The sequence below is a fragment of the Mastigoproctus giganteus genome, chromosome 8, assembly GCF_048544385.1.
Source record: "Mastigoproctus giganteus isolate SK-2022 chromosome 8, ASM4854438v1, whole genome shotgun sequence".
Taxonomy (NCBI): domain Eukaryota; kingdom Metazoa; phylum Arthropoda; class Arachnida; order Uropygi; family Thelyphonidae; genus Mastigoproctus; species Mastigoproctus giganteus.
Window position 1 is genome coordinate 198240712 of NC_143582.1, and position 144179 is coordinate 198384890.

At 38.1% G+C, this 144179-nt stretch overlaps 1 protein-coding gene across 1 annotated transcript; it reads left to right on the plus strand.

Moving 5' to 3' along the window:
* The first annotated feature begins 44417 nt into the window (after window positions 1–44417).
* Window positions 44418–98963, plus strand: LOC150082156 (uncharacterized). The gene is made up of 8 exons (XM_090380019.1): window positions 44418–44788; window positions 80590–80802; window positions 83943–84221; window positions 86823–87144; window positions 89346–89417; window positions 92287–92445; window positions 93634–93782; window positions 97858–98963. Exons 1-8 carry the CDS (start codon window positions 44453–44455, stop codon window positions 98164–98166), a joined length of 1839 nt encoding a protein of 612 aa, XP_090236145.1. The 5' UTR covers window positions 44418–44452; the 3' UTR covers window positions 98167–98963.
* The last annotated feature ends 45216 nt before the right edge of the window (window positions 98964–144179 follow it).

A 144179-nucleotide genomic window follows, 5' to 3' on the forward strand; every position in this document is an offset into this window, starting at 1 on the left:
TTTCTAGGTGAGGGTAAAGACTTATTGATCGCCCCCTGCATATGCACATACATGAATCCAGTCTCAAAACAAACTGTTTTAGCAAATAAAATTGCGACGAATAACCTGATAAAATAGGTAAAGCGATCCGTTGTACTAAGTTAGGTTCTACAGAACATATCATTGAAATGGTAAGTTTAATGGAGGTCGTGATTATCCCTTTCCAATAGCAGATGATTCTAAAGCCAGACAATTTAACCAAATCGCTTGGTGTTCTCGCAGAGAACGATTCTCTTCCTTTCTGTTGTTTCATTTTATTGTGCGACCGGATTAAATTCACTCAGGTTCACAGCAGAGCATCTCAGTGGATCCCTTATGTCTTTGCGCTGCTTATCGTAGCACATCAGCCGAAATACCAAACTTGTTCGGTACTCCTCTTTACACCATCGGATAATGTATGCTTCGTTAGTTGCTGAGATTCACTAGGTGGCAGCTGTCCACCGAGGCATATTATGTGCGAAAATAACAGTGTGGTCGATCTGCCGAGCTGTTTATTGTGTGCGCTGTTATTGTAAGGTACTCGTGTTAAGTGACACCAAACGCTTCGAGTGATAAAATGCCCTGTTGGGAAGGGTACGAGGAATTTGTACGGTGAAAATAAACTATACAGAGAGCTTATTCTTCTTTAAATTACTGGGAAAGGCTATTAGAGAAAAAAAAAAAGTTTTTGTTCCAGTCCGTGCTGTTGGCGGTACCACTCCACTCGAATCTTTCGATTTTGTATAGAAAGAATTGGCTTCGTATGGGTACGCGACTACCAAATTCTGGATTTATCACCGCATACTTTGTTTAAACCTTGGCGTTTCTTTGCCTAAATTGAAATTTGGGCAAATTCCAGCGGTCTCATTCTAGGAGTACCACTCATTGCAAAAGTTCCTAATTCTTTGTCCATTCACTATATATACACACACGCTGATGCAAAATCAGTCACAAAATTAACACAGAAAACATAAATTAAAGTTGGCATGACAATTTTATTTCAAATGAAAGAAAATGGGCCTGTGGCACTAGTTTCCATGGTTTAGAAGAAGAGCCCAGTCGCCTCACCAAAATCGTCTAGGAAAGGCAGCGTCCCGTTCGATTCCAGTTCACCTTGGAACTGGAATCGAATCTTCTTCTTCTAAATTTTATTTCAACTATTATTATCTCATTAATTATTGGGTTATTCATAATACTATAATTTTCTGATTAATCTTTTAGAGAAAATCCATATTAAAAATATTAGTTTATTTTTTTATATATATTTATAAATTTTATATTTAAAATAGTTAAATAAAATGTAATATGCACACAAAAATGTTTCTAACTCCTTTTAAAAATATTTATTAATGAAAATAGTTAAAAAAAATAAAATTCTTACTTGTGTTTTCTATACTAGCACCAAATTTCTAAATAAAGAAGCAGGTATATAAACTTACAAATAAGCCTTAATTCTTTTTTCTTTCTATCAAAGTTGATTCCGAGGGGGGGGAGAATAAATGGACACGCAGGAAGCAATTTAGAATGAGTAATCACTTCCGCTATGAAGGGCTAGAATAATGCTTCAAACAAGAAGTAATTTTCGATCTCAGAAAGTAAAATTTATCTTACCAAAGAATCACGTTTTTGATATTTAAAACTAAACAAAAAAAGATTAGTTAAGTTAGGGAAGTTTTCAGAATGATTGCATGCAGTAGTTTCTAAAATCTGCTTTCCAGACAACGAAGAAACTTTAATTAGTCCAGTTTCAGAAACGCAAGAAGTTCACGAGATTGCATATGTGAAGGATCTGCTTTTACAGTAATGTATTCAATTCGATGGCGTGAACGTATTTAAAAATCAATAATAAAGTGAAGAAAAAAAGTTGAATATTCTACTGATATCGTTGAAATAATAATAATAATAATAATGAAAATATATATTTCAAGTTAATATCTGCCATTATTTTTGGAGTTTGAAAGACAAATTCTTTCTTAATAAGATTCTTGCAGGATTATCTTGTCTTTTTATCTGTTTTTTTTTTTTTTTTATTCAGTCAGGATGATTTGCCAACTTGCCTTTGCAAAGGGTTGCCCTAGTACTGTACTACTCTTAGATATTGAGAGGAGATCTGAGGACTTAACAAGTACAGGGGAATGTTGAGAAAAAGTCGCGAGTTGGGATTGAATTTGAAAGTGACTGCAATTCTGAGCAGACACGATAGTAGGGAGTATATGATGAGAGCCTTGTCAATCAATTGGCCCTAGAAAGAAAATGAGCAAGGCTCATGGGGTAGAATTTTTCTCAACGTGGCCTGTGCTTGTTAACAGGAGAGACAGTTTTTACAGGGATCGGATACACACGAATGCAAGAATATTTGCTGACGCTATCGAGGCAGTGTTAGGTGAGTTGGAAAACTGCTAGCTTGGGGAGGATGGGGCACAGGGATAATAGATTAACTAGAGCCACAGGAATGTGGCTCTAGTTAATCTATGATGCAGAGATGAAAGTGATTCTTGCACTGCTTCTATTGGAATGAGCAGCAGCCTGGAAAGCAAGGTGTTATGATTTCAAGCCCTACTGTAGATCATCATGCAATAAGTAAATGCATGAGCTTTCGTAAAGGTGACTACAGCGGTCTCAGACAGCTTTTAAATTCTATGGAGTGGAACCAGTTGATGATGTTACCAACAGCAAATTATAAAAGGAGAGCATTCAGGGAGATAATCATGGAAGTTACTAGGCTTTTCGTACCAACGAAGATGGATGGCAAATGAACTATTGAGACAAGTGACAGAGAAGTGCATGGGATGCGTATAAATTAGCAAGTGATACAGAAGCCTATGGTAGATATGAATTAGTCTGCAATCAAGTCACAAAGGAGGTTAGTCAAGCTAAGGCAGTTTGTGGAAAGTCTCTGGAAAAGAATGTAAAGAAAAGCAGCAAAGACTTCTGTGCTTATATTAACAGTAGAAGGATGGGGTTGAATCACATTGAGTCACTTGATGTCAGTGGGTAAACTGTTGATGACCTTGCTCAGATTGCTGACAAATTGAATAGGTATTTTGCATCTACATTCACACATGAGCAATTCTTTAGGGGAAGGGAAGAGAAGGGAGGCCAGAAGTTTGTCAAACTCCAGTGGAGAGCTAAATAACTTTGTGTTCACTGAAAGGAAAGTCGAAGAGGAATTGCTGAAGCTGAACATAAAAAAGGCGACTGGGGTGGATGAAATCTATCCAATTATATTAAAGGAGGCAGCAAAGCAGGTAAGCAAAGCCTTAGCTATAATCATGAAAGCATCCTTAGAATTGGGGAAGATCCCTACGGACTGGAGATGTGAAAATGCATTCCCGATTCATTAAGGGGGATTAATGGTTACGTGAGTAATTACAGACCTGTTAGCTTAACGTCTGTTCTCCAGGGAAAATAATGAAGTTACTGGTTAAAGAAGTAATGCAGGAAAGGAATGCAATTATTATACTGCAATCAGAGCATGGATTTGTTAAGAGGCAGCCTTGTATAATCAATCTGATAGGTTACTATGAAGCGGTGAAGGAACTGGATGCAAAAAATAATTTTGACGTCGAATACTTGACTTTCAGGAATACTTTCGATACTGTTGCACATAAAAGACTGATGTACAAACTGGAGGCAATGTTGTATTAAGGGTAAGTTACTGCTATGGATAAAAGAATGATTAAGTGGAAGAAGACAGAGAGTGGTTATCAATAGGCACTCTTCATGGACTAATGTTATTAGTGGAGTCCCCCCAAGGGTCAGTGCTGGTTCCATTGTTTTCATTTACTAAGGATATTGATGAAGATATATCAGGCTTAACGTCGAAGTCTGCAGATGATACAAAGATTGGCAGGGTGGTTAACGACATTAATGACGGTATGCTATTGCAACAAGATCTAGGAAAATTAGGTCGATAGGCCGAGAAATGGAAACTGAAGTTTAACGTGTAAAAATCCAAGGTACTGCATATGAGTTACAGCAATCTCAAATTAATTTATTAACTGTGTTGTACTACTCTAAGGTGGTTTTGGACAATGAAAAATACTTGGTGGTAATTGTACAGTTAGATATGAAATTCTCTGGGCAGTACAGACATGCTGCCAGGACAGCTCATGGGGTTTTGTCAATGATATACAGAAACTTTGCTAGCAGGGATAAGGAGGTGGTTATCCCGTTGTACAATTCCATGATTATGTTGCATCTTGAGTACTGTATACAGGTCTCCAGGCCTCACTTTAGGAAGGATGTAGATTTGCTGGAACGGGTAGAGAGAAGCGCAACCAGATTTGTGAAGAGAACAAAAGGGTGCTCTTAGCTAGAAAGGCTTAAGTTCTGCAAATTGGAGCGTCTGGAGACTAGACCCCTGTGGGGAGATCTGATTGAGGTGTTTGGTCTTGATTGGTTTAGCTTACTTAATCCAATTGATGGGATTGAGTAAGCTAAATGTTAATGACATGCTTCCTGTTGCTGAGACTACACACATGAGGGGGCATAAATTGGAGCTAAGGAAGAATGGTTGCAAACTGAGCATTCAACCACCCACTGGCTGAATGCTGAGTTTGCATTCAGCCAGTGGGTGGTTGTTTGCTGGAAAAAGCTTCCATCTGTTGTTGTTGTTGTGGAAGTGGATTGTTTGAATAAATTCAAGCAAAAACTAGACAGATTTTTGTAGTGTATGAATGAGTGAAGTGTATAGCGTTTTTTTTTTTTTTGGCTGATGTTACATAAGCTTTCTTTCTTGCATCATTTGCCACTACTACTACTTTCAAAGAGACCTTTCCAATAGATTAATTGTCCATTTGTTTAAAAGATCAGAGTACTATGAGATCCTGTTTCAGGACTGACTGGTCCCTCATTAGAAAGTAGGTGGTTTCTAGTGAGAACATTTATTAAAAAAAACATTTTTCCATGTGAGCTGCTATGCGGTATACAAAATCAGTTTTCAGAGTTATAATAGAGCTAAAGCCATCTGTTGAAAGCAGTGCAATACCAGCACAACTCGTTAAAAAGAGAATTTTGTTCTGTTGTGAAAATTAAGACCGTTGTATTATCCATGCCCTTTAAATCCTGAAAAAAAATTAACAAAACTAATCATTCTAAATATTTACAGTTCTAAAGTTCAGTTGTTTGCGCTTAATATATAGTCCTCTAAAACTGTTCAACCATTAAATATACTTGTTCGAAGTCCGAAAAACTTTTAATAGAACACTATTACAAACTGTGAATAATTTGTCACACAGTACAGGAAAAATCATAATGATTTGTATTTTATTCCTTCATATGAGCGACTCCAGTCACTCACTCAGCTGCCATCACTATAATAAATGATTCGAACTGGAAAAAATGCTCTAACACTTTCATTATTCAGTCAATAAAAATGTAATTTAACTGACAACACGTATCCGAGAACTTTCCTGGCATTTACAAAAATGTAAAAACTCTTTCATTATGACAGTTTCTTTCGGTTCAGTTAATTTTTCTTCTTTTACAACTTTCTATACATGAAAAAAAAATGTAAAAACTGTTTCGAGCAGTGGTAGTTAATCACATTCTCAAACTCTTATTTAAATTGCGATGATAATTTTAGAACATTCTTTGACTGTGATAGTCAAAGCAGCGTCTATTCGCATTTAATTATTGAAGTGGTGTGCAACAAGAAGTGACACTTTAATTTTTCTGTGTGCCATATTAAGTAATGTTCTTGTCTCTTTTCCGTTTTAAAGAAATATAAGGGGGAGCTTATTTTGAATACCAACAGATTCTTAATTTTATTTTCGTTACTTTTCTAAAATGTCTTCAAGATATCTTATTTATTTATTACGAGATTAGTGTAGCTTCCTATGCATATTTTTTTCTTTGACTTTTTGTATACGGGTGTGATCTTCAAGAGAAAATTTAACTAATCTTGCTAAGAGGTTTTGTAAGAAGACAGTTTCATTTTTTGTTATGTTTTATAATTATCTTTATTAGAAAAATGTCATTAAATCTCCTCACTTCCAGCTTAAATTTTAGTTTCGGAAAAAAGAAGTCAGAAGGAGCTAAATCTGATGAATAGGAAGAATGGAATGAACAGGGTTAAGAACAGGACCCAGTTCTAGTCGACTGTTGTGATAATGAGCCACTGAAGACGCAGCATAAAATGTCGCTCCAATGATTGTAAAATTGTCTAAATGATAAATTGTAAACTCTTCTTACTTAGACGGTCGCAGTGGAATATGGACAAACTATTTTTATTTTAAAATTTAGCTCCTTAGTTCGTACAACACAAAAAAATTATTTTGGGTTTATATATATAAAACAAAAGATTTGATATACTTGCAAACTGTGTAGAAGAATGGGTATAATGAGCAGCTTCTAACTAATCGCTTAGAATTAATTTCATTTTTGCGCCCCTAACAGAAATGAGCCCGAGGTGAAAAACCCATTCTCTGGTGCTTTAGTGTGTTCATGATTGATTGTTTTGGTTTAGTATTTGCACCAAGATAACTAGGCCATGAAACGTTACTGCCATGAGGCTTTATGAGATGCTTTTTTTTTATTTTTTTCACATCGTAGCCAAGTTACTTGTTCTAGGCGAGCAGTGCATAAGTTTCTCTCCCGAAAACTTGCGTTTTTCATCCAGTAAAATGCAAACAGAATGTACAGATACATTTACCCCTCATTTCCTTAGTCTCTTAGTGCAAAAATCAAGAGCCAATTCTCTCTTAGTTCTCTTCACCCACACTCTTTATTAATTAAGTTTATTTCAGTATTATTTATTTGACCTTTCGGGGTATCTTCAGAGAAGCGTTGAATGGTATTGCCAGTGAATTTAAATAAGCCTTTCAAAGGATTCACGCGCTGATTTCACCACCCTAATTTCTGCCCTACGACGCGAACATTAAAAACGGGTTAATGGTTTCCAATAACCGTTTAAAAACACTTTTCAACTTTAACACGAACATCATTAAAGTCCAGAAAAATATGCGGACATACAGAAAGGGGAAGGGTGGGTAGTTAGGAAGGCGGCTGACGAATCGTGTCTGTAATAACAAAGGCAGTATCTGATCTTCTTGTATTACATGCGACTGAACGGGTCCTTGCTTTTAGCTGCACACGGGGATGTTTAAGGAAGAGTAATGAGCTCATTATTTTCGTGTGGCTCTGACTCACCTCGCGGTTGTTGGAGTTCTTTTGTCTAAAGTCGATTGACCTGTTCGTCCCGGGCTACAAAACAGTTATGTTTTTTTAACTCGCTGAATACCCAATGCTAGATTGGCAAATGATTATCAGGTTCGTTCGAAGAGATGACCTGTTACCGAACATTTTTCAACATCTTCGAGTTAGTCGTAATTATAAAATCATAAACAGTCACCGGAGTGGGCGCCCAGCAACCCATTAGAACACGTTGTCTTAGGAGTGAGCGCAATGAAGATGGATTAGCGATGTTTTCCCAAGTTCCTGTGGAAACACACACGTCATTTATCTTAAGTTTCACTCGCAGCGATAGTTTGACACCCTGACCTGAAACCTCCAGTCCTGGAAAATTAACGAACAATTAATTATTGCCTATTTTGTAACGGAAGCGACAAAGCTGTGAAATGGAGTCGAACAGAAGCCGTTTTGCTTTTCTGCGTCAGTCGTGCCACCTAACGGCAAACGTTTGAAATACTGTATCGAATTTTATCTAAAATAAACGATGAGAACTGAATATTTGGAAGAGATAAATATATAATTTTATCGCATAATTGTAAAACGCTTTTAGCGAAGAGTGTCACCGATTCGACGTGATATGGAATAAATACTGATTTAGGGGTAGTTTATTCAAATAAGGAAGATTCTCAACTAAACACATCCTGCAGTTATGGATATAAGGAGTGTATTTATTGGAAATTACGTTGTATCTTTTAAATGTCGAGATTTAAGTTCTGCTGACCGCAAAAAGAGGAAAAAACACTTATTAGAGAATAGAAAGGCCATTGCAATATTCCCTGAAAATCTGCCAGCCGAAAAAAACCATTCATGGCCAAAACAGTCCAAACGTATACACTGAGTTGGCTTTACATTAGCAACACCTACCTAATTCCTCTTGGAGTAATCTTTTTGCCCTAATACAGTCCGTACATTACTTAGACATGAACTCCACAAGGTGTTATAAGGTATCAGCACCCTGCCGGGCATTGTGGCATGGCGCATTGTCTTGTTGCTAAACACTGGAATTGTCAGGATACGCTACTATCATGAAGGGGTATACTTGGTCTGCGACATGCAGGTCTAGTGGTAAGACTCCAGCAAGGACCTGCAGAGCAGCAGAGGACACTGTCCTGCAGGCCCGGAGCATGTCAAGCAGCATAATCCGTTGAATGGAGATGAGCTTGGAACGGAGTTTAATATTAACGGCTCTATGAAACCAGACTCCCGAAGCATATGTTGTTATTGGTACGAATACTTCTGTATAATACTGTATAGTAATAGAGTTTTCCTATTAAGTCCCCAATCTGATTTAGAAATGCGGATAATTGCTGGAGTGAACTTCTTAATCTTCGATGCGAGGTGATTAATATGAGAGGAGAAGGTTAACCCATCATCTAAAATTACGCCAAGATGTTTTAATTCAGGTACAAAAGGGATTTGCTTACCGTTTATCTTTATATTAGGAGGTCTTCTGTAATATAACTTGCCCTTAAAAACCATCAGTTTTGTTTTTGTGGCAGATATTCGTAATTTATTTATACTAGACCACTTTATTAGCCCAGAAAGAGTTATATTGGCTGATTGTTCTAGTTGAAGGGGCGACGATAGAAAGGTAGGCATTCCCATCGAGCCTTCAACGGTTATTAGAGGTCTAAGGACTAGCCAGGAAAACAGTCCCCAAACCACAACTACACCGCCTGCAGCCTGCTGAACACCAACAGTGCATCCAGGTGCCATGGCCTCATGTTGTTTTCTCCAAATGCGGATACGCCCATTTGAACGATAGAGATGGAAACGAGATTCATCATACCAGGAGACATTTCCACAAGTATGCCCATGAAAGGCATAGTTTCTCGGATCTCACACTGAGCATGGGTACCCATGGCGGCCATCGACTAACATAGCTATACGAACTAATGTCGGACGCATGGTCCATGTGGAAAATATCTCTAGTTTGAATCAGGCAAGAAATCAGAATCGCTAAATAATTGTGGTTTGAACCACAATCATTTCACGCCCAAAGTCGGAGAGATCTCGATGCTTACCCATTCTTTCTCGCAGACACTCAAAACCTGATCGCCACGTGTGCGAACTACGATCTTATATCAACTGTTCTCGACTTTGACCCTTCACCAGCGTCACAGATCGATCCATTGCTACAGAAGGGTTGGGTTGGCTTTGCCAATGCCAGTTCAACCCTTCTAAATATTAGAAGGTAAGTGCCCTACTGCGATTTCAAAAACGAAAGTGCCCATTGCTTTTGCTAGGAATAAATATTCATAACATCCTTTAAATTTCTGATTACTTTTTGAATTTTTGCCAATTACGCATGCGTCATTTCCCTCCAACTCCCTTGTCGGTTACTATAACAGAGTAATAGATGGGGAGCCCATAATAAAATTGAAACTTTTTCTAGGATGTTCTTAGGTCAGGCAATTGTGGGAAAGTTCTGCAGTTTAGAGACCCAGTGATTTATCCGGATCCATCGCACAAAAAATATTGCTCTTCAATAAAGAAGTGCCTTCATCAAAGGTTTATCTTAATTTCATTTCATGTATCTACGAAACTAGTATTAGATATATCCCAAGTAAGCCTGTATGAAACTAATTTCTTTTCTTTTTTGCTGGTGGATGTGTAAAGAAATCTCCCCAAAATTTAATAAACACTCTACCAAAGCATTAATGGGGTATCTCCTGTAATTTAATATTCACTATAAATATGGGGTTTTGTAATTTATTTTGGTAGTAAAGCGACCATGTTCATGGAATATATTAAAATAACCACACAATACAAATAATTCTTCTTTAGAAAGGCTCCGCAGGACACCGTCAGGGTTCGTATGCTTCTGTTCTTGTTTTCCAGTTGATTAAGTACACGGTTCAATGTACAAATTAATTTTCATAACAAAACTGTCCTAATAAAAATGTAAAGTAAGCTATCATTGTCAAGAATGAATTTACAAACTTCGTTAGCGCCTGCAGTGCCACCTAAAGTTTCGTCTTAGTAAAAAAAAAAAAAAAAGACGTTTATATACTGAATATTATATGCAAACTGAAATGATGGCATAATTTTAATATTCATGCCATCAATAAACTATTTGCAGACACAACTTACACAAAATAACCTTGGCAAAGCAGCTAAGGTTATTTTGTGTAAGTTGTGTCTGCAAATAGCATGTTTTTGTCAGTTGGCCTGTTTTGCTGGATGAAAAGCGCGAACTACTGGGAATAGGGACTTTGCTACTCGCGAGGGTCTAGTGGAAGCGTGGTTGAGACTTTAATTAAAGGTTGCCTTGGTTATTTCATCCTAAAATCCGTATTAAATCTCATAAGCAGAGTAAGAAACCTTTTAATTTTCTAACAGTGACGATCGGTAGACTTATAGTCGATTGTCGGGAGTTGTTGGTCGGTAATTAAGTCCCACTCCCATCCTGTGATCATTCAAATACCTGTTGTCTTGGTAACGCCCTGCATGAAACACACAGTTGATTAGTAGGTGGAAGTTGGAGGTATGCAAATTAGTAGAAGTCCTCTGTAATTTCCAGAATTGCTGCTGGTCTGTAAGAGGATATTATGCGCAAGCTCCGAGTTTTCTCTTTTTTTAAAACAGGCTAGTAATGTGGAAGGAGAGCCTCGTTCACCACTCTGAAAAGAATATTTATTTCAGTCTCAGTATAAAATTTAGTACTGCGAAAATAAAAATCATTATCCTGAGGAAATCAAGTATATATACAGTTTTACAAAATGCGCATAAAGCTTTTGCTTGTCTAAATCCAACAGTTTTATAATGTCCTAAAGTAGTTGTGAGATGGATGCATTTTGAAATTCCTAGGCACAAATGCGCTTCACGTTAGTGCGGGCACCTGATTCCCAGATTTAAGCTCTGTACAGAATTCCAGCCTAGAGGAAGGCGGTTATATATTTGCGAGCTAGCACAGGCTCAAGGACGTGGAGGAGTTTCACTTCGCTAGCCAGCGCATTCCAATTTAGGAAGTTGTTTTTTTTTTTTTCGCTGTGATTATGAAATTGTAACTTGGAGTAGCAGACTACGCCTAAGTCGGTGTTTATAGGCACATTTAATATCTGGGGGTCCTCCAATAGTATCTAGGCTTGTGTATAGCTTCGGATTATTCGCCCAGAACACGGATGACAAATCATTAAGATGTAATAAAAACGGATGGTAGCCTAAAGGAGAACCTTGTGGGACTTAAAACGGAATTGAACTCCACTTCAATTCCTTCACCCTTTTATCGCAAACAAATAATCACAGAAAAACTGTATTGATGATTATCGATAAAAAGATTTAAGTTGATACTGAATTACTTGAAAAGTAACCTTAAAAAGACTTTGTTGACATAGTTTGAATGTATTTTTTATTTAACAAATGCGTGTCTAGTAATTTTATACGCAAATGCTCTAATTATTAAGGAAAAAGTTATTTAAAAAATTATTTAAGCTCCTTTTGAGTTTAAGGACTACCTTGCCCTCTTCTTTGATTAGCCCAGACTAATGGGAGCAGCAAAGACCACAATGAAAACAATAAAAAGAGTCTACTAGCAATATCTCGGGGATATATTAGTTCTCCTATCCATGATACACATAGAGGAAGTGTACTGTGGGAGAAAGAGAAATCTATAGAAAGCATTATCCTTGTTGTCATGATAGCTAAACGCTCCTCCTGATGAAAGTATTCTTTATTTTAACTAATAACTAATCTAGCTTCCGATGTACAAGCAACTGTGGAGAATATCTCCCCGATGTCACCCCTTAAAAAACTGTCATTTCGTACAGTTTTCTCTTTTCGAACAAAATTTCATTTCTCGACATCCTTTTAATGTATTTCTCTTCTGTTTTCTTCGTGTATTATCGAAGATATTTTCACATAAAAAAAATAATAAATAACACAGAGATACGTTGTACAAGTCCAATAAAGTTGAGATGTTTTTTATCTTATAACTGAGGCAGTAGAAAAAAAGACATTCTCTTAGGATGTTTGTTCAATGTTATTCCTCGTTCGTTGCCACAACAACGATAGATAAATCCAGTTACCAACCTCGATGAAGCTGAGGAGTTAGAAGTTCATCAAGATAGCAATAACGAAAAAAATGATGCTGACAAAAAAAAATTAAGAGTCATTAAACGAGGCGGTCTTCTCATCGCTTTGTGCCTTTCTTTGCAATTTACCTCAGGTGGAGTAAGGGTAGGGGGGAGGGGTCCTTTTGCTGAAACGTGTCATTAGAGTATTAAAAAAAAACAAACAAAAGGCTCCTGGTGAACACGATCTTGGAAAAAAAGTATTGAAATAACGCAAAAAATTAAATTAAAATGGCGGATGGTTACATACAAAGCATTTTCAGTTGTTAATGGCTTAAATAATATAATTTAATCATAAAAAAGATATATTTTTAATTATCATTTTTATAATAACGTACCAAAGTTAATAAAGGCATTTTCAGTGGCTGTTGAGAGTTTTGTAATGCACTACTGATCAAAGATAATGCAAAAATTTATATTTTATTTTAATAACAATTATATTTTAATTGTTATTAAAATTCGGGAACAACTAAGTGAAGTGCATTACGAAGGTGTTGACAGTAGTGTACTACGATTGTTTAATGAAATACGTCTTATATTTCATGCGCTGTGATTTTTGCACTAAAATTGTGAGGCATGCGCAGAGATGTGAAAACAATTTCTTTTCTATGTAATATTTAGATCAACAATCATTAATTAATTGGTAACAAGATAAAGTTACCAATTATATATACATGTTGCGGTCAGATTTTTACAAAATTGTTGTTAGAGGCTGGGGGAAGTTAAGACAATCGTTGGAGGACGGTTGAATGTGATAAGAATGCATTAAAATTCTGAAGGGGACAAAAAAAGGGTTTGCTTTTTGTTAAACGCCTTTTTGATTATACCATAATAGGTGCTATTGTGGTAGAAAATCGATAGACCACTTAGAATCCCAATAATCGATTCGGGTTTTGTGAACGCCCTTGCTGAGCGCGAAGCTGAGCTCACTGTTGATATTAGGAATATTCTTTTCTTTATTTACGTGTTAAGCAAGTGTAATTAACTTGCAAATTAATCAGGCATCCATATTTCTTTAAAAAACAGAACAAGAGAGATTCAAAAGCATCATTAACTCGTATAGAATTCAAGGGAATGTCTATTTTTCTGTCATCTATTCTCTCTTTCGCTTCCTTTCACTGCTACTGTCCGCTAACTCTATCATCACTCTAACTTTATTAGGGTATTCGGGTATTATGCATTACCCTGAACTCTTTCTACCTTGATGGAATTGCTCACTCTATTGTTCGCTGACAGAACCAAGATTTTCCCCAAAGCATTCATGTAGAATTATAACAAATGAATCTTAAACTTACCTTACGTCCTAATTTCCTTAAATACTCTTAATTGACATCTTTCTTATTCTCCAAGAAGTTGTGTATATTTTTTTAACAAATGTCATTTGTTAATTAAAGAATTGGTTAGTTAATTAAAGAATGTCATTCGTTAATTTTAATGGCCTTGGGCTTCAGATAAGAAAATGATATAGACGAAGGAATAGAAGGCGTGATGCCGGTATCTGCAGATGGTGTAAAGATTGGTAGGGTAGTTAATGATTAGTACCAAGCAGCGCTCCTTCAGAATGACTTGAACGGGCTGCAAGAATGGTCAGGAAAGTGGTAATGCAGCAAAATGCAAAGTCTTACACTTGGGGAATAGCAACCCCAAAATAAATTACACACTTGGTGGGGTTGAATTAAAAACAGTGGAGGAAGAAAGGAATCTGGGAGCTATAATACGAGTAGATATGAAGTTTTCTGAGCAGTGCAATCAGAAAGCCCATGGTGTCCTATCGATGATTTATCGACAGGTTGTCCTGTAGAAATAGGGATCGTCTTTGGACCCTCATCTGAAAAAAGACATTGGGCTTCTTGAGAAGGTCCAAAGGCGAGCAAGTCGCATGGTGAGATCGGCAAAAGGGCAACCATATGAGGAAAGACTCCGTATATGTGGGCTGCAGAGTTTGGCAACCAGGTACCTCAGAGATGACCAGTTTGAGGCACTATATGGCTATTACCATTACTACGTCCCGGGATTGTATTCAGTAGATCTATCAATGGTGGAGGATGCAAAAGTGGATCTGTCAATCCACGTAATCCTAAAGATATTATTTGGGATTCATATCCAGTGGCCAAGATAGCACCAGGAAGTCACATCGAACAATAAGCACAATGTGGGAAGTCGCATTATCCTGATGGAACACAGCTGTGCCATCCAGGAAGGCAGTCGCCATGAAGGAGTGTACCTGGAAAGGTAGTGTTAGCACTCACAACAGGAGTATGAGGGCTCCAAGAGATTCTCAGGAAAACATCTCCCGTACCAAAACACTGCCTGGTTCAACTGTTTGTTGGACCAGGGATCTTTGCATTGTCGCCGTACTCTCCACATCACATAGCAGAATATGTAACTCATTGGAAAAGGCAACAATTTTCCAGTCATCGATGGTCTAATGAGACCATCCAGATGCAAACTCTAGGATCGTTGGAGATGGATGGGCCTTAAACATCGTTTTGTTGACTGGGTGTTTACTTCGAAGGCTTCTAACAGAGGATGGTTTGTTTTATCGTGATCTTGCAAACGCCGCTGGTCGTCCCTTAAAGTGCATGGTGTAAATAGTCATGTATGTATGTACACCGATGTTCAAAGAAAACGCAGCACCTAGGAATTTCATATTTCTAACTCTTTTTCGCGATAGTGTGTTACATTATAATGACTAGCATCACAAATAGAAACATAAACAAAAGATGTTTATTAATAGTTAAGGCAAAGCTAAGTAATATTTGACAGGTGTTCTCAAAATATTCTAAAATGAGCATTTGCAACCTTTATACAACAGTTTTGGTAAACACAACAATTATGGCTGAAATTTTATCAGAAGCCCTCAGTTTGCTTCAGTTTATCATTTTTAAATGGAAAACGAAATGAAAAGTTCACCAGATGCAAACTAATATTTAGCTGAACCGCCTGTGGCACTGATGACAGCAGCACACCGTCGAGACATTGACAAGATCAATTTCTGAAGATAATCAACTGATAGTTCGTGGTTCCAAACACGAATTATGGCTTCCTGAAGTTCACGAAGGCTCTTTGGTTTCTTTCTGGCAACTGCAGATTCCACACGATGCCAACAGTTCTCTATAGGATTCAGGTCCGGCTGGGCTGTTTCCTGGCCATCTAAGAGTTGTAATGGACAGTTCTTCCAACCATTTTTTCACCTGTAACAAATGTAAACACATTACTGTCGAACCTCTAATGCAGAAATGAAGCTAAAGTAACTACAGAAGTGCCTACTTACACTTTTCGCTCGATGACAAGGAGCAGAGTCGTCCTGAAAGATGCAGTTACTTGGCAGGTTGAAATGGTCTCTAATGGTTGGCAGCAATTTGCCTTCCAACATAGCCAGGTATCCATTGGCAGCCAGACGGAACCTTTTATAAACTGCAGGTGACCTACTCCGTGATAAGAAATGCACCTCAATATCATTTGGCTGGTAGGGAATTTCACTGTAGACACCATACAGTCTGGATGGTATTCTTCACCACTCTACGGCGAATCGTTTGTCTCCCATCAGAGCCATGCAGGTTGAATTTCTTCTCATCCGAGAAAATAACTGACTTCCAATAACTGAATGCTCGGAGGTCCATTTGACACGCTCCTTACACCAAATTAATCGGGCCTTTTTCATTTTTTGTGTGAGGAGGGGTTTCTTCTTAGGACCACGGGCTACAAGTCCATTTTTCAAGAAGCGTCTTCTGGCTATTACTGCACTTGTTACCACTCCTGTATGTTCTTCCCATTCTCTTTTCAGCTCAGACGCTTAAGAAGCTTTACGGTTTTTAAGGCACAAGCGCTTCAAAACGCGGTCCTGTTTTGGCGGAGAGACTCATTTGCGTCCGGTTCCTTTTTTCCTATCAGCAGAACCAGTATTCTTGGGTTTGGAAAGAAATCTACTCACTGTTGACTGATTACAAGACACTCTATAAGCAATATGACGGGAAGAATATCCTTCCTCACGTAAAGCAACAAAAGCACTCTTTCTTCGTGGCGTCAACTCGTGGCACGTAACTCGCCATCCTGACACAGTCAAGGAATGACTGCAACTCTTGCAGAGCGTGCTTATATAGCTGAAAGTAGCAGCTGATGCAATATTACGTCATCACCTACGCGTGTTAATCTTATCTGATGCAATGTGTAAGAAATATTGCCATATACTTATGTTATTCGGACGACAGTTACAATTTTAATGGGTGATGGGCTTTCTTTGAACACCAGTGTATGCATGTATTCTGTGTTAGGGCAGCTCCTGGAGCATTAGTTGATCTCCGCCAAGTCGTTCTGTGTCCACCCTATCCGCAGGTGATAGATCAATATTTGTTAGGCCTAAAGAGAAGAGTTTTGAATTCAACGACCCATGTCCTGATACAAAGTACGAAGCATAAAGTCCAAGTCTAAATAATTTTAATGTTTTCTTGGAGATAAGAGTAGTTCAGCCGTTCCACGGTTTCCCGCCTATAAGCTGCACCATCGATGAGCGTGTGCGCCCGCCATTGGGCAGGCGGCTGCCGCTTTGTCTACTACCCGTCTACCCTTAACTACACCACTCATATTTGTGAAATATTGCCATCAACTGCTACCCGACAATCCCCCCACCTGGCACAGCCTGACTCCGGACAGAAGCAGAACTCGGAACGGGCAAATACTAGACGAATACCTTTCCAACTCCCCGATCGTGGTGCTAAATAGGACGCACCAACTGCCCACTTTCTGTAACACACTGTGGAGGGCCACGATTGACGTCACTCTGTCCACTAGAACCTCGCAGGCTATATAAAGGACTGGCTTGTTCGGGATTCGTGGACAACGTCCGATCACAGAGTGGTTACCTATCAGACACAAGGTCACTTGACAGAGCCCCACTATCCAAGCAAATACAAAGCCGCTATGCCATTCGCAAAGCAAATTGGGAACTTTTTAAGGAAATCCTAATACCAGCAACCCCCCAACACCTAACTGAGACAAATCAGCTCGAGGAACCCAATAAAACCCAAACTAAAGAAACCAAGATAATAACAGAAGCCAGCAATGCAGCAACAAAAAGAAGGAACCCGATCCGGGGGGGGGGGGCTGTTCCCTGGCGGACCCTGGAAATTGAACAGCTCAGACGGGAAACAATTAAAAGAAAAAAAAAATTCCAACGGGCAAGACGCATATTGCCGACCCATGAGGTTGAAGCTTTAAGGGAAAGATATAGCGAAGCCAGAAACAGCTACACAAATGCGATCGTTAAGAGCAAACGCAAGGCCGGGAGACTTTTGTCAGCACAACAGGGAGCACCGAACCCTGGGGAGTGGTATACAAGATAGTCACCAGTAAGCTTCCCGGGGGTGGCAGTCATTTCAACCACCCAGACACCGCAAGGTGATTATACCACCACGTGGCAACAATCTATAAGCAATATATTGGATGCCATCTTCCCGGAACCAATAGAGCCAACACTGCCAAAGCAACTTGTCATTTGTCAAGATAATGAAGCTTACTCAACAGACACTCAGGAGCCACCCTTCATACAGGATGAACTACAACAAATGGCAACCCAGATAAGAAACAATAAATGTCCAGACCTGGACTACTTAGAACCCGAAATTATTAAGAAGACTGTGGAGATCGTTCCAGACCTCCTCTTACACCTCTATAACAGCTACTTGGTTAAGTGCATCTTCTCAAAAAAAAAATGGAAGACAGCAAAGGTAAAATTAATCCCCAAAAATTCGAATAAACCACCCCACCTGCCAAACTCCTATCGACCAATAGCCCTACTGCCGGTTGCAAGAAAACTGCTAGAAAGACTACTCTGCACAAGGATAAACCAGTATTACCAGGCAGCGAAATGCACAGAGACATCGCAAAATGGATTCAAGCAGGGTTCCTCTATTGTGGAGGCCTTGCGTAGCCTATCGGAATCAGCAACAAACTGTAATAATAAATATCTTCTAGTCATCTCCGTTGAATTCGCCGGGACGTTCGACACCATTTGGTGGCCGAGCGTCCTGGCAAGACTAAGGCAGGCACACATGCCGATCAACTTATACTCCATAATTAGGTCATATCTCTCTGAGAGACGCATCATCGTGGAAGCACCCTATGGTAGAGTGAATCGTGGTGTCCGCATGGACTGCCCCCAGTGTTCTGTTCTGGGGCCACTCCTGTGGAACACGGTTCTGGACGGGTTCTTGGCTTTGCACCTCGGTGATGTGCGCTCCCAAGTCTTTGCCGATGATTTGGTCCTCACCATTGCTGCAGATAGTAGGGCCCAGCTAGAGGAAAAGGCCAATCAGGCAATGCTGATATTGCAAAACTGGACCAGAACCCACTGCCTGACGATATCAACAACAAAGACGTCCTCCATCCTGCTAAAAGGCAAGCTTGATATACGTAGGCCGCCACAAATAAAGGTGGGACTTACCACAATAAAACTAGTGACCCAGTTAAAATATTTAGGGGTTATTATTATTATTATTATTAATTATTAAAATCAGTTTATTTCCCAAGAAACCTTGGGTCACCCCGGGACGGCTCTGTGCCAGAAGGGTGTGAATACAGACTAAGGTGCGAGGAACACAATGTACAATAAATAAGGGTACATTCATGCTCGACCCGAGACTTTTACAGGATTAAATAAACAATAATGTACAAAATATACAATAATATACATGATTACATGAAGACAGAAAGTCTTTGTCATATACAAAGAGGCAAGTCAAAAAAAAAAAAAAAAAAAAAAAGTCTGTCCAGGAGCAGGTGAGTATTATAGGTTCATAATCTGGTAACAGTTCTTGAGGATTTCCTTCCTGTAGGGCTTGTCTTCACAGAACCTATCAGGGTGGATCCTAAATTTATTGAAGATCCGAAGACAATTGGCTGGAAACATGTTCCTCAGGGAATCAATGCTTGACAGCGTAAGACGTAGAGGGAGACAGGAGTCGGGGTGCTTCCCTCTTGCCCTCTTCGGGCCAGAGATTAATGCGGATACTGATGGAGCATCAATTCGCCTCGTTATAAGCCGTGCAAGCGTGAGAACATTTTTTGTCATGATGATATGTCTCCAGGGAGTGGTGCCTAGATTTGCTTGTAGGATAGATCTGGAGATAGTTAGGGGGTGGCCTACCACCCTGTTCATCCATCTAAGCAACCAGTACTCTAAACTAAGATATTTCTGAAGGTATGAGGCAGGGGCAGATGACCAAATTTCTGAAGCATAGAGAGGAATCGGCGTAATACACCTCAGGATGTGCCGAATAAGCAGCGCTGGCTGATGCACACCAACGAGCTCTTGACGCACTGCCCAAAGAGCAGCGTACGTCTTCTGCCTCATCCTGGCAAAGTGAGGCTGAAATGTGAGCCCAACGTCTCAGGTGAGGCCAAGATCAGTATGAGAGGTCACCTTTTGCACCGGTTCCCCACTCACAAAGATTTGGATATCATTTTTGGCTTTCTTCTTGGTTATCGTCAGTTGTGCTGATTTGGAAGGGCTCAGATGCAGTCCTATTGTGGCAAGATAACTTTCCAAGCTCAATATCTGCCTAGAAGCTTGTTGGTTGATATCATGAATCTGATGATTATGATCTGATCTCACGTAGAACTTCAGATCGTCGGCGTAAGAAACAAAGTTCGGATTCTGAGCAAGGAAAGGCTCCAAAACTGCTGCAAACAGGATAGCTGACAGTACGCTTCCTTGTGGAATGCCTCTTGAGACGTCAATAGTTACTTGAAAGTCATTGTGGGTCACAGACAGATGTCTAGGAAGTAAAATAGACTTCAAAATTTGGAGTAAGGTTTCCGCCAGGCCGAAGTAGTGTTTCAGAATGGTAAAAAGAGCTGGGAGGTGTATTCTGTCATAAGCCGATTTTATGTCGAGGAATATGATATCAATCTGTGATTTGTTGTTAAGGGTGTGCTGAATTCTGAAGAGGGTATCAAGAAGATTGGTAGTTGTCGATCTCCTTTGTAGAACGGTATGGAGGTACTCGGGCCTGTGTGCAAAGCAATGCTGGGCAATTGTTGGCTGAATTACTTTTTCGAAAATTTTGAGTAAAGAACAGCTGATGGATATTGGTCTCAGGTCTTTAGGAGATTTGGGTTTCTTGATCTTTGGAATGGGCTTAACATGGTAAGTTTTCCAAATTGAAGGAACTATTCCAGATTGCAGGATTTGTCTGAAAAGGTGAAGGAGAAGGTCGACTATATATGGGCTGCAAATTTTGATAATAAAGAGTGGGAAACCATCCGGACCTACAGTGGCTTTGTTGGGTAGTTTATTGATGACATCAATTAGGGTCTCTCTAGTTATTTCTATTTCAGACAAGTGTGCCCTAGGTAACCAGTCCTCCTGCGAGAGAAAGGAATCAGAGTCATGAAAATCTGCCTGCTGTAAGCTGAACTGTGCCCATTCCTGGACAAGCTTTTTGTCAATGGCTAGATGATGATGATTCGAAAGGATCCTTCTACCACTCTTCAACCTATTGAGAACAGCTTGGTTAAGGACCAGCCTTTTCTTTTTCAAGAAGCAAGCTCTTTCTTTCTTAAAGATGGAATGGTCTGAGGGAAGTTGAGTTTTCTGCCATTTCCGGTAGGCCTTCTGCTTCTTGATGAAAGCCATCAAGAAGCAGAAGGTTATACTGGATGGTAATCTTTCCTTTAAACACCATCTAACTTATATCAGAGCCAAAATTAAAAGATACTCTGGATTGGTGGCTAGGATCTCCAGGCGAGACTGGGGGTTAAACCAACGCACCCTGTCATTGTTTTATAAAACAACCTTTCTACCGATCATCACTTACGCCTCAGCGATATGGTTTCCCAAAACAGCAACTGTAGTAAACCGACGCATTCTTGATGCAACCCAAAGAACCATCCTATTGACAGTTACACGTGCTTGCAGAACTACCAGTACCCACGCACTGCAGGTCTTGGCCGGGGCTCGCCCCATTGACTTAGAGATCACGCGCAGGGGAATGAACTACCACATAGAGAAAGGAATACCTTGTACATACCATGGCTATACTGTGGACGTTAATGCACCACGCAAAAATGAAAAGACAAGACTGCAAAAACACATGATGCAAGTTTGGCAGGAGCGCTGGTCCAATTGACTCACTGGTAACACCCGGCTAGGTAACACCCGGCTACGTTGCCCATACCACGTGGCGAGGTATGGGCAACGTCTTGTCCCATTAGTGGGCCTGGCGGCCAATAAGCCGGATAAACAATGAGCACAACATATAACGCTAATCATGACCCACACACTTCTAAATCTCTGGCTTTAACAGGGAACTGTCACCGATACACAGAACGTTCGCGAAGATGGGAAAAATCCCAGGAGCCGCTAGACCCTCAATATACCTCATATCTCATACCCGACAATCGTCCCATTTTTGAAGTCCATCAGATCACGTCCCTTGCCCATATCGATCTATGTACTTTTCCAATTAAAAAAAAAAAAAAAAAAAAACGTAATGGAGAGTGATATATCTCCTGTCCCAGTAAGGTTGTCTGGGTAACAGTCACTATATTTGGAATATGGTGAAGCCTAACACAGACAACCTTGTATTTATTTAATAAACGGAAAAGCATAATTATCCTAAAAGCATAACCGATATTTTAACAACATGGTGTAGGTGAAAAGCAGATTAGAATAGCTGTAGTACACAAAGATATTTTACTTTGGGTCACGAAACGTAGGACTCTTTGGAGAGGTGACCTCTGCTAATGACCTGACAGAAGAGATAAATGTCTTCTAGCAGGAAGGAAAAGCTGGAGTATAATGATCAAGTATATGAGTCGAATAAATTTTAATTTCCCCATATTTCCTTGGGTGATAAGTAACGGTTAATGGATGATAATAAGAATTTATCTTCGCGTGAAGAAGGGTTGTTCGAGTGCTCGTGGTACAGAAGGCGAACAGGAGGAAGACAAATGTGTGAAAGTAGGATAGTTGGTTTAGTCTTCAATAATAAGTTGAAAAAAAGTAGACTTAAAAGGTGCTAAATCATTATTTTTTAAGTATTTTTAAGTAAAATACAGTATGTTGAAAACACGATGCAATCCAAACAAACCTTCACAACGAGTTTCCTTGGTATTGTACAACATTAAAAAATAATATCACCGAAAGGTTAATTTGCCATTTATTAAAAAAAAAAAAAAAAAATGAGACACTCAAAAAAACATAAACTGAAATAATGTAAATAAGAATTTCACTGTATTTATTCACTCATGTTGGAATTGCAAACCAACAGAAATTTCATCAAATAAACCGTAAGCCAAGTAAACCAATATTGGAACGCGCTAGTAACAATATGAACCAACATTGTCGGTACTTCAAAGGGCAGACGACTGTTCTCATTGTTACACGTCAAAGCACCTATGCAAGAATGAAACAACAATGCATCACGCTACAGGAGGAGTTGGCAATTTGCCAGGAAAGTGGATGGCTCAGGGTATTTCCACTTTGATGGTGTGAAAGACTGATTTTGTTCTCTAATTAAGGGAGGTGGGTCTTGCTTTAATTAGTAGAGCGCAGATAACGTAATTACACGGCGTTTTTTTTTTTGTTTCTTTCTGTCAAAATTATCCCATTTCTGTATCGAAAGAACAGTGATAATTTCACGGTTCGAATATCGGTAGAAAGTTTTTGAATTGATGGTACCGAACCGGCTTTTAGACTATAGAAAAATGATCTCATTTTTGAACATTAAGTGACCGGTAATTTGTCTTAAACGACAGAATTATCTGAAGTATCATCGACAAAGAGTAAATTATTCGACAAATTTCCAGTGTTTCATCATTTTCTGTAAGAATACTGGAAGGAGGGCATTTATTGAAAGGGAAAGAGGAAATAGCCACCTTTGGGACCAACAAAAATTAAAAAATAGAAGAGAAAACACACCAATCACTCGGAAACAAGATAAAATGTCAGGAAACAATTACCCTACCAACCGTCACTGCTAATGACGCTTTCAAGTGACCTAATTAACTTAATTCGATTCTATTAACTTAATCTCCTCGCTAGCTCATTTAAAATTCTATCGAGTCGTCCTTACAGGGGTCGTCATGTCATTAGCCGACCATTCCCCGAGGATAGGTGTGTTTTGGTTTCAAATTTCAACGCAGAGACTTTACAAACATAGACTGTAGGCTATATTTAAGTACAATTGGATAATGCTGTTGAAATTTCTGGACATATCATTCCCATCGGGACAACAGAATTTAATCAATGTTCTGTGTTAAATATGCTGGAGTTGTTGATGATGGACTCTTCTTTTTAACAAATCCCAGGGGTGATAATACTTTTGGACCGATAGTGTATTTACTTTCTATAATGATGTTCCACTGAATTACTAGCCGAGCTTAAGCTAAGTAAACAAATAAAAGGTGTTTTAATAAATTTCAAAATATTAAGGAAATATTTAAAAGAAATGAATAAAAAATTTAATATAGAAATTACATTTTATTCTCAACTGTTTTATTATTACTATTTGTAAAATTATTACAGTTTTACTGCCATAGTATTGTTTTAAGGATAGCATAAAAATCACGTGTGTTATCATGGCAACCATCTTGAACAGAGGTCAATCACAAATATCTTTTTAGGAATAGCTTCTATTTTTATATGCAAAACCTTACGTTCAGCTTATGAAATTCAGTTTTCCTCTTATAGAATTGACTCGATGAGCTTGGGTTTTAAAATAGCAATTTGAAAGTGGTGAACATGAGTGCTAAAAACCGGAAATGTATTTGTGTGAGTTCCCAGGAAGTGACGGTTGATAGCTAATTTGGTTGTAACTGGTGGCGCCCTCTTAAAAAATAAATTTGAACTAGAATTATCAACTCTGGCATTTGTATAACGTAAACAACTATATTATTCCTGTCTGTTATGCAAATTGGGGTGATGTCAGCTTTTATTTAAGTTTCATTAAGATTATAACTATCGAAAACAATTCCATTCTGTGATTAATAGAAGAGCAGGAAAATCCTCCTTATTTCAGAAAGTGATGAATTCAAATAAATAAAAATATATATATATGGAGAAAGATAAACAACAATTTTGTTTTATAAAGAAACCGATTTAATATTACCTTAATAGCATTTTCTTAATTTTCTCCTGAGATGTGACGTGTTTTGAAAGCAGGTCTTGTGTACGTAAGCCTCAATGTTTATCCAATTATTCAAAGCAGATGTCGGCTGTTTATGCAATACGTTCACAAGTTAATAACAAACTGATTAAAATATACTGTCTTTTGTTTGTTCTTCAAGAAATTTCCACACTTTACAGTTCAGCTGAGAATATTCTTTCAAAATTTATATCTGAAAGCGGAGCTGACAGGCAGAAAATAAGCAGAAAAACGAGATGAGATTTTTTTTTTTTTTTTTTTTTTTTTTGATGTAGACTATAAAATGTTCCCATAGCAACTAGCCTTATGAGATTGTTTGATTAGATTTACTCATAGGTAACCATAAGTCCATGATACACTTTGTATTTTGTCAGTAAATTAACTATACAAGGCTGGTTTGTTTACAAATGAAAAAATGGGCCTTTGCCTGAAACCAACTTAAGAAATTAAAATATAAGAAATGAAAAACAAAAAATTAGAGATAATTCTAGTAAAAGAGCTTTGAACTTTACTAAGTCTCCCGCCTCAGCCACCGTGGCAGGCAATTTATTCCAAACGAGCTACAAGCTGCCCAAAAGAAACTTCATGAGATCCAGTCTTCTGTTACTTCCCTAAGATTTTATATTTGTATCCTTTTATTCTTGTCTAGCATATCAATAAGAATATACCTTCCTTATTCATTTCATTAACACCTTTATACAAGACTTTATATACCTAAATTAGATCGCCTCTTTCTAAAATGCCTAGTTGCTAAGTTTCTCATTCATATTGTCATACTGCTGCGCACCATCCTGGTCTCCTTTCTCTAAATCTTCTGCAGAAGCGCTGTATATTCCATATTCCAAACGCGGTCTCGTCGTGATCCTTTACAGAGGCACAATGATGTCCTTCTCCCTACTTGGAAAGGTCTCATAAATCGAGTCAGGGCACTGAACCTTTCTGTCTGCATGGATAATTTCATGTCTGAAAGAAAGCAACTTAACCCCTAAGTTGCTTTCTTTCTGAATCACTTTTAACTTCCTCCCCACTCTTCCCACTAGAATTCTGTTTCCAGACGATACATTTAGACGAATTAGGCAAGTTACCATTTTCTAGACCAAATCTGCAACTGATCGAAATAATTTTGAACAGAAGGGGTCCAGAAGTGATCCTTGAGGGACCCCCCTTGTTAAAATTGCGAGATTGAAAGAGGCAAGATAAGATAATGAGGAATATTGCATAGGTAAAGTTCCTAGCTGTACTAATGTAATGCGATGAAATATTGTACAGTAATAGTAATAGTAATAGTAATAGAGGCATGTGATGCAAGAAAGCAAGCGTATGAGCTTATGTAGCATCAGCCGAAAAAAAAAAAAAAAATTCACACAACCGTTCCCTCTAAAAGTTTGTCCAGTTCCTCCTTTAATTTATTTAAGCTCTCAACTTCCACAACGACAGATGTAAGTTTGTTCCAGCAATTAACCACCAGCTGGCTAATGGAAAATTTCCGTACATCTATTCTACAACTATCTTTCTTCAATTTGAATTTATGCCCCCTTAGTTTCGTAATCTCAGCAAGCGAAAGAATCCGATCAGAATTCAGCGTGATCAACCCATTCAAGGGCTTATACATCTCAGTCAGATCACGTCGCAGGTGCGTAGTCTCCAGACACTGTAATTTGAAGAACTTAAGCCTTTCTTCGTAAGACTATCCTTTCGTTCCCCTCACTAATCTTGTAGCCCTTCTCTGTACTCGCTCAAGCAACTCTACATCTTACCTAAAATGAGGCCTCCAGACCTGTACGCAGTACTCAAGGCGTGGCCTGACCAATGCCTTATACAAAGGGATAATCATCTCCTTTTCGCTGCTAGCAAATGTCCTTTATATCATTGACAAGACTCCATGATCTGCTCTGGCAGCCTGTCTGCATTGCTCAGAAAACTTAATATCTGACTGCCCAATTACCCCCGAGTTCTTTTCTTTTTCATTTTCTACCATCCTAAGTGTAGTACCACACAGTTGGTATGTTCCTGTTGTTGTTTGTTTGTTTGGTTGGTTTTTAGGAGCATTAGCAACTAAGGCCATATTGCTCCGGGATATGCGGTGGTCATTCCTTGACCTTTCCGCATTCTCCGTATTTGGTGGTGACGGGCTCGAACCCCGGTCTAATCAAGAAGCGTGTGCTGCGCACTGCTGCTCCTTCCCACCTGGCTACGGAAGCGCCTTGGTATGTTCCTCTGGGGTTACTTCTACCCATATGCAGTACTTGCAGTTCTCAATATTATATTTCAATTGCCAATTCTCAGCCAATCCGCCCAACTTTTCTAGGTCCTCTTGCAGTAGCATACTATCTTTACTGTCATTAAAAAATCCTGTCAACCTTTGTATCATCTGCAAACTTGGACATTAATGCTGATATACCTTCATCAATATCATTGATAAATATACAAAACAACAATGGGCCCAACAGCGAACCCTGAGGGACACCACTAATAACATTAGTGGTGTCCCTCAGGGTTCGGTGTCGAAGAGCAGTGTCCATTGATTACCACACTATATCTTCTCCCATTCAACCATCCTTTTATCCATTGCAGTAACTTGTCCTTAATGCCATACCGCTCCAATTTGAACAGCAGTCTTCCATGTGCAACAGTATCAAAAGCTTTCCTGAAATCCAAGTATATGATATCGAAATTATTTTTGGCATTCAGCTCCTTTGTGGCCACATCATAGTATCCAATCAAATTTGTCAGACAAGACTTTCCTTTAACAAACCCGTGCTGTGTCTGAATGTACAGTTACTTGTATGTAACGATACGATAATGACTCCGGAACAAATAAATCCATGGACTTGGCACACACACACACACACACACACACACACACACTAAAGATTAAGGTTAGTAAATTGAATGGGTTATTTTTGGATTAATATATTGAAAAACAAGGATTCAAAGCTTTATTGTATCTTTGTTCCCAGTCGGACGTGAAGTAATGTTATAACGTATATTCTTAAGTGTATAGCAATCCACTAATTCCTTGAACATTAACAAGGTTATTATAAGATGAATTCTACTCCGAATTATAATTCTTTCTTTCTGTTCACTCCACTGATGAAGACAAGGCTTTGGCTAATGCTCATTTTAGAAAACGATATCATTATCCAGAGTTGATTTAACTGAATAAGTCATCCCCAAAAGATGTCTCTCGTCAGATGTCAAGTAGTCTTCTCAAGCATAATCAATACTGTTAAAGGTAGATTATGCGAGTATTTCGAGTACTCGTATTTTCCAAGACTGTAATAAAGTGATTATAGCCATATTTGAGGACGCAGTCATAAAAGTTCCTTCTGTAGAGGCGAGTGTCGACCTCGTGACTTTTCCACACAGTCTGGAAAGTGAATGCAAGATAAGATCGGAAAGAAAACTCAAGCGAATGAAAGAATAGCAAACGAAACAGCTGAAAAGAAAAAAGTTTGAATTTCAAGATAATGCTGAATAAGCTCATTGGAAAAGAATTGAGCTCAATATAAAAAAAATGCAAAAACTGTAATAAAAAACATGACCAATTGAGTGAAAAAGATAAATGCCAATACTTCTCCAATCACACAACCGAAAGTGAAGGAAAGAAACTTCCAGTTGTAAAAAATACTAAAATAAATAAGAAAACCTTCAGGTAGGAAATGAACAAGAAAACAATTTGGACAAAAAGGATGAACTCCATCTGAAAAGAAAGAGATATTACAGAAAGAAAGGGAATAGCTAAGATAGAAAGTGAGCTAAGAATTACAATACCTCGACTTTCTTCGACGATCCAACACAACTGGCTACACGCGAATTCATATTATCCGGCCACTGCACGAATTCACGGCTTGGAATTGTGATTCACCTGCCGCATTCCTCCTAGCATATCGTTTCGATCACGGGCTAACTCCAGTCATATGACGCCTTTGCTTCCTAAGGCTGCTTCATGTATTTCGAGAGGAGGAAAGACAAAAAACTGGGAGAGTAATATCGTTGTGCATCTCTTAATATTTCTTCCTTCAGAAAGAAAGAAGCACAGCTCCGTTTAAGTGGCTTTGTGATAGTGTGCATTCAAGTACAAAGTGGCAATACGTTTAGCCTTGCAGCCTTGGATAAGGAACATCGATATATGGACAACCATTCGCATAGAATCGCTCTTTCTTTCTCTCTCTCTTCGAAAAGTAGTTCGGTTTATTTACAACTATACTACCACTCTGGAGATCCCGATGATTGGCACATTACAACTTCTCCAGAAATTACACTTTCAAATAGGTTTATTAGGTTTATCTTTAACGCTTACAGAAATACAAACATCCAGAAAGAAACATCGTTGAATGCATGAAAATATGTCAAGTTCCTATTCTAGACTTGCCTTTCTTATTCACAAGACCATCGTCTTAGTTTCTTTTCTCCTGTCAGCCCTAGTGGTGAGTGATGGCCTCTTCCACTAAGAACCAAAAAAACCATTTGTTTTTTTTTGTTATTCCGGACCCACAAATATACAAACACCAAAAGAAAAATTGCCTACTTACATGCAACTACTCCCAGCGTCTTATGCTAAACGTATAAGTTTGTTGCATATTTGGGGAACCCAAACAGATCGTTAAAGCCAATATTTTTCCATAGCGCTACTTTAAAACAACTTGTGCTTTACTTTGAAAACTTCACAACAGCCCTCCTAACCTTTATAACGAACCAAGCTCATCGGGCTAAGATGAATAAAACATAAATGCGTACCACAGATGGATGCATAATCGCACGCCCTCCTTTTTTTTGTATCGTAAACTTAACATAAATACATCACTTCCATGTTTTTTAGGCACTTTTGAAAAGTAGTTGTTTATCGTTCTTTCAGAGCACACACACAATTCTTTTTTTATTTAAAATTCTACAGATCAATATTAACGGTGAAAAATAGGCTTAACTACCAGTGTATTCTATCAAAGAGTTCATGGCTTTCCACTTTCCTCGTTCATATATCTCGAAATCATCACATATTTTCAAATATTTGTTGGAAATGTAACATCCAATTCATAAATCCAAAAAAGGCAGCTATGATTACCACATAACAGACACTTATCGGAAGCAGAAGGGGTCCATTAGGAGTCTAGAAGTTATATTTCAGCTCTCTGTTTGCTCTGAAAAAACATTGACAGAACTCTGAAAATGCATTGAAAAACCTTCCTTTAACCTCTCCTTTAATATGTTTTTATTGCCCAATTTTTATGACTTTGCCAAAATATTAATTAACCACTGCTATGACAGCCTCTCTCAGGACTAACTGGTTCCTCATCAGATAACTCGTCATAAAGCGCTCATAATTATTCTAATGTAAATAGGATATATTTTTTTTTTCTAAAAGGTGTAGTTATTAAATTGCAATTCATATAAAAACAAATTTTAATTAATTTTTTCTTAAGAAATATATTTTTATATTTACATATTTAGCAAGTATATTCAACTTTATGCATTACATAAAAACATATGTATATAAGTCAAAATTGGTGTTCTTATTTTAAAACCACAAGCAGTCACAATCTAAAAACACAATAGTCAAAACATAAATTATAAATAATGAATTATTTATATTATTCTAACGTTATTTGTAGCGGAATATTCCTTTTGAACATTTTCAAAATATTAAAAGGTCATTGACCACTACCTGATCGAGTACATTCGTAATTAATCGTGGCAACCGAATGTTAGAACCAATAAAAATTGGTGTAACAGTGATCGTGGCTTCTAAATGTTAGAACCAATAAAAATTGGCGTAACAGTGCTGTGTATATTTGTTGCAGAATATAAATTGCTGTATTTATATTTTACATTTCCAGTATTTGGTATATTAATATTCATATTGTTAATATGATAATTTATAATTTATGTAAATTATGATTTATGATGTAATTTATATAAAATATCTACTTAAAAATTGCTTCATGGATAAAATTGCACTAGAAATTATGAAGTGTGTGATGTATTCTGATGAGCAGAATTGCTTGTCACTTCTCTCCTGTAAATCTTATTCCAGAGCATCCTCTCGGATGCTCTGGAATAAGATATACGTCTTTAGCCGTGTCGAAAGAGAAAATCACTCAGACGTGTACACGAATTTACATTTTAGTATAACCGATTTTACGTTTTTGTGGGTGTTCAAAGTACCTTTTTTCGAATAAAGCATAACCAAAACCATAAATGTTTTCACGAAATGTTTCTTCGATGATTTAACATACTGTAAACAAAGGTCAAAAATTCAATTAAATTTTGGGACAGTAGCAAGAATAAATTAGAACATTTTAAAGCCAATCAGAGTACACAGAAATCCCACAAAAGGCAGAGCACAAAGAATGATACAAAGATAAGGCAGACTTTTGTGAATTTCATCAGCGGAAAGAGCAGGCACTCGCATGCACAGACAGGGAACAGAGAGAGTGGAAGCAGCTGTCTGAGGAAAACATCGATATATCTCCTTCGCCCTTGTAGCCAGCCAAATGCATGAGCCTAGCCATCTTCCTGGCGTGATATATTGACAGGAGCACTGTAGCAGAGTTTAGAAGAGAGCCTCACACTTTGATGCCTCTTTAAGGAACTCTTGCAGTGTGCGAAGTAAAAATACAGAATCCCCTTCAGTTTCGAGTGCCTTTGTTGATACTTGATTCTAATCAGACATCCCTTTGATCAATCAAATTCACCCATTCATTGCTTATCAAAATTTCACTTTTCTTTTGTGGAAAAGTCGCTTAGAAAGAATGGATAAAGTTAAAATCTCTCTCTCTGTAGTTGAACAAAATTAATATTACATGTCCCAAAGTACTCAGTTACATTTCTCTTAATAGGAATTGATTCAATGTATATTGATAAATACAGCATTTTTATTTAAATGTATACTTACGTTCACACAGATTAATTGCACATAAGATGTCCTTTTAGTGGAAAGGTGCATAAGTAAATCGATAAGGAGAATATCAAATATTTAAGCACTTCAACCTGTGTGCAAAGTGTGTCTCTTATTTCTTAATGAATATATCCTCATTAGCCAAAAATTAAAAATCTTTATTCAATATCTACTCGGGACACCTTTTGGCCCGAATTACACTGTACAAGTCGTGGCATTGTGGGTTTGAGGGAGTCTAGCTCCAGATTTCATCATTCTTCCATCAGGATATTTGTCAGCTGTTGTATTTTGGTCAGTAGGAAACCGCGAAGTTAACTGCCCTATCCAACATATCTCAGACATTCAGTTATATTCACATCTTGAGAATACGAATGCTAGGGTCGATGTTAAAACTTTGAGAATGTTCCTCGAACCATTCAGATCTTTGTACAGTGGATAGTTGCGTTATCGTCTTGAAAGAATCCATCGCAAGCTGGGTAAAGAAGCATTGCAGGATGGAGTTTGTCCTATACGACAGATTCATTGGAGGTAACACGACCTTCTAATGATATGAGCGGATACAGTCCGTACCAATAGAACATATCCCATTACATGACACCACCTATAGTAGCTTGATGGTAGGCACGAGATAGTATGGGTGCACGGCTTCATGAGGTTCACGCCACATTCATCCTACCATTGGTGCAAAAAAAGTGTAAATCGAGACTCGTCAGACTACATGATCTTTTTCCACTGTTTGCAGTCCAGTCTTGGCTTTGTTGCACCACTTCACTCGAACCTTTCGACTTTTTACAGAAAGAAGGGTCTTTCATATATGGGCACACCACTACTAAATCCCAGATCCTTCAACTCTTGCCCATGATTCGGCAGGGAATGGGCCTTAGCGGTTTCCCTGCCGCTAAGGCCCATTCTCTGCCGAATCATGGGCAGGAAATGGGCCTTAGCGGTTTCTGAAATTCTCTACAGTGGAGGTTGGAAAACTGCAAGATAATAACTAATTCGATAGTTAATTTTTTGACGACTTCAAGCAAAAGCTGTCCTCAAGTTTTCCATGGGTTCTTTACAACATGATCACCCGTCTTCAAAGTGAAAAATATATACTGCGCTTGTTCTACTCCATTTAAAGTTCCACTTGTTGTTTACCGTATAATCTGGGACTTATTAAGTCGACCTTTGAATCACTAAAAAATCATCTATGATTTAAGGTCGACTTATACGCCGTGTGTAGATTCCTAAGTTTGGATTAAAGGCACGTGTTTGGTGCTAGAAAGACACGAAAAAATATTAATACATTTACAGTTTATTAGATGCGCATCTTTACACAAATATATAGCGTTGCTCACCTTTTAAAACTCAAGAATTTGTTCAACTTCTTCCTCAGACGAAAACAGTTCATAATTTTCAGCCTCGTAATTTTCGAATATTCAAAAAGTAAAATCTTTCAATGGATGTGATTCAGAAAAAAAAAAAAAAAAAAAAAACTAACGCAATGGAGAACATGAAAAAAATGTAATTAACAGTTCTTCTTGAGGAATAATTATTGTAACAAAGTAATCTTTATCAGTTTATGATATTTTGTTTTAATAATTCACCGTGGAGAAATTCACGCTTCTATCAGTTAATAACAGAGATCGCTAAGCTTCATTTTAGTAACCTTGAGTGAGTAACCGAGTGAGTAACCTTGAGCCGCCTGTTGTTTTTATCCTTACTTGTCATGCACCTGACGAGCTGTATAACTGATTTATAATGATTACAAAATCCTTTGGTTGTGTGGAATTAAATCGATTGTTTGTGTCCCTCGCTATTTATGGATTAACCACAGATTTAATGAAGCATACATTTTGCCGATGTACCCGCACTGAGCATTTTCAATCTCTCTTTCCTTTTAGTTGTCACAAAATGGCATCAAACTGGTCTAGTCCCCAGCGCTGTATGACCAGTAAGCGCTGTATGACCAGCCACATAACTGTAATTTAAAAGCAGTTCGCGTTAAGTTACGAAGTTTACTGAATAAGAGATGACACTAAAATTGAAAGCTATTATATAACCTTAAAGATGCTTCCAAGAATATCTTGTCCTTTCATCTGTTTTCGAGACCAGCAGAATTTAAACTGCATTGATCTTAATTCACGCATCAGAACAAATTTGCCTTTGTAGCGAGTTGCCTGGTATTGCACTTCATTCAAATAGACGGCTTCTCCTATTGGCCCTTTGTTTAAAAGATCAGACTGCTAGGGCAGTCCTCATCAGATAGTTTTGGTGAGTCCATCTAGTTGAGAGCAGTGCAATACCGGGTCAACTTGTTGCAACTTAAGACCATTGCATTACCAATGCAGTTTTCCTATCGAGGACATTCCTTGCGATCCTCATATGAGTAAAATAATCACAAATTCTTTGAATCACGAGCGCTTTTTTCTTCAAACTCTACACTGGAAGCGATGGCTTAAATTGAAATCTGGACTTTGAGACAATGCTAAATTGAGATCAGTTACACCTTTCTCGTGTTGTGAGCTGAGGTCATTCGACTGGTTTTGGGATACAAACTTTGTGTTTTCTGTAAAGTTCTCTTATGGCTGAGAAAAAGAAATGGTAATGTTTGCAGTCTTGTTTACATCGAGTGCAGTTCTTTTGGTGCGCTTCTGTAGAATATCTACAAATATGTCAGCATTTCTCTTACGATCGAAATTTTAGCATTTTATTCACTTTCAGTTAAGCAGGGCAAGAGATATAAATAAATCGAAAAAAAAATAATAATAATAAACATGCACGAAAGGCAAAAAAATGTCTTAACCATTACAATCAGATCTTAGAATTTTTCTTAAACCGTTCTCAGTCTTTTTTTTTTGTTTGTTTGTTTCTTTTGATTCTTAAAAGAATAGAATTACGATAAGAAATATGCTCGCTTATGAGTGATGCCTGTATTCATACGTACGATTACATATATACTACCCCCAAAAAGTATACGGATACACGTCGGTTTCATGTTGACGTTTCTGCCACTATCTTAAGTACCATCGGTTTCCTTTGGCCAGTATATCAAACACTACCCTCTTCGGTGGGTTTTCCAACAATGAATAATGTATTTCGGTGGACACAGTCCCCATTCTTCCTGCAGAAGAGTCACTAGTTCATCTAGAAACGTGGGACGTGTTAGTTTGGCCTTCTTTTGACGTTCCAGTTCATCCAATAGGGTTCTATATGGTTCTACTTGAGATTCTGCGCTGTCCACTTCAACTTTTTTGCTTTATGTACGCGAACCAATCTCGAACAGAACTGGCGGTATGGCATGGGGTATTATCCTGCAGCAACAAACACTGGTCTGCACCAAAAAACCCTACATTGGAGGCAGCATGGAATTTTTCAAAATGTTAAGATAGGCGTTGGACAACGCCTATCTGAAGACCATACTATATGAAACAACCCCACACCATAACCAGAACCCCTCTGAACTTCTTTATTAGCACAATGCACTCCAGGAACAAATGGCTTTCAGACATTCTCAGATTCGTCACTCCTTAGAACTGATTCCACTGCTCTTTGGACCAATTACAGCGTTTGTTGTACTATGCAAAGCAAGACTGGTTGGTGCTGTTTAGTTTATGCGTCTCCTCTTTCTCTCGATCCAGTTTGAGCTCTGTACATAATACATTCATAGACCTGAAATCCCCAGTTGGCTCTTTAAACTTCTGTTTGATGGATTGCAGGGATGTCTATCGAAGTTATCGCGCTACTCTTCCAAGGTACCTTATGGTCACGTGGAGTGAGTTTCCGTGGTCTTTCTGTGCGTTCTGGTACCGTCATGTGCCTGGTACTATCACATACCTATCCCCTCCTATTAATAGTTATGATAGACATAGCAGAGAAACATTGTGAAACAGCCAATCCGCTTAGCAATATAGAGCTCAACATAGAAGCTAATACTACTTTAAAGGGGAGGAGTACAACCATGTTGGTGGATCATTTTAGGTCTACTTAGACAGAAAAATGTTTGACAAGCTCTGAAGACTCTTTTGTACTCAAGGGAGTATGTTTTGATGAGATGACAGGATTATATTCCCTCTAGAACGTTCTTTTCGATTTTACAGAAGAAACATTTTTGAGTGGAACACTGCAAAGCTGAAGTAGAATGACTCTCTAGTGCTTACTCTAGCAATATCCACAAGCGATGCCACAAATATTCTGGTGTTCCTTGTGGGAAGTATAGCAGCAGGTATTTTTTACGATAAAGTTGTTAACGGTAGAACTGAACATCTGTAGGTGGCTTTCCGGGGAATACTTGTAAGGAAAGTTGTTGAAAAGAAGACAAACAGTGCTTTAGAAAAGTAAAGAAGGCAACAGGTTTAGAAAAAAGGAATTGAAATTATAGATGCCTTTTCCGAAGGGATAATAACCTCTGTTATGTCTGTAAAATGACTTGCAGCGTGAACTGAATGATAAAAAGGTTGTTAATTAACATTAAAATAGCGCAAATGTGGAAACAGAATTCAAGAAGTCTTGATCAGAATTGCCTAATCAGAATAAATCAAGAAGTCTTAATTAGAATTAAGAATTATGAATTATAGATTAATTATGAATTATAGATTTAATGTTTTAAGTGAAACATTATTGAAAAAGACTATTGTATTTCTTTTTCAACAAGATAGTGCAATATTGAGGCAACTCGTTATATAGGTGACGCGGGCACCTTAAAAAATTGTTTTCACACTTAAATTTTTGCATTTTACCTTTAGTTGTTTGTTTAAAAAATGCTTTTGTTTTTCTTTGCAGACATGCTTTGTCTCCATAGTCGTCCTACTTGGTGAGGAGTCTTTTTGTCCTAACATTAAAGCTAACCATTCATTCTGAAACCTACGTAAGTATAAACAGAGATATTTTTGCGTCTAATATTATATATAATAGCTCTACTGCAGATCTGAGCTGTCCAGTAAAAGCATTACGACCATCAACCTAATAGTCGATACGTCCTCCTCTTTCCTCAAGTACCACCGAATGACGAGGCATGGCTTCTATAAGGCTGCTGAACATTGCAAGAGGTATGCTGTACCACGTAACCAGGATTGCATCCCATCGATCTGAGATAGACCATGATGGAGGATCCAAACACCAGATCTATCGATCGACGTAATCCCAAAGATGTTCCATGGGATTCATATTCGGCAATCAATGTAGTGGCGAACCACTTCTAAACAATACTGGCAAAGTGACAGGCACATTAACTTGCTGGAAGAGAGTCACCATGAAGGAGTGTAACTGATAATCAGCCACAATGGATAGGTTGTTTTCAGCATTTAGAGTGCGGTCTAGGGATGGGAAGGCTGTAAGAGATTCCCAGGAATAGATCTTCCACTGCTACCGCCTGCCTGTTTCTGTTGGACCAGTTGTCCGCATCATATCCTTCATCTACCGTCCACACGGCATATCTAGAAATATCAATCATCCGAAAAGGATGAATGATGTTTTCAGAGACACCATTCAGATGCAACTTCAGGCGTTGTTGGCAATGGGTGGCCATAAGCATGAGTACCCCAACCAAGAGCCTACTACCCAAACCTATACGGAAGACGGCTCGTTGGATGATCGTGGTCTTGGACACACCGCTGGTCATCCCATGGTTAGAATCCATGGTCAGCCATTCCACCATTGTCCGTCTATCGGCTCACACAAGATAGGACATCGCACGAGGAAGCATAGACACCTTCCAGTAGTCCGGCAACTGCTGCTCTGTCCACTCTTGGAACTCAGCACTCCGTGACAGCCCACAAGATTGGCAGTAACACCTCCATGTGGTAACACAAGGAATAATGAAGTTTACAAAAATATCCCTTTCGTTGGAGCCATATGACTTCTTAGGGAAAGTTTCCTATGGAAAGGGACTTTTGTAACACCCTATGTACTTCCCTTTAAATATTTGTCTGTCATCATCGACTTGTATCTTATTTATTACCTTTCAAATAGAAAAATACCAGGTTTACTTAAATACGTTGAACTAAAACACGAATTCAATCTAAGAGAGGCATTTTTCAGGTATTCCTCAATTGGACAGCGCTGATTTCAATGGAAAATCTGCAGTAAGTTCCATGATTGCTATTTCTTAGTTTAACAAAAGCCAGATAATCATATATATATATATATATATTTTTTTTTTTTTTACCAAAGTTGTAAGGTAATTTATCAAGACGTCAATATACAAAGTCCATCACCTCCCTTCTCTAAGGAGCACCAACATGGCGAAATATAGTTCTACAGAGCCAGACTTTAACAACAAAAGAACATTAATGTATAAAAAAGTGTATTTTCATTCTTCCTCGATCAACAAGCCTGTCTTATTCAGCACGAGATCTCATACTTAATGATTACTGATGTGAATTGAGAATTACTTCTGTCTGCTTCCCGCGAAGTGCTTGGCTCTGTAGAACTATGACGATTGACGTTCTTCCAACAATTAAGGTGACAGAAAGGATAAAAATACATTACCTCAGCTCCTCCCCAATCCTTTCTTCCAAGATACGTTAGGGAAACCCATGGAGAAACGCAGCTGACGATCTTCTCAAGGTATATTGTTATCGGGAATGTTTCAAATAGATTTTTGCTGTTTGAGTCTTGAGACTTTTGCATTTGATGTGCTCTGTCTAATCAATACGTTGTTCTTGTGTGTAATGTTGCGTTTCTGGAAATTCCAGATCTGCAATTACTCAAAGATGCTGTTAATTAACTTTTATAAAAATTAAATAGATTGGGCAGAGAAGCAGCCCCTAAATGGAACACAGAGAAATTACGAACTAAAATGATTCTATGCACTAACTTTTCGATTACCAAAATGTTTATATTGTTTAATATATTTTTAAATATAAAAATAAAGAATTTCTATATTTAAAAAAACGTATTAAGTGGGAAAACTTCTTATGCCGGAATTTTTTATATTGGTTTTACTGTATTTTTAAACGACTCTATGTAGCGTATTCAGTTTTACACCTTGTCAATAGATGGCGACACCATGCAAGAATTAACAATATTACTTGTAAATTTAATGTCTCTAGCACTCTTTTACTGGAAATTATTCGTAAGTGCTCATTTAAAATTATCACTCTACATAAGGGGAATTTTATCCTTAATTTTTCCTCTAATGGACTCTATCCAATGATAAGTAATTAGTATTTAGTCTTTTTCGGTTTTAAAATTTCATTCCGAAAAAGAAAACTTTTCCTTAACTTCCAAGAAACAGATTTAGTTATTTCTTCTTTATCCATTGGTCAGACTGTTTCTTTTCTTGCTGGAAATTATGTCTGCCGAGTTGGTCTCATGCATCTAGTGATTGCTTCTCACTTCACAAGTACGGTAAATGTCAACAGCAGCCTTTTTCTCACGTCGAGCCTTTTACTAAGAGCAGCTGCAAAAATTTCTTCGGGAAAACAACAAACAAACGGAAGACATTTTTTGTGCGTAAGTGTTCTCCCCAAAACGTAAAAGGAAAAAAAAAATAATAATAAAAAATGCTTTGTAACTACCTCGATTTTGAAAGAAATAACTTTTTAAGAAAAAGAAACTGAAGGCGGTGTTTTTATGTCGGTTTTTAGCATACTACTGCTGTTGAAAAGCGAAAGGAAATATTTTATTCATGCATATTGTCAAAAATATACATGATGGCCTCTGCGATATAGCGATTTTATTCATAAATTTTGCATAGAAATCTACCAAACCTCACCTGGGATTTGAAAAATTCAAGTTGTCACGTGTTTATGGTAAGCGAGTTCTGTGGCAGTGTTTTATATCTCCAAATATTCGCCCTTTCTTCACGAATAAGACCTTGAACTTTTAAAATTCAATCGTGTTCAAAAGGATTAAACAAAACTAAATTTAAAATAAACTAGCCACAATCCTAGAGTCATTACTGAAATCCTGTGATAGTGGCACGCTATTCAAGGGATGGTGGAAAAACAATTATCCTACGAATGTCTGAAGGGTAGCTCTCAGATTCAATTCACCTCGAATTCCCGAACTTTATTAGGATCAATTCGAAATAGAGGAAATCTTCGTTTAACGTTGTTTCGAATTACGTGTTTTCTATATAACGTCATATTTCATTTCTGCTCCTTAATTTCATTATTAAGAAACAAAAAAATCAAAAATAGTGCTTGGTTTTGAACAATCTTTTAACATTGATATGACAACAAATGCGATCTCATGTAGCAAACAATAAACGACATTCAAGCCCTATTTTGTCTCGGGGATTATGCCGCAACTGATCAACTAGATGGTAGACGATCGGGAGGAATACAATATTAAGAAACCCATAGAAGGACGTTGCTACGATGGACAGTGCTGTGGCAGAATGTGAATGCAGTAGCACATACGTTGGAATTGACGCTAGTTCGAACTCACGTGACTGCTATGTATGGTAATGAACATATTCTTGTGAAAATAGCAAGTTGTGAACTCTGGCTTATAACGGAACATCTTTAACATTTATTAATGAGCGAAATAAATAAATAAATATCGGTGTTAACGGCCAAGGCGTTTGGGTGTTTTACGGGTTGGAAAACCCTGAATAACTCACGGAAAAAACCTTACACCCTCCGCCTGAGATCAGCTAACTACAATATTACAAATAATGATGATTTTTGAGATTCCTTCAGTCATCAACGGGAATCGAACCTACACTTCTTATGATATGGAAAATTTTACAGTTTTAATTTATTATATATCTTTTTATATTATTTTTTATTTCGATTTTCTCTTGATATCTCTCTTAAGGTATTGAGAGAGATATTACAGTACTTCATTAACGATAAATTAACTAACCTAACATAAAAAATAATACAATTAATACTTTATAATACATACAAGAACAGGTTAATAAGGATCAATGCATAAAATACTTTAGGACACCAGCTTGGGTTTCATAAATTGCTTCAAGGTCGAATATGGCCCCTGAGTGAACAACTGTCCATTGCTGATAGACAGCGATTAACGGACAGAGATGTAATAGATATTTAGGTAATATGTAGACAATTAGAGAGAGAGAGAGGATCACCTCACAGTTTTCACTGCATGAGATAAAGCATGACCCGAAAGAATGCTGTATTTATTCTTCTTTTGTTACTAGAGAGCGTTACTCTTGAGAATCACCTTTTCTAAGATTGTAGAGCCTCGCGGTCTTTACCGTGGGCGGCTTTACTTAAAATGTTGTTGAGAAGCCACTGCCCCTTGAGGATGCCCAAGCTTTTATGTAATTAAAAGCTTAACTCGGCACACGTCGCAGATGAAGACAAGTGAAGTGGAAAAGCACAGCGATAGACACGGAAAGGCTATCAGTTCTAATACAAAAGTGCTCTGCTTTTCTTGTTTAGCTTAATATAAGCGTGAAATAGGCTGTAACTATGCAGAAGAATTGTTAGAAACCTATCTATTAGTTGCAGATCTGAACTAGCAATAGATATTAGCACTTCGTTTAATGATCTAGTCACAAAAAACGTTCTTGGCATTTTTTAAAATTAAACTGTTTGCATTTTAACTACAGAGAAAACAGTTTATAATTGAGAAACACTTGGCGGATGGATATAACTCCATGCTGACGTGGTAATGCGGTTGCCTAATAGCAACTTCCGGAAAGTCTGAAGTTAATGAATACGAGCTTTTAAAAGGATCTTAATAGCGTGAAGAACGAGTTTTATCCATTAAGTATAGCTTAAATATTATGAAAAGTTGGAGATTTTTGTCTTCTGTTCTGTTTCTATGGGCTGCCACAAGTTGCTTTGATATTGCATTAATTTTAAACAAATTGCATTATAGAAAACCTTGCCATTTATTTAAAAGCCCTTTGCTCCATAGACCTTAAATTTATTGAGTTTCTCGGGATAACTTATAACATTGATTTTTTTTTTTTTTAAATTCAATTTGTCCTCAGATTTTTTTTTTTTTTTCTTTTTTGGAAACAAGTGTTCATGCGTAGAGAATTTGCTTGGTCTTAATTATTTAATGCCTTAAGTAATTAAAGCCAAGCGAATTTGATAAACTAATAAGGCTTAACGCGTCCCTTTCAGTATTAATAAACTACGCTATGGCTTCAAGAGTGATTTCAACAATCAGAAAATACCCAATAATAGGAACGCTGAAAAGCATTCGATTGTTGCTGTGCGTTGCACTAATTGTTGCTTACGTTTGCGTTATCGTCTGCCAGATACAGTTTGCTGACAGTTAATGATGCGAAATATATTTCCAATACGTTTTCGTCATCACTTTGCTATTTAAACGTCGATTTGGCCCAGAAAGCCAAACGAACTTCCAGCTGCAGAAATTTCAATCTTTCTCTAACACTTTTCATTTTTTTTTTATTTATTTTTTTGCTGACGCAGACGTTTACACGTTGCAGCGTGTGAAATCACAAACAGCCACTGTTGATAAACGAGAAAAAATGAACAGCCTTTAAAGAATTTTGATGCTTGTCTCGAGAGATGCTCACCTGCCGATCTTCCACGATGTATCGGCTGACTGACGACTCTTAGGTCGTTTGCTCTCAGCCCCGACAGAAGATTTCTTCTCGGGCTCTCCTCTGAACAGTGATATATTACCTACAGAGATCCGGTGATTAATGACGAATTTCTACTGATGGAGACTCGTTATGAGGAAGACCCAATGGAGTCACTAATTACCTCGCCATCTTTAAAACAAAAGAACACGGTGTTGGCAACTTTCCAGGAAGATGATACCAACATGCGAAGTTTGCATTACCTTTTGCTGGCTACAGATCAAACATTTAAAATCTCTTTTGACTATTGAAGATGTTATTATGTTTTCTGAGGGGCGGTGTTATAGTTAGAGCATCCCTTTTTCACTTAAATATGGAGCTCCAGTTTTTCTGTTTAATTTATAATTATATTTTAAACACACTAAACTCTTTAATATGCAGCACCCCGAGGATTGTCAAAAGATAACTGAGATGAAGACCTGAAAGCTGAAATCACTTATACAGATGTGCATTAATTAATACAGCCAATTGGATTAGCCTTATTTGACAGTAATAACCAAATGTTATTTTTCTTTATTGTATTTCTCTTTTCCAAAATCCGATTACTCTTTTTAATAATATTGTTTCATACCAGATGCTTTCTTTTAGATCAAAACAAAGCTGGAATTTGGGATTTAGTGTACTATTGGAAATATATGACACTTACAAATGCATCCTAATGTTTGGTGACACTTAGAGGATAATTAATCTGTCTTTAAGAATAAATAATCAGTGTGTTAATGCCGACAGACTGATTAACACAAATCAAAGCTCTATAATTATACCAGAGATGATGTCCATAATTAGTTGCATCTTTAAAAGCTCCAAAAGTCAATAATTACAAATACAGCGATCATCTTCTTCTGTAATTCCTAAGGCAGTGACTAATTCCTAATTTGTCTTATTCTTAGGGACTGAGGTGGAGGGGGGGAGAATGTTCACATGCTGAGCAGGGGAAGAAAGAACGAAGGGGAAGCTTGTAATTTACTTCGATAGCACTTTTGAGTATCGTTTCTGGGGGGGGAGGGTTGCTAGATAGCACGCGCTGATATTAAAAGCGAAAAATTATTGGAAAAGCGTTAAGAAGGTGGGGGGGGGGTGAAAGTGTCGCTGCTCTTCTAAATGCCACTGCTCGATCGATGGTGCGGATTTTACGAAAAGGTTAAAGACGATTGAAAAGAAGAAGATAAGAGATGCGAGATTTATCGTGCTCTTGCTAACACACGCACGAACAATGTCGATAGCGGGATTTTTCTTTTTCTTAGTTGAAAGATCGGAGTAATTATTGATGCCGTTAGACAAAACTGTTGAGTCTTACAAAGAGATGTTGGCGATTTTTAGAGGAAGAGCAACAGACCCTTTGTTTCGTGAATAAACTTGCGCATCACGCGATGAAAATCGAGTTTAATAAGTGAGCTGATAATTTAAAAATGTGATGTTGCAGTTGGTGGGATGAAATATTTAGCAGTGGATCACTTAATTATAATTACTTCGCGGCAAGAGAGGATCGCAGCTGCTACAGATACTAATACTTATTTAGACACATTCTGCGCAGTTCCGTTTTTAGAGAGAGATTGCAATTTAATGGTGAGTTGTATCCTGCCTTAGTCATGCAGGATCACATGACTGACTTTAGAAACAGCGACAGGAAAATCACACATAAAAGAAAGAATCCTTCGTTAATTCCTGGAAAATTCTGAAACTATTCGAAATAATTGTATTCTTTTCGACAATAATAACGTGAAGTGCACTTCGAAAGGTTTTTATAACGCTCACTTAAAATTATTAACTTCGGAACTTGTTTATCGTTTCGCGGAACACCTATACTTTTGAGGTAGCAGTGTATATTACCACTATTTTTAAAGTACACCCATACTTTTGAGGTAGCGGTGTATATTACCAACTGCTATTTCAAAAGTATTGATGTTCCGCGTATAATACCAACTGCTATCTCAAAAACACTTGGAATTGTTTGAAAGAAAATGAAAGTGCAACAAATGCAAATCTGTTAGCCGCAATCTGTCATATGAATAATTTATCATTTATTAATTACAGAAACGGTGTTTTCAAAGTTTTAAATAATTTTAAATTTTTCACAAATAATCTTGAAATTTTTTTAATTAGTCTCTAAGAATATATAAGTTACTGATAATATTTTAATTAATTTTTTTTTTGAACAAAAACTTACAAATTTAGTCAATTAACGTTGGACCAACTATAATTCCATTTTTAGAATTTATTTTAAATTTTTTATGAGAATAATTTTAAGTACAGCCATGCAATATCAATCACTTTAAAAATAATAATTTTAAATGAAAATAATATAGAATATTTTAAAATAATTTTTTAACGATGTTTTCTGAAAATAAAAATAATTATAAGAAGATCGGTTATAATTAAACACAAGAATAAAAGTTCGAAAACCACAATGCCACCAAGATGATTAGCAGTGATCATCTTGGTGGCAATAAACAGCGCAGCCATTTTATGTAAAGGAAAGGTTTAATTATTTTAACACAACTTTGGATTAAGCCAGTACGAGAAGAAAATCTAGTGTTTTTTTCTTTTTATTCGTACAGGTAAACCATTACTGTGTCATGTGAAGAATCTAAGATCTACAATGTCTCTCCTCTTGGGTGGACATCGACCATACAAGCAAGTAGGCATCGAAGAAGATCTCTGTCCAGAACAAGACGACCTTCACATTAATGTGCGCGTGAACGACGGAAAGTGTAAACTACGGAAAATAATCATGGCCTTCGTCGTTGGAATGGCGACTGCTCTTGTGGTAGTGGCTTGTGTGACTATGGTTCCGGGTGTTTGGAGTGATGGAACAAGCACTTCAGTGTTCGCTAGTATGTTATTTTCTTCGGACATCTCGGATAATGATGTGTTCGTAGACACACCCTGTGGGAAACTAATAGGGGACATGGAGGATGGTGCGTTTGTGTTTAAGGTAAGTCTAAGGTCTCATTAAGGAATTTTGGGGAGGGGGACTCCCCAAAATACTTCTATTCTAAGCAAAAATGTAGACGACTGGAAAATCTGTCGTGTTTTTTAACTAGGTAACACTAATCCTGGCAGCTTGTCAAAAAGTTTGACATTTACAAGAGTTTGTGACATGGAAAAAGAATTTATTGTAGGTCATGGTGATGACTTAACAATAAACATGGCCATTTTCTTAAATGCAAAACAACTAAACAGTAATCCTGACAGTCAAAAAGTTTGATATTTACAACAGCTTCTGACATGAAAAAGAATTTATTGTATATCATTGTTGATGAATTAACAATAAACATGGCCATGTGCTCAAATGCAAAACAAATAAACACTAATCCTGGCAGCTAGCCAAAAAAGTTTTACATTTACAACAGCTTCTGACATGAGAAAGAATTTATTGTAGATCATTGTTGATGACGTAACAATAAACATGGCCATTTGCTCAAATGTAAAACAACTAAACACTAATCCTGGCAGTCAAAAAGTTTGATATTTTCAACAGCTTGTGACATGGAAAAGGAATTTATTATATATCATTGTTGATGACTTTAAAATGGCCATTTGCCCAAATGTAAAAACAGAATTAATCTTGGCAGTTTGCCAAAAAATTTGATATTTGTGACATGAAAAATAATTTATTGTAGATCGTTATTGTTGATGACGTAACAATAAACATGGTCATTTGCTCAAATGTAAAACAATATTAATCTTGGCAGTTTGCCAAAAAGTTTGATGTTTTTTACAACAGCGTGTGACATGAAAAAGAATTGACTGTAGATCATTGTTGATGACGTAACAATAAACATGGCCGTTTGCTGAAATGTAAAACACGTGCCTCATTACATTCGCAAGTGAAAGTGACAGTGAGAAATTGACTAATAATGGCATTTCTCTCAAAGACGTGCTTAATTACTGTGAACACATTGTTTACATTATTCTAAATATAGCAATTTTTCCTAATTTTCTTGCAATATCCATAAAAGCTGCTACATGCGCATGCTAATGTAGATAGGTTTGCACGCACGATGCTTTTCAATATGTACATCCTAAAAGAAAGAAAGGAAACCCAATATCCTTCCGGCATTCATTGACTGCAGCATTAATTCTCTAGGATAGGCAATTACACTGAACTGGGCTGTTACATCATGTAAGCCACGTTTCTACTTTCCTACAACAACGATGCTGTAAATCAACTGAAAGTGCAACAAGCCCTTGCTGACAACCTGGCCTCTGCATCCGCCATATGTTGTTTATAAATTTACTCCCTATAAATGAACATTGAAAGTTTAAAAAGCAAAATTTAGTAATTCTTAAGATTTTTATAGAATTACAGAACTTAATTAATACACCTTTTAATATTTTTATATAAAATACTTTGAAGAGTATGTCGTTGGACATTTTTAATTTTCACGAATACTTGGGATTAGTGTGTACGTTTCGATACGATTTTTGTTTTTTGCTTCAAGCACATGAAGATGTATATCAACGGGCGTTGTTTCTCTAACCTAAAGAAGGCTGCGAAAATGGGGTTTCTAAAATTCATGGGCGAATTCGAGTCAGAATATATGCAGCAAGTAGGAGGGCTGTGTTGTTATTCTTAATAAAGAACCACTAGTCAGGAAGGATAAATCTGTCAACTGTTGAGAAGAAAGTTTAAACAAGTTTTGGTGCGAATTTCTAAAACAGAAAGAAGTTTGGATTATGACTTCGCGTCACGTTATCCGTTTGGACATTAAACAAAGGTAAATAAGAAAGGAAAACGTGTATTCTCAACTCAAGAGTATCTTATATTACTCAGTCTGTCACGCAGTCTCACGGGTTCTATTCAAAACACACTGCTTCATTTGCATATTTAATTACCATCAAAAAGTCTGCTGCCATCTCTTAAAGGACGAAATTATTGCTGAAAGTACTGGGAAAAGTCTGCAGATGATCAGATGTCTACAAGACGTCTGATCATCTCTAATCTAGGGTGACCAGACGTCCCAGTTTTCAATATTTTATCCCAGTGTGTAGAAAGTTTCTTTTTGGAACTCACAAATGTCCAAGCCTCTAGGATAACTGAGCAGCTGACGGTGCTCATGTCTATCTTGGTGTTGACTTGGCTTATTTAAGAATCAATAAATTTTACCAACCAGTGAATGTGGAAAAGTCCATTCGCTTTGGATTTTCTGAATTTGTACTCGGAATTCGAACTTCAATAAATTCAAATTTATGGAATAGAAGCTTTTAAAATGTTTGCTTTGCTTATTTAAAAAAGTACGCTTTTCTATTTTAAAAAGTACGAAGTGTGCTCTTGTATTTCAAGGACAGACAACAGAACTTAAAATTATCTAGCTATTTATGCCATTTAGACACAATGGCTATGTTGAAAGAATTAAGAGACTTATGAATTAAAAATTTTTATTTTGGCCACACCTCAGCTGTCACATTGCTATCCACTTCTCAAGTTATATTTAAGAAAAATCTAAAATTCATCTAAAATATTTTATAATCTGTAATATACCATCAATTATACTAAAAATAATATTTTTTAGAAAATTATTTAAAAATGTTTTTTTTTTTTTTATAAAAACACCAATCACTAAAGGTTAGAGTCTACAGTACTTAATATTAAACATGAAGGATCATTGGTCTTTGTTCAAAATATCAAAATGCACTGAGTTGCTTTTGAGCTGCCATTGGAACATAATTCCTATTGCCCAAACATGTCAGATTGTTCAGATGATTGTTAGTCAAGGCATGGCACCTTTTACCTGCACAATTGTTCAATGGTTGGAAAGATCTTGACCTATTTTACAAGAAGTTCAGCTACACACATAGCGGAGTGGTTCGCCCAGATAATATGGCACTCTCCGTGGCTGAGTTAGTCGGTCTCAGGCATAGATAGCAAGGTATTTCCCCCCAAGAAACTGGGGTTTTTTCGTTCAACAAAAGAGGTAAATCGACCAAAGAACACACGCAATTTACAGACATAACACATATATAAGAAATTATGGGTGGCCCTAATATAATAGTTTGAGTTTTTTTTTTTGATTTTTTTTTGAGATAATAGGGCATTCTGACACAATCGCGGCGTTTCTGGCTTAAGGAATCATCTACCTGAACGTTAAGGACAAGGACACCATAAACAGGGAAAAGTAAAGACCAATATTCCTGTCTCCCAACAAAGTACAAAATTCCTCTTCTGATGTGTATCGGTTTGGTCGTGACGTTCTAGATCTTGACGGTTGTCCTCCATTTTGTCATAGTTGCGACTAGGAAGTGTGTCAGTGTCGGGTTGATGGAGACACTGAAGATATACAAAGTTAACCCAACACTGACACACTTCCTAGAAGAAACTATGACAAAATGGAGGACAACCATCAAGGTCCAGAACGTCACGACCAAATCGATACACATCAAAAAGGGGAATCTTTCAGGGAGATGCCTTGAGCCCACTATAGTTCTGTCAGGCACTCAACCCACTGTCCACTATGCTCAATAACAAGAAATACGGATATACTTAAAAGGAGGGAGCAATAACCTGTACACCCTCTGTCAGCTGATGTACATGGATGACATAAAACGTTATGCCGGAAATTAAAATCAACTCCAACAGCTATTCCGGATCACCAAAGAGTTCAGCACTGAGATCAGTAAGCAATTTGGCCTAGACATAAAGGACATCTTGCTGACATTGATGTATTCCATGGATCGGGCAAATCTGCCAGCTGAAGACCGGCGAAGAGATTGAAACCATGACAGAGGTAGAGAGATGCAAATATCTGGGGATGATGCTGGCCCACCGGTTAGAACACAAGGAGATCTTCCCCCGTCTGACTGAGAAATACCATAGTCACAGTCATAAAAACTTTCGCTGTCCCAGTACTAGTGTACTCCGGGATTGTAGATTGAACCAACACCGACCTGGAGGAGATTATGAGATCGAACAGGATAATGATGACCAAGAACCGCCACCACCACCCGTAGTCAGCCATCGAGAGACTGACCATAGCTCCTAAAGAAAGAGAGAGGGAACTGACTGACCTCTTTGAACACGCAAATGCGATTAAGAACCTGTGGGATTGCATCCAGGAAAGTACAGCACCAATCTATCAAGCTATAAGAAAGATAAAGGGCGCACAACGCTCAACCTTAACGAGGAGTCCACATTCACACAGACAGAAGAAATAAACAGGAAAATAGGAGAAGGTTTTTCATAGCAGACACTACAATGACCTCAATTAAGACTTAATAGATAAGATGGCTTCCAACGCTTGGCTCACGAAAGGAAGGCCATCTCCCGAAACCGAAGGATTTATGCTCGCCATCCAAGGCCAGGTAATTAACATCAGGAACTACAGGAAATCCTAGGACCCCTGAGTAACAGATGACACATGTCGACAATGTCACCTGGCTCCAGAAACAATCCAGCACTTCACCGCGGGAATCAGAGTGATCACCCAGACAGAGTACAGTCATAAGCACGACCAGGTCTCCAGGATAATACCTCAGAAGCTAGCGAAAAAATATCAGTTGATCAAAGAAAGCATACCATATTACAAGTACGATCATCAGGCCATAGTAGAGACCTCTCATTATAGACTATACAATCCCCCCAACAGACCACTCATCAACAAGAAGGAAATGGCTACTTAGCTGATCGACATAGCGGTGTCCAATACCATCAGTTTCTAGAAAACCTATAAGGAAAAGATCAGGAAGTACTCAGTCAAAGATATGTGGCATATGGAACAAATAATGATCATCTCGATCACCACCGGCATGGTTCTTAAGTGCCTTCATAAAAAGTAAGAACCTAGCAGCCTTAACCCTAAGCACATGTGGGACAGTAAGAGAACTCTTCGACTAACAGTAACAATAATAATAAAATAATTGAACACAACCAACCTGAAATTGGTCCTGAACACTTGTAGGTGTTCAGGACCAATAACAGTAATCGTCGTGGGGGGGACGTTGCCTTCTTTCACCTCTTCCTTCCGATGTTCCTGTAGAAAGCTCTCTGGTTTTTATCGAATATCCGGTTGTCTCTTGCTGAGTTCTAAGAGTTTCTGCTTGAGAGTGTCAAGATATTCTTCGATTCTCTGATTATAGGTCTTGGGGATGCTGTCTGTCTTGAGGATGGTCTTCACTTTTCTGATCAGCTTCTTACTTCTGTTATCCCGTTGGTTCTGGGTCAGTTGGCCTACCTTCACTCTGCTCCTCCAGACTAGTGGATCCTTGTCTTTGCGTTTTGTTTTTTGTTTGTATCTAATTTCCCTTCCGTTCATCCTGGTGATTGCTACAGCGATACAGTAAATGGTTGACATCTAGTATTACTGGCGTCTAGTGGATGGTGTCTAGTATTTCTTCGTTGTTGTTCAGATAATCAGGTATTATTCACTGATTGAGGCGGTCTGGGACTTGCCACATGATTCTGTTGGGGCTTTGCTTTGGCATGGTGTGGGTCTGTGTGAAGTCCACTCCCTCGAATTTTGCTAGAGCCTTCTTCCACTTGTCTTCGTCATATAATCGTCATGAATTGTCACGATGAACCCGATAAGTTCTCTTTGACGATTTCTACTTCGTATATTCATACAGCTATCAAGGTGGACCTATTTTTAGCTTTGGCTTTTGCATCTAGTTGTGGATGGTAGTTATTGGGTGCGACACGAAGTGGCGCCACTCTCTGCCTCAGATGTCACTTCAATTTTGGTGGCGTTAGGTCCGATGAAGCAACTTTCGCGCTATTTTTCTTATTCGCTCGCAATTTTCGAACTCGCGTCTACGATATTGTTGATCCAACGTTGTAATCACTGGGCTAATCGCACCCCATTTATTATTATTATTATTATTATTATTACAGTATTATTATTATTACTCTCTATACATTAAAGAAATTTTATTCCTAGTGATATTTATTCGAGCCAATGGGAGAAGACGGTGAGGCAATTACGTTACTACAAATGCAATTAATTATTGACAACTTCCCCCATTACGTTCACTAACCTCATGCACGTGCTTCACTGTCTAACATTTGACGTTCCATTGTAACCTTTTTTTGTATATTAATGAATATTGTTTATTTATAAATACTGTTTGGTTTAGTATTTTTTTAAATATTTGTATAGTTTGTAAATATTTTAGGCCTGCTCTTTCGGATGCGACAATGTTCCTCATACGTTATGCAACCCAAAGCAAAAGATCTTTGGCTAAAATCTATTATTTGGGTACCACTTGTCTCCACGCAGTGGGCGTGGTCGTAGAACGGAGTGATTTGTACTGTCGAGTTCTATGAATGGTGAATGCGTTTTGTTTTTGATTGTTTTGTGTTGTAGAGGAGGGGGATACTTAGAGTAGGTATAGTGTTTATCTCCCCCATCCCTCTGTTTAAAAATCGGAAAACGAGTTCCGGATTTTAAAACAGCGGCAAGTGGGGGGGGATAAATTACCCTAGGCATGTCAACCTAGGAGGAAAGGGGGGGCTAAACAGTGAGTGGCACCTGCCAATCACTGCCTTCTTCCTGACTTTTAGTTGAAGTATGGAGTGGACCCAAGATCTGAATTTTTACAATCTGAACAGCAATCTGAATGCCAACTTAAAGAGTAACCCTGCCATCTAGGGACAATATTTGTATTTATTTATTTCATACGATTAACGATGAAGTGCGAGGCATGCTAGACATCGAATTTAAATATTTATTAGCTATTCAACACTACTAATACCGAACAGCTATGTCTAGAAAATACGAACGTTTCTACTTCTAGAACTACATTTCGATTTGTTCTGCTCTCACACATTCGCGAAAAGAAAAATAAGATACGTATTCGTCACTCTCGAAGATGTAGGTAGAATATTGAACAGATATCGAAAAACCTACACGTTGTAAGCCTTCTTATCAGTTATCAACAAATCAAAACCATACGTGAATTGAAACAGTAAGTACAGCGAACCACCACACTGAATCACAGATTCTGTTTCTGTACCCGTTTTGATTCCAGACTTTTAACGCATACGCTGATGGTAATTTGCTATGCAAATAGAGTTCCCATCACACTTTATTCGTGAGGGACCATCACACCACCACCCTTTTCTGTGTCGGAAAAGAGCTGCGTGCAAAGAAAGAAAGAAAGACAAATATTAGCGCGAGGAAAAGGTCCGAAACTCAATCAGCCATCAAACTTGTACTTCTTAAACGAGCACCAACTTTAATTATCGCCAAGAGATTCTTCAGCAACTTCGAAAGTTGCACGCATTAAGAGAAGCAGTTAAAGACAATGTACGCCCAATGATACGTTGCGTGTCTTCAATAAATCACGTGCTCTTCACTTTGTTCATTTATCACGAGGGAATCGTTCGTGTCATCAGATGTGTCATTTGTCTTCACGGTTCGGCTGTAGTCCTCTTGAATCTGTAGCTTCTTCTTAAAGACCCAATTTTACATCTTCAGCGTGATAGTTCTCTTAACGGTTCACTTTTTCACACCTAAGGATCTGCGATTTTCTTAGTTATTCGATGCTTTTGTTTCTCTTTTCACAGGTCTTTGAGAAAACTTTTAGTACGCGATCTCTTCCAATCGTAGTAGTCTACATAAGTGTGTAAAAAGAGCTACAAACATGTCCAAGAGCATACTGTTAAAAGAGAAGAACTCTTAGGTCTGCTACCAATTATCCAGCATTAAACGAATTTTAATGAGCCTATTATGGTTGGAGACTGCGTGTGTTCTAAAGGTCGGTTTGTCTTTTTTTTTCTGGATGAAAACTCGTTTCCGGAGGTGGGAAGAGGAATTCTGCAACCCATCCCCAACTAATTTGGCCACGATGGTTTAAAGGTGAAGAAAGCACAGGAAATTGTTGGTATCTTTATGGTCACATATTAAAAAGCAGGTAAGGAAGTAGATAAACCCCACTCTATAATAATGGACGCATCCTTAGATCTACAAAGATTCAAAAGTTTGCGGGGGGGGGGAATGTGCGAATTTCTCTTATAGTTTCATCATGATATTATAATGATGTTACTATAAGAGACTCGTAAGATTGCTTTCTTTTGCTGAAGAAAGATCTTGTCTAGCTAATTCGTTAAGACATCATAACAACAGCAAGTTCGCCACTCGCAACTCTTTTGTAAACGTTTGGGTTCGAATCCTATCTGCGATTGAAGGAATTCTCAACATATTCTTCAATTCTTCTTCAAAAGGATGTTTGAGTGGGAGAAGACAGAGAGTGGTAATCAAGATACTGCTCTTCGTAGATAAATGTTATTAGTGGAGTCCCCAAGGGTTCGGTGTTGGGCCCATTGTTATTTGTATATTTATCAATGATATTGATGAAGGTATATCAGGCTTAATGTCCAAGTTTGCAGAAGATACAAAGGTTAGATGGGTTGTTAATGACAGTATGCTACTGCAATAGGTTCTAGAAAAGTTGGGCAGATGGACTGAGAAGGTGGCAACCGAAATTTAACATTGTCAAATGCAAAGTACTGCAATGGGAAGCAGTAACCCGAGAGCGACGTACCAACTGTGTGGTACTACACTCAGGGAGGTGGAGAATTAAAAAGACCTGGGGTAATTGTGCAGTCAGATATGAAGTTCTCTGTGCAGTGCAGATGGTCTGCAAGAGTAGCTCATGGTGTCTGGTCAATGATATACAGGAAGGAATTTTTCTAGCAGGGATAAGGAGGTGATTATCCTCTTGTATAAGGCAATGGTCAGGCCACACCTTGAGTACTGCGTACAGGTCTGGAGGCCTCATTTTAGGAAAGATGTAGAGCTGCTAGAACGAGTACAGAGAAGGGCAACGAGATTGGTGAGCGGAACAACGGGGTGCTCTTACCAAGAAAGGCTTAAGTTCTGCAAGTTGCAGTGGCTGGAGACTAGGCACCCGCGAGTTGATCTGATTGAGGCGTACAAGGCCTTGAATGGCTTGAGCAAGCTCAATGCTGAAAGGATTCATCCTCTTGCTCAGATTATGCACTTGAGAGGGCATAAATTCAAATTGAGGAAAGACAGTTGTCGAATAGATGTGCAGAAATTTGCCTTTAGCCAGCGGGTGGTTTATTGCTGGAACAAACTTCCATCTGTCGTTGTGGAAGTCTATAGCTTAAATAAATTCGAGGAAAAACTGAATACATTTGGAGCGAATGAATGGGTGAAATGGAAAGGTTTCTTTTTTTGGCTGATGCTGTATAAGCTTTTATTTCTTGCATCATATGCTTCTGCTAATGCTAATGCCAGTTGGGAATATTATCAGCGATCTTAGGCGGAAGGAGTAGGGCTTTTCGCAGTTTTTTAGCACACAAAATATGTAAATCGGTTTCTTGTTACAGCTCGTATAGAAGCTGTTGATCGACAGCTTCTATACGAGCTGTAACTCATATGGTTTCATTCTCAGACAGCGAAGTAACATCTTACTTGCTGTTGACCTTGACATATTGAACTCACGACGGGCACGTCTGTCTTAGAACTTCTGTGGACCAGCTGACTTTCGTTCAGCCACCGCCTCCGTCGGGATGATCGCACGAACAGGCGTCCTTTGTGAATTTTCCGCACCATTGCAAAACTGCAGATCTACTCAGTGTTTTTTTATTTATTTTTTTTTTTTATTTTCCGGCTGGTCAATAAAAACTTTTAAGATATCCTCTACTCAGGGACCAGACTTGAGTTTGAATTTGTGATCCATCACCTTTGAAGCACACCTGTCTTTTTCAGTGAATTCCTTTGAAAGGTTCTTGATAATTTATTATCGGAAAGCGAATTTGATATATTAAATCTGCTTTCATGGCAATCAGCAGCAAATAAATTATGCTAATTTTTGTGACATCACCAGAGGATAATATGACGTTCGATAAATGTTATCAAAATGTTGTGTGATGGATTTAGAGGGTTCTCAGGTGATTGGCACCGTGTGAGCTACGCTAAACGATGATTAGCAGAGGGGATTCGCAGATTTCATCAAAACCTTGTGGCAAATCCTTGATTGGGATACTAATTTCATTGAGGGAGTACATTCACAGTGCCCGCAGTTGCATGCGGTACTTGCTGATCTATTCTGATTGGTAGCCTGAAGACTATGTGGATGAGAAATAATTCTTTTCGAACTTTCAGGATTCTTCGCTTTCAGAATTAGCGATTTGGTGTAAACCAGCAATACGGGCTTATTGCCCTGGTGGCACGTTGAAGGTTGCATGTTGATGATGATGTTAACCGTGGTTTAACCGCATTCTCAAGTTTTTAATCAAATACAAAAATCACATAGCATCCTGCACAATGTACTGTGCTGACATATCCCAATCGTCTCACTGAAAATGTGTGTATGCTGCGACAGCGTTGACCTACGTTCCTAGAGGATGATTCTTCGAGGGATTCACCTCTTATGTTCCGTCAGCTTTGGAGGTTTTGCGATGGTTTCAGCACTAGCCCTCTTTCATTTGGAGATACATCACCAATGGTCGACCTAGAAATCGTCAGTGCCATTGAAATATCACATACAGACCAATGCTTATGTAGCACTATATTGTCAAACCGCGCTGGAAGTCGGTTAACTCCATCTATCCCGGCATCTTGCATTCGCAATCGTATAACTGTCTTTTCGAAGGCTTACGAGCATATTTATAGTTGCGTCTAACTGGTGGTGTTTGGGTAGGACGTGATTATCTATCAACGGAGGGGTATCTGGTTTTAATGGTAGGGAAGTGTATATACATGAGTGTTTCCGTGAAATGATCAACATCAAGAAATTAGAACTCTGAGGTGCGAAAAGGCATTAATTTAAATCTCAAATTACATTGATGTGATAAATTTGTTAGAACACGTTCAGACTTGTTCAGGCATGTTATTGCTAACTGTGAATTTATTGCGAAACAGATTTAGCCAAAGGACATTTACTTGGGTTTTATTTTTTGTTTATAATCTCTTGATCTCCTGTGAGAGTTCCTCTAAGAAGCGTTCTTTGTCCAAGTTGCCAACCGTGGGAAATGTTCTCGCATTTAAGTCGTCCAAATTGTTTACTTCCCTTACGCTCTTTTAATCCTTTTCACAACAGTGGTCCCGCTGACTAATAAAAAGCTGTGGTGTTTGCAGTTAATAGTTACTTTGCTATTCTCAGGAAGGATTGCTATTCAAAAAATCCTTCAGGCTGGGCATCAAACCAAGATTCCACAGCTGCTTTCAACGATTCGTGACCTTTAAAATGAGATCAAGTAAATTATTGAGATTTATAAACAAATAGAAGTCATTTGGAACCAGATCTGGACTGTACAGATGTGTGGTTTAATTGTTCAAATCCGTAAAATTCATAAATTCAAAAATTCATAAATTTTAGCCTATGCAATGGGGATTTGTGTGCCGGCGCATTGTCGTGGAAAAGCAAAACCCGATGACCCAACTTTCCTCGTATTTTTCTTCCCGGAATTTCAACTTTAAACTTTGGCATAAGGCTGCTTGAACATTCCCCTATTAGTGTAGTTTTAGGTACACAATCATTTTGTGCCCAGAAAACTGAGGCCAACACATTTCCAGCTGATGATTAGGTTTAAAACCTTTTCAGGGTCCGAGATCTCTTGTGTTCCACTTCATGCTTTCTAATTTGGATTCGGGATCACAAAAATGTAGCCAAGTTTCTTCACCAGTCACAAAACGGGATAAAATCCATCTAGATTAGCAAGAATTAATTCTTAATTCTCGTTTGATGACCTCCCCTCTGATGTTTGTCATGAATGGAAAGGTTTCCAGAAAAGAACCCATCTTGTACAAACTTTGAACATCGTTATAACAATTATTTCAGAATTTATTACTTCAGATGACTGACCGGTCTTTGAAACATCTTCAACTGATTCCAGCCTCTTTTGAACTCTGCAGAAGTTTAGATGTTTAGAAGGTGTCCACATACTTTTGAGAGACTAGTGTATATACAGTGCATATAGGAGTTAGAATGATTGCAGGACAGTAAAAATTATAAATAAGTTCAGCAACATTCCATTATGTGAAGATAAATGTACGCTTGAAACCAGTGTTCACCTATATATAACGAATAGCAAAGTCAAATTTTTTTGGTTTATTCGAAGATGGTAAAATAAATTCCCTTTTCGGTGAACACACATTACCATCCTAAAAAATGCGGCTACGAAAACTTTGCTAATGTGTTTCCCAGAACTGCACCATTCCCCAATGTCGTTATGCTATAACATAGTGAGATGCATTTGGTATTCTGCTGTCTGCAAATGATGACACACGCACAGCGCATTTGAAACATGATACATCACCGTATGGCAGCCGGGAAGCACAAAGTACAAGAACAAAAATAAAGTAATACGTTTTCATTTAAAGAAATGCGCCTCGCTTTTATTGGAATTATGCCAATGTGATTTGTTTCAAATAAATGGAGGGGTTGTTCTGAATTTCCTCCTGATGTGTCGCTGACCGAATTTTTACTCAAAATGTGGAAATCAAAATGGTATAAATTTCTCCTACAAGAACGTGCACATTTTATGTATCATGCAGTTTTTTTTTTTTATTACGAGAACAACCGCGTGTACACTTAATTATCATTAAAGCAGCACCTTCCTAAGTTTCATAGCCAGTTGAAGTAATAATCCAGCTGTTTCTAAAAAGTACAGTATTCCAAACACATCGTACATGTCGAGTGTAGCCTTTCTGTACAGGAAAACTCGATTTTCCTGTACCTTAGTGCAATATCAAGGCAACTTGTCGCAAAGTGCCTCCAGAATATGAGACTGATGCATCGAGCCCAGATTGCTCATAGCTGTGTATAGAAACAGGCTATACCCGATATGTACGATTGGCTTTATACAATTTTCATAGCTTAAGGGTTCTGGACTTCATTAAAGGAGAAAGCCCTCTTATCCGAAGTTATCGGGACCGGTCGGTTAATCGAAAAAGTCGGTTAAAGCTGGAAATTATAAAAAAGTGTAACTACGTACCTTAAGAATTTTGTTTTCACTTTAAACATGTACATTAATTTACACAAAATTGGTAATTTTAATTGATGGATTCAACCATGTTTTCCAACAGATCGGTATCGATTTGTTGGAAAACTAAATTGGATCAAGGATGTTACATTCGGTTGTAAAAACATGAGCTTTCTGTCCCCTTCTTTAAGTTCCTCACAATTAGGATGTGAAGGAGTTTTATCCAAAAAGAGGATCTCCTTTTCAAGTAAGAGTTTTTCTTCAAGTGTCTTTACAGAAGGCACAAATTCATTAGAAAAATAAAATAAACATTTCTTGACCAATGCAGAGTCCATCTATGCGTTTTTTGTTGCTAAAATCTTATAATTTAAATCGTTTTGCCCATATTGTAAGGTTATTCTCCAATCAACCTTTCTCTGTTCATAAAAGACCTTAAATCTTCTGTAAATCTTTGAGCACCAGGCTGATCAGCAGATAACCCCCCCCCCCACACTGTAAGTATTCAATACATCAATAACACGACACCTTTTTTTAACGTCCAAGCCATCCGTCATTTGCTGTAAAACCTTCTGCACCATCAATATTTTGATGGAACATCAAGGCCTTTTCTTTTGATTTTGCTTCCATGGTTCCATCCACTGGAGTTCCGTGTTGTCTTTCTTGCATAAACCACAGCCTCAACGCTGACCTGAAAGGCAGAGTTCCAGTGAGCCTTTGTAGGAGTCCATTTGACACGTGGAAATTACGGATGAGAAAATAGTTCTCATTAAATTGTAAGTTGACATCCTATTCTAACACCTCCTGCTTAAATTTTGGCCATCAATGTTCATCAGTATATTCTCGTGCAAAATTCCGTGTGAAATTAGAAAAAAAAAATGTAAGAGAGAGCGAAGGTATTTATAAAACATCTCTTAATGCTTATAAATAGTAAAATCTTATTCCAGTGCAGCAGTAGTCACCAACTGGCTGCACCTTCTACGTCAATAAACAAAAGTAAAACTACAGAATCACATCTGAAAGATGAAAGACATGTGCCCGAAGACGAAAACATGATTAAGTTTCTATGAAACCGGTCTCAAAATCCCTATTTCAATACACAAAAGAATATCCAATCCCGCCAAGACATTTATGAACCGCATAAGAAAGCAACACAAAGAAAAAAAAAAAAGTACGGGCGAGACAAGATTGGTATTCTTTTATGCGTCTCGTCTCCAAGATGAAACTTTGTCGGAAACTCGGTAGATTAAAAAATGATTTCTAGCATTCCGAAGTCTTATACATATTCAAATTACCAATCTTGGAAGCCAAAAAAAGAAGAAGAAGAAGCACTGAAAGAAATGATTTACTTTCTTCGTATTTCTTTCTCTTTCTTTTTGAGTCTTTAAGTCTGTGAAGAAATTAATGGCGTAATTTATTTATAAGAATGGACTGTTCGACTTACTATCAAATGCATGGTTCGTTATTTTATAAAATTAAAATCCATTACAGTTTTTAGAAGTGCACTACCCTCTAAAAAGTATCCGGACATACACTGATTTTAAATTGTTTTTTAAACGGCCACCCACTTCAACATTCCATTCTCCTGGGTAGACCTTCTACCAATGAACGGGAGACCGCAGTAAGTATAGTCCTTTATTCTTTCTGTGGAACAGTAACCACCTGAGACATCGATGTGCCATCGCCCAACATTCCAATTCATCCCATAGATTCAAATCGGGACTCTGAACCAGTTATTCGAACTTTTGTATGTTCATGTCCATGAACCATTGTCGAACAGATCCTGTTGTGGCATGAGGTATCATCAAAGAATTGCCACATCGTAGGCAGGATGGTAAGCTTTTGAGTTCACCAGACACCCTCCACATCCCATTCGCCCTCTAGTCGAAGTATGGTGTTGGATCACTCCACGAACCGATTTCCTCTTCTCCATGGAACGAGGAACAAGTTCTTGTGACCTAAGTGACCTTTTGTGACGGCTATATTGCCAAAGACACCTGTCACTGAAGAAGTGCTAAGAAAATACCACGAAACTTTTGACTCCATTATGTACGTATTCCCAAATCGGAAATAAACATAATTAAACCAACGTAGGTTGACTACTTTATTATCTTCAAATAACACAGATTACCTGTGCACCAGGCCACTCAAGGAATATCTGAGATGATTAACTGTTTCTATGTCAATAATTTGTCTCTCTAATGGACATCCTAATACGTATGGGAGGATAGTTTTACTGACGATCAGAGCATCGTCAGTAAAATTAAACGATCAAATATGTGTTGTGTCTTACGTAAGGTGGCCCCTAAACGTTGGTTTATCTCCGCCCTGGTTCTCTCTGATGATATACATAACTTTGTACAATGGCCAGAAATGAGTGTAGTGCTATGTTTGAGTAGTATGGGCGTTTAATTGTTTCTGGCCACTTTGCTACCAGGAAGCAGCAATCACCAGGAATGCTGCCTCCTAGTACCCGTCCAAGCCACGAGGAGGCGGGCCCCTATATACACGTACTAAAACTAAATGTAATAATTCCAGCACCCATGGGAAGAAAACTGCTGCACCCAAATCCTATGGATGCAGCAGTCTCCTATAATCATGTACGGTGGTGAATACCACAAAGAATCCCCATCCACTGGAGAACGTGTAATAGCAGTGGATACAAGCATTTTAAAATCCCGTCTGTAATAAACTGGAGACCAGCGAATCCTGCACCCAAAGGGGCTAGCATAAAAAAAGATCAAATACGCATCGGATTAAAAAGTTTGGTTCAAACTTTACAAACATTCTATAGATAATTGCAAAATTCAAAAAGAGATTTAATTATTTTCTCTTAGGCATAAAATATGTCCGTGCCTAAGAGAAAACAATGTGCCTTCTTTGGTCTCTTAGCCACCAAAGCGCTCTAATTTAATTAGCCATCGAGGTTGAATGTTTATTATAAAATCTACCAACTATTCACTAATCCAGTTAACAAGTTTGTTCCACCCATTCTGTACCGGAACTATTAAAATCGCCAATTGATTCGATAAAGGTTCTTTCGCCTCGCTCTTCAACGATGAACTTTAGCTTTTACGGCCATCTGTCGGAAGCCACTCCGATTATCTTCACACGATAATACACAAAGGACGCTTCCTTCTTTATGTTCAAAGATTCCGGCCAGTGATTCTTAAAGATAAGACGCGGTATTGCTGCACGAGAGGTTAACGGGACCAGTAAAGCCCTTCGGATGGCACAATTCCACATATTTAGTCTTTATCACTGGTGGAGACCTTGCACCAACTGCTTGATCGGCATCGGCGATCACGTGACGATGTTTTAGGGTGTCTTATTCCGTCCCTCCGATGAATAAACTGGATTTCAAAACGAAGAAGCGAAAAAAAAAAGGCATTTTGTTTGCTGCAAACGACTCTGGGTGTAAAGTAGGCAGTAGTGGTCGTGCTATCAAAGAGAAAAAAAATAATAATAATTTTGTTCGCGTGCTGGTAGGAGCACTCCCGAATATTGCCCCCACGTGCACCAGTTATGCGAATTTGGGATTTTTCCAGGGCATTCGTGGGTTAATAGCCACTTTTATGTTGCTTTCCAAAGATTTCGTAATTCTTTGGGAAACTTTTATCACCATTTCCAAGTGGCCCACCGCGTTTTATCTTAGATGACGTCTTCTCCTTTTGCCTTGAGGTAATACAGAGAGCAGTTAAGTTAGCGATGGAATTAGTTTATCGGTTTGCAACGTATTTATTATATACGTAAAAGTTAGTAGGGTTCATTCCAAACTAGGGAATAAGACCAAAAATCCTTCCTTAAAAATTACTTAGCTTTTCAGTTTTCAAAATTTTATCAGTCTATCTAATACAGTATACGTTTATAGTGTATTAGACTGCGTAGATTGCATTATTATTAAAGGATAATTATTGCGAGGGTGATAATTTCTATAAAATCTTATAAAATATATTTGTATTCTTTAAATTTAATTATAAAAATTCATACATATAAATATATTTTTATGTGATTAGTCGGCAAAATTGATTTACTTACGCACCTTTTTTAATCTAATTTTTGGTTAGAAACTATTTGGACAAAATATGGCAGTATTTTTGCAGCGCCACCTGCACTACACAAGGCTTTCCAATTCGTACACGGCTGATTTAGATCTAACAAGATGGAAACTCATACGACTGGTTGTCAGCTTCCACAATTTTATGGGCTTTCAAAGATCCACAAACTGGGTATTCCTTTAAGATTCATACCCCTTGTGGGCAATACCAATTATATCGCGTTCAACAGTGTGGAGTTCCTACACCTCATTAAAGATTTCACCATCTCAGAAGACGAGGTCATGACCTCCTTCGATGTAGCCTCCCTATTTCATTCACTTCTGTTCCAGTACAAGAAGCCATTACATGTGCGAGACAACTTTTAGACGGTGATACCACCTTATCCGACAGGACCTCCCTCTCTACGGATGATATTTGTGCGGCCCTTAACCTATGCTTAACTGGCAGCATGATCATGTTTGACAACTCTCTGTTCTGCCAGGTCCATGGCACAGCGAAGAGAGCCCCATTAGTTCTATCATTGCCATGGAGGAACTAGAGAGGTATATTTTCGGATCAGCTAGCCCCCATCACCCTCTGGTGTCGATATGTGGATGATATTTTCGCGATTTTCCGCCGATGATCGGACCCCCAATTGCATCAACATCTCAATTCTCTGTCATCCTTCATCCAGTTTACCATCGAGCTAGAAACAAACACCCTCTTCTTTCTGGATTAGTCCAATGCGTGGCTCGCGTTTTAGAAATTCGGTTTATAGAAAACCAATGTGTGCAGGCCAATTTACAAACTACGAGCCTGCACATGCTCCCAGTCATTTACTGAGTACTGGGCGTGCCTTGTTTACTCGCGCTTAGACCCACTCTAGCTCTGTAGATGACAGGCAATTAGAAATTTCCAAGGTAAGCGCTGATCTTTCCAGATGCGTCTATCCAACTCATATTATTATTATTATTAGCCATATGGTGCAAGGAAGGCTGAGGCTTATGCTGCACCGGCCAAAAAAAAAATTCCAAGTTACCCTGAGAGAGAGAGAGAAGTAGAAAGGAATCATCCAGAAAGAGAATAATGATGATGTCCAGCTCAGGCAGGACCCTGGGTGTGCCAAGCCCATACTCACCAGATGAGAGCCACATTCTAGACAAGTGTAATTTACAAGCTTGAGAACTTGTTGCATTACCTAATCCACCATGCAATAATGAGTTTATCTCAACTGCCTACATTCCTACTACATACCAGGCATATCGGAGCATCTTACGAGAATCCTGCACGCCTACCATATAAAGTGTTTACAACTTCCTGATAGGAAATTACGTTCGATTATTTCTAGGGCGAAAACACTAATCCTCTCCTTATGTACCGGTTCTGTATACCGAATTACATGCCCTGATTGCGGTAGTTGTTATGTAGGCGAAACCGTTTGGAGACTAAAAGATCGAGTCTTAGAGCACGAAAGAGCCCTCAGGTCCACTGAATCTGAACACTGTGCTGTTGCCGAGCGCTATTGGTCAGAACGACACGACCTCGATCCACGACGTAACGTTGAGATCGTTTACCACTCACGTAACTACCGTCAACGCTCGTGGCTTGAGGCACTACACATTGCCAAATATAGCAGCGTCTTCAAAATTATTAATTATTTTTAATCAACAAAAGGAAACAATTACGGTAAACTTTTTAATCCGGTATCCTTAGAAGTTGAGGTAATCCTTTTTAATCCGGATTTTAGAGAGCTAATTGTTGCGCATTTTGGAGATGCACAAACAACAACTTATTTACATCTGTTAACAACTATAATGACTGTCCATTCACCTATTTTATGCAGGATTTAAACTTCATGGATAATTCTATACTAGTTCTCACAGAAGAATAGACTCACCTTTATATTGAGTTGCCCCGGTATTGCATCCCTTGCTACAAATACTTTAGCTATAATTCAATTTTTTTGTAATTATAAAAATTAATTAATAGTTGCAAATTAGAAGATTATAGAAGCTAATTATTTTGTTTTATACCTGTTTACTATCTCTATAAACGTGTGCCCTCGTGGGTAACACAGTGGATATAATCACCGTTCTCCCAACCGGGTGGAAATCTCCTGGATTCGAACAATGACAACAAGAATTTTTATGGGCTTTTTTTTTTTACACCGTGGCTGAGTTAGTCAGTTTTGTGGGTTTTTTCCCCTCTACAAACACTCTCGCTGCAGAAACTGGGCAATTTTAAAAAAATATTTACTAGATAACTCAAGGAGAAAGCTGGAGAAGGATACGAACAAACATATTGGAACTTCGAATTTTTCTAGGGAACTGTTAGTATAATTTGGAATAAATATGATGAAGTTTGCTTTAAACAGTCAATTGTTTAAACATGGAAATTGCGAATTGTGTGTTTTTACTGTTTTAATCAAGAATTGAAACCTTGTTCTTCGTGCTGAATTATTAATATGTAAAGAACTAGCAGAAACGTAGATATTTGCTCTTGGTTGGAATGTAGATGACTGTGGGCCACCCAATAATAAACCTGTTAAGCAAAATAAAATCTTCATTATTTATCCGGATGGCATCATTATTTGTCATTCTTTGCTCTAAATGAGAATTAACCCGCGTAATTCTAATCATTTTACAGAGAAATCCTTCCTTTCTGCCCCGGAGATATTCATTAATGATATTCTTTGACTAAAAGTATTCACGATGATTCCTGTTATTCTCGATGGCTTAGCTACCCAATTAACTTCAGAAAACCGCATTTTTCTTATTTCCATGCACGAAGAGAAACCAGCTGGGAATAAAGAAGATTATGCTCTGCTAACATCTAATTTATTTAGTTTACTTTTTTTATGATGTAATTTCCTGCCGGTGATCTGCTAGACTTCGTGATGAGTTTTATTATTTATGAAATGACAATCTGGTTACGATCTTGCTCTGTCTTGCATTAGAAATAAGACAAGATTACTGATTATACTGCGAAGATAGAAAATAGTTGCGTTGTCTTGTTGAAATTATGCATGGAATATTTTTAGAATTCATTTATGATGCGGTGCGAGTTTTCTTCTTTATTTAATAGTGCATTACTGAACTGTCCCGCCTAGGCAACAGCTGTGGGGGGTTGAGATGTGGAAGTGAGTGAACGTCCCATCGTGTCCCAAAATTTGCTCGATGGGTGACAGACCACCTAATGTCCAATCAAGCGTATAGATATTATGAAGTCGGTGTCGAAAATGAGAGTAGTATGTGGGTGAGCACTGTCCTTCTGGAAAACAGCGTTTTGGATGAAGCGTAGAAAGGTCAGAATGGTATAGGACATCACTTCCAACAGCGATGTAACCGAGTCCCTTCCTCTACCCATTCTTGTCAATAGCGCCCAACTGTTCTGCCATCATGATCCACAGGAACAGTGATTTGCCACATTGGCCATCTAGCTTCTGACAACTCAAAGATCCATCACCCTTTCAAAGTCTTGCATGTTTTAAAGTCACAGTACACTATTAGACAACTATTCCCTCACCGTTTTGTTTGCCTGCTAATGCTTACACACTTTTTTTATCGCACCTTCGAATTCTTCTGTCAGGGAGGTAACAGACACGTTATTGGACGTTCTACCGCGCTGAGAATCTTGACATGCTATTCGTTTGCTTCCATATACATCACAGTTATGCAAGAAAATTTTATGGTGAATCCATCCATTTTTTTCCTAGATGGAACAATGTGAATGACGAGTGGTGTGCTTCGGACAGAAAGTTCGCGATCAGAATGGGTCTTAAACGTACGTTGTAGGTCATGTGGTAGGATGTTGAGAGCGTAATTACGAAGAGTTCGCGTTGATCAATGCCATTTACAATCTTGATGTTATTAAGAGAACGGAACAACCATGCAATTGATTGTAATTGTATCATCATCAAAAGTCTGAAACACCTCAATCAGAATTTTTCCCACGTGCCCAGTTTCTAGATTCTGCAATTTGCAGAACTGAAGTCCATTTTGTGCTCCTCACTGATCTCGTTGCTCTTCTCTGCACGCGTTCCAACAGATCCGCATCTTTTCTAAAACGAAGCCTCCAGACCTCTGCAGTACTCAAGGTGCAACCTAACCGTTGCATTGTACAATGTGATAATCACCTCCTTATCCATACTGGAAAATTCCCGTAATTGACAGAACCCCATGAACTGTCCTGGCAACCTGTCTGCACTGCTCAGAGAACTTTATGTCTGTCTGCACAATTATCCCCAGGTCTTTTTCATTTTCCACTACCCTGAATGTGATATTACACAGTTGATACATTAATCTAGGATTACTGTTACCAATGTGCATTACCTTGCATTTAACAAGATTAAACTTGACTTGCCAGTTCTCGGCCCATTTACTTAATTTCTCTAAGTCTTTGTGGTGATCATCATCATCAGCCATTTTCAATCCACTGCAGGATGAAGGCCTCTCCAGCAACTTTACAGTTCTTTCTGTTCTGTGCAATGGTCATCCATTTACTGCTCACGGACCCTTGAATTTCATCTGTCTGTCCCCTTTGTTGTCTTCCAGGTTTTCTTTTAGCTCCTCTTGGGTTCCATTTTGCTATTTTCTTAGTCCAACTGTCATCATGTCTTTCCTTATCCAACAGTCTGATTCCTAATATGATTCGTTCCATTCTTCGCTGTGTAGTTCTCAGCTTCTCTTCCATTCTTTTGGTGAGTGCCCAAGTTTCACTTCCATAAGTCATGGTGGGGAGTATACATTGATTCATTATTTTACGTTTCAGACAAACTGGGATATTGCTCTTCAGTATGTGACTATATTTCCTGAATGCTATCCATCCAAAATTTATTCTTCTCTTGACTTCCATCTATTTATCATTATTATTACAGCTAATGACTTGTCCCAGACATTATGTTCGAAATTGTCAGGAAGGAACCATCTTGAAAAGTACCAAGGTGGTTTAAAAAAAATCTTTCTGTTTCGTAAGCGCCAGAAAGATTTTACTTTTTTTTTTTCTACGAGTGATTTTAAAGAACTTATGAAAGCTCTTTGGGACTAGATTACTTCAAGTTCAAGATGGCGCTTCTAAATAACGAGGATGTTTACCAACCTCTTCCAGTCGTATGTGTTATTCGTATGTGAAAATATGCGGGTACTTTTAAAGAGTATTGCCTTCGACAATTTAAATCCTCTCTATGTTGCACACCTGTGAATTTCCTTAATGTAATTTGTAAATCTTCCTTTGGCTAATCTATGGACACTGGTACCTTCGTTTCAGTAACTATCGGAACAGCAGAACCCTAATGAAGACACGAGCTCAAATTTGCATAGCTGCCTGCTGTTATTTGAATTTCAGTTCGGATTAAATTGTCGCTTTGCACTAATGTAGGTAGAACGTGCTAGCAGAACAGAACACGTAATGAAGTACTGAACCCATGTTTGATTTGCCCTGTAGGCTTAGCGCACAATGGTTGATCAGTCACAATCTCTGTCACATGTAAGCGTTGTGTATAAACTCTACAGTCGTCTCTGATCTATTCCTCTTCGCCTCACCCCCAACAGCGAGGTCCATCACATAATTTGAATTCGTTAGGTACTTTATCGAAAGTTTATGAGACTTCTGCGCATCACTTCTAGGTTGTTTGTTCTAAAGTTCGGTTTGTCTGTTTTGTGAACTTGCAAAACAATAATTCCTGGTGGATAACTAACTCTTAAGGCCTTGGCCACCGATGATATTTGATTAGAAATTATTATTAATAATTATTGATCATTATTAATGAGATTAGAAAAAACTGGTATTTCTTAGGGTAACTTTGATGGTGGATTCTGACGTTGTAATGCGCTCCGAACAAAAGAAATCATTGTACCTTGTATAATCCCTACCCATGTTCTCTGTCATGTAACAAGGAACTCACCCCCTTGGTCCTATCCCATTTCTATGGTGATGGATTGATACATAACTTTATTTATTTCCTTTAGGGCCACGCCAAGTGGGAAATTTTCTGGTAATGATGCCATTGGGACCCAAATGTTTGATCATCGCGTAGGCGACAGCCGCTGGTGTGCTACACGAAGTGCGATTTACGGAGACGATTTCTGTTGGATGCTCGTCAGAGTAACAAGTTTTCTTCCTTCCTTGAGAAATGATATCTTTCTTAATGCGCAACTCACCATTTTTTAGAATCTCTTTCCCCCAAATTTATTTGAGAAGCAATTTCTTCAAGTGAATGGCCAACTCGTTTTCACACAGGTGTCGCCTGTAAGAGCGCGCTACTATGCCCTTTAACATTTTTCTAAGCGATTCGTATTATTTCTTTTTTCTTTCTGATGATACCCGTGGAATATTTCTTGATGTTACAGTTTAGGGTCAACTTCCTTTTCGCCAAACAAGGCCATTTATACATAAATAAATGTACAAAGAAATCTTTTTCAAAAAAAAGATCTCTATGTGGCCGAGTTAATCAGTTTCAGGAGAGACGGTTACATGGTTTTTCCTCCCGGAACCAACTGAAGAATGCACACAATTGCAAACACAATAGACTGATGCTTATACAGCTATAGAGAATAAATATATGAATCGTCTTCTTTAGGTATTTCCCAGAATGCCATAAAATGTTCCTTTTGTCTTAAACAAGACGAGAGAATGAGAAAGAAGATCCTCGCTATCCTCTTAAGCCACGTTTCAGAAAGTAGAAGCAAGTTGGATTTTTGTGTGACTGCATCAGTGAGATCACCACTGTGAGCGTAAACTTTGACAATTTAAATGTTAGAATGGAAAGATCTTGTCGTTTACTGATGACCTCGTATAAAGTATCTTGCGTGGTAAATAGAGGATTACTCGACAACTTGGTCATTTCAGCTTGAAGTGCAAGAGTGGATTTGGCGTTTCTCAGTCCACGATAAAATTTCTTTTCTCCATTTGCAGCAATAATGTAAAGATCATTGATATCGGTAACTCGAGATAATGCAACATAAACCAGTTGTTGTTCATGACATTTCTCGTATTCATAAACTACAGAATCGACGGTACCTCCCTGAGATTTATGGATGGTAATAGCACAAGCCGGCATTAGTGGGAAATGATTTCGTTTAGCCGAGATCATTCTGTTGTTATTCAACAAAACACTCGTACTTCTTCTTACGATCAGTACGTCTTCTAAATCTATTTCTGTAGCCATAGCAAATCGACGACCCTTCGTTCTAGCAGATCCTCAAAGTCGAAGCTGGTTTTTGCAGTATAGCCGGTTTCTGTCTAGCCGGTTCAGGAATCAATTGAAAATTCTTCATTTGAACTCAAATCTTCTGGATTGAAATCTTCAGGAAGTTCTTGAATATAATTTCGCGATGTCCACGGTCCAGCTTCTTGATGAGAAGTCGATGTAGAAGGTTGATGTTGATCAAAATCTTGAGAAGCAAGATTTTATTAAACTCTGCATTTTTTTTTCTTCTTTCTCCATGTTTTTGAACTCGTTCCTTTTCGACACGAGAGTCTTCTTCGGTGGCTTCGAAGCATTTATTCTTGCATAATATTACTACTCGCTGTTTACTCTACCGAATCAACGTTAGTGACTGAGTTAGCGTCGTTAGCGCCATTTAGGAAGTGATCTACATTTGCGCCATTTAAAAGATAACAGCCACCTAATAGGAAGTGACGTAATTTGCGTCATTTAAAATCTAAACGGTCAGCTTTCTTTGTTACCAATCAATTGCGTCATTTCCGTTACAAGAAAATTTCGTTACCAAACGATTTTACTCTAGTGCCACCATAGATGTGTTCACATCGAAAGATGGAAGACTGGGGTTAACCGCAATCAGAAAGGCAAAAAAATTCATGGATAAGAATCGATGATCTTTGAAGAAGATGGTTACTTCATCCCTGAAGAGGTCCAACTTAACCCATCTTCGAGTCGATAAGAACACGTACTATCTGCAATGGGTTGCACTGGCTTGGTTATCTTGGTTATCTTGGGACCATAACACCAAACGCCATCTGCAGTAATAGTATTTTGCCCACCGTTCCTGGACTCTGGAACAATAGAAGACCATGAGGAGCGACAGGTGCACGTATGACGGTTGGATTTGGATTTAGAGAAACTCGAAAAGCTCCATCCTCTGCAGTGCATCGTCCCAAGAACGAAGTTCTTGGGAGGAAGCTCATGGTGTGGAGCTTCACACCAAAAATCCTTGTATCCAGGGAAAATCGAAGTGTGATGCTCACTGATGCATGACTGGATCGAACATGCTATCAGTTCAGTACACTGCCACGATATTCTTATTTACATCTGTTCAAAAAGGTATCCGAATTGCTATTGTATAGATAATAAGCATACTTACCTACGCGATGGCGTCTTAGTCCTCTTGGAAATGTTCTTCTGAGGAGAATCGCCGAAAGTTGAGACATTCTTTCTGGATTTTTTTTTTTTTTTTCAGTCTTTGAAACAAAAAAGTGATGTGGAGCCTTATGTGGTGAATACAGGGACTAGAGAGCGAAAAAACTCTGTAGAAATAGCAACGAATGCGACGGCGCATTATCGTGGTGAAGCAGTCAATCTTTGAAGGTCACTTTTTCTTCTTTTTATCTTCAAACTGCATCACGAAGGCCCTCAGAATTTTAATGTAGAACTGTTTATTTATTTATTATTATTATTTTCCCGCATTTCATCTCCACTTATGAACATTTTCCAGAAATATCTCGCCCTTAGTCACACATCCAAACAAATCTGAAGCGACTTACTGGCGGTGTTCACGTTAGCAAGGCTGCTGATTGTGGTTGATGATCTTTGGTTAATGCGCCGCCGCTCTGTAATTAAACCGAGGCTGTGAGGCTCCGCACGTAGTGTGTTCGTACAATATCTGTTGACGCCATAAACTCCTGACTGATTTTCTGAAAAGTATGGTAATGTCTATGGCCAGTATCAAAACAAAAAGACAAAGGCGAAGAATATTTAGTTATACAAGTTTGATTTAAAAAAAAAAACGCATATGTAATAACTTTCTACAAATTTTGCCTTTTGAAATATTATTGCTTTGTATTCAAGGAGACTGTGTTGATCACCATGGAGAGCTATCAAGTTTCTTGTGCTACAACCGGAACAAGAAAATAATTAACAATCATTAACTATTAACAACTATTAAGTCCTTAGTCTTTTAGACTAGTAACCTGTCTACAAGTGGCTCCTAGCATCAGAAGCAATCGGAGAAGCAACCCCCGATTAAATTTCCTGGACTTATCGGAAATTTCTCCAAACATCACCTGTGGTAAGAAATTACAGACTTCGGTCCTCGACTGCATTCTACTTGAGATTACCTGCTTGGCTTCCCTCGATCACAAAACGCTAGGCATCTCAGGCGTTATGCACTTGGCCAATCGATAATTTGAGTTTAAGTGTTTCCACTTGTTTCAACAGCAGAGGCCATCTCAAAGTCCAATTTTAGATCAAGAGCACTAGCAGGGCGATTAGGAAGCCATAGCCGTTTCAAATATCGATGTCGGGAAGGCGTAATCACTCTCTTACGGCTTGATCCAGGTCTTCTCTTTACATCACGCTTTAATTTCAGCTCCCGGGATATTGTTGACTGGTAGCAGCCTATTTTATCAGCGATAGCACGTGTAGAAAGCCCTTCCTGGGACAGAGCAACAGCTACACTTTTTTCCTTGGTGCCAACTGAACATATGAAGTCATGCTTATACCTCCGCAAAAGAGGATACTAATGAGCGTGTATACACTTCCAACGCCGTATTTATGGAAACGGCTGATGCAACACTTTGCAATTACTGTATGATGCAATAGAATCGTTATCTGATGCAATACCTTTGTTTTGCGACAAACAAAATGACTGTAATCAAACAATATCTTATGCGTTTCACTAAAAATGTTGCTTTTTTTAAGGTGATGCAGTTTTTTTTTCCGCCACTGTATATACCTCCAGAAAAAGCTGCAGAAAAAGACAAATCTTGCAGTTAAGCAAGATTTGTCCTTAACAAAGAATTTCCTTCAGAATGCCATACCTCCCTAAATGTCCCTGGATTGCATTCTTAATCACTGCTACTAAGATTGTTCCTATCACTGAAGTCAGGCTAGCCGGTCTGTAGTTACCAACTTCACTCTTAGAACCGCTTTTATGTATTAGCAATACATTCGCTAGGTGGCGGAGTCGATAGTCGCTAGGTGGCGGAGATGACAACAGTGTGATTATCGTGCTCCGTATTTTTTGATATTTTCAGTTTAATTATGAGTCATGTACTAGCTATATTTAGTATTAATCGAAAGTTCAGAAGTGCCTCTATCTAAATATACCAACTAAGGAATAAATGCACAGTCAGGTAAATTATGATTATTGTTTTTTGGTCTCATGCATGCTACAGCTATAGATAAGTTTTCTTGTCTGCGGAAAGTTCAACTACTCAGCTTTCCCCACCACTAATCCTCTCTCAAGGTCGCTCCTTACATTAAAGGCTCCAATTTAACCGTAACTGGGTGTGGAGTGTATAGCTCTCCCCACTAACGCACCTTTCAACCAGAAATAAGTGAAATATCTGGCCAACGCTCCAGATTTAAGTAAAACATATAAGTAACGCATCTACGGTCTCAATCGTTACAAATATGGAAAAGAAACCATCTGATATGATAGAGCAAGTATGCGGCATTTGTAACGTTGTAAATAAATACGCCATTAAATGCTCGCGATGTGGCAGCGTCATTGGGAGCTGCTGTTCCCAAGTTGACATCGTGCGCTTAAATCAAAGCAGACGAAAGAAGTTCCTTTGCTCAAAATGCAGGTCCCACAATGAGAACAATAGCGCAGAACAACGGGAAGAAATAAATGCAACAGAATCTCACGTCATAGACAACGATGACTCAGAAACTGAGGAACCTTCCCCACAGGTTTCCGACAACCTCGCAGTAACGGAGCTGAACGGGAACCTTAGTGGCTCATTAATTGATATCTTAGGTTGTGACGCATGCCCAGACGATTGCGCGCACAAGAAAACATATGATGATGGAAATGATACTCTTGACTACATTAAAGAAATAGGCTGTAGTGGGGCTCGGAATGATCAAGAAAGAAAAACAGGTCAGGATTACTTTAAGCATGAGTCTCAAATGCTAAAAGAGTTACTCGAGGAACTCCTTCTTCCAATCCACAAAACTCTGCAAGGAGTCAAAGAAGAAAACCATGAACTGCATGAACAGAATAGAACTTTAATAGCCAAACAGAAACTAATTGATGATAAATTAGACACAGTCCTAACTCAACTACGTGCAATTAACGGAACAATCGGACGAAATATCCCGATACTCGAAAACCCACAGGCTTGCCCAGCTGGCACCTCGAAAGTTGCAAGAGGGAAACCGATGGAGAACTCGCACATTAAATCACAACGGACGACTACCCTGAAATTTAGGGCAGAGTTGCAAGATGCTGATCCCTGCAAAGAGCAGCCACCTCCTCAAAATTTTGATAATTCAAAAAACCAATCCTCCAATAAAAGGTATGCACAAATGCACAGGTCGGAAAACGGTCCAGCGACCGCTATCCCCAGCTCTACTTCTTCTGCAAACCAAGCCCGCAATAAAAAGAAATCAACCCCTCCATCAGAGCCAAACATGAACCAGAAACCTACTTTTTCTCAGGTTGTTTCTCTGCCGACAAAATCGGCCCCTCAAAATTCCACTAAAAAGGACCCCCTCACCTAAATGCCCATCAGCAACAACATGCCATACGGACAAATGGCGATTCTACTGATCATCCTCCAACATTCCAGCCATCTGATTATCACCCTTGTCTTGCAGAAAGATACAGCATCACCTCAGTTCAAACAAGAGGAAAGCTATTTGTCTCGCGGATTGAACCCAGTATCACACCGAGCGTCATTAAAGAAATGTGCGTAGAGGGGATGGGTATTGACGTGGAAGTACGACAAGTACGAACAAGACATCCAGCATATTCCTCCTTCACTATCTCATGCCCTATTAATTGTGAAGCACGATTACTAGACAAAACCATTTGGCCCACTGGCACCCTGGTTAAACGCTTCAGGGAACGTGCTTCGAGGCTCTCAACCAGGGTTGCTCAGTAGCAATTAAGGAATTCCTCATCAGACTCGAAAGAAAATATGCGAGTCTCTCTTTACCTTCAAAATGTGCGCAGCATAGCCAATAAACTTCACACTTTGCAGAACCTTCTATTAAGCTCCGAATATGAATTCATCTGCCTGACAGAAACCTGGCTTCATAATAATAGACAGCTAGATGCTCTGGCTGACAATTTTGGCTTTAAATGCGTTACAAGAGGAAGAGAAAACAAAAGAGGAGGAGGAGTAATGATACTCTATAAGAATAATTTCTCTGTAACTAAAAACCAAGAGTCACACTCGGAAAATTTTGAAGCCGTCTCAGCAACCTTCAGAGAAGGTACAAAGAATGTACAAATTTGTATTATATACCTTCCACCCAACCATGACAGCGAAGCCAGAAATGAACTCCTTACTTGGCTCGTTGCAAACTTGAACCCAAATGTAGAATCTATTGTGATGGGAGATTTGAACATGCCTCTTCCTAAGTACAAAGATGCAAAGAGCGAATTGGATGATACTTTGGAAACCCTCTCGATGAAACAACTTGAAACGCCCCTCACAAGAGGCACACAGCGCCTTGACCTGGTATACTATAATGCTCTAGACATCACATTAACTGACAGTACGACTCGCTTCGCTTCGGATCACATCCCTCTCTCAATCCAAGCCAACCTGAGGAGTCAAGCTTGTAGACAAAAAGAGAACTGGAAGAGGGAAAACAACGCTGATGTTATCTTCTCAACCAAGTATATAAAACCAGACGTAATTTTGAAACGGCTCGCGAATTTCAACTGGCAAAATCTCTTCCAACTCCCCGTAGACGATGCCTTAGAAGCACTTTCGGATACCCTTCACTTTATTGCTCTTGAGGGCGCATCAAAACACATAAAAATTTCCCATCGAGCAAATTCCTGGTTTAGTCCACAAGTAAAATATGCTTTTAAAAAGAAGCAAAAACTCTTCAGAAAATGGAAAAAAACTGAACACCCACCTGATTATATTCGATATAAAGAAGCTAGAGCGCGGTTCATCCGATTGAAACGTCAAGCTCACTATGACATGGTGCGATCACATTTAAAGAAAGGAAGCAGGATATATAATAAGAAAAGGCGTACGGATATAATGCCCGAGCACACCTTCTCAGAATGGACCCAAGCCACCTTTGGAACTCCTCTAGCAGAAAATCAAGTTGAAAGTGAAGTCAACACAGAGAAAATCCGTGAAGCAATTAGCAAACTGAAGACAGAGGTCTATGCTGAACTGTCTCAAATCAGTATCGCTAGAGATGACATTAAAGCCGCTGTGAATAGCCTCAGGAATAAAGCCACAATTGGGCCTGATAAATTCCCGCTCTTCATGATTAAGATCAGCAGTGTATACATCATAGATCTGCTCCTTCACATTTTCCACAAAATTTTAAGTGAAAACCACTTTCCGAAGATATGGAATACGTATTTCGTTAAACCTGTTCTCAAAAATAACAATCCTCAATCCGCCAAAGACTACAGGCCTATTGCAATTGGATGTTCGTTTCAAAAAATATTTGAGAAATCCATTTTAAATACCATCAACCATCACTGCTTCGGGCATAGACCGGAGTACCTTCATTCAGTGATCCCACAAAGATCTACTACCACCAATCTCATGGAGACTCTATTTCGAATCCAACACGCCCTTAACTTCAGACAGCAATTAGACATTGTCTTCTTAGACGTTGCATCCGCTTTCGACAGTATATCCATCTCGGCTATTACTGTCATCTTGGAGGAATATTTCCATATAACTGGGCACGTATTAGCTATAATAACGAGTTCTTTGAGGGAGAGACACATCACTGCCATAAATGGAACTTCCAAAGAGACCTTCCAAGTCAACAGGGGAGTCCCACAAGGTGGTGTCCTCTCTGCTACTCTCTTTGCAACAGCACTGCATCCCTTCCTGACCCAAAATCAAAAGCAATTTGTCGTATATGCAGACGACTTGAAATATTTCGTCACCTCGAATGACCAAAACACATCTTTACAATGCAACAACGAAGCAAACTCCAAAATCGCCGAGTTGCAAGAATACCTTAATTGCATGGGGCTCCGACTAAATGAACACAAGACAGCCCAAATGGTTTTCACCAACAAGGTATTAAAAAACCACATATCAATACGCGTAAATGGCAGTGTGGTCAAAAAAGTCAGGACACATATTGATCTTGGTCTGAAATGGGACGAAAACCTAAACTTCACACCCCATTTCGGACATGTAAAGAAAAAAACTTACGCAGCGCTATGGACCTCCAGACAAGAACTAGTAGGTATCAGGAACCCTGACCTTGTTAAACAATATATTTTAAGATGCGTCATCCCCATCCCTCTCTACGCATCTCAGATTTGGTCTTCTGCCCCAGATGCTACCATCAAGGCTTTCCTGGGTTTAGAGTACTGGATGCTGAGATGGTTAAACAGGATCACTACGAAGCCATTTACAATCTCAAGAACCATTTTATATGCCAACTTGGATGTCACGCCTTGGTCTCACATTATTGTCACCAAGAACATCCTCACTCTTGCAAAACTACTGACCGGGAGAGTCGACTCGCCGAAAACTGACCACCTGGTGACTCGGCCCCGCATGACGCAAAGGTGGGCGAATAGAACAACATCCCTTCCAACCAGTAGCGCGCTCACACAGCTGGAAAGCCTTCGGCGATTTTTTCCTTTGAACACTATTAAGATGTTCAACGATCTTCAAGCAGACCCAGAAAGGCTTTGCGCAGAGAAGAGATACAGGACCGAAATGTTTCAAAAGGCATTACTCCACCTATAAATGTTGAGTGATGCCGACAGAGGGGAAACAAAAGAGAATGAAGAAAATGAACGGGTCGGGACTGTTTTTGCTCCTGTTATGTTTATATTGGACGTCTTGTCTTTCTGTGAACTCGCTGTAAATAGTGGTGTAGATGTGAACATTCTCTAATTCCTTGTAAAATTGTAAATTATGCTTGTGCTCTCTTTCTATCTGCCTGTCATGTAAAATAAGGCAATGATGCGTATAATATAATTAATTAGACAATGTATGATTTAGAAAATGTATAATTTAGACATTGTATAATTTGTATAATTTATAAAGACTGATTTGTATAAATTATAAATACATAATTATGTATATAAATTATATTTGTATATATGAATGTGCACCCCCTGGTTAATAGCTGTAAGCGGGTGTCTCTTAGGAGAAAATAAAGATAATAATAATAATAATAATAATTGGCACTTTTCCAATCCAAAGGAATCTCCTCTGTCCAAAGATGTCCTCATAAGTAACCTCAATGATTCAATACACTCTCTCGCGCTCTCCCGCAAAACTACAGAGTATATACCATGAACTCCTGGACTTGCCTTTATGCTCAAAAGTTTTCTAATAAAGAATCATCTGTAATTACGACCTCCCTAGCTTCATATGGCTCAGCCTCATTCGCACAGCTTCTTCCCAGCATGAGGGGTCTTTCGTCAGTAAAGACAGGTGTAAAGTACCTGTTCATTCATCCGCAACATCGGCTGGGTTGTCTAAGACTTTCCCACAGGCAGTGCGCAAGGGTCCAATCTGATTCGCTTTTTTCTTCCTTGTATTTGCATACATGAAAAATTCCTTGTCCTCATTCTTTGCTGTCTTAGCCAATGCTTTCTCAAACGCAGCCTTAGCCTCCCTGACCTTATTTGTGGTGCTATTACAGATCAACTTGTACCTGTTGTAAGCTTCAGTACTTTTCATCGTTTTGTATAAAAAATACCTTGTAGAAGGTCTTTTTCCTGAGGATTGGAAGACAGCCTTATTGAAACTTATCGGAAAACCTGGTATGCCACTTTCAGACCAATTATCGACCAATAGCTCTTCTAACAAATCTTGGTAAAATGCTTGAGAAGCTTGATGGTATTACGTACTATTGAACTATTAGAACAGGGGAAATATCTTCTAAACAATATGGGTTTACACCTGAGAAGTTAGTAGAAGACACTTTGGTGGTTTTTCCATCATGCATTGAGACTTCTGCCTCTAAATCTGACTTGGCTATCTTCGTGGATTTTCAAGGTGCTTTTGACTCAATGTGATGGAATTTTGGTTCTGTAGTGTGGGCGAATCTTCCTGTAGTGTGGGCGAATACTTGGAAGCAACTTTAAGTGATTGCTGCTTCTGGGTAGCCAAGAGGCCAGCACAACACAACACGCATTAACTCTACGAACGTGTCTGGCATATTTTGTACAGTCCGTTAAATTTACAAGGAATTCATAAGCGTATTCAGCTAACCACGCTAGTGACAGTGTCTACCACAATCCTTAAAGACAGAAAAAGATAAAGAATACCTTGAAGGAACGGATCTTCTTATGAGCAATGCCATTAGCATTCAATCTCCACAACAGAACGATCTCCAAAGACCATATATGCATCGAGTCTAATGTCGAGGTGGCACATTAGGCAGGGCTGGTTGTCATTCAACCACCAACATTTCCGCCTTCTAGCGTATAATGGATGCCCTAAATTTATATATTAATTAGTAACTTTCCCAACAACGTCAGCCATGTTGTAGTCATTGTTCCGTAGAGACGTAATTAACCATCAACGCCATCTGTGCAACTTACACACTGTTGTTCCCCAAGTTGTTATTAATTTATTTATAATTGCCCGACGTCGGTTGATTTATTCAGGGGAACACAGGTGTCGTATTCTGATGTGTCGCCTTTCACACCTCACGCTATAGAACAGCCAGTCCTGCATGTTTTACAGCGTCATTGATGTACTTTGTATTGTCCGCTGTCACAGAGATCTAATGGCATATTTGTAACCCTTACAACTGAATGCTGAGGCTTTAATGGTGAATAGTTTACTTCAAAGGATTTTAAACAGTGGTTCCTTCAGGGAGTGAATGCACGAAATACCAGCGGCTCATTAACTTGATAAATGACTGTAGTATCTCTGAGTGACGTACGCAGTTGTTAAACCCCATCCTTATCTCATCTGCAGCTCTGGATTCTTATTTTATTTTTGCCACACCCATTATTCACCACATTATATGATGACAGAATAATGGTTAACGAGGGATTAACTAAAACTGTTAGGAATCCCCCTTAATCTGTATACTATGCAGATTAGACTGCTTATATTTTATGCCTTAATCATGTTCTTGGATGAATGGTCTTGTTCCTATATCAAATCCATCATTTTAGATCCTGCACAGCGATACTAATAATCTGATTTTTTCTGAAGAATTATCAAACCAAATTAAGCATTACATTAAGGGGATTATGCTATTCCCTTGATCATACATAACTAGTACAAAACGGAAATCAAACATATCTACAACTATAAATTCAAACGGTGACATCGTGCGTGGAAAAACTTTGAAAACCACACTACTCTCGCCTGAGACTGACTAACTCAGCCATGCTGTGAAAAACACCCGTAGAAATTCATCTGCTTATTGACAAGATTTGAACTCAGGTCTTTTCCACCCGGTATGTGGAGAACGGCTATTGTACTACACAAGAAGGCTCTGAATATGACATTATTGTCGTTGATATTATGTTCTTACATTATATTGCTTCTTATTATGAACTTTGCACTCAGTTCTTCAGAATTAGAAATCGAATCTACAATAAAAATGAAATCTATGAGCACAAAACTGAAAGAACATCATTAAAAGTTTCCCAAAAATTGCAGATATAAAGAATACTAACTCAGAACTTACTGCAGTCATTGTTAAATTCAAAATTACTGTATAATTTTAAGTTAATGTAACTTAAACTAAAACATTAACCAAGTAACTTAAATCCAGCAGTTTAAGTTGCTTAGTTAAAGTATTAGTGCTCGTAGCAGAACAAACATGTTGCCTTCTCAACGAGTTGCCCTGGTAATGCACTGCTTTAAAATAAATGACGTCACCAAAAGGTTACGTTCATTTTTTTAAAAGACGAGAAATAGTTATAAGAGTCTGTTTAATTTTGACTTTATTGACCAGTTCTTTAGTAAACAAGAATATGTCATGATAATAAAGTGTAACCACTAAAGTAAAACAAAAAGGTAAGTATTTTATTATTTATTAACAGGTCATTCCATTCAAAACTGCTTTTTACATTACGTTGAAGTCAGTGCTAGCAGTGCTTCGGCTGCACTAAGTAGTCTTCCGCGTGACGTCACATTCCAGCAGCCAATCACAGTGCGATATTCACGAATGGCCTCCTTCCATGTACCTCAGTTGTTTACAATGTCAGTGAATTCTATGAAATGATATCTCTAATATGTTAAAACTGAATTCTAAATGTAATTGTTAAAATATTACCCTCAAGTTCTAGTACGGTCTATGTATTAATTATTGGCTCAGGTTCCTAAGACTGGTTTTCGGGGTGTTCGCATATAATGTGTGTTAAGCGCCTATTATCTTCACCATGTCTGTCCGTCCGTTCGTCCGCATGTAAAAAGGAACTTCCAGTGGACGATTTCCATGAAATTTTATATTTGACCTTTTAAAAATATTAATCGAGCCATTCCAAATTTCATTAAAATACGACAGATAGAAATCTGACAATTATTATTTCTTTTTTAATTGCCAGATTTCTATCTGTCGAAAAGAGACTTAAAAATATATATACTGGAGAAGACTAATAAAAATTATACAGTTGTGATTAAACTAAACGACTAAGTTTAGAGAACGTAGAACTATAGTTTTATTAAATACAGCTCAATGTTTTTATTTTCTTCCAGGGTATCCCATATGCACACCCTCCAGTTGGAGATTTGAGATGGCGGAAACCAGTGCCTTTGTGGTCGGACAAATCGTGGTGTGATGGCCGACGTCGTGACAGAACAAAAAACTTTGGTCCACCTTGTTTTCAACAGAATCCTTACACAAAACAGTACGAAGGCCATGAGAACTGTTTATACTTAAACGTTTGGACACCTACCATAGACACCTCGGTAAGGGAGTATTGTGGATTAGTTTCACATTTCCTCTCGAAACGTTATTACGAGTTAATGCAATCTAGATTTGACTTGATCTTTTATAGTGACAAGAAGTGCTGGATTTAGAAACTTTGGTGGGGGAATTATTTTATGTAAAAGCCATAATTCTTTTATTTTTTAAGCGAACTCTCTCGCGAATGTGTAAAGCGTCCGTCCGTCCGCATGTAACAACTGAATGTATGGATGTTCATGATATTTTACATTTTTCTTTTTTTCGAGCCCTCCTAATTTATATCACTAAAATCAAACCAAGAGAAAGTTAACAGGAGTGGATTGGTGCTAACAAGGACGGCGAGGAAATTTTTGAGAAAATCCCTCTTTTTTTGACTATAATACAATTTAGATCATCTCATCCACTTTCTGCTTAATCTGTGGTCACCCATAAAATAAAGTTATACTTATTTAGAAATTATAATATATAAATGTCTAATGCTCACGTTCACCCTGAATGTAGGCTGCTCTGAGAAAATAAAACTCGAAATTATAAAATAAGAAATAAGACATTAATGAATCCGTAGAAGTAAAATTCTACAAAAGAAGCCAAAAAAAAGATCTAATAAGATAAGACTTTTAAAAAAAGATAAGGCTTTTCTCTTTATTATTATTATTATTTATTTTTTATTTTTTTTTTTTTCTGGATAAGATATTCCCCGAATATCCCATCCTCTTTGGGATATGCGGGGGAGGAAATAAAAAAAAAAAAAAAAAAAAAACAATTTACGTGAAGAATTGAATTATGAACTTTGTTTTATTTGTTGATTAATTATTTAGAAAACGTATAATGAATGTTTAATATTAATTTTATTCCTATCATATTGTAAAAATAATTTTATTAAGTTTAATATAGTTGGAGAAGGATGCTACGTGATGGTTTTCCATGAAATATAGATTTCCAAAATTCACGTGGTATAAGAGTGGTAATTAAACCACTCTTATACCGCGTGAATTTTTCCCTAGCACCCCACCCTAGACATAATTCTAATCTTCCTAATTATATCATTAACTTAAGTTCTAGAACTCTAACTACAGCGGAAATAAATGTAGTAAATAAAGAATTAAATTTCAATCCCACCCCATCCTTAATTTCCTTGCCCAACTCCACAGCATTCAGAGGAACGTTCGGGATGAGCACGCTAGGGATTTCATTAACCTCACTTCCATACATACATACATTTAAAATTCCAATACATAATGCTAAAGGGTGCAGCCTATTTGTGGTTATCAACTACAATGTTGCGCTGTTAACTGGGTCATCCTCACTTCCATGCAGTTTCTTCCAAACAGACTACAAAAAGATTTACAAGAGGATCTGTTTGTTTGTTTGTTTGATTGATTTGGTGTTTAATGGCGCGTTGGCAGCTGAGGCCATAATGCGCTTTACAAGAGAGTCAACAATTTAACAACCTGTGAAAGAAGAGCATTATCACACATGAAGAAAGATGAAACCATCCTCATATCAAAAGCAGATAAAAGACTGATAAAGTTCAAGAATTGCTAAAAGACTCCAACATCTACAAATAATCGAAAACGGACCCTACTAATCAGATAGAAAAGAAAGTGAAACAGAATCTAAATTCTATGCTCGACCACAAATAGATAAATGAAGAACTTCACAAGAAACTGAATCCCAACAGCTCAGAAGTATTCATTTGGTATAAGAGTGATCATTATAGAAATGTAATTTTAAACTGTTTGTCACAGGTTGGCATCTTCTGAGGACCGCTGTGGTGTCTTTGGTTGGGTTTATCTGCATACCATACGTAGCAGGTGAGTCGTAGTTTGGAAGATCAACTTGTGCATGGTTGTCAAGGGCGTGATATAATCAGTATAGCATGTGAAGTTTGGTTTACCGTGGAGTAATGGTAGTAGCATAGCAGTAAATAGCAATCCCAATAGCACACCGCTTAAGAGTCCCCTTCTGTTATAGCTCTGTAAAATGATTTTTGGTCAAATTGAAGGTGTAGTATTCTAGTTTATGAAGGTCAGGATTTTGACATTATAGGTAAAATTCAGCTAACTGAACAGATGGCTGTCACTGCCATCAACTCCATCCCTGCTAATGGAGCAACTGGCTCTGATGGTCTCTCTCATTTTGTGGAGAGCCCTCAGTGCATGGTTGCGCACAAGGATTCTTTTGTCAGAATGTGTGCATGATTGTTTTATATGAGCATTGCTTGTGAATTTGGTATATAAAACAAGTTGAAGAAACGAATGAATGAATTATTTCTTCCAGCTGTCTTGTTTCCGAACGGAAAACAGATTTTCAATATTTCAGCCACAGAAGGAAGAATCCACAACGCAGTAACGTAATTAACTACTTTAGTTCGAGCCAGTAAAACGAGTTAAGACGACCTTAAATGGATTCAAATAACATTTCAAGAATGAAGGGAAATGTGGCTAACAACATAAGGAGAGAAGGACTCGAATTAAGCAAACATTTCATTCTCTAAATTAAGCTGCTGTCGCTGAAATCATCCGATCAGCGTATACCTCGCGCATCTTACCCGCCGAACAGAAATAAACGGAACAATACGATTGCCCAGTAAGAAAACACGAGAACAGCCAACTACTGTAGTATTCTGAAGTGAATGTTCTTCTTTATGGTGGTGCTTTCCGAAAGAAATAACAACCAATTTGTTGCTGCCTGGAGTTCGGTTTTCAATTATGGAAATGCCAAAAAGATGTATATAAAGGTATTGCAAGCATAAAAGCAAAACGACCATGAATATGTTATGCTCGTTTAGGGAAATACATTTTAGGAGGTTGGCCTGGAGTTTCATCAACATAAATTGTATAGCATTCGAGAAGTCTCAACCAGGAATCGAGTTTATGATATTAACTAGAATTTAATAAAATAATTTTCAAATACGAAAGCATTTTGTGACAATTCTAAATTATTCCCAGTGAGATAAACGCTAATTGCATGAATGTTACAATTAAAATCTCATTCAACTGCTTTATTAATAATATTATGTACCGCACCACTCTGTGATCCTTCATTTTCTGGCTAAAACTAACTTTTGTCTCTCGTGTATTTGAACAAGCACCCAAATCTTTACTTGTCGACCATTATTACCACGTACTATTTTCCCCAGGCAGGTCTGGAGGTGATGGTGTGGATTCACGGAGGATTCCTACAATTTGGCAGCGGACATCAACCTGGACTGAGTCCATCTGGACGAGTAGCAAAGAGCGTTAATGCTGTTTTCGTCTCAATGAATTACCGGCTTTATACGATAGGATTCATGGCCCTTGATGTTCTGGTGGACAACATTATCACCGACTCATTGGGCAACTATGGAATATGGGACCAGATGATGGCTCTTCAGTGGGTAAAAGAAAACATCAACTGCTTCGGAGGCGATCCGAATAAAGTAAGTATTTAATGTAATTTACATATTCCTTTTTCTTTATTGATCAAAATTTCATCAGGTAAATTCTGAGACCAGAAAACTCGCATTCGGGATGCAAATACCGCTTCCAGATCCAAAAAACGTTCATAGAAGCAATATTAATGAAAGGAATCGACAGGTTTTTGCTGTAAAAATATACAAAAAGAAAGAAAATAAACAACCTACGTGTTTTTCTTTTCACGTAAACCATGAGGCTGACCCTTTCCAAAATTTATTCTCTTTCCCCGTAATTTGAATTTATGAATTCCTAGTGCTAGATTCATTTATAACAGTGAAATTTCCACCCTCATTCATTCGTTTTACTTTCACATCTGAGTGCTTTATACACCTCAGTCAAGTCTCCTCTAAAGTGAATAATTTCCAAACTCTATAACCTATATATTCGTTGTTTTTTCCTCATACGGAAGTCCATTTGAAGATCTCACCAATTGATCTGCACGACTTTAGGCCCTTTCAAAAGTACTGATGTCTTTTTAGGTGCTATCTCTATACTAGGACACAATTCCAAATGTGGCGTTATACGTGTCAACGTGGGGAATTTTTATGGGTCTTTTTCACAACATAGTTGAGTTAGTCGGATGGTTTTTCCTCCATGAAACTTGAATTTTTCGTCCAGCAAACAGAAAATCGACCTCAGAACACACGAAATTTACAGACAATATACACGGAGCAATATGACCATAGTGGCCTTAGTATTCTGTGGTAGATTTACTGCTTGCTGGACGAGAAACCCGAGTTTCTGGGAGAAAAAACCATACTACCCTTGCCTGAGACCAACTAACTCAGCCACTTTGTGAAAAAGGCACATAAAGAATTCCTCGCGTCACTGACGGGATTCGAACTCAGGTCTTTTCCATCCGCTCTGTGGAGGACTGCAATTTTACCAACTGTGCCACCCATGAGGGCAAGGAATGAAAAAGTCCATAAAAGTTCATTGACGGGATTCGAACCCGAGCCTTTTCCACCCGCCGTGGAGAACCACTGTGATATCCGGGCTGACAAAGTCAATGGTCAACCATTCAAGGCGGGACAGTCTAGGACTGTTGCTCTGTCCATTGTCTGTCCACTCTTGGAACATCTTAACTACAGCACTCCGCGAACGGCATACATGATTCTCAGTTTCCATAACACTGCCACCTTTCAACCAGTACCCGAAAATCCCTTTTTCGAAGTTTGTTAGATCACGTCCATTGCCCATGTCAGTCAGGTACTTCGTATCGACCTCATGGCACGAACCTGCAGTAACACATTTGTCGGTCCTCACCGCGAAACTTGTGCTACTAAGTGGAGAGGAACTGCCGATTGCTAAAACAAGGTAATGGTCTTAATATTTTGCTTGGATAGTGTACACACCGACGTCTAATGTGCTACAACCAGCTTTGTTAGAAATAAACTTAGAAATATTCATTAAGAATAAATTTCATAGAGGCAGTCACTTGTACATAATGAGAGAATGAATTATTCTCCTAATTATCTAAGACATTGCTCGTGGCTAAGGACTTGAACACAACCTCTTACAAGCGTACACACCATAAAGTACCATTAGCACGAATTGAACAAAGTTTTCTATACTAGAAACCTATTTTTGTTAGTGTCTCTTCCCATTAACAAAAGATACTAATGCGGATTGTCGTATTACATCGACCTTGTCGAATGTCAAGGGGTGAAGAGGGTACAGGTAACTCCCTCTTAAATTTCGTTGTGTATTTTGAGGCGGAAAATTAAGGCCGAAGTGTTTTCATCTTTTATCTTTGTGGTTGAAAACTCGATTTATGCGCACAATCAAGATGGTTATCAAGGAAACGGAAATCACGTGACGAAGAGAAGGTATGCATAGAAGGAATGACATCAAAAAACGAAAATAAACAGAAATACGAGTATTAGGGCTTACTTTAGAGTCATAAAAACTGGATCTTTATCTTTCCTACTTTATTTCCTGTGTTACAATCTTCTGTTCACTCAATTCGTGATCACGTGGATTCTTCCGTTTATAAGCCGAGTCAGATTACTCAGAAAATACATAAAAGGGAGGATTTTCCACCCTTTATCAGCTTTTATTTTTCTTTTTCTGCTACATTATTCCAGAAAAGACTGATACGATGAGACATGCTAACCAAGCCATTGGAAAATAAGAAATATAAAATGATAACCAATTCATAAGTTTGTATTACATTAAATAAACAATGCATTAAATAAATTTGTAATGAATATTAATGGAAATTAAATATAAAATTATAAATATTAATAAAATTCAAAAATTTCTAAATATTTACCAAAAATTTTCTGAATATTTAATACACCATATTTATTACTCTATTTCAAGGTACCGTTTAATAAAATACAGTACATGAATTTGACCAATAGCGGATAAAGCTTAAAATGTTCCCTAATTTCTACTTTTCATTCATGAATTTATTTATGTTAAACAAAGTTATTCAAAATTTATGATGAATATTAAATTAGCTATAAAATACCTTTAGGATAAATATTAATATGAATATAATTGGGTAAACTGTTTGTTTAGCAGCGTTTTGAATATTTATTTGTATTTTCTCCATTCAGGTAACTGTGTTTGGTGCAGATGCCGGTGGCGCCTCCATAGTCGTCATGATGGCATCTCCAGCAGCTGATGGACTCTTCAGAAGTGCTTGGCTGATCGGCCCCACTGATATCTTAAACCATACCTTCATAGACGTGTCCAAGTACAATCGTGCCTTCTTTCAGCAGAGAAGTGGCTGTCGCGATGCCAAGTGCCTCAGGAAAATGACCCCCAAGGAAGTGATCGGCACCTTCTTGGGGAAGGATGATCCGTCTTTCAGAATAAGAGACCAAACGGATCTTCCCATTCAGGGAATTTACTCTGAACAAATGATATCGGTGGATGGTAAGGGATGTTCATAGCATGCATAGACTGTGGTCATAACACTGTGCCTTGTTTTACAAGTTATTTTGTTGAATAAAATATGTTACATGGTTTGCTCTGGCTGTTCCTCATTTATACAAGTTTTTTAAACCTTTTTAATTCATTATTTATAAAAATGAAATATTAAAATAAATTTTAATATGAAATATTAAAATAAATTTTACCTAATTACTTTTATATTTAAAATGTATATTATTTATTTATTATTATTATTATTATTATTATTAAAACTCATTAAGGATTCTGAAATCCTTAACGAGTTTTTGATGTAATTTAAGAATTCATCAAGAAGACTAATAAATATTGTATTATTATTCCTGATTGGTAGCTTTCACCCATTGATGGGTACTGCTACCAAATACACAGGGTGGTTGTTATGTCTGCTGTTTAGCTTGGTTATTTCGCAGCATGCTCGCATGATGTACGTATTCATTTCGATGCTCCACTTCATGCATCGACGTTTTCTTCCTTCCTGGGTGATCACTACCGCCGTTGCTCAGAGAACACTTCCAACTGGTGGGACTGGATGGTCTTGCCCCTCTCTTGTGGTAGCCATACGGGGGACAGCGCCATTTGCTCCACTGTCTTCCTCAGGAGAGTGTCTCCGACTTTTAGAACTGATCCCCTCTGCCTGAATGTGAATGACTTTATCCTGAGCCACACTCGATGCAATCTGATTATTATTTCTTTTCGACATCATCCATCCGCAGAGGTGGATTGTTTAGCTTTGGCTTATGCCCAGGGGTAGTGTTAATTATTGGGAGTGACACCAGATGAAGCCACCATCTGCGACTTTGGGGAATGTACGTCCGCTGGAGCAACTTTTGCGATGTTTATTTTATAATTATTCTAATTTATAACTATTATTATTATACCGGTCTCCAAGCGTGATGGAGACAAGTTCGCTTCCGCCAAAGTGGGGCTCGATCTCGGTCCATCAGCTGGTAGTCCAGTGTCATAACCACTGGGCCATCGTGCCCTTTTTTGTATTACTGTATTATTTTCCCCCCTACCTTGCAATGATCTATACTAAATAAAATATTCTTTAGGAATGAAATTTAAAATCCAAACAGTGCTCAACCTTTCCAAAAATCTTTGAAAATTTATTGTAGTAAAAACATATACTCTAATTCAGCATGTAATACAAAATGCTGTACAAAAACTCTGGATTGTTTTACGATATTCATAACTGTCTAGTTAATTTTTGTATATGTAGATAGCAGCACGTATCAAATATGGCTGTACCATTGGAAAAAGTGTTTTGTGTACTCTCATTTCATACAACAAAATTCGATACTGCTGTCCATCTTCAGTACTGATGCAAAAGTTGGAGTACTGGTAGGGCAAGTGCGTGATAGAAAGCAACTCTAGTATCGTGTGGATAAATGTTAAATCCATGGAACTCATCACGAAGACTTTTAGGTAACTTAAAAAATAAAACTTTATTTTCTATTACATGTTCTACGTATCAAACTGTACATAACTTGTACCTTCAATTACAGACTTGGAAAATAACTTCGGAACGTTATGATGCATAATGATTATTTCAAGACAGGGTAGCTGTAAATGCACGCTACCCTAACTAGAAAATATGGCTTCATATGGCAACAAATTGGTTGTTATTTCTTTTTGGAAGGTACCTCAAGAGAAAGGTCACCTACAGCATACATAATGGGCCACATCTTCCTCATTGGAGGTACGTGTTTTACCGTGTATTCCTGCTCGGTATGAGAGATGCACGCGAGGGATATGTTAATTTAATAATCTCAGCAACTGGAGCTTAATTTGGAAATTAAGTGTTAATTTGACGCTTTCATGATGTCTTTATCCACTTCGCCAATTCTTTAGACTTTATTTGATTCCGTTTTAACTTCTTTCACCGTCTTTAGCAAAGGTGGTTAATAATTTACCTTTTGCCTAGTCTCTCCTAGTATCCTTGAATAGATTTCTAATCGGAACAGGGCGAGCGACAAAAAAGGTCTTTACAGAAACAGACAAACTTGTCTTAGAACACAAGAAATTTCCACATACTGACTCCACATGGACTGAATTACCTTGGCGTTAATTCAACAGTCAATCTATTGCAGAAGTAAGTTACTTTGTGTGATATCGCACTGCTGATTCTCATCACTTTAGCTAACGGCGTTCTTCTCTTCCTTTAGGTGACCTCTTGAGAGCAGTTCCTTCTGAAATCTTCCAGACAGGACACGGAAACGATATTCCAGTACTAGTAGGTAAGTATTTCTTGTAGTTATAAACTCCCTCACTACACAATTTTATTCGAATCACAATATGTTACAGTTTACAAAAATCGCAGCTCCTGTACAAGTCGAGTTCACAATATACTGTATTTCAGTTCCCATTTTTATTGCCAGAGCCGAATATCATTTCTTAACTGGTAACTAGAAAATTAGAGAAGATTGCCCAGATTTCAGTGTTGTTGTACATTGGTATAAACAATTCAAATGTGGAAGAACCTCGTGTGTGATAAAGAAATGCCAGGACTCCCAGAAACTGCTGTTACAGAAGAGATTGTTTCAAAAATTGAGGAATTAATTCTGGAAGATCGCTGTATTAGAGTCAAAGAACTAGTTACAGAGCTCTTCCTTTCCTTCTTCTGACCCCTTACCAGAAGAAGGAAAGGGCACAACGTGAGCATGAAATGTTGTCGATGTGCCAGGAAAAGGAAGAAGAAGAGTTTTTCCATGGCTAGTCACCATGGATGAAGCTTGGATCCATAACTATGATACCGAAACTAAACAAATGTCAAAACAGTGGAAGTATGCAGAATCATCCCCCCCCCCAAAAAAGGGCAAAGGTGCAACCATGTGTTGGCAAGGTGATGCTGTCAAAAGGTGTACGCCTGCTACACAACAATGTCCCTGCGCATTCCTTGAATGCTTCAGTGAGGTTTGCCCACGAATGTGGGTTTGAAATATGCCGCATCCTACTTATTCCCCGACCCTGAACCCTCGGATTTCTTCCTCTTTCCTGCCCTGAAGTCATTTCTTCGTAAAAAACACTTTGCTGCTGATTTCTGTTGCCGATTCGTGGACTTTATTAACACAATAAGGAGACCAAACTTGAATTGCTTTATCCAGGTTCGGAAGAAACACTCTGTAAATATTAATCATAGGGGAACATTTGTAAAGTCCCTAAGTATACGTTTAACTCAGTTTCTAATTTCGAAGGTTCTGTTTATAAGATTAGTTTCCAAAATATAATCAAATTTGAAAAGAATGTTTATGAGAGTCATGATTAGAAACAAAACACTTTTCTAAGTTAAGATTAAAACTATTAGAGATAATTCAATTGAACAAACTAACTGAAGATCCATGCAATCTGACAAGGGTAAAAAAATTTGATAAATAATTAAAAATTAAAGTCAAATATAATGTTAGAAGTACTTTAAAACCTTATTGTTTAAGTTTATTTGAAAGTAAATTAAACTGTCTTTCCTTTATAAATAAATTTTCAATGCACGTATCAAGAATATGGCAAGATGAGATGCAAATTCTCTGAAATATGTTGCGACTTACCTCAGTAATGTGGAAATTTGGTTTGCCGTGTCTTTCAAGCATCCTCAAGAAACTGTGGAACTTCATTTATTCGTCAACTTCAGGACCAAGGACTAGAGGTCCATAGTTAGCAATTCTTACACCACGGATAGTACTCTGCTCCAATCTTGGGTGCGTGCTTACCACTCCATCTTTCAAACAACATAAATATCTATTATGATATTGAAATATGCCTTTTTTTAAAAAATGAACTTGTTTCTTTGATGATATTGAGAATTTTTCGGTTATAGCAACTCCAATAACTGGGACCGCCATGATTACAAACGTGAGCACAAGTCAACTTGCCCAGTTACAACAATTTTCATTAAAATCGCACCAATAGAAATCCGATAAGTATTATTTCTTATTTCTTCTTATTATTTTTTATTCCTATAACATAGGCTATCCGCGTACCATACATTATAACTGAAGCACTAATATGATTGGAGGAATGAATAAACAATATGGCGGATGCGCAGAAATGGAATGTATTCTGTTCACAGTTTACGCATAAAAGTCGTTACTTCCTGAGGAGCTCGTATTTTTGTTATTAGCTTAATAAATACATAAATCGCGAATTATTATTGTTTTCTTATTGTATTAAGAAACGAGAAAAGCAAAAAGTATGTTAATTTATTTAAAAAATTAAATTACAAAGAGCCTGAAATGTAATGCACTGCACGTTTCCAATTTGTTTTCAGTTAGTCTATTAATATCATTAGTTAATAAATTTCATTTATTATAATAAACGTACTGTTTTTTTAAAACATACCATTCTAAAACAATAAATCTTACAGTATTGTTCGAACGATGGAAGAAATTCCTCTCCATCTCTAAAAATTACACATCTCTCAACCCTTCTCTTTTTTTTTTAATTTTTCTAAAACGAATAATTAAAATGTTATAATTAATTTTGAAAAGTATGGGAGATCTTGGCTATAGAAATAAATAAGGTGCTCATAAATTTGAAAAGCATGGGAAATCTTGGTTATGGAAAGTCAGGAGACCGTGCTGGTTTGCACTGATGACACTGTTGTCTCCTGAGAAACGGCAAATTATGTCCAGGTTACGATTTTCTGCCTCTCCACAAATGTGGTTCTCCTGAAGGAAGGCAATTGTCTGCGATCATTAAGCAGCTCTGTGGAGCCCAAGGCTGTGCGTGGCCAGCTAAGCAGTTTTTCGTGACTACTTGCTGACTTAGTTAATGTTACTGTACTTTGACAAGCGACCATTACTCTTAGCAAATGTTTTTACGTGTTAGATAAACTGCAAACCTTATTGTCTCCAACAAGATCGTTGATTACCCATCCTATAACACTAACATTTTCAGCGTGAAACCGCAAGAAAAGATTGCTTTCAAATAAAAGTTCAGTTACTGAATTCGCAGTCCATCTCAAGATTCGTGAGAAGAGTTCTCCTCCATCTCTAAAAATTACACAATTCGTAGTTTCTTTCTTCAACTTTATTCTAGGATTAATTAAAATGTTACAATTAATTTAAAGTGGTTTTTATTTAATGATAATGTATTCTTTTTTTTTTAAAACAGGAACTGCCTCTCAAGCTGTGGACTTTTGGCCTGGTCCAGATAACCTGGAATCATGGACCTGGAACCAATATAAAAAATACGTCACTACAAGTCTGGATAGTTTTGGACCTAGAGTTAGCAGAATAGTCGTTCAACTGTATAACGCCTCTCTCTTTACAGGTGAGGAGCGTGGGAATTTTATACAGCAGAGTTTTCCTTTATTAATTACTGTTAGTTTTTTTTTTTTTAAAGATTATTTCAGTTTATTTAATAACATGAAAAGAAAGAAGAATTTTTGAAAATTTGCAAAAATTTAGTCTATTAACGAACTAAATTTTTAGATTTATTGAGGCTTACTATTTTGCTGAGTTTGACCAAAAATATTGAGCACATACATGTATTTCCAAAAGTATCTGGACACCCTAGGGATTTGGGAAAAATGAACCATACTCGCCATCCACGTGTCAGAAATATGTTTATAAACAACTGTTTACATTATAAGGTAGCAAATTAACGAATATAGTACACAGCTTAGCGACTTTCAACTGAAAGTCATCGTAGGATGGAATATCAGCAATCTGTTTGTGCCATAACAGCAAAACTGCAAAGCCCCATAAGATAAGTCCCCTTTTGAGACAAGACATTAGCTGACATCGGCTCCAGCTGGTCTGGCCGGTGCGGGATCACTAAACGGAGAAGCCCTTTCCACAGTGCGATCTCCCCCTCCCACTTAGGCCCCCCTAGCCCTATGACTTTTCACCTCTACAATCCCTGCTTCCCCTCTCCCACCTCCCTCCCATTCCAAACCCTTCGCCTGATGGACACTGCCACCATTAACCCTGTGGAGGGTAGGTCCCTCCGCAGGGCCCCTCTTCCTATAGTCTACCTCTCTTATCATCGCCCCTTTTCTCCAATACTTATCTATCATCCCTGCTCTCCTTTTCCAATAAAAATTTCCAGTGTTTCTCTTTTTTTATCACTCTACCGTAACCCCACTGAACACTTTGGGATGAACTGGAATATCGACTTCGAACCAGGCACGCAGTAGCTGAACTGACCTTAGTGTTGAAGGAGGAAGAACCAAAATACAGCATCCCTGTTTTCAATATTTTGTACTCTACCGACAAGGATACAGCTTGGAATGAAAGCCAAAGATGGGCTGACTTATTATTAAATATTGTATAAATGACAGATTCTTTGAAAATTTACTATTCGATTATTGTTTTATTACTATGTTGGATTTTATTTAGTTTGCTTTCTTTTGAAAAAAAAAAAAATGTACGTAAATATTCGAAATGAAAACTCGGTTATTTTGTCTTATTTTGCTTACATTTACTACTGTAGAAGTTTAACAAACTGTCTTTATAGGTGTATCTGTAACTCCTGAACTTCTCTACACCACCATGGTATCAGACGTCCGACAAACATGTCCAATTAACAATCTGGCACGCGAAATGGCTGCAACTTTTGAATCTCCAGTGTACCGCTATATTCTAAATTCACGCCCTTCGCAACCGGTAAGAAAATGTTTATTCATTTCATAAAAGTGTGCTCTTTGAATACCAGCGACAGTTTATATGTTAATTTACGGAAGTGTGCGTGATAAATTGGTAAAATGTACGTCCTCAAAAAGGTACATCGGCATCCCCTAAATAATGGACACATTTCTCCTCTGCAGAGAACAAACTGTGAAAATAAAACAAAACGAACGTTCTATTACAATATTTTTAAATAAGACACAAATAAAAGAACTAAAACTTTCGAAATTAGTAGAGAAACTAATTAAAACACATTTATTTATGTAGTGTAATACCGAGGCAACTCGTGTCGGTAGATTCTATACAAATTTTAGTTTAATTATTAAGTTATAAATACACCAAAGCCTTGGTTGCTTTGCATAAACGCACACCAACCATATTAAGCTACATTTATTTATTTACATTTAAATATTATCAATATTTACTAGAGAAAGGTTTTCTTTCTTATGGCTTATGGAAAGTCATACGAGAATAGCATTTCTATCCTAAAAGCTTTCTCTTGTTTTCTGGTTCTCTAAAACTTAGCAAATCTCTGTGAAAGCCTTTGTATTTCAGCACTTGCGCTACCTAAAAGTGCAGAGTAAAATGTAATAAACGTTGAATTATGAGGATCGTAAAAACTTTTATATTTTTTTCTGGAACACTTTTGGCCACTACAGTAAACTTTGGATAATGGTCCCTCAAAGTCTTTTTTGAAAACATCACGTTTCACTCAACGCTCAATCCATAAATTTGTAGAGGAAGTAAGGGACAGAATTTTGACTTTTATATTCGCTCGTTATTCGTTACATTGGTTTTAATACGTTTATGTTGTTGATCTTATTAATAAAAAGGGTTATAAATTCGTATAAGTTGAGTAGCTGTTTTAATTAACACTTATTTGTACAATGAACAGTTCCAGAAGTGAAAGAGTTCACAAAAGTACTTAGAAAAATTAATTTATCTTTAGCGAAAGATAGAATAATATTTTATTCTTTATTTATTGAAGCGCTAAAAGTATTGCATGGACTGTTATCAACTATCATTGGAGAAAAGAGATTATTCATAAATTAAATCCCTTCCTAATCATATGAGAGACTCTTCTTAGAGTTTTAATGCCATTCAGAGAATGTTTAAATATTTCTATGAAATACAATGAATTCTTTAAAATCCCTTGAGGATTGTGAGCTGATGGATTTTAAAATTTTTAAAGTTTAAAGAGGTATAATATTTAATTATCTTTATTCTCTCAGCGAAGCAAACTTTCTTTGTAACGAGTTGCCTTGATATTGCACTATAATAGTATTTAATTATCTTTATTCTCTCAGCGAAGCAAACTTTCTTTCTAACGAGTTGCCTTGATATTGCACTATTTTCCAAAAGCTATGTAAAGTGAATTTGTACACACATGACAGCTCACATCAAACAACTTCTTGACAACCTTTTTTTTTTTTTTTTTCACTCACATCATAAAGTATCATTTCTGGTTAAGGATAAATAAATAAAAAAAAATTATAAATCAGACCAAGAATGTACAGAAGCATCAAAGCATTAAGATATTAGTATTTTTTTAAGACATTAAAAGTTTTAATTTTAATGTGCTTTATAATCGCTACTTCCATATAAGGCAAGTGAATGACACTTCCCCAAGATGTGCCCTTTTATTGCCATGGCCTGTCATAAATGTCTGCAGATATTACACGACAATAAAAGGCAGTTAAAAGAAAGAAAAAAAAATTACTGCTTGTCATGAACATCGAGATGACGTAAGTTTTTCTTTCTTTCTTTTTTTTTTTTTACAGCTTTAGGGTGCTGCGTATACAACTTGTGCCCCTTTGTCTGAGGGATTTCACGAGAACGTAGTCTTACACCACTCACCATTGTTCCTATTTGAATGGCAAATTTACAGCAGCTGTTGTTAGCTGTTCTTCAAAGAACGTTGCATTTTAACCAAAACAAGCATAAAATGTTTATCAGCAGGTGGGGAGGATTACTCGTTGAAAGGGGTGTTAAATTAACCACGGGTTCCTGCATTATTGCATAGATGTCGCTGCTTGCAATTTCCACTTCCTTCTCAGTGTTTCTTAACAACGGCTGAATTTAAGAGAAACATCCATCAGATAATATGACGTTGATGAAATACAGATTTCCCCTTTTGACAAAGGGTGGAGTGAACTTTTATACCACAAAATGATTTACGATGGAAAAAATGGTTGATATACCAATAAAGAACGAAATAACAATCAAGAACAAACGTCAATCATGAACGTCAAATTCAATATTTTATTATCTCTAATAGCAATAGTTGATATTTCTTTATTTGAATTATATTCTAGAATGAGGCTTTATTAACATTTTTATAATATTAATGTTATATAATTTTTATTATACATATATATTTTATATATCATATTAATTAAATTATTAAATTGGTATATTGGTGATCGGGATTTTTTTTAACAAACTAAATCAATTGCATCTTAACATTAGTTGTTTGCTTTTGCAAATAAATATGATTATTTATTTATTTTTGTATTATTATGCCGTTGACGTTTTCCAACTTGGATTAAAGCATCGTTTAGAATGAGAATGCAATACAGTCAGAAGTGTGCAATGTTTTCCTCAAAAGTTTTTTTTTGGGGGGGGGAGGAGAAGAGGGAGTAATTCATGATGGTTAAAAGAAGGCATTAAACTTTACTCAGATAGCGTGACTGCAGATAATGGAATGCTATTTCTCAACTAAGCATTTTATTCTGTGGCGTGTACTTACCAAAGGACCATTGAGAAAAACATCCAGGTCAGAAAAATAATAAGACAGAGATATAAAAGAGAATGCTGTAGTCTGTAAACAGCCCCAAAATGGCAATTTTGTTTTTTAGTATCATCAGTGACATATTATTACCGAATGGCAAGTAACGAAATTAGAATCTTCCAATTCAAAGACAGCGCCCTCTATAGTAAAATATATCTGAAATGTCTTACATTAATCTGTTTATCTTCATGCCAACTATCTATATATCTAATACAGAAGGCGTTTTCTTTTGACAGTCAGTGTGAACGATAGGCTTAACCGATCGGGCTTGAAGTGGTCTCAAATTGAAACTGTTTCTTCCTAAGTGTGTACAAAGTTATTAATATTTAAAAATTCCGAATAGTTTTATTTTACGGAACGGGCCACTTTTGTAGTACAAACGAGAATAGTCCAACATTCACTTCATAGATGGAGCCACAGGAAGATGTTAACTGTTAAACAAACAGTTGTCTAAGTTGACAAGGCATTTTTTCCTGATTAACAATTTGCACTTACGCATAATCGTGTCCTTTGTTCCGAAAAAAGATAATAATAATAAAAGTCCACTACCAATTGCGAACTTGCCTACTTTAAAAGAAAGAACTAATCATTGGGATTCCATGCACTGCTCGCTAACTATATATCCTCCAGTTTGCCCACTAGAGCTCATACAAATTGAGGAAATGTAAAAATCTAAAATTTAAATTAAATAAAAAACTCAATAATGCACACATTAATTATGTTTAAATTTCTACAAAAAACGAACCATTAAGAGTGTTGTGCTTTTTATTTGGTATTATAATTAATTAATGTTGTCATTTTGGTCATATTTTGTTATTTAATTTATACGAAGGGTCACTCAGAATTTGCAGCCGCCCAGTTTTTTATCACATAAATATTAAAAAAAAAAAGCTTGGTGATAGAATATACATAACCAAAGTTTTTATATTTTACAGCATTTGATTCGTGGTATTACTTCATTTGAAAGAATTTCTGACTTTTTTATGTAGATTATGTTGAAATATATAAATACGTTAATATTAGTAAAATAATAAGAGGAGTTTACCTCAATATAGTACGTAGAACACTTCCGTGTTCTACGTACTATATTGAGGTAAACTCCTCTTATTATTTTACTAATATTATTATCAACGTAGAACATATTGAGTATTACAGCTCTGATTCATACTATATAAATACATTAAATATATAAAAATGTAAAGTAAAACTTAGGGACCTTTATCACGTAGTTTCAATATCTAATAATAGTAAAATCTCATTTAGGTACATCTATTCGACTATGATGCCACCTACAGTTTCCACCTCTGGGAAATCGTAGCATTCTTTGACCGTCTTGATTTGTTCATGAAGAATCCCGCAGATGAAGACAAAGTCTTTGGAGACTTCATCAGAACATTGGTGATGAATTTTGTGAGATCCGAGGGAAAAGACATTCAAATGCCAGATTGGATGAAATATCCCAACAATCTGGCCCTTCTCTCCACCAATTTCACTGTTGTTGAGTCATATCATAAAACAGGGTGTAAATTCTGGACTACAAATGGCATGAATGCATACTCCTGGGTCAGTTAAGTAACTCATGGCTCTTGTTTGTTCTTCCTATCTCTCTCTCCCTCCCTTTCTCTATCTGTCTCTCTCTGAGGATGTGATTTCCATCACGTACATACACAAAGGGGAGAAAAGGGCCCATGAAAAAAAAAAAGAAAAAGAAAAGAATTTCTTCACACGAAACTACAGTCGGCGTGCTCAGTATGTGTCCAATCACAAGCACACTGGTACCAACAGAGTTGTGCAAGTTACTTTCAAGCTGCTGATACCTGATCAAAGCAAACTGCATCATCTGGCTCTGGTTTCTGGCCCTCTAACAAGAAATGCTTTGCTCTTTTAGAACTTGAAATGTTTCGTTCCATTTATGCGAAAGGAAAACACTTTGATTTCTTCGCATGAATTCCAACCATATCTTTCGCAACAATCGACAGATTTTAATGTGCTTTTTGCAATGTTTGTCAGTGTCATTTAAAAATCTGCAATCATCTGTGAGTTCGAGAAAGAAAACTTTCATTTGCATTTACAGCGGCTGCACTCCTAAAGAAGATGAAAAGGAGACCGAATTCGCCATCGTAAAAAAAGACAGGACTACGTGATTTATCACAGTTTTTGTAATTCCATATTATCGAGCCAATAATTATTATGAATTCATCTTTTGCTCTATCTGTATCTATCTTTCTCCTAACCCATGTGATTCCACCAGACTGTGTAGAATAATCTGTGAATTCAATCGAATAAAAATATAAAAGTAAATTAACCACAAAGACTCTATCCTCATCAAAAGCTGCGCACATGGAACAACTGAAGATTGTTTTTAAGTGAGTCAGTATATGCAATATAACTTGAGAAGTATCATTAAAAATAATTTCGTCGAAATAGTCTACAATGATCATTTTATAAGATTTTTCTTGTGGTAGAAAAATCACCGAAATTTATTGTACAATTGTTTGAATAACTATATGAAGCGTACTTCGATATTATTCGTAGTGTTCTTGGAATATTGAATAAGTAATTAGTATAAACCAAATGTTCCAAAACCTGTATAAAGAGGTCATGATTTACGAGCATCAGACAATCGAAATGATAAAATTACGCATTCAAGAAAAGTTTGTCCCCTTAAGTGGTACATCTGTTCCACTTAAGGGGACATCTGTTCCATCTTAAGTGGTACATTTAATATATCAGGAGATAAAGCCTTTCCCCTTTATCTCCTGATATATTAAATAAATCTGAGGAGATTTTTAAAGGAGAAAAAATATTAAATTAAATATCATAAAATATTAATGTAATTATTTTATATTTAATTTAATATTTTTTCTCCTTTAAAAATATTTCTATTAAAATTTTAAAGAGTATTCTTCAAATATATTAATGTAATTATTTTATGATATTTAATTTAATACTTTTTTTCTTTTAAAAATATTTCTATTTAATTTTTAAAACAACAAAGCTGTAATAAATGTTAATTTAAAGAATATTCGTCGTCTAGTCTATCTATAAAATATAACGATAAAAGAAAATGCCGAACATTCTTCATATTTTAGTTTTTCTATATGAAGAAAGAATCCTGATGTTTTTTTCCTTTTAAATTCCTGACACAACTGCTCGTTTCAACCGTTCTGTAAAATGCATTATCACATTTCGGCCATTTTCCTACATGTGATGCTGTTTCTTGCTGATAGCAGAATAAATCCTTACCAATGCTTTTATTTCTTTATCATTCAACTTCTCATTTTTTGATGTAATGTTTTCAACATTTTTATAAAGAAAAATGCAAAAAATAAGAAAACAGATTACGTGGGATAATCAAAAACAGCCTTCACACACATTTATCAAATCGAAAACAGAAAATATTTTGTGAGCGTCTCCAAATTATAATATAAATTACAAAGTTTAAATATGTCTGTAGTTTCACATTTTCCCGCGTGTGGCGCTGCCAGTCAAACATAGCATCAAAAACACAGATTGTGTATCTGTTCTTATCTCTACATCACATTTAAAGAAAAAAAAGCAGAAAAGATGTTTTTTTTTAATGGAATTTTCTGAATTTCTAGCTGTTCCATGTGCCCTACAAAAAAAAAAAAAAAAAAAAAAAACGATTTTTTAATCTTTCTCTTGGACAATCGTAATTTTGACAATTGTATATACCTTTACTTTTATATGATTTATGTTGCTTCTTGAGATTTTCAAGACCGAAGCCATAATTGCTCAAATACGGTTCTTAATTTAAATCATCATTAAAAAACTAAGAGTGAATTAAATATCAAAAATAGTTAACATTTTAACACGTTCTGTGTCGTTTAAGCTTATGACAGAACTACATTGAATATACGCTTGTTCTTCACTAGCGCCATCTACCTTCGTTTTGTGATTATAATTCATATAAAAGTAAAGGATTTTTTCATGTGCTGCAAAGTTGTATTTATGAATGTGACCAATTACTTCTTAATATATACGTGGTTGTAATTTTGTACAACAAATTGTATGTAATTTAATGATTTATCTGTTCATAACGTCTTTATGATATGCATTGTTGTTTTGTAATCTCCTATAACTGGTTTCTATGAGTTGTAGTAAAATTGTAATTCTCCATGCCTGTTTCTGAGAGAGTTAATAACAAATAACATACATATATAAATACATTTTTGAAATCATAAATTAAACTACAAGAAAATATTTTAAAGATCAAAGAATAATAATATTTATTATAACAAAGATACATTAAAAAGCTATCTAGGCTATCCAACTTGTTTTCACGTGTATAATTAGAAAATTTAAAATTTTAATTTAGGACAATTAGGCTCTTGGAGCAGGTTTAGTCGCGTAGCAATGAGCAAACTAAGCTCGCTACTTAGTGCATTGATCTCATATTGTGGAGACACTTCGCCACGAGTTGCCTTAGTATTTCAGAGGGTTGCTGAGGTCTTCGCAGTGCCTTCCTATTTACCAATGAAACCCCAAGCAGAGTCGAAACTGCAGTCTGGGCAGTGGTATACGCTTTTAAATAATAGCAATATAATTCTCTCTTGGAGTAGGACAATACCAAAGCAACTCGTGGCGAAATACCTCCATAATATACGAGATCGATGTACTAAGTAGAAAGCCTAGTTTACTTATTATTACATACAGAATGAGGCTATGGAATTATACAGTAAAGTTCTCTCGTACACTGGGCTTTTGTCTTAAATTGTCATTGAAATACACGTTACAAGAACACGGATCCTAATAACTTCCGATGGATCCTCCAGAAAAAGAAAAAAATATATATATTGAAATTAGGGATCTTATTTCCCCCTAATGGAAGAAATGCCTTTTTCATAGTCGCAGTTTATTTCAGATTGAAGATCATCAGAAAATCCATATTCACGTCCAATGATTATTATTTTATGTTATCCTGATGGGTGGGTTCCACCCGGTGAGGGAAAAAATATTATTATTTCTGCCTAATGGGGGTTCCACTCCGTGATGGGTACTGGTACCAAGTACACAGAGTGGTTGTTATGTCTGGTGTTACTGTTGGTCGAGGAAATCTCTGACTATCCTACAGGTGTTCAGGATTGCGACTTTCTGGAGTTCCTTGTAGGTGTTCTCTGGGAGACCTATTGCTGCTAGGCTGCTATGTAGAATCATTGGGACCATACCGGTGGTTGACACGATGATTGGGATGGTTGATACTTCTTGCATATGCCACATCTCCTTGATCTTATATATCAGGTTCGTGTACTTCCTAATTTTTCCTCATGGGTTTTCTCGACATTGCTAGTGTTCAGCACCACTATGTCAATCAGGTAGGTAGCCTTTTCTATCTTGTCCACAAGGGTTATGTCCGGTCTGTTGTGCGGGATGATTTTATCCGTTATTATGTCACGATCCCAGTACAGCTTGTGGGTTCAGGTCTCTAGTACTGCCTGGGGTTCGTACTTGTAGTATGGTACACTTTCTTTGGTCAACTGGTATTTCCTCGCTAGCTTCTGATGTATTAACTGGTCGAGTCTAGGAGTGTACTCAGTCTGGGTGATCACCTTGCACCCCGGAGTGATGTGTTGGATCGTTTCTGAGGCCAGGTGGCATCGTCGACATGTGTCATCTGACATTCCGGGCTACTTTGCGATGTATTTTCTGTAGTTTATGGTGTTGATTACCTGGTTGATTACCCTTCCCCGAGAATGAAGGATTCATGGCCAGCATGAATCCTTTATTCTCGGGGAAGAGCGTCCCGCTTGTGAGCCATGCATTGGAAGCAATGTTATCGATGTGATCTTGATGGAGGTCATTGTAATGTCTTTATTATTATTATTATTCCTTTCCTCTCCTTATGGGATTTTCTCCACCCCTTAAGGGGTACTGGTACCAAGTGCAGGGGTGATTAGCTGTGTCGGGTTATTATTATTATTATTTTTACTGTAGGTCAAGGAACTCTGACTATCCTACAGGTGTTCAGAATCATGCCTTTCTGAAGTTCCTTGTAGGTGATCTCTGGAGATATATTGCTGCTAGGGTCTTATGGACAAGCTTTGGCACCATGCTGGTAGTTGACACGGTGATCTGGATGGTCGTTACTTGTTCCATATGCCACATATCTTTGACTTCCTGTCCTAGGTCTGCGTACTTCCCGATCTTTTCCTCGCATGTTTTCACGAGGATGCTGGTGTTGGCCACCGCTACAGTAGTTATAGTATTTAGGTTCCGGCGCCACCGGTGGTTTCCCACATATGGCCATATGTACTCTGTGATGGAATGCAGAACTACTGCACAGCAGAAAAAGTGTAATGTCTGGTTTTTGTAGTATTGTGCTTTGTTCTGTTGTTGTGTCTCTGGCTGCTTGGCTGGGACCCAACGTTGTCCGCCACAGTCACTGAGAGGTGAGCCAGGCTGCCCATTATACCCTGGCTGGCCTCTGCCAGGGTTGCCTGAATTTCCTGACAGAGACCATACAAATAAAAAAAAAAGAATAAAAAATTTAAAAAAAAGTTGAGGCTATAAAAAAATTCATTTTTTTTTTTTTTTTGAAGGGAGCATATGGGGAAGTAAGAGAAGAAGAAGAAGAGGCCAGAATGTGGGAAACAGTAGTTGGAGTGGACCAATAGGGAAGGCAGTCCACTCTAAGGTGGAGAAGGGAGTTGAAAGTCAAAGGAGCAGATGCTCCTGTGTGAGCGCTTTTCCCTCTTCTCTCTGAATATTCTACACTCTGAGGAATGCTAGAATGAATCCTACCCTTATGGGGTTGGCAGGGCAATTTGCCTTTGAAATCCTGCACCCAGGGTGCTTGCATTATCCTACCCCAGTCGGGGATCGCAGGGGTGTCACGTTATTCTGTTCTGCCCTGAGTTCCTCAAGTCTTGCTCTTCTAGAATTGAAAACAGCCTGGGCATAGCGTGTTAAGACTAGGTATGGGGCCTCTTCTTGTAGTAAAGTTGACTCCTGATTGCGGGGGTTTCCTTGTATCTCAGTGAGGAATTGAAGTCTGGCATTCTCGTAAGCTAGACACTCGTACATAAGGTGTTCCCATGACTCCTCTTCACCACAGTAGCAATATGGGTTATTTTCTATTCCCATGGCTGTTAATTTTTGCTGGAACGGTCCATGGCCTGTAAGCAAGAAGGTGACTTGCAATTCAGGCGAGTACCAGGGAGGAGGCTTTGGGGAAGTCCGACTTATTGAGGGAATAACTTTTTGGTGATTGCTCCTTTCGGCGTCGTATCCCATGTTTCTTGCCAGAGGTTTTGTAGGTGGTCTAACTATTAAAAAACTATTATTTTTAGGCCACCCGAATAATTAAATTCATCTGCCGTGCTATGTCTTATGTCTGTTAATTGCGTGTGTTCTACGATCGATTTGCCTGTTTTGCTGGGGGAAAAACCTTGCTATCTACGCCTGAGACCGACTAACTCAGCCACGGAGTGAAAAAAGCCCATCACAGTTCCTCGCGTCATCGACGGGATTCGAACCCGGGCCTTTTCCACCCGGTGTGGGGAGGACGGTGACGATACCACTGTGCTACCCACGCAGACTTGTAGGTGGTCTGCAATATTTCTTCTTTCCTTTTTAGGGTCATTTGCATGGTCCAACTGCAGATTTAACAATTGAGTCGGGATTCCCTTCTTCAGGCGCTGGAAGAGGCCCCTCTTGACCACTTCCAGATAGAGAGGTAGGTATCCTGCAATGACTTGTAATGCAGGGATGCTGACAGTACAACATGCCCTGGTAACCGATAGTAACATAAATCTTTGAATGGATTCAAGTTTGCGCGTGTTCCTTTCCAGGATTGCCTTTTCACACCAGATGGAGGGTACATAGCACACAATTGGGACATATACTACCTTATATATTAATGATAGAGCTTTATTCTTTAGGCCCCAATCCGCTCTACTAATCCGCCTTATCATTGCAGTGTATTTTCGGATTTTAGCTGACAGGTATTTTAAATGGGGGTGGAAGAATAAGTTGGCGTCTAGATACAGGCCCAGATACTTGATTTCTGTGTAGAGATGGATCAGGGTGTCAGAGATGGATCATCCGAAGGCCACCAGTAATTTTCATTACTGGTGGCCTTCGGATTTGGAGCTTTCCTTCTAGAAGGATTGACTTTGTTCTTTCACTGGAGATTGTTAATTTGTGCATGGCAGACCAGTCTTGAAGTTTTCCTAGTGCAAAGTTGGCTTGTATTTCCAATGTGGCTCTTGTACCAGAATGAACAACCAGTACGAGATCATCAGCAAAGGCCAGGGGCTTGACCTCCCCGAGATCCATCCCCAGGAACTCGTCCAAGACAATGGACCAAAGAAATGGCCCAAGGACAGAGCCCTGAGGAGAGCCTCGCAGTACTGCTATGTCGATCAGATAGGCAGCCATTTGTTCTTGTCGTTCATAGTTAAGCTCAGTCTGATGTGCGGATTGCTTGTCCGTTATTATTGCGCGGTCCCAGTACAGCTTGTGGGTTCGAGTCTCTAGTAAGGCCTGGGATGCGTAGTTGTAATACGATACATATTCTTTGATCAACTGGTATTTCCTTGCTAGCTTCTGATGTATTATCCTAGCTATCTGATCATGTCTACGTGTGTACTCTGTCTGGGCGATCACCTTGCATCCTGTGGTGATGTGCTGGAGCTTTTATAAGGCTAAATGGCATCGTCGACATGTGTCATCTGACACTCCGGGCTCTTTTGCGATGTAGTTTATCTATAGTTCCTGGTGTTGATTACCTTGTCTTCGATAGCGAGCATGAATCTTTCAGTCTCGGGGAAGAGCGTCCCGCTAGTGAGCCATGCATTGAAAGGCATTTCATCTCATGGAGAGTGAAGCCATTTCATCTCATGGGGACACTCCATTTCATTGCATGGAGTGTCTTATTTTTTGCCCATATTTCTAGCTTCGTTTGTTCCGTCTGGACGTGATGGGACTCCTTGCTTAAGTTGAGTGGGGGTATGCAGCTTGCCTATGTTCCTTATGGCCTTGTAGAGTACTGCTGTGTTGTTCTGGAGGTAATCCTTCAGGTTAGCTATCGCTGTCTTCTGTTGCTGGATGAGGTCTACGAGGACCCTTCCTCCTTTTCTCTGATAAAAGAAAAGATTGAGCTATTGCCAATCTCTCCACGGCTGACTTTGGTTGGTGGTGGTGGCTCTTGTTCATCATTGTCCTTGTATTTCTCATGATTTCCTCCAGCTCGGTGTTAGTACAATCTATGATCCAGAAGGATAATTAATTAATCCCGAAGGTTAGCACTGGGACTGCATAGATGTTTATGGGTTTAAATTGGTCCCCCCGTTCGGCTTTGCTTCGAGCTGGCTTCTGAGTTTCTGATGGTATTTTTCGGTTAGGTAGGTAGGACTTGATCTCCTTGTACTCTAACTGCTGAGCCTACATCATCCCTAGATATTTATAGGTCTCTTCCCCTGTCATGTCTTCTATATCTTACCAGTCTGTAGCTGGTAGATTCGGCAGAATATATCCCCTGATGCAATTCGTGGATTTTTTATTTGTCTAGACCAATTTTCATCCTGATATTACTTCTGAAACATTTGGTGATCCAGAGAAGGTGCAGGAGTTGCTTCTCGTTTCCGCGCAGGGCTTGATGTCATCCATGTTCTTAAAATAGGAGAGAGTGTACAGATTTTTCCTTCCTTCCTAGAGGTTATATCCGTACTTGCTATTGTTGGGCAGGTTGAGTACTAGAGAAAAACACAGTGAGCTCTTGGCATCTGAAAGATTTCCTCTCCTGATGGGGATCTGTCTGGTTGTGATATTCTCGAACTTCATGATGGTACTCAATATCGCCATGGTTTCTCCTAAGAAGTTTATCATTATTATTATTACTGTTACTGTTGATTGAGGAACTCTCTTGCTGTCCTACAGGTGTTCAGGATTTCAGCTTTCTACAGTTCGATGTAAATTGTTCAATGAGAGGCTTATTGTTGCTAGGTTCTTATGGAGGCTCTTTGGCACTATGCAGGTGGTTGACACGATGATCGGGATGGTCATTACTTGCTCCATATGCCACATATCTCTGACTTCCTGTCTTAGGTCTGGGTACTTCCTGGTATTTTCCTCGTATTTTTTCTGGAAGTTGCTGGTGTTCGGCACTGCTATATCAGGTAGTAGCCATTTCCTTCTTGTCAATGAGGGTTATGTCTGGTCTCTTGTACGGGATTGTCTTGTCCGTTATTATTGCACGGTCCCTGTATAGTCTGTGAGTAGAGGTCTCTAGTACAGCTCGAGGCTCGTACTTGTAATGCGGTACTTTTTTGATCAGCTGGTATTTTTGCGCTAGCTTCTGATGTATCCTGGCCTGGTCCTGTCTGTGAGTGTATTCCGTCTGGGTGCACCCTGCATCCAGCGGTGATGTTCTCGATTATTTTAGGGGCCATATGTCGACGATGCCGTGTGTCATTTCTTATTCCGGAATCCTTAGCGATGTAGTTCCTAGTACCTGGTCGTAGTACCTGGTCTTCTATGGCGAGCATGAATCCTTTGGTCTCTAAGAAGACCTTCCGTTCGTGAGCCAGGCGTTGGAAGCCATCTTATCTATGTGGTCTTGGTGGAGGTCATCATAATGTTTGCCACGGAAGGTCTTCGTCCATATTTCTGTCTTTGTTTCGTCTGTCTGTGTGAGTGTGGTCCCTTTGTTGAGGTTGAATGTTGCGGGTCGTTTTGTCTATCTTTCTTATGGCTTGGTAGATTGGTGCTGTGTTTTCCGGGAAGTAATCCAACAGGTTTTTCTCTTGTTCAATGAGGTCAGTCAATTCCCTTCTTCCTTCTTTAAGGGCTATGGTCTGTCTCTCGATGTCCGAATTCGGGTGGTGCTGACGCCTCTTGGTCATCATTATCCTGGTCGATCTCCTGCAGCTCGGTGTTGGTCAGATCTATGATCCCGGAGGCGTACGTTATTACTAGAATTGCATAATTTTTTATGGCTATGAAAATGTTCCTACCATTCAGCTTTGATTTTATTTGGCTTTTCAGTCACTGAAGATATTTCTCAGTGAGGTGGGCCTCGATCTCCTTGTGTTTTAACTGGTGGGCTTGCATCATATTTGTATGTCTCTCCCTCTGTCATAGCTTCAATTTCTTCACAGGTCTTAAGCTGTTAGCTTCATATTACTGGATGCCATTGATGTAATCCCTGGGTCTTGCATTTGTCTAGGACTAATTGCATCCTGATGTCAGTGCTGAACTCTTCAGTAATCCACAGTAGCTGCTGGAGTTGATTCTTGGTCGCGACACACAGTTTGATGCCATTCTTGTACATAAGGTGAGAAATGCTGTACAGGTTTACCTACCTTCTTTCAGGTTATATCCCTACTTCTTTATTGTACATGGTAAACAGTGGATTGACATAGATAGAGCCGTAGCGGGCTGTGGGCATCACCCTGGAATAATCCCTTCTGATGGTGTATATAAAGTGCTTAGCATCATAATACACAGCCATTTCTGAATAAACAGAAAATTTTTAAGGTGGCATCGTTTTAGGTTATATCTCATATTGTGAATGCCTTCACAACGAGTTGCCATGATATTGCACTACTTCGAATAAATAACGCTTCACCTAAGGGGAAGACTAGTGTTACTTATTCTCAGATAGGTACCACCACCCAGACAGCACTGTTTCAGGGCTATTTGGCCCTTCGTCAGTGAGTGGGTAGGTACCCAAGTGATGCAATGATGGCAAAACAGTTATGAAGTATAACTCCACAATATGAGAGATGCCTGATGGTGTATGACGTATGACGTGTATGACGAAGGGCCAAATAGCCCTGAAACAGTGCTGTCTGGGTGGTGGTACCTATCTGAGAATAAGTAACACTAGTCTTCCCCTTAGGTGAAGCGTTATTTATTCGAAGTAGTGCAATATCATGGCAACTCGTTGTGAAGGCATTCACAATATGAGATATAACCTAAAACGATGCCACCTTAAAAATTTTCTGTTTATTCAGAAATGGCTGTGTATTATGATGCTAAGCACTTTATATACATAGTCTAAATTTGTTCGCAGCTTGAGGCTCTAGCCCTAAATGCGCCTTACCCTTCTGATGGGTATTGGTCTGTTCATGAAGTTCCGGACTTTGATGGTGTTCCTCCATTTAACCATGTTTGCTTCTGGGAAGTGTGTCAGTGTCGGGTTGATTTTGTAGATCTTCAGTGTCTCTATCAACCAGCTATAGTTGTTGTTCTGATTCTTGGGTTTTTAGGAGCATCAGCGACTAAGACCTTATTGCTCCTTGTATACTGTCTGTAGATTTCACGTGTTCTGAGGCTGATTTTCTGTTTGCTGGAAGAAAAACCAGAGTTTACGGGAGAAAATCCATACCAACCTCAAATGAGACCGACTCACTCTACCACGTTGTGAAAAACGCCTATAAACATTCCTACCATCATCGACAGAATTCGAACTCGGGTCTTTTCCAGCCGGTGTGGGGAGGACGACGATCCTACCAACTGTACTACCGATGAGGTCAAAAAACTATGGGGCATAGAGTCAATGACTTTGCAGTAGCCGATGTTAGCCGCGTACCGATTTGGGTGCTTCTTATAGGCTTGTTTCATAACTGCAGAGTCAATGGTCAACTGCTCCTTGCATCCTCTGCTCATCTGCTTACATCCCTTGTGCTGCTCGGCCATAATGTTCTGGCTCTCCAAATGATCTGATATCTTCTTCGTTATGCAGCTGGCCAGGACCTTGTACATTGTTGGAAGGCAGGTGATTGGTCTGTACTTTGCCGGGTTTGTGTTGTCTTTGTCCTTAGCCTTCAAGTAGGTGATTCCTTGAATTAGAGACTCTAGAATTGTATCAGGGCGCATTATTATCTGGGTGAACTGCTTCTCTATTTGCTTGTGTGTGCAAATGGACTTTTTGTACCTGTAGTTGTGGATGTTATCTATTCTTGGGGTTCTCCAACTGTTGGACTTCTTGATCGTCTGTTGTATATCTTCCTCCCGAACTGCTCCACTGGTTTCCCCAGAATTCCTCGAATACCTTCTGGTTTGGATGTTTGTTGCCTTCCTTCTCCTTTTGTCCGATTTTCCTGTACAAGGCTCTTTGGTTTTCATCACATGTCCTGTTGTCTGTTTTTCCTCCCTGTAACGGCGAAGTCTCTTGCTGAGTGCAAGGATTTCTGCTTGAGGGTGTCAAAGCATTCTTCGATCCTCTGATTATAGGTCTCGTGTTTGTTGTGGGTATTGTGTTTCTTGAGGAATGCCTTCATTTTTCTGATCGGCTGCTTACTTCTGTTACCCCGTTAGTATTGGGTCAGTTGGGCTATCTTCACTCTTTTTCTTCTGTCTTCTGCTGTAGCCTTCTTTCCCAGGCTGGTGGTTCACTCTTATCTCTTCTGTCTTCTGCTGTAGCCTTCTTTCACAGGCTGGTGGTTCCTTGTCTTCGCCTTTTATGTTATGTTGTTCTCTGGTTTCCCTTCCATCAATCCTGGTTGCTGTTACCGCGGCACAGTAAATGGCTGTGCGGATGGTGTCTAGTGTTACTTTGTTGTTGTTGATATAATCTGGTATTATTCGCTTACTGAGGTTGACTATGACTTGCTATAGGATTCTGTTGGATCTCTGCTTCGGTATGGTATGGATCTTTGTGGGTTCCATTCCTACAAATTCTCCTGGGGCTCTCTTCCACTCTTCTTCTATTCTGGATATTGCGATCTCGTCTCCTCCCGCTTCAGCTGCTCTAGGTTTTAGTTCTTGTACTTGCTGTTCCTCCTCTTGTTCTGGTTCCGTTGTGTCCATATTCCTTGTTGTTTATAGTAGGCTGCTGATATCCTGTTTGATTTTTCCAAGATTGCAGGAGCTATCAGGTGCTTCGTGGCGTGTTCCATTTCTGGTTCGCAATTCGCTGTTCGGTGACCTGAACAGTCGGGAACAGTTCCAACCACTTGGTATGTAGTTTCGTCCTGTATATTGTCATAACTCTCTCTAGCTTCATTACTTCATAGTACGCTCGCATGATGAACGTATTTATTTCGATGCTCTACTTCTTGCGTTGGCTTCTTCTTCCCTCCTGGGTGGTCACTAGCGCAATTGCGCAGGAAAAACTTCCAATTGGTTGGGCTGGTCTTGCTGTTACGTTGTTGTTATTATTGAGTTTTTGGAGCATCGGCAACTAAGACCATGTCGCTCAATGTATATTGTCTGAATATTGCATGTGTTCTGAGGTCGATTTTCTGTTTTGTTGGACGAAAAACCAGAGTTTCCGGGGGGGGGGACATGCTACCCCCCGCCTGAGACCGACTAACACTGCCAGGTTATAAAAAAGGCTCATAAAACTTCTTCCCGTCATCGACGGGATTCGAACTCAGGTCTTTTCCACCTGGTGTGGAGAGGACAACGATCCTACCTACTGTGCTACCTACGAGGGCGATGGTCTTGCCTCTCAGTTATGGTAGCCGTACAGGCGACAGTATCACTCTCTTCGGTTGGAGACAATCACCGACCTTCTGCCTAAGGCCTGAACTCAAGTGACTTTAACCTGCAGCACACTCGATGCATTATGTTCAATATTTCTACAAGAAAATAAAAAAAAATTCAAACTTATTAGGGCTGCCCTTAATTTCTTATATAAGCCCATATACATTGTGCTGCCACTTTATTAGATATACCCCTGCTGTGTACCCAAATGGTTTGTCCCACAACGTTGCAAGCCACATGACCACAGTTGTGGATATAAATGCAGAAGAACAACCTTTCTAGTATCAGTTAAGCGTACAAACCGTAGCAAGAATGGGGAAAAGGAGTCATTTAACGGACTTCGAACGTGGCATGGTAGTAGGTGCAAGACGTTCTGGACAAAGCATCTCTGAAATGGCAGTTCTGAATTTTTCACGCACCACGGTGTATCGATAATGGTGCAACGAACTGAAAACATCCCCTCAATGGCACTCCTGTGGAAGAAAATTTGTTGATGAGAGAGGTCATAGGAGGATGGCTAGAATTGTGCAAGCAAACAGACCGGCCACATTGTCGCACATCACATCAGAATACAACCTTGGTGAGCAGAACAAAATATCGCAACGGACCACTAGTCGCACTTTGTCGCAAATGAGTTACAACAGCCGACGGCCACATCGCGTACCTTTGTTATCAATGAAGAACAAGAGAGCACGCCTCCTGTGGGCACAGCAACACCAGCACTGGACTATCGAGGCTTGGAAAACAGTTGCTTGGTCTGACGAGTCGAAGTTCCTGGTGCATTATATCGATGGAAGGCTCAGAATTTGGCGAAAACAACATGAATCCATGGACCAGTCATGTCTGACTGTGCAAGGTGGTGGAGGTAGTGTTATGGTGTGGGAAATGTTTTCTTGCCACACGTTGGGTCCATTGATACCCATAGATTCACGTCTGAATGCCACATTGTACCTAAACATCGTTGCTGACCAAGTGCATCCGTTCATGTTGAGAGTTTATCCTCAGTCAGATGGTTACTTCCAGCAGGATAATGCGCCGGTGCACAAAGCCCGAATCACTATGGAATGGTTCCAGGAACATGACTTTTCTTTGCTGCAGTGGCCCTCTACGACCTCGGATCTCAATCTTATTGAATATCTTTGGGATGAGCTGGAAAAGGCTGTTCGCTGCAGGCCTGCGCCTCCGTCAAATCTCAAGGAACTGCGTGACACACTCATGTCTGCATGGTACTCCATTCCTGCACTACGTTTTCAGCATCTTGTTCAATCCATGCCTAGACGAATTCAGGCTGTTTTGAAGGCTAAAGGAGGCTCAACACGCTACTAGGTAGGTGTACCTATTAAAGTGGCAGCACAATGTATGTGTTATGTCTGTAAGTTGCGTGTGTTCTCTGGTCGATTTGCCTGTTTTGCTGGGCGAAAAAAACTCATTTTCTTGGGGAAAAACCTTGCTATCTACGCCTGAGACCAACTAACTCAGCCACAGAGTGAAAAGAGCCCATTAAAGTTCCTGGTGTCATCGACACGATTCGAATTCCGACATTTTCCATCCGGTGTGGGTAGGACGGTGACAATACCACTGTGCTACCGCATAGACAATATTTCTACAAAGTGTAAAGTGTTTTAATGTTTAGCAGCACCAGGAGTTTCTGCCACTCCGCGTTGCTTTCATTGTTGGTACCCCCTGTGAAGCCAAGAGATTTAAAAGTGAGTGGATTTTGTAAATGGGTAGTGTTGTGTATCGTTGTTCATCTGGCCATTTAGCCGCTGTACCCCTGATGAGGCCCAACGTTGCTCACGCTTTGCCCCTGGATTTATTGTCCTACATAGGGGTTTGTTCCGTCCGAAATTTTGAGTCCTACTTGGAGTGTGATCTCATCCAGGTTTACCAGAGTGCACTAGTTGTATTCATCGGAGTCTCTGTCAGTTGGAGAGGGGCAGTAGCATTCTCAGGTCTACAAGTCATCTTCATTCAGCTATGGTGGTACACCTGACTTATTTAGGTGGACATCGTGTGGTGGGTAATAGTTATGACAGCGACACCAGATGGTGCCACTCTCTGCTTCAGCCGTCACTTTGGCCTTGGGAAGGTAGGTCCAATGAAGTGACTTTGCGCGATTTTTTTCCGATTCGAGCCGGGGTTCGTGATATTGGTGGTCTAGCTTGGTAACCACTTGGCTTATTATTATTATTATTATTATTGCTCTTATATTATTTCTCTCTGATTGGGGGTTCCACCTCGTGACGGGTATTGCTACCAAGTACACAGGGTGGTTATTATTATGTCTGGTGTTACTGTTGGTCGAGGAACTCTCTGACTATCCTACGGGTGTTCAGGATTGCGACTTTCTGGAGTTCCTTGTAGGTGTTCGCTGTGAGACTTATTGCTGCTAGGCTGTTATGTAGGGTTTTTGGCACCATACCGGTGGTTGACACGATAATCGGGATGGTCGTTACTTGTTGCATATGCCACATCTCTTTCATCTCCTGTCTTAGGTTCGTGTAATTCCTTATTATTATTATTATTATTATTATTATTATTATTATTATTATTAATGAAATACAGACCATCCAGAGACGACAATGTGCTAGGAAGGTGTGTTATTTACAACCATGCGAGGTACCACACACAGGTTTCATGCTGACTCAACCCGAGATTTTTACGCAGAAGTTCACTTAAATACGGAGGTTTGAAATTATATACAAAATTGAAAATTAAATATACATAGTCTGACGTCATATAAATTATTTTTAGAAACGTATTCATTGATCAGGTGATTGTCCTTCACAGATTCATCAGGCGTTGATCTCCTTGTACTCTAACTGCTGAGTCTGCAGCATTCCCACGTATTTATAAGTCTCCCCCTGCCATGGCTCCGACCACTTTAGCAGTCTGTAGCTGGTAGTTTCTGGCGACTAATATCCCCTGTTGCAATTCGTGGGTCTTACATTTGTCTAGACTAGACCAAATTCCATCCTGATATCGTTCCTGAATTCTTCGGTGATCTGGAGTTTTACCATTTGCTTATGAAAGAAAGATGTTTTAGTGACTGTAATAATTGAGAAAAACCAGTCGAATCATTCCATCGTATTCATATTATTCCAATAATTAATCCGATTACGGAAAATCTTTAATTATGTCATTCGAATAATATAATCAAATTATATGGAAACATTTGAATACCAATTAGGCTTTGATTGCAAAGGCATATTGCAATGGCAACGGCGAAATTATTATCCTTTTAAAATAGGATTTTTAAATAATTTAGTTTTCTATTTAAGTTGTAATTTGCCGAATTTTTAATACAGCAAGTGGATAGATAATAATTACTAAAAGTAATCTTTCCAAGCAACTTGAGATATCCAATATGTATTTTGCTTATTTCTCTAGAAACACTCACCAAAGAAAAAGAAGTTACGATAAAGAACTATTAATTAATGAACCTGGATCTATTAACTAATGAAACCGGAACTATTAACTAATGAAAAGAGCAGTCGTACGAAGATAACAAATCTTGTGGTCTTTAAAGCAGCCTCAGTAGTCGAGCAGGTCAAGCCCCAGGCCCCAAGGTACAAAAAAGTACACGTGTATGAACAATTTAGTTACTGTCATAATTGAGAAAGGTCATTCGAATCATTTGTACCGAATTATTGAGTGATAGGGGTCAATCTCATGTGACTGTCAAATACGGCATACAGTTTTGTAAACTCCTCTGACCTTATATGCCAACCCAGGAGTATAAACAGAAAATTTATTTATTTACTTTTAAAAACTAAAAATAAATCACGTTCGAGCAGAATTGATTCCTAAGATATATAATTTCTAACAGTAATTTTCTGTCACGTATATTGTATAAAATCATTTGTACATGTAAAAATCTAAAATTTATAGTAATAACGGTTTTGATATTCCTTTCAGTGACTGTTTCAAAGATGGAATAGGTAAAATGCCTTAATTGTGAATATTTTAACACTGCGTGACGTAATAGCATCATTTGACGTAATCGTGTTACGTCATATGACGTATTATAATACAGAATGAGTGAAAATTCTCGCACTTTTTAATTATTAATTTTTCAATTGTTTTTTTAATAAAGAACAAAAATATACGTTATTAAAATGAAAAATTAAAAGTTTAATTTAAAAAATTAAATTATTATATAATGAACTATAAAAATTACAGTACAATAATAAATATAATAATAATTAAAATTCATCGTTATTAAAAATAACTCGCTAATAAATTTGCAAGAATTTCCAATGGCTCTGTTTGACAAATGGTTAGATAAAAATTGGAATATCGTCTAAATAAATAAATTTCACGATTTTCAGTGGTTTTATTACAAAAATTTCATGTAATAGTATATATATGAAAGTATTGTGGATACAACAGTGAATAAGGCAGAGAATTTCGGGAATAAAAGAAGAAATATATCAGATTTTTTTTATTATTTTTGCGTCTTTTAAAAATAGTTGATAAAATATACGTTCGTATTAACGAGATATGCTTTGCTCTGTAAATTAGGATTTTTTTTATGTCCTTTGCCACGAAAAATGCAAGACAAAAAAAGCAAGACAAAAAATGCAAGACAAAAAAAAAATTCAGACAGCTTAGCTTAGACAAATTAAGAGATGTTTACCACACTTTTGACAACTTGCACTTATAACAGTTGAACTCATCGCAATTTTTTCATGTGAATTCCAAAATAAATACGTATTTTAATTAGGGAAGTTAATTACAGAAAATAATCTTCGTATAAATACCATATTTGAAGAAATACTGCTATGATATAAGTTATTTTTTTTTTTTTTTTTTTGTGTGTTGATACAAAAATAAATACGAATAAATATTATATTTTCTACCAAGGCAAGCCAGATTATATAGGCTTAGTATATATGGCCACGAAGTGCAGCCAGTACACTTCGTGGCATGGATTCCACTAGGTTTCTGGGAGAGTCTAGCACCAGACTGCAACGTTCTTCCATCAGAATATTTTTCAGCTTCTGGATTGGGTTTGCAGAGAACTGCGACATATCCCAGACATTCTCAATTGGATTCAGACCTGGAGAATTAGGCAGCCTGCCTAATTCTCCAGGTCTGAGAATCCAATTGATAATCTGAAAATCGGAACGATCAACCTATCTTCCCTTTGACTATATCGACTAAGAAGCCCAAGAAAAGCGTAGTATTTATCTGATGGCAAGAAACTTTTGATCATACCATGTGACAACTTACGTACATTAATTTACGTACAGCATATCGTACATTTAATTATCCGTTGACGCCAAAGGTAAAAGGTTTTAGACAGTGAGTGTAAGATACAATAAATTCTTGTTTTACAAGTCAAAAATGAAAGGTATTGTCATCAAGTACAGACAAGGTGACTACACCAAAGCCATCACGAAGTTGCTGCTGCATTGTCAAATAGAAATGTAATTACCGTGATTCAACTGGAAGTCAGTCGGTAACACAATGCTTTGTCTGGTGTCGCGTATACGTATTTGGTTTCGTTTTTAAAGCTGTCTGCATCTGCCAATCTTCCCGTTTGGATGTACGATGCTTGATAATCCGAGGTAAACAAGAGTTCGGCCAAATCGGATTATTACGGAACAATGAAATAAATAAAATTACAAAAAATAAACAGTTATCCAAAACAAACACGAAATTGCATTCTTTTTTTTGTACTTTAGTTCTGTTGTCAATGCAGTACTCAACTTCTTAAACAAATAGCAGATTCTAACCTTTTGCGATTCTATTTGTTTGAAAGTAGAACCATAAGGCAACTGGTGGTGAAGTGAAGTTCGTTCTGAGATTAGCACTAAGACCATTGAATTTACTAGACAGTTTAAATCATGCCCACCACAGAAATACAAGAAAGATCGACAAAGTCCTACTTTTTATAATTCTAAAAAGGTGAAATTGAAATTCGAATTTCCAACAGCCGCCTAATCCTCCAGATCTGAATCCAATTGAGAATGTCTGAAATACACTACCCTACCATTAACATCCGGACACCTGCCTTTAGAGAGAGAAAAAAAAAGAAGAGCTTTTATTGTGCCATTTAATGTTTTGTGCTGAAACCTTTTGCTTTTACGACGGCCTTCAGTCTTCGCGGCATACTCTCAACCAGCTTTTTATAAATGTCAGGTGATATGTTCCTCCACTCGGCCACTCTTTAACGCAGCCACCAGTTCGGCCTTGTTCTTTGGGCGAACTCGATGTGCACGTACCCGACGATCCAATACATCCCAAAGATGCTCGATAGGGTTCAGATGAGGACTCTGGGCTGGCCAATCCAACTTTTCCACACCCATGTCCTCAAACCACTCTATTCCGATCCGAGCATTGTGGCGTGGCGCGTTGTCTTGCTGATACAGGTATGGGCCCTTCCCGAGGTATTGCCATAATTTTGGAAGTGCATAATTGCCCAGGCTGTCCTGGTATTGTGGCAATTCATGCCACAAAGTGTACGGATTATAATTCGGGTAAAAGTACCCTGTGTAACCCGTTGCCTTACTAGATATTAAATAAAGGTTTGAAATTTTTTGGCCAGTGAGTGTAGCTAACTGAGAAAAGCCACTCTTCTCTGTATATTCGTACGACATATATTTCTCGTTTGTCCATTTTTGCCCATTGCATGAGAAATTGATCCGGTACCAGTCTTTACGAGAATATCATATTACTTTGTGGTATTTTAAGTTTGCTAATCTACTTTACCTAGAGAATTCACGGAGAAGGCAATAACAATTTTATCTCTGCAAGTAGCACAAAGCCGAAGAAATACACAATAAAACTACAAAAGTCATGTTAAGAGGACGTAATCCGAAACTCTTTGAAATGCATAAGAAGCGAAGCCTTTTTATAAATTTTTCTTTTATTCTGAGGTAACGCAGATCCCGGTTTCATTATTCTTTCTAATGTATAATTCAGTAGTCGACAGAAAACATTCAACGAAACAAGTCAAAAAGGAAGACAGAGAAAAGAACATTTGAATGTCCAATGTTTCTGGGTACCATTACAGATGTTTCGGTAATTGTGGTGAGACTCCTGCATGTGTTGCAAAGGAATTTGAATGAAGTTGGCTTCAAGGACAATAGAGCTCGGTTACCAGAATCTATATAGATGTTAATGAGGAACGTAAGGAGGAGGAACAGTGAAGTGATGTGAAAGAGATGGAGATTAGGACTAGGGATTTGTGTTGTTCGATACAGACGCATTGGGTTCTGTCAACATCAGTCTTCGCTGAATTTTCAGAACATGCACAACTACATTAGTGGGACATTTGCGCTTATTAAATTTCAATGTGGCATTTCTATTTATGATAACACCTTTGAGATTTGAAAGGTTGATGGAAATGTAGGAACTCCATTGGAGAAGCAAGAATATACCTGGATGTTTCGTATTAAAGTTTGAAAGGAATATTGACCATTGCTAACGTATCATACAAACAAATTACTCGTACATTTCGGTTATCAAGTCTCCATGGTTTCTCAGAGACGAATTCTGTGTAATATATACTACCATACCAAAAGTCAAAGAGCACATCAGTCACACAAGAAAGTGTGTGCGATTATGAAATGTCCAAATAATTTAACCAGGGATTAGCCTGCAGTTCGTTTCAACTGAGATCTTTCCCTGTGCTTATTGTTTCAGACGGGGAACGAGCTTTTCACGTTTTTAAATGCCAATTTAAAAATGCTAAATAGTTTACGGAAAAGAGAAAAAAAATTTAACCCAGTTAGGTATGAAATATTATCTGGCAGAGTTGATGCCTCTCGAAACGCTTGTAATACTCCCTCTCTTGAGACTGTTATTATCTCTAGAGAGCCTTCTGGGGCTCATTGAAGCAGCCAATTAAGGTCAAAGGGAAAAAAAAAAACACTATTAATTCCTTTGAATAAATATATCGATATCGGCATGTATTAAGCACCAACCCAACTAAGGCTATGAAGCGTCAATATCATTAATCTCTGTAATTGCGTATATATTTCAGTAACTTTGTTGTTTTCTGAGGTTTTATTTCCAAAAAGCCCGAATTTTCGGAGATAAAACTGTGTAATCATGCTTGAGACCGACTAACTCGGCCAGTTGTGAGTTAGTCAAAAAATTCTGTGGATCTATCATTAGAATCACAATGAATGAATAGGGACTGTCCAGGAGGTCCCTTCTTCCATACTATAAAGATGTCTTTCTCCCGATTGTAAGCTACATGGCCGGTTCCTGGTTCCATCGCGTCGGGCTGGTGAAGATGAGGGAAAAACTGGACTCAATACAACGATTTATGTTGTTAGTTGTCAATAGAATCTGCAAAACGGTTTCCATCCCTGCTCTGTAGGTCATAGCTGAAGTCATCCCTTTAGACCTGTTTGCGACCTTCCGCGGACTGGTTTTTTCGGATTAGAAAGAAAATCCCGTCCACGTTACTCGACATTGAGTTCAATCTGGAGGCGGATCCAAAAGCGAAAACCCGCATCTATAATGACGTACTGAACATTTGGCACACTCGGTGGGACACCTCCTCCCTTCGCACAACCACAAGAAAATTTCTACCTGAAGTCATTTCCTGCTTCCAAGTCAGTCAGTCATCTAGTTGCAATAAAGACTCTCTCTCTCTCTCTCTCGCTCTTTTTTTTTTTTTTTTTTTTTTTCGCCAAAGCAACTAAAGCCATGAGGCGCCAGTGCATTTTGTTGTAAACTGCGCATACTCTATGGTCGGTTTGCCAGTGTTCTTGTATTTTTAAATTTTTAAGTAATTTTATTTCTTGGTTTCTGAAATGTTTCGTGAAGTCCATTCATCGATCTCTTGACGGACATAAATAAATCTGTGAATAACTTCTTTGTATGTGAACTTCCATGTGGTTGACTGCAGAAAACGTACACTGCTTATTTTCGTTTAATATCAGACTCGATACGACTTGAAAACAAAACGAATTAAAAACAGAGAGAGAGAGAGAGAGAGAAAAGGAACTTTTTATAAAGTTGATTTCTTGTCTCGCAATCCCAACTTAACTTCATAGGTTTACGTGAATGTTTTTTTTTTTTTTTTTTTATGTCACACCGAACGTCTTCCATTGGAAATAATTCAACGATGGAGTTCGCAAGGAATGAGAGAATTTACATATAAATGAAAAAGAAATGACTATCTCTGTATATTGAGCGAATTTCTATTCTTCTTAAATGGACTAAGTCTTAGCTACAAACCTAACAAGAACATTTGAAAGTACGGGCACTTCTACAGATAAATACGCACGTAAGTCTGGAATATTTTAACTTTATTTATTTTTCTTTCTTTCATTATTCAAGCAGCATTACACTTTCATAGCTTCCTATTCTATTTGCATGCCATTATTTGCCCTTCTTCCTCTTTTCTCGCTCTGATCATTGATTTTCATTAAGGTTCTGTTCATTTTTTTTTCTCTTTCTTTCAATCTGTACTTGTCTCGCCGTTTCTTCTAATGCAAATTTACAATGGATTCGTGTTTGATACCAAATGTCTGCTTTTCGTCCTGATAGAAAGAACAAACAAAACGCAAATAGGATTGCGAAAAGATTAAATAGATATTGTTTCAATAAACACAACACTCATCAGCACTAACTTCATTTACCATTGATTGGAGATGAAATTTGAACTGCTTACAATACTCCCTCCAGTATTATTTGACTTTTGTTGATTTTCCTATAAAAATAAAAATGAATAAATAAAATAAAAAGTGAGCATTACTGCTACGCTGACAAATTTACTTATATTTAACTTAACTGGTCCCCAACTCTCGAAAACAATCATTAATTTGGCTATTAGTTAAAATCGGAAAAGCATTTGGCTCATAGAATTATAAACCATCTCAGTTAACTTTTGACGCTCCTTCCGCAAAAAGTAGTTCAGCGTTAAGATCGGCACTGTAAGCGACTGACAGAAAAAATAAAATACTCTATTTAGAATTTCGTATATATAAAATAAATGAAGTTGTTTCGAAGAAAATTTAGTCGATTAAATCATCTATATTTTATTTTAAAGTGAAATTATTTCAAGAAAGAACCTGATTGGAGGATTAAGCTAAACCCCGCCCTTCTTCCTCAAGCAGTAAAAGTTAAGGTGGCAATTCAGATGTGTTCACGCGTTTTTAACCATATTAAAATACCATTTTTGATAAAATTACAGTATTTACATTTTAAAAACAGCGGATGGCATCAAAAATTTTAAATGTTACTAAACCAATATTTACGCATTTTTAAATTCGCAGGAAGTTACCGCAAAATTTTGTGATACGTGTAAAATTTCTGAATGGGGAATTTGCGGATGAATTTGACGCGGTGATACGGTTGCCAACATCTTCGGAAAGTTTGAAGTTAGATGAGATGGAATTTTCTTAATACAGGAAAAGGAAAATTTCCATTGTCCTTTCCTATTTTAAGCCTATTTCTATTCCAATATGCGAAAAATAAATAAATAATAATAATAGAGTTGTCTACTGTAGTGTTTGCAAAGTAGTACAGTACCTACGCAACTCGTTGTGAAGGTGGTAAGTAATCGTGATGTGACTACTTCAGTAGTAAGTTCAGCCAGGGCTAGATTTTGGTGTTCGTAGGCCCTAGGCACTTTTATTCCAAAATGTGCTAAAAAGAGGGTAGGTAAAATGTTTTACCCCTTCTGTTTTAAGTTTTCACATTTCTATTTTAACACTTTGACTGCGAATCACGCCAATTAACGTGACCCAAGTTTCAACTATAATAAATGATAAACCCTCAGTTGACAGAACGGCCATTACTTCGATTCTTCTAGTTTAGTGAACTTTTTTAGCGTATGCATATACGCTAAAAAAAAAAACAACTGTTTTTTTTTGTTTTTTTTTTTTAATTTTTCCTTTCGTATGCCCTGAGTTCCGGCCCTGAGTTCAGCTAATGGACGAAAAAGTGGTATCCCACTAGTCACTAGTGTATACAATATATGTATATGTATTTCAATACATATAATAAATCAATACAAATAATTACAGTAATAAAATCTCTTACGTAATACATCCCCATAGATCAACATAAAGAAGATATAACTCACCCTCCTAAAACACAATCCCCCGGAAAGCTTTTTAACCAAACCAGATACTCCTATTATATGAAATAGGAAAGTTAGGATTCATCGCGTTAATTACATTATCTAGTGAGTTGCTAAAAGGAATCGAGATCCTCTTGCTGTTCATGGGCAAGTTAGCTACTCATTGATAATTAGGGATGGAGAACTAGAAAGAGTGTCTCTGTCCAAAGCAAAAGGATTTAAACATCCTTATCTCTCACGGTTGGAAACTTTGCCTTCACAACGAGTTGCCCTGATATTGCAGTACTTTTAAATTGCATTAAGAGACCACCTGCTATCTGATTGATGGAACAGTAAGTCCCCAATATATACTATCCTAGACGTGTTTCCTTTTTTAAATAAATCGCAGATTAACTATTTGGCAATGCCACTTGTGTGAAGGTACCAATACCAAAATAACTCATTTTGACAGCAAAGTTCATTTTTTTGGTAGCGATAAATGCACTGCATTAATTATAGGTAGTTTAAATCCTGCTAGTGTCACAGAAGATGGAAGGACACGACAAGCCTCTCAACTTTATATAATTTCAATAAAACCAAATTGCATTAATTATTTTTAAGTTAAAAGCAAAATTAGTATAATTAATTTTTTTAAAAAATCAGTTGTGTACTTTATGTATTTGTGAGTTTATATAGTTTAATTCTTTTATTGCATAATACCAGATCTGTTCAGTAAAGAATGATCATAACTTTTTTTCACAACATACCTTTATTAATCATCCGTATTTGGATGGTTCTTTGGTTCTTTTCAAAGTAGTCCCCATTTGATGAAATGCATTTAATCCAACGTTTCTAACATTCATCAAAATCATGGTAGAAGCCATTTTTTCACATGCGTTTGAGAATCTCCTGCGATGTCTTCACAACTTCTTTAACTTTGGAAATAAAAAAATCGCAGGTGCAAGGTCAGGGCTGTAGAGCGGGTGAGAAACATATTTGACGTTAATGCTGGCTAAGACTCGATGACAATATGAGCAATGTGAGGTCTCGCATTGTCGTGATGTAGCATCCAGTCATCCGTGGGCAGTTGTGGCCGTTTGGGAAGAATGATGTGGCACATGCTGGTAAACCATTCCTTGAATGTCATAGCCTTTCCTGCAGATGCCACAACTTTTGCTTTTTTCAGTGTTGCCAATGACATAAACTTTCAAACAAAGTTTTCTTACTTACTGTCTGGGTTGAAATGATGATCTCGCCCTCCGTTACAGCTCCTGACAAACCTCCATTCGAACTTGCTGTTGCTCAGGTTCGAGTAGGCTTCGAACCCAGCGTTCACAAACACGTGTTATGTGTAAATGGTCATGGAGAATAGTATTAGTATTAGTAATGGCCGCATGGTGCAAGAAAGCCTATGGCGTATGCTGCACCAAACAAAAAAAAAAAAAAAAAAAAAAACGAATAAAACAATGATAAAAAAAAATAATAAATAAATAATAATAATTAGTAAAAGAAAAGGAAATTAAACCTATCATCCTATACGCTTCCCTGACCCGAAGGTACTATCCAGATGACCTTTGAATTTCCCCAAACTGTCAGCCTCTACCACCCATGTAGGCAACTTATTCCAGTAATTTATAACTCGCTGGCTAAAATAAAACTTCCTGCAGTCCATTCTAAACAATTCCCCCCGTAACTTGAATTTATGTCCCCTAGTTCTAGCATCATTTATAATCTTGAAAATTTCGTCCTCATTAATTTTACTGATGCCTCTCAGAGCCTTAAACACCTCAATCAAATCTCCTCAAACTCTGCAACCCACATATTCGAAGTCTTTCTTCATATGGGCGCCCTTTTGCCGATCTCACCAGGCGAGTTACTCGTCTTTGCACCCTTTCAAGAAGCTCGATGTCTTTCTTTACGTGCGGTCTCCATATTTGAACACAGTATTCCAAGTGTGGTCTAACATAAGCCTTATATAATGGGATTATCACGTTCCTATCTCTACTTGCAAAAGTTCGATAGATCATCGATAGGACACCATGGGCCTTCCTTGCGACCTGTTTACAATGCTCAGAGAATTTCATGTCTGACCGTATCGTAACACCCAAGTCCCTTTCCTCCAGTACTGGGTTTAGTTGAACTCCACCAAGTGAATAAGTTATTTTGGGATTACTGTTTCCCAGGTGTAATACCTTACACTTTATTGGATTAAAGCATAGCTGTCATTTTTCTGACCATTCTTGAAGTCTATCTAGGTCTCTCTGAAGCTTGACAGTGATCATTAACTACTCTACCAATTTTAACATCATCTGCAAATTTAGACATCACGCCCTCTATCCCTTTATCAATGTCGTTTATGAAAATTAAAAACAACAGTGGTCCTAATACTGATCCTTGGGGAACCCCACTTCTTACATCAACCCAATCTGAGGAATAGCCATTTATCACAACCCTCTGCCTCCTGCCCTGAAGCCATCCTACTATCCATCTAAGGATTTTCCCAGTGATTCCAACCTGTTCAACAGGTTGCTTATAAAGAAACCGCTCATGTGGGACTGTCAAAAGCTTTGCAGAAATCTAAATAAACAATGTCGAAATTATTCCCTAAATCCAGCTCGTGAGTGACCCTTTCAAAATAGCGAACCAGATTTGTTAAACATGATTTTCCCTATACAAAACCATGCTGAGTATCCTTGAGAATTTCAATTAGATCCAAATGATCCTGAATTCCACCCTTGATCATTGCCTCCATGATTTTCCCTACCACTGAAGCCAGACTGACAGGTCGATAATTTCCCACTTCACACTTAGAGCCACCCTTATGTATGGGAGATACATTTGCACTTTTCCAATCCAAGGGAATCTCTCCAGAGTCTAGTGGTGCTCGCATAATTAGCGTCAATGGTTCAATGCACTCACTTGCCGCCTTCCTTAAGATTATAGGGTATATTCCATGAACTCCAGGAGCCTTATTGGCCTGTAGGCTCGAAAGTTTTTTCATTAAATAATCTTGCGAAATTTCAATATCATTAATTACATATTTTTCAACTTGGCTCCCACAATTTCCCATTGCCACAAAAGGTTTTTCTTCTGTAAATATCAATGCAAAATAACTGTTGAGTTCATCTGCAACGGCAGCTGGTGTATTTATTACTATCCCCTTTCCCTTACGTAAAGGTCCGATCTGGTTTGTCCTGCTCTTCTTGGCATTTATATATGTGAAGAATTCTTTATCCCCCCTCTTTGCTCTGTTTGCTAGTGATTTCTCATAAACTGCCTTTGCCTGTCGAACCTTTCCTGTGGCTCTATTACAGATCACCTTGTAGCTGTTATAGGCTTCAGTACTTTTTATTGCTCTGTAACTTTTCCATGCCACCTTTTTCTGCTCAAGTAATGTGGCAACTTCACTATTCATCCAACTTGGAACCCTCCTCCTGGAGTATTTTTTAATGGTATATACGCATTCAAGGCATCTGTGATTAATGTTTTAAAAGCGTACCACAGTTCTGTAAGAACTATTCTTACACTTATTTTTAGGAATTTATAAATTATCAAATTTTAATAAATAACTAAGTTAAAAACAGAGAAGCACTCAGTAGAATTGTTTGTGCTGTTTACTCTTCGAAAGTGAGAGATTACTGTAGCAGCAGGAGGGACGCTGACCAAGCTGTGACACAATGGATAGGCCAGTTTGACGCAGTTCTTGTGTACAGAAAAAGGGATGTGGCTGCTGACGGTAGCGTGAGACAAAAGAACGCCCACACCCCTAAATGGTTTCGAACCCCATCCAAAGGGAAGACCCAGATCAGTAAACAAACCCAGATCAGTAAACAGACTCGAGATGTAAACAAAGTACAAACAGGCCGACACGGGAAGCACTCAATGATTTCACAGGCGATGTCTTGGAAGGAAGCGTGAAGGAAGACGTAAGTGGTTGCGGGCAATCCCAAAGATAGTTTTTGAGATTGGTTAGAGCCCGGATGTTGTCAACACAAAGAAGGGAGTTTGACCTACCAGGTGCGGGTCCAGACGATGAGAAAAAAAAATAAGCGAATAAAATTGAAGATGAAGAGAGAGAGAAAAATATGATTGGAGGAAAAATAAGGGAGGGGGAAACAAAACTCGGATGGAGGAAGAAGACAGAGAGAGCCCGAGAGTCAGAGTCCCGAAGCCTGGAAGGGAAAGATCCGGAGGAGAATCCCGGAGGTGCGAAAGAGTGGCGGAAAGATATTTTTTGGAGTGCGGGGAAACACGTACGGAAAGTTAGATCATGATAGTTTAGTGGGTGCAGATAATAGCGAAAGGCAGAATGACCTGGAGGAAGTCCTGAGTGTGGGAAAGTCAACGTGGAGACAGAAAAGAGCCGTAAGCCCAGCAGATCAGGGAAGAAATCGAAGGAAGACCTGAAGGATCGGAAACTTACCCAGGTGGTAAAAAAAATGATACCAAGTAAGTCAGCTTAGTGAATGTTACTAACGAGAACGGGGTTGTAAAGAAATCCATGGGAGAAAATTGGACAGGACAGTTTTAGAAGTATTGTAACGTGTAGAATACTAATTTGTAAAGATAGGAATAAGATATTATAGAAATAGAGAGAGAGTGAGTGAATGTTACTCATCTGTGACTAGAGGTATTGATGAGAAATTTTAAAGAAATGTGTTAAAAGTAAAACAGTGGGTTTCTGGAATTGTCTAATTGCTATTAATGGAGTTAATTGTATTCGATAGAAATTTCCTCCTTAAAGTATGTAAGAAAGAAAGAAACAAATTATTGGTGTTATTCAGAATATGTTGAAAGGGGATATATGTATATATTTGATCATATAAGAGAGTATAGGATAGAAATTTTAGATTTTTATTGAAACATAGTGGAAGTTTATAGATGGCTTAACGAGAGTAATTAAAGGAGGACACCATTTCATGTGTGATGATAATTACTGTGTTGTAAAATTTTGATATTATGAATAATTATAAAGGTGTAAATAATTCTTGTACAAATAGATAAGTAAATAAATCTAGTTTGTTTTTATCATGAGCTTTATGTGTGATATTGACACCAAACATTAACTATAAGTCACGGGAACTATTCAGAGACGGGGAGATAATAACAATAAGAGAAAATTAGTATTTCCTCCAACTTGGATCTTCTGATAAAATTAATGGATAATATATATTATGCAGCAGGTAGCATGTGGGCCTTGGAAGGAAATTGAGGACCCCCCCCTGTTTAAAGGAATAAAGAAAATAACAACAGCCTTTATGGTTCCAAGGAAAAGGGGGAAAGAAATAGCTAAGGGATAGATAAATAATAGAGGAATAGAATGTATAGAAAGAATAAATAAATATATATAAAGGAGAGAATAAAATAATAATGAATATCATCATTTAAATATCCCCCCCCCCCACAATTGGCGAGTGCCAGCCAGAATTTTTCTCACAGTTAGTGATAGCTTCCCGAAATCGGATAACAAAGATAGTTCCCCCAAAAGTGACTTATCCAGCCTGGAAAATTTGGCCTTAGAGTGTTGGAGAGTGATAATTCTCCCAGGCAAGGAGAACCAAAGAAAATAGTTACTGAACTATTCATAAAAATCAGTTGGCGAGCCAGAAAATTAATTTGATTTATTGAAGGTGTAATTTATTGTGATTTATAATCCATTCAACAGGTAGATGATTGAGTAATTGAGGTTAATGATTATTGGTTGATTAATTGGGGTTAATTATTGAAGATTGTTTAATTTTCTTGAGAGTTGAATTAGTATTGATTATTTAAATTGTAGTAGATTAACATTGTTTAACTGAGGTTGATTAATATTGAAGGTTTAAGTGAAGTGAACTATTATTAATTGATTAATGGTAGTTGATTATTATTGATCAATAAATTGTAATTGATTATTGGTGATTGCTTCATTGTGGTTAACAAGTATTGAGTGATAAATTGTAATTGAATATTGAGGATTGCTTAATGGTGCTTGATTATTGAAGATTGTTTAATTGAGATTGAATTAGCATTGATCATTTAGTGAAGTTGATGAGTATTGATTGTTTAAAGTGAAGCTGATGAGTATTGATTGTTTAAATTGAAGTTGATTAGTACTGATTGTTTAAATTGAAGTTGATTAGTATTGATTGTTTAAATTGGAGTTGATTAGTATTGATTGTTTAATTGGTTAGTCATAGTAGATTATTTTGTTCAATTGGAATAATCGATAAGATTATAATTTTTGGAGGGTATATATTGTAACAATGCTTCTAAGATCACAGATGGCAACTAGCGAGAGAGATGAACGAGAGAGGGAGAGTTCCGTTGAATTAGGCGTGCACTCGAGTGTAAGTAATAAATTTAAAATGAGCAAATACCTGAAACCATTTAAGGGTGAGCCCACTGAAAGGGTAGACGTATTCTTACGAAAACTAGAAATTGTTCAGGAAAATGAAAACTTAGGGGACATAGAGGTGGTGGCGTTGGCAGAATATAAGTAAGAAATGAATATCAGCGAGCTACACAAGTTACTGACGTAGACACACTTAGGCAATTCGGGGAAATATTGATAAATCTGTTCCATAAGAAATACACATTTATGGAAGGCATAAATTGCTTGAATAATTGCATACAAACGGGTAAGGAGACTGTAGAAGATTTCCATAGGAAGTTCGTAGAAGTGAAATTAGCCACTGAGAGCGAAATAGAGGAGAAACAAACATTAGATAAAATACTGATGGCACAGTTCATAAGCGGGATGAAAGAGAAATACAGGAAAGAAGTCCTCAGACGCAGCCCATCTTCTTTGGCACACGCCCTTATACTGGCACGTGATGAGGAGAGACTAGAGATGTATTTTAAGAAAGAACGAAAGGAGAGTGTGTACCAAGTATCTATAGAGAATAAGAGCCTTTGGCCGGACAAAGATGATGGTCCGGAAAGAAAAAATCTGGAAAACCAGATCGAATGGCTCGGAAAACAATTAGCCGAACTGACGGCGGTAGTAAAGAAAAGGGTAAATTCACAGGCCGAAAGCGATAGAGACAATACGGGGTCAATGAACCGGAAACTTGAGAGGGAATTAGTCAATCTTGTAGGGTTTGGCAATGAACGGAACTGGCCGAAACGGTGTTTCATTTGCGGTGATAGAGAACACTTCGCAAGACAGTGTCCACTCAGGAATAGCCAGAGGGGGTATCAGGAAGGCACCCACTATCACTATGAGCAGGGAGCAGGTCGGCCAACTCAGACGCGAGGGCAAAGGTCAAATGGTAGGAGTGAACGTCTATGGGACAGGAGAACAAGGGAGGCTGAAGATCAAAGGCAACACATACGTGTCAATGCTTTAGATTATAGGCAAATTAGACATAAGTCATTTTATGCAGATGAAGATAAAGCAGGCCGGAATAAGGGAAGGTACAGCAATCAGAGAAGTAAGTTCCAGGACAGTAATCATTCATTTCGTATCACACCGAATAATAGAAAATTTGATCACTGTCTGGTAAAATGCTATAGCTGTGGTAACTATGGGCATATAGCTAGATTTTGTCCAGCACGAAGGGTACATCACAGGGCCGAATACAAAGCTGATGACCCAAGAAAGGCATGGAAACTGAAGAGGGGTCGGTTCTATCCATGGCGCCCAGCAAACCTGAAATCCAGGCCAGGTGAAAATGAAAGTAGACCCCGTAGGACAGAGATTCGTTATCAGGCAACAGAAAATGATGTTCCAGGTAAGACGCCGACTGCAGTGGTGGAAGCGAATAGAAACATAAGGAAAGGCAATGAGAGGCAAATGCAAAGAACGAGTCGAAGGTTACCGCAAAGAAAAAAAGGTGTTGATAAAGTTCTGATTGCACAGGAGGAGTTAAGAAGACTAAGGAGAAGGAGAAGAATTAGAGAAAATGACGGAACAAGGCAACAGACAGAAAACAAAATAGTGCAGGTGGGAATAGTAGAACTTACAGAGAGAGTTAAGCAAAGTTCAGGTCAAATGTCTCAAAAGGAAGAGAGACTAGAAAATAAAGAGAGCAAACCTCGAATGGAAGTAGCAAACCGCAGTAGAATCAAAGGACAGTGGAAAGAAGGATTTGCGAATCAAAATGCAGAAAGGGCAAATAAACTGAAAGAATCAAACAGACTCCAGCAATTGTATTTAGTGAGAGGATTAATTGACGAGTGCATAGGATGGGAGTAGAATTAGTAAGTACAAAATGTAAATTAAAATAGTTGAGAAAAAAAAAAATTTATTGTATAGAGGGCTACTCATAAGCAAGATAGAGTGAGATGTATATATATAAATAATAGGTAGGGCAAAGATTAACAAATTAGTGAGGAGGATTGGTCGGTATAGAAAAAAAAAAAAAAAAAAGGGTTTTTTTTTTTTGACGGAGTGTTAAGGAATGTAAGAACTATTCTTACACTTATTTTTAGGAATTTATAAATTATCAAATTTTAATAAATAACTAAGTTAAAAACAGACAAGCACTCAGTAGAATTGTTTGTGCTGTTTACTCTTCGAAAGTGAGAAATTAGTGTAGCAGCAGGAGGGACGCTGACCGAGCTGTGACACAATGGATAGGCCAGTTTGACGCAGTTCTTGTGTACAGAAAAAGGGATGTGGCTGCTGACGGTAGCGGGAGACAAAAGAACGCCCACACCCCTAAATGGTTTCGAACCCCATCCAAAGGGAAGACCCAGATCAGTAAACAAACCCAGATCAGTAAACAGACTCGAGATGTAAACAAAGTACAAACAGGCCGACACGGGAAGCACTCAATGATTTCACAGGCGATGTCTTGGAAGGAAGCGTGAAGGAAGACGTAAGTGGTTGCGGGCAATCCCAAAGATAGTTTTTGAGATTGGTTAGAGCCCGGATGTTGTCAACACAAAGAAGGGAGTTTGACCTACCAGGTGCGGGTCCAGACGATGAGAAAAAAAAATAAGCGAATAAAATTGAAGATGAAGAGAGAGAGAAAAATATGATTGGAGGAAAAATAAGGGAGGGGGAAACAAAACTCGGATGGAGGAAGAAGACAGAGAGAGCCCGAGAGTCAGAGTCCCGAAGCCTGGAAGGGAAAGATCCGGAGGAGAATCCCGGAGGTGCGAAAGAGTGGCGGAAAGATATTTTTTGGAGTGCGGGGAAACACGTACGGAAAGTTAGATCATGATAGTTTAGTGGGTGCAGATAATAGCGAAAGGCAGAATGACCTGGAGGAAGTCCTGAGTGTGGGAAAGTCAACGTGGAGACAGAAAAGAGCCGTAAGCCCAGCAGATCAGGGAAGAAATCGAAGGAAGACCTGAAGGATCGGAAACTTACCCAGGTGGTAAAAAAAATGATACCAAGTAAGTCAGCTTAGTGAATGTTACTAACGAGAACGGGGTTGTAAAGAAATCCATGGGAGAAATTGGACAGGACAGTTTTAGAAGTATTGTAACGTGTAGAATACTAATTTGTAAAGATAGGAATAAGATATTATAGAAATAGAGAGAGAGTGAGTGAATGTTACTCATCTGTGACTAGAGGTATTGATGAGAAATTTTAAAGAAATGTGTTAAAAGTAAAACAGTGGGTTTCTGGAATTGTCTAATTGCTATTAATGGAGTTAATTGTATTCGATAGAAATTTCCTCCTTAAAGTATGTAAGAAAGAAAGAAACAAATTATTGGTGTTATTCAGAATATGTTGAAAGGGGATATATGTATATATTTGATCATATAAGAGAGTATAGGATAGAAATTTTAGATTTTTATTGAAACATAGTGGAAGTTTATAGATGGCTTAACGAGAGTAATTAAAGGAGGACACCATTTCATGTGTGATGATAATTACTGTGTTGTAAAATTTTGATATTATGAATAATTATAAAGGTGTAAATAATTCTTGTACAAATAGATAAGTAAATAAATCTAGTTTGTTTTTATCATGAGCTTTATGTGTGATATTGACACCAAACATTAACTATAAGTCACGGGAACTATTCAGAGACGGGGAGATAATAACAATAAGAGAAAATTAGTATTTCCTCCAACTTGGATCTTCTGATAAAATTAATGGATAATATATATTATGCAGCAGGTAGCATGTGGGCCTTGGAAGGAAATTGAGGACCCCCCCCTGTTTAAAGGAATAAAGAAAATAACAACAGCCTTTATGGTTCCAAGGAAAAGGGGGAAAGAAATAGCTAAGGGATAGATAAATAATAGAGGAATAGAATGTATAGAAAGAATAAATAAATATATATAAAGGAGAGAATAAAATAATAAGGAATATCATCATTTAAACCATTCCCCCCCCCCACAGTTCAATTGTATTCATTCTCTGTGCGATATCTACCCAGTTAATAGAGGCCATGTAGTACCTTAAGGCATCGTAATTTCCTTTTCTGAAATTAAAACCCATTCCTTTGCCTTTTACTTCTGCTACCTCTCTCGTCATCATCATCCACCGTAGAACTCCGTGATCACTTCCTGCTACTGGTTCCTCTACTGTCAGCCCTGTTATGCCATCTGATTCATGGGTGATGATGAGGTCTAGGATATTCTTTTCTCTAGTACTTTCCCTGACATGTTGATACAAAGAACAGTCATAAAGTTGATTTAAAAATTTTGTTCCCCGTGTCGAGTTTCCTTCCCATTTACTCCAATCAATTAGTGGCAAGTTGAAATCACCATAATAAGACATTGACGCTTACTTGCCCATTCCATTTGAATGTAGAGGCGTTTGTCATAATCTTCACAAATCACCTGGTCTGTAGATTACTCCTACTCGCATTATACCTTTGTTTCCAACTATCTCACACCATACAGACTCTATACTAGCACGTGAAACGTCTGAATCCGGGAAAGCTATCGTCGCACTCAGGCTGCTTCTGATAAGAAGCATTACCCCACCACCCCTTCTATCTACCCTATCCTTCCTAAATACATTATACCTTTTCCTGAACTATGTACTGAAACTCATCATCCCCAATTTCCGGGTGGCACCACGTCTCTGTAAGCCCTATTATGTCCGCGTTACTTGTTTTAACCAGAAGTTCGAATTCGCTCATTTTATTGACGACACTTCTAACATTACTATATAAACAATTAAGACTTACTGTTCTTGTATATTTAACAATCCTAACACAACCCTCGAAGTTTTTTAGGCTCTCTTCCCTGGCATTAGCTACCCGCCCACGTGAAACGTTTCTGCCCCCAGAACATCTAGATAATACGTCCAGTTGGGGTAACAGATAAGAACTCTTAAGGTATGTGCAAGAGTTACTTTGACCAATATTATCAGATAAACGCGTGTCAGTATTACCCACATCCCCCCTAACTAGCATTTCCCTGAAACTTTAAGGTATCCTCAATAATACTGGCAAAAACTTTTGCACCACCTTTGTTTAAGTGTATCCCGTCTCTACAAAACAAATTCCTTCGACCTACAAGTGTGGGCCATGCTGATAGAAATTTCCCCCCTAAAGCCTTGCAGAGTCCTTCAAGTCTTGAGTTAATCCACAAGGCTTTAATACGTGGCTGCTTCCTACTGATAATCTCAACCTCTTTGCCAGTTGCCTTACTGCTATGCGACGATCTTTTCTCACGATTACAGAAGCAGTGTGTATGGTTCCTGTGGTGACAGTAGTGGCTGGAGCTCCAGTTTAAAAGTGTTTTTTTGTACCACCCAATTTTTTGCATTAGCCCAAATCAATTCGACAGGATTCAATTCTGTGTGGTATGGAGGCAATCTCAGAATGGAAAGTATCTGCTCATTGAGAAGCTAATTGATATATTATTTTTTCATTAGCGGCTTATTAAATTTTATCATTTCACAAAATTCTGTTTTTAGCATTGAGCAACTGTAAGAAATATTATTTTCTCCAAGACATTTTTCATACCTACTTTTACACTTGACGAAGTACGTGTCTTCTCTCACGGTTGTGATATTTTCACAACTAAGACAGAATTTGCTGGCAAATTTCGAATAAATTTGTCCTTGGACATTTTTGAAAGTCTCGTCATTCATTTTCATATGATAACTTCCTCTTGATTATGTCGACTTATATATTAACAGCTCATCTAAAATCCATAATCTTCTCCTGCACGGACAATAATCAATCTATTTCCTTTAGACAGAGCAGGTGGAATCCTTTTCAGTGTCATCATACCATCCTTATGAACAGTATGAGAAGAACCAGGAAAGTTGTGGTTACATAAACTATTGATCTACTTTATTCTCGGTATCTTTTAATATTCTTTAAGTAATTAATTCGTTGATATTGCAGTTTATGACTTTCAACCAATATTTCTCAGTTATCTGCTGTTTTTGAAACGTGTTTCATTTAATAAACTCCAAAAATCTATTTTTGACAAATATAATAAAGATTTCGCTATATCAGTTGAGTACTTCGAAACAGTACTGTCTGAGTGGTGGTACTCAGCTGAAAATAAGTAAAAATTTTAAACAATTCCAGATAAATTGTGTTATTTTCTGACATTTTCAATTAAAATAAAAAAAAAGGAAATCACATTCGTTAAAGATCTTATAAAGTGCGGTTACAGTTTACTGTATTAGGAACACAGATGAACCTTTTTGATGTGAAAACATCTTTGGCAGCACCTACTAAATTTCGGACGGAAGTAAAACCAATTTGTCACGAAAATGTGAAACGGAAATGACGCAAATTTCGTCACTTCCTAAATAATGCTAATGGCAGTCACTGACGCTCATTTAGTAGAGTAAGTAGCGAGCTTGCGTTAATGTAACTCATGTCTCCACCTTTGTCTACCGAATCGCAACAATACAAGTAATTGTATTGTTGCGATTTTTCGTTTAATCATTTTTAGATGGAATGGCACTGAGGATTGAAGGCGCTGATAAATCTAATGCTTGATTTTCTGTTTAGTGAAAGAGACTGAATGCCACAACCAGCTATAGCAAGTGTCGCATCTAGTCCCTTTCATTAATCAGAAAATTATTGATTTGAAAACACCTATAGCTGCACCTAACAATGGAATCTAACATGCGGATTGCAACAATACAATCTTGTATTGTTGCAATCCGCATGTTAACATATATTTGGATTTCAGGAAAGCTTTTGACACTGTTGCGCATGGAAGACTATTGTACAAATTGGAGCAGAATGGTATTAAGGGTAAGTTGCTACAATGGATAAAAGGATGGTTAAGTGCGAGAAGACAGAGGGTGGTAATCAATGGGTGCTGCTCTTCTTGGACTAATGTTATTAGTGGAGTCCCACAGGGTTCGGTGTTAGGTCCACTGTTGTTTTGTATATTTATCAATGATATGACGAAGGTATATCAGGCTTAATGTCGAAGTTTGCAGATGATACAAAGGTTGGCAGGGTTGTTAATGACAGTAATGGCAGTGTGCTACTGCAACAGGATCTAGATAATTTGGGCAGATGGGCTAAGAAGTGGCAACTGAAGTTTAACCTTGACAAATGCAAAGTACTGCATATGGGTAGAAGTAACCCCAGAGAAACGTACCAACTGTGTGGTACTACACTTAAGGTGGTAGAAAATGAAAAAGACCTGGGAGTAATTGTGCAGTCAGATATGAAGTTCTCTGAGCAATGCAGACAGGCTGCCGGGGAAGGTCATGGGGTTTTGTCAATGATATATAGGAAAATTTTGCTAGCAGGGAAAAGGAGGTGATTATCCCTCTGTATAAGGCAATGGTCAGGCCACGCCTTGAGTACTGCCTACAGGTCTGGAGACCTCATTTTAGGAAGGATGTGGATTTAATTGAGCGTGTACAGAGAAGGGCAACAAGATTGGTGAGGGGAATGAAGGGATCCTCTTACCAAGAGAGGCTTAAGTTCTGCAAATTGCAGTGGCTGGAGACTAGGCACCTGCGCGGTGATCTGATTGAGGTGTATAAGGCCTTGAATGGGTTGAGCACGCTGAATTCTGATGGGATCCTTCCACTTGTTCAGATTACGAACCTAAGGGGACATAAATTCAAATTAAGAAAAGACAGATGTAGAATAGATGTGCGGAAATTTGCCTTTAGCCAGCGGGTGGTTAATTGCTGGAACAAACTTCCATCTGTCGTTGTGGAAGTTGATAGGTTGAATAAATTTAAGGAGGAACTGGACAGGCATTTGGAGGGAATGGTGTGATTTTTTTTTTTTTTTTGGCTGATGCTGCATAAGCTCATACATTTGCTTTCTTGCATCACATGCCAATTCTACTACTACAATAACATTGCAACAATGTTGTATTGCAATCCTTGTAAGCCAGGAATCAGTAATACGCTGTCTTCTGCACCTTTGTAAAAATGATCCAATGATCAAAGCCGTCTGAATGTACCTTGAAAATGACTCGATTGAATAAATGTATATTTCATTATTTTAAATTTATATATTTTTGTACCATTTGCAGAAGAATGATTCTTCTGCAGTTACGTAGAAAATATTAATTAATCATTTTACCCTTTTTACATGTTATACCGATTTAATGGTAACACCTCTAATAATAGGACGTCTATGTAAATTTAATCATGGTTTAAGAAGAATATTTAGTATTAAAGAAAAGTTGTTAAGAGTATCTTAAAATATTTAAATATTTAAAGAACACATTTAAGTTGCAAGTGTTTTTATAAACAAATATTAGTTTTTCTTTATTATTATTTATTAAATAATGCGAAAATCCAAGAAACCGCTACACGTCTTCCTTGCACTATCGAAGTGCAATTGTCTGCCAAAGCGTTGTTATCGGGATAGCCAGACCGTAAAGTGCTCGCTTACAACAGAAATCATGCACAAAATATTCTCTATCAGTTAATGTTACGTATGCACAACCGAATGCTTTTGTTTACTTATTTAGAATACCATTACAGTACATACTTATTACAAAGGTTTAGTTTATCAACTTTTGGAATCGCAGTTGTGCTGTAGAATTAGTTCAAAACAAGATAGAAAGGGCTGAAAGGTATCCCTTCTTATTTTTGATAGGTAAACATGAGTGAACTTGAAGGGTTTTTTTAATTTTTTCCAATATTGTTTTCATTACAAAAACGAAAAACACATTTTTTTACAGCCGAACAAGAGAAACAGTGAAATGGTTGCTTAAGAAACTGTATTAACCCCAGGGGCTCACATCTGTTGAGTATGGGCTTGGCACACCCTGGGTAGTGAGTTGGATATCATCATTCTTCTCTTCCTTGGTGATTTCCTTCTCTCTCTCTCTCTCTCTCTCTGGCTGGTGCAGCAAAAGTCTCAGGCTTCCTTGCACCATATAGGAAAGTGGACTGTATATTTTGCGTGCAAATTCATTGAAGGTATAGATATTAGTTTGTTAAAAATATATTAAAAGTTTAAAATTATAAAATTAACCAATGTTATCTGATTTTGTTGAAGTTACAAAAAGCTAGGAAGGCTCTATCGTCCTTTGTTGTGTTTTTGCAACAAAATAGCGCTGCAATAACTTTGCCTTCATAACGAGTTGCCTCGAGATTGCACTATTTTCAAAAGAATTGAATCCCCAAAAAGATTAATCGATAATAACAGAAAAAACAGAAATCCTATATTATTATTTGCCTGAAAATTTTCATAAAAAAGAAACTTATTCAACATTTCTGTTGAGTAAGCTTCTTTTTGATGAAAACATTTACAAATTACTCTAATTTGTAAATTACAGTAATTTGTAAACGGTCGTGTCTATGAACATGTGTATTTGTAATTCCTGAAAGATTTTGCAATTCTGTCAAAAAACTGAGAAGACTATAAAATATGTAAGGGCAAAGGCCTCATGCTACGAGGTAGAATGACTAACATATAGGTTAGTGCAAAACCATCATTTTAACGTCTATCAAAGCCATCTATCAAAGTAGTTAAATTATATTGGCATCGTTTTGGTTATACAGTATCTCATATTGTAAATACCTTCACAACGAATTGCCATAGTACAATACCATATCAACTCGCTGTGAAGGTATTCACAATATGAAATACTGTATAACCAAAAACGATGACAATTTAATTAATTAATTTAACTACTTTAGTAGATGGCTACGTTAAAATGATGGTTTTGCACTAACCTATATGTTAGAACTGAGAAGATAAATGATTTCTTCTAGATGTATATTACAAATTAAATTATTTTCTTCTGTTTATACCCCGAAACGACTACACGATCAGAGGAGTTCACAAAATCGAAAGAATACAAGAAACAGCACCATATTTAGCAGTCACAGGCCTCGGTCACTCCAAGCATGTGCACTTATTATTATTATTATTATTATTGCTCTTATATTATTTCTCCCTGATTGGAGGATTCCACTCCGTGACGGGTACTGCTACCAAGTACACAGGGTGGTTGTAAGTCTGGTGTTACTGATGGTAGAGGAACTCTCTCTCTCTGCAGGTGTTCAAGATTGCGACTTTCTGGAGTTCCTTGTAGGTCTTCTCTGGGAGATCTATTGCTGCTATGTAGGGTCTTTGGCACCATACCGGTGGTCGACACGATGATCGGGATGGTCATTACTTCTTTCATATGCCACACCTTGATCTCATATCTAAGGTTCGTGTACTTCCTAATTTTTTCCTCATGGGTTTTCTGGACATTGCTAGTGTTTGGCACCGCTATATCAATCAGGTGGGTAGCCTTTTCCATCTTGTCCGCAAGGGTTATGTCCGGTCTGTTGTGCGGGATGGTCTTATCCGTTATTATGGCGCGGTCCCAGTACAGCTTGTGGGTTTGGGTCTCTAGTACTGCCTGGGGTTTGTACTTGTATTATGGTACACTTTCTTTGGTCTACTGGTATTTCCTCGATAGCTTCTGATGTATTATTTTTTCTGGCTACCTGGTCGTGTCTATGAGTGTACTCAGTATGGGTGATCACCTTGCACCCCGCGGTGATGTGTTGGATCGTTTTTGAGGCCAGGTGACATCGTCGACATGTGTCATCGAACACGCTGGGCTCCTTGGCAATGTATTTTCTATAGTTCCTGGTATTTGATTACCTGGTCTTGGATGGCCAGCATGAATCCGTCAGTCTCGGGGAAGAGTGTCCCGCTTGTGAGCTATGCATTGGAAGCAATGTTATCGATGCGATCTTGATGAAGAACATTGTAGTGTCTGCCATGGAGTGTCTTCTTTGCCCATCTTTCTAGGTTCGTTTCATGTGCCGTCTGGCCGGGAGGGGCTCCTCGCTTAGGTTAAGTGGGGTATACGACTTATCTATCTTCCTTATGGCCTGGTGGAGTGGTGCTGTGTTGTTCTCGAAGTAATCCTTCAGGTTAACTATCGCTATTTTCTATTGCTCTATCAGGTCCCTTTCTCCCTCTTTCCGAGGTATTGTTAGTCTCTCCACTGCTGACTTCGGGTGGTGTTGGCGGCTCTTGGTCATCATTGTTCTTGTCTTTCGCATGATATCTTCTAGCTCGGTGTTAGTCCAATCTATGACCCCGAATGTCTATGTTAGTACTGGAGCTGCATAGGTGTTTATGGCTTTCACTGTGTTCCCTCCGTTCAATTTTGCTTTCAGCTGGCCTCTGAGTCTCTGATGATATTTTTCGGTCAGGCACTTCTTGATTTCCTTGTGTTCTAACTGCTCAGCCTGCATCATCTCTAGGTATTTGTAGGTCTCTCCTCCTGTCATAACTTCGATCTGTTTACCAGTCAGCAGCTGGTAGTTTCGGCCAACTAATTTTCCCTGGTGCAGTGTGTGGGTTTTGCATTTGTCTAGACCAAATTCCATCCTGATGTCCTTGCTGAATTCTTCGGTGACCCGGAGTAGTTGCTGGAGTTGCTTCTCGGTTGCCGCGTAGAGCTTGATGTCATCCATGTACATCAGGTGAGTGAGGGTATGCAGGTTCTTTCTTCTTTCTTTGAGGTTATATCTATACTTGCTGCCGTTGAGCATGGTGGATAGCGAGTTGAGTGCTAGACAGAACCATAGTGGGCTCAGAGCATCTCTCTGAAAGATTTCTCTTCTAATGGGAATTGGCCTGGTTGTGATGTTCTCGACCTTAATGGTGGTACTCTATTTCGCCATTGTTATTATTATTAGCCATGTGGTTCAAAGCCTGAGGCTTATTCCACACCAGCCAAAAAAAAAAAAAAAAAAAATTCTGAATTACCCCGAGAGAGAGAGAGTTAGTTAGTTATTTGGTTTTTAGGAGCATTAGCAACTAAGGCCATATTGCTCCGGGATATGCGGTGGCCATACCCTGACTTTTCCGCATCCTCCGTATTTGGTGGTGACAGGCTCGAACCCCGGTCTAATCAAGAAGCGTGTGCTACGCACTGCTGCTCCTTCCCACCTGGCTACGGAGGCGCCTAGAGAGAAAGGGGAATCACCAAGAAAGAGAAGAATGATGATATTCAGCTGAGGACCCTGGGTGTGCCAAGCACATACTCACCAGACATGAGCCCCTGTGATTATGTACCCTCGCGCCTGATCACTCGGCTACGGCAATGTTGGGAAGTGGTTAAGATGTCCCAGAAGAAAAATTAAAGTTGATAATGTTTAAGAGCTGGGGACAATCACTAAGGTAATTTATTTAAAAGGTTGAAGTCCCGTCGATGTTTTAAAGGCAGTAAATGAAAATGGATGCACCAGTCGTCATAGGATTTAGTAAAAGAGTTTGAGACTTAGATTTATCTTCTTTGTAAGCAGATAATCTGAGAAAATTGAATTATAGACCTATCTAAAGTTTTGATGTGACCACAGAATACGGACACCAAACTTCAACTGAATGTTCTAGGATTGGCAGAACAAACATTTAAAGCAAGAGAAATGCGTTTGTATAGGCTTTTGCTAAGAGAGCTCCCAAACCTTTAGGTGCGTTTTAAAACCTACTTAAGAATTAGGGCTTACAATACTAGTCAAAATCTTAATACCGGTATTCCAAAAACAAACGTTTTGGACAATTAGGGGCAATAAAGTAAGGAAAAACAAGTACTGTAATTACTTGAATTTATGTTTTAAAAAAACTCTTATTGCAATAATAAATATTCTGAAAAAATTCTAAAAATTACTGCATTCACTGCAACCATGATGAAGTGAGCTCTCTAAAACGATTCAAGTGTGAAAGCTCGTGAAATGAAAATAAATTCATGTTATTATAATAATATTATTATAAGTGGAAATGTATGAAATTTTACGTAGGGTGTATTTACTAAACATAGGAAGTTATTGGAAAATTTTATGAAATTTCTAAAAGAATGGAAAACATATTTATGTTAAATATGTTTATAAAAGAAATATTAATATAATATTGAAAATATGGCTGCTATTTTATTTTTTATTATTATTGTTGAATAAAAGCTGTCTAAAATTTAACTAGACATGTCTCGATTAATTTTAAACTATTTGGCATGCGATATATCCGGAGGTAGGGTAAAAAAAAAAAAAAAAAAAAACTTTTTTAATTGATCAAGTTTTACAAAGCAAATTTATAGCTCCAGAAAATAGAAATCTTTACTGAGTATTGATTATAACATCAATGTCTGTAAAATCCAGCAACAAAAAGGACATTTTACAATATGGTTATATTATGAAAGTAAACTGGCACTAAAATAAACGTTTCCATTTCGTCTTTAAGAATCTATACAAAAAAAAAAAAAAAAAAAAAGTGAGATTTCTCTCTTTACAACATTCTTTGCAGACATAATTTGTCTTTTAATCTGTTTTTTTTTTTTTTTTTTTTTTTTGTGCCAGCAGGATTTAAATGGCACAGATAAATACAAAGTATTCAAAGTATTTTATTATTTTCTGCGGGCTCCAGTGTTTCCCCTATCCGCCGCTGAAGAGTAACTGTACATTATTTACAATTTGTGGTTTTACAAAACATCTTGATCCAGCGTCTTCACAGGAATGATTACAAACATACTGTATAGCCTTAACACTTGCAACTAAGATTTACAATTTGTTGAAGGCACCAATTTCTATATTAACCTTCATAACTTATATAACTATACAGATAGTTAGGACCTACCAGTTCGGTTACAATGAGGTCCGATATATATCTTACAATTTATACAATTTATGATTTACAATTTATACAATGTAAGATTTACAATTTATACAATTTAAGATTTATAATTTATGTACCTTTTTACAAGCCGAAGTCCCAGGACACCATCCACCCAACAGTGATCCTGGCACATCGACTTATATATTCTGAACGCTTCCGGCAATAAATACAAATACATTTCCTCATCAGAGGTCTTGTATCAATACGATTAATACCAAGGAGCCAACTATATACAGTGGTAGTACACTTATTACATTACATATTTATTCTCAGCCGGCAAGTCCTTTCCTTCTGCGGAAAGCCTTGTCTGCAAAGTTAGCCAGTGCCTCATAATTTTCTTTACATTCTAAAAACTTGGTGAAGTTATTTACATCGTAAACTTCGGTCAATGCCTGAAGTTCAAATCGAATGTCTACATAATATCGACATTCTAAGATTATATGTTGGACTGTCTCCTCTGAGCCACATTTACAAAGAGGAGACGCAGCCAAACCCAAAGTAAATAACTTTGAGTTTAGGCTGCCATGCCCGGATAGAAGGAAAGTTAGGTGAAGACCCGGGTTAAACCAGGGCCAATGTTTTTTGTGAAATTCGGAAACTTGAGGTATAAAAAGGGTAGTAATTCTTCCAGTGTTGGCATTAGTCCATTCGTTTTGCCATTCCTGGAGGAACTGGTTTCTTAATCTAGTGTTGTCTTCTTTCACTGGCACGTCCAGGTTAACAGAAAACTGGTTGAACTGTGCCGCAATACCCTTCCTTCTACAATACTGAAAGTAATTGAACAGCACTTCGTATTTAATTGGTAGTTTGCCGTTGATTACCTGTAGTGCCGACGTTGAAATTGTGCGACAAGCTCTTGAAGTTGCAATCAGAAAGAAGCGCTGGGCTTGAGTCAAGATTTTTTCCACCATGACTCTTCGTATACTGGGGCCCCAAGCGCCCGCAGCATAACAGACAATTGGAATAAATATACATTTGTAGTACAGCTTGAGAGTGGAGGGTTTCAGACCCCAAGAACCTTTGGTAATTCTGATTATTTTGCCTGTCAAAGTCTTGATTTTGCTTAGTACGTATTTAGCATGGGTAATGAATTGAAGTTTGTTATCTAACATAATTCCTAGGTATTTGTACGAGTTAACTAATTTTATTGATTGTTCTTTAATCTTAATACATGGAGGTCTATTTGGGTCTAATTTTCCTTTGAGAAGAATTTGTTTTGTTTTGGGAACAGAAATAGTTAATTTATGTGTACTACACCACTCATCTAGGTCTGATAGGACTTCATTAGCACGGATTTCAAGTTGTAGTCTGGAGTTTCCAGAAACAAGGATAATTAAATCGTCTGCGTAAGCCATCTTAGTAGTGCAATTATGTTCGGTAGCCAGCCACCCATCAAGGACCACATTCCAGCATACTGGTCCGAGAACTGATCCTTGAGGGCAACCGCGAGTCACAGGTCTCGCAACAGAGCAGGATCCACTGGAGACCACAAGTGAGCGATTCTGGAAATAATCCGTGATGAGACGATAAATAGGCACGGAGACCCCGGCCTCTCGGAACCTCTCCAGGACACTTTGCCACCAAACAGTGTCAAAGGCCCCTTTGAAGTCCACAAAGAGGCCGAGGACATACTTTTCATTGGAGGCTGAAACGTTATTAATAACTAGGTTAATGGCATCCACTGTAGACATCCCAGCAGTGAAGCCAAACTGGTATTTGTAGTTTAGGTTTCTTTCTCTATAGTGCTTTTGGAATCTCGCTACAATCAGCTTCTCTAGTATTTTTCCGAAGACCGGAAGTAGAGCGATTGGGCGGTATGAATTTGCCTGATTTGCTGTTTTGTTGGGATTTTTAATGAGTAATTTAAGATTTGCTTTTTTCCAAGGAGAGGGGAAGGATCCATATTGTAGGCAGGCATTAAAGAGGTTCATCATCAGTTGGGGACAGGTGCTCCAGATTCTTTTAATTATGGTAACTTCTAATAGGTCCAGTCCAGGGCATTTGCCATCACGCAAAGTCGCAACAGCAAGACCTACTTCGTGTCTGTCAAAATCATCTTCGTGGCTTTGGCCTACGTAGGAAAGATGTTCTAAACGAATGCCTGTTTGTACCGGACTTTCTGGTACAGT

Bases quoted from the DNA above. Each gene is read 5' to 3' on its own strand.
- LOC150082156 (XM_090380019.1), top strand. From the start codon at position 44,453: ATGTCTCTCCTCTTGGGTGGACATCGACCATACAAGCAAGTAGGCATC. The intron at 44,789-80,589 runs GTAAGTCTAAGG...ATTTTCTTCCAG, and splicing joins ATGGTGCGTTTGTGTTTAAG to GGTATCCCATATGCACACCC. The intron at 92,446-93,633 runs GTGAGGAGCGTG...CTGTCTTTATAG, and splicing joins TAACGCCTCTCTCTTTACAG to GTGTATCTGTAACTCCTGAA.